At 49.8% G+C, this 107,353-nt stretch overlaps 6 protein-coding genes across 20 annotated transcripts; 3 read left to right on the top strand and 3 right to left on the bottom strand.

Moving 5' to 3' along the window:
* Positions 1 to 6: 6 nt before the first annotated feature.
* On the bottom strand, positions 7 to 16,072 carry NPR2 (natriuretic peptide receptor 2). 8 transcript variants are annotated; one of them, XM_078061442.1, is made up of 20 exons: positions 14,611 to 16,072; positions 13,597 to 13,802; positions 8,544 to 8,657; positions 8,104 to 8,239; positions 7,770 to 7,864; positions 7,410 to 7,542; positions 7,101 to 7,185; positions 6,507 to 6,636; positions 6,270 to 6,344; positions 5,984 to 6,061; positions 5,654 to 5,758; positions 5,485 to 5,556; positions 3,476 to 3,635; positions 3,156 to 3,311; positions 2,909 to 3,077; positions 2,603 to 2,749; positions 2,005 to 2,128; positions 1,746 to 1,814; positions 320 to 494; positions 7 to 248 (listed from the first exon to the last, which is right to left on the bottom strand). In XM_078061442.1, the coding sequence occupies exons 1-20, from the start codon at positions 15,275 to 15,277 to the stop codon at positions 61 to 63; spliced, it is 3,084 nt and encodes a 1,027-aa protein (XP_077917568.1). In that variant the 5' UTR covers positions 15,278 to 16,072; the 3' UTR covers positions 7 to 60. The 8 variants fall into 8 exon arrangements, 7 of the variants coding, with proteins under 7 accessions (XP_077917568.1, XP_077917569.1, XP_077917570.1 ...); XM_078061443.1 differs by having other exon boundaries at positions 6,507 to 6,627; XR_013443748.1 differs by having other exon boundaries at positions 110 to 248; positions 320 to 490.
* A 24,742-nt stretch (positions 16,073 to 40,814) lies between these two features.
* Positions 40,815 to 58,123, bottom strand: RGP1 (RGP1 partner of RAB6A GEF complex). Of its 4 annotated transcripts, none has more exons than XM_036081259.2 (9): positions 57,874 to 58,123; positions 57,329 to 57,463; positions 56,808 to 56,944; positions 56,197 to 56,280; positions 55,943 to 56,092; positions 55,560 to 55,706; positions 55,231 to 55,358; positions 54,837 to 55,026; positions 40,815 to 54,372 (listed from the first exon to the last, which is right to left on the bottom strand). In XM_036081259.2, exons 2-9 carry the CDS (start codon positions 57,442 to 57,444, stop codon positions 54,149 to 54,151), a joined length of 1,176 nt encoding a protein of 391 aa, XP_035937152.1. In that variant the 5' UTR covers positions 57,445 to 57,463; positions 57,874 to 58,123; the 3' UTR covers positions 40,815 to 54,148. The 4 variants fall into 4 exon arrangements, with proteins under 4 accessions (XP_035937152.1, XP_035937151.1, XP_035937150.1 ...); XM_036081258.2 differs by having other exon boundaries at positions 57,855 to 58,122; XM_036081257.2 differs by having other exon boundaries at positions 57,789 to 57,942.
* MSMP (microseminoprotein, prostate associated) lies at positions 52,900 to 53,926 on the top strand. Its single transcript, XM_036081294.2, has 3 exons — positions 52,900 to 53,029; positions 53,266 to 53,374; positions 53,746 to 53,926. The coding sequence occupies exons 1-3, from the start codon at positions 52,900 to 52,902 to the stop codon at positions 53,924 to 53,926; spliced, it is 420 nt and encodes a 139-aa protein (XP_035937187.1).
* Positions 58,124 to 58,229: 106 nt separating the features above from the next.
* Positions 58,230 to 69,448, top strand: GBA2 (glucosylceramidase beta 2). 3 transcript variants are annotated; one of them, XM_036081247.2, is made up of 17 exons: positions 58,230 to 58,858; positions 61,910 to 62,001; positions 62,524 to 62,639; positions 64,728 to 64,946; positions 65,236 to 65,475; positions 65,701 to 65,803; positions 65,965 to 66,118; positions 66,210 to 66,335; positions 66,537 to 66,709; positions 66,907 to 67,011; positions 67,207 to 67,314; positions 67,412 to 67,563; positions 67,690 to 67,796; positions 67,947 to 68,089; positions 68,168 to 68,283; positions 68,383 to 68,574; positions 68,856 to 69,448. In XM_036081247.2, the coding sequence occupies exons 1-17, from the start codon at positions 58,524 to 58,526 to the stop codon at positions 69,123 to 69,125; spliced, it is 2,751 nt and encodes a 916-aa protein (XP_035937140.1). In that variant the 5' UTR covers positions 58,230 to 58,523; the 3' UTR covers positions 69,126 to 69,448. The 3 variants fall into 3 exon arrangements, with proteins under 3 accessions (XP_035937140.1, XP_035937141.1, XP_035937142.1); XM_036081248.2 differs by having other exon boundaries at positions 58,391 to 58,858; positions 66,210 to 66,278; XM_036081249.2 differs by lacking the exon at positions 66,907 to 67,011 and having other exon boundaries at positions 58,391 to 58,858.
* CREB3 (cAMP responsive element binding protein 3) lies at positions 69,299 to 73,825 on the bottom strand. 2 transcript variants are annotated; one of them, XM_036081269.2, is made up of 9 exons: positions 73,500 to 73,825; positions 73,251 to 73,395; positions 73,107 to 73,174; positions 72,907 to 72,996; positions 71,293 to 71,399; positions 71,108 to 71,176; positions 70,158 to 70,242; positions 69,976 to 70,060; positions 69,299 to 69,898 (listed from the first exon to the last, which is right to left on the bottom strand). In XM_036081269.2, the coding sequence occupies exons 1-9, from the start codon at positions 73,590 to 73,592 to the stop codon at positions 69,582 to 69,584; spliced, it is 1,059 nt and encodes a 352-aa protein (XP_035937162.1). In that variant the 5' UTR covers positions 73,593 to 73,825; the 3' UTR covers positions 69,299 to 69,581. The 2 variants fall into 2 exon arrangements, with proteins under 2 accessions (XP_035937162.1, XP_077917567.1); XM_078061441.1 differs by having other exon boundaries at positions 69,725 to 69,884.
* Positions 73,826 to 74,095: 270 nt separating this feature from the next.
* On the top strand, positions 74,096 to 105,825 carry TLN1 (talin 1). 2 transcript variants are annotated; one of them, XM_036081213.2, is made up of 57 exons: positions 74,096 to 74,230; positions 80,180 to 80,342; positions 80,584 to 80,681; positions 80,925 to 81,054; positions 81,160 to 81,312; positions 81,568 to 81,710; positions 81,819 to 81,946; positions 82,672 to 82,732; positions 83,357 to 83,461; positions 83,801 to 83,956; positions 84,717 to 84,818; positions 84,980 to 85,056; positions 85,290 to 85,470; positions 85,670 to 85,783; positions 85,938 to 86,046; positions 86,261 to 86,469; positions 86,623 to 86,721; positions 87,730 to 87,897; positions 88,076 to 88,370; positions 88,941 to 89,107; positions 89,910 to 90,038; positions 90,204 to 90,320; positions 90,409 to 90,522; positions 90,712 to 90,846; positions 91,228 to 91,356; positions 91,910 to 92,012; positions 92,123 to 92,331; positions 92,697 to 92,816; positions 93,021 to 93,218; positions 93,426 to 93,565; positions 93,746 to 93,839; positions 93,943 to 94,032; positions 94,147 to 94,269; positions 95,435 to 95,578; positions 96,010 to 96,171; positions 96,407 to 96,547; positions 96,641 to 96,822; positions 96,997 to 97,129; positions 97,337 to 97,438; positions 97,527 to 97,697; positions 97,791 to 97,940; positions 98,050 to 98,151; positions 98,228 to 98,347; positions 99,092 to 99,238; positions 99,411 to 99,577; positions 99,704 to 99,887; positions 99,982 to 100,107; positions 100,206 to 100,322; positions 102,785 to 102,970; positions 103,104 to 103,211; positions 103,727 to 103,832; positions 104,029 to 104,153; positions 104,253 to 104,378; positions 104,507 to 104,569; positions 104,687 to 104,869; positions 105,009 to 105,137; positions 105,263 to 105,825. In XM_036081213.2, the coding sequence occupies exons 2-57, from the start codon at positions 80,213 to 80,215 to the stop codon at positions 105,386 to 105,388; spliced, it is 7,626 nt and encodes a 2,541-aa protein (XP_035937106.1). In that variant the 5' UTR covers positions 74,096 to 74,230; positions 80,180 to 80,212; the 3' UTR covers positions 105,389 to 105,825. The 2 variants fall into 2 exon arrangements, with proteins under 2 accessions (XP_035937106.1, XP_077917566.1); XM_078061440.1 differs by lacking the exon at positions 74,096 to 74,230 and adding an exon at positions 78,659 to 78,679.
* The last annotated feature ends 1,528 nt before the right edge of the window (positions 105,826 to 107,353 follow it).

The following is a 107,353-nucleotide window of genomic DNA, read 5'->3' as shown; positions in this document are numbered from 1 at the left end:
CAGGGCATGCACTAGAACCAAAATATGTCCAAGGATGGGGCAGTCAGGAACTGTGATCTCTCAGATTGAGAGATTTGGAGGAACTCTGAAAAGAAGAAAAGGACAACACACATTGAGGCTGAGGCTGGGGTTGAGGGCTAATGTTTTACCTTGACCATTAGACTCCATGCGGGAAGCAGTGTTCACCGTGTCTCCGAAAAGACAATAGCGGGGCATCTTCAGGCCAACAACCCCAGCACAGACGGGCCCTAGGAGAAGAAACAGGTTGGGAGAGCCTGGGAAAAGCAGACACAAGGGCTGGAGTGAGAGTCAGCCTTACCCGTGTGGACCCCTATGCGTAGCCTCAGCTGGTCATGGGGTCGGTGGCGGATGCGGAAGGAAGAAACTGCATCCAGTAATGCTAGGGCCATACGAGCAATTTCTGGGGCATGGCGTTGACCATTTCGGCCTGGGAGGCCAGACACCACCATGTAGGCATCTCCAATCGTTTCTACCTGATTGAGATGGGGATGAAAACGTCACCTCTATGTGGATCAGTGGGAATGGGGAAGCGTAGAAGGAGATAAGCTGAACACCACTATGAGTCATCCTAACAGCCTGGGAGGCCAGAACATTGATTAGAAAGTAAGTGCCACGGTCCTGAGAATTGGCGGAGGGGGGAGGGGGGAGAGGTGCAATTAAGGGAATCTTTAAATCCTCCTACCCCACCCCTGTACCTGGCGAACACCCAGTAAACGTTTGCTGAATGAATGGATACCCTGTCTACAACAACACATGGACAAATAGGTTCTGCTGTCAGGAAACGGGAAGCAAGAAAACAGGGCTGACCTGAAGAGCACAGAGGCTAGTGAGGAGGGCAGGCAGGCCCACTGAACTAGGCCTCAGACAGCCTGAACTGTGCAAGGTAAGAAAGCAGCCGCTTGGCTTTGTTAATTGTGCTGAAGCTATACAAAAGAATGGCCTATTTTTAGGAACCAGACACTGAACCGTTTAGGGATAAAGGGGCACCGTGCCTGCAACTTACCCTCAAATAGTCCAGAAAATAATTACATAGATATATAGATTTTTTTTTAAATAAAGGAAGTGGGGTGAATATAAATAACTGGTGAATCTGGTAAAGGGTTTATGGTAGCTCTATGTTATAGTAATAACAGACATGGTAGAGTAAGTCCAAAGGAAAGAGACAGGAATAGTATTATCTGTGCAATGTGCACTTGCCACAATAAATCTATTATTCCCAACTTATAGGTAAAATATCTCAGGCTCAAGGAGCTTTCCAGTTACTTGCCCAAGGCCACACAATTAGTCACAAAATCAACACCTAAATCCCAATGGTTTTTACTCTGAAGTACAATAAAGCCCACTCTGTGCCAACTCAATGATGTAACAAAATCTTTTACAAGGTAGCATGTCCCTCACCCTAATAAATCATTCTGTACCGACATCCCATATGATTCTTCCATGTCTAGAAGGGATGGAGAGATGAGAAAAAATGGATAGGCTGTGTTTATACTCCTAGGCAAAAAGTGGCGGATAGGGGCTAAATCCTGTGATGGTTCTGATTAGGGCAGCCTAAGATTCACAAGAAATCAGACTGAAAGATACAATAAGAGTGCCAGAGCCTCATTTGTCTACAAAGGGCCCCCAGGAGGGCAAACTGACCATTGAGTGGGGTAAGGCACGTAGGGTTCAGGGAGACTGGATTTTCAAGGTGGTCTCAGGAGAAGGGTAGCCCCAGCTCTCACCTTGTAGACGTCAAAGTTGTCAATTATGGCATCAAAGCAGGTATACAGGTCATTGAGAAGTGTCACCACCTAACAAGGATGGGAAAGTAGAGCCCCTGAGACTTGAGCCTAACTTTCTAAGATTCTTAACCCATAAGCCCTAACAAAATATGGGAACTCCAGAACAAATGAATCTCCCCTACTATCAAGGCTCCCTATGCCCCAACGAAGCTCCCCCAGATCCCTATCCCACCCCCTACTTCTCACTTCTGGTTCTCACCTGCATGGGGGTGCTCTCTGCTGACAAAGCTGTGAAGCCAACAATGTCACTGAAGTAGATGGTAACACTGTCAAAGGCCTCAGCCTGTACAGTCTCTCCCCGTTTTAACTGCTCTGCCACTGAACTAGGAAGCAAGGGCCAAACTCAGAGAGAGAGGATGGGTGGAGGAGAGAGGCAAGGAGTGCATGGCTGGAGCAGAGATGCGTTGCAACATGAAAGCTAAGCCGGGTAGAAGAGAAGGAAGGTGACTGGGACTAGCTCAAGGTAAAGTATTTAAGTGGTGGGGGGTTGCAAGGGGACCCCTAGGGATGGGGGCTAAATGTCTCAAGTTGGGAGTGTTCTACATCCACTTGCTAGAGCAAAGGCACGGTAGAGCCGTGTCCTAAAAGGAAGGGTTGGGAAGCCAGGAAGAAGGCAGCGTAGCTCATTTGGAGACAGAATGAAAACACACGGTCAATAGCCAGAAAGGCTCACTGTGTCAAGGTGAAACAAAACAGGGTTCTAAGAGTTGGAAAGTGAGTTCTCAGGAGCTTGATCTGGGAGAACCCAATAGAGTAGAATACTAAAGGAAAATTTGGGAAGGTGACCAAAGTCTCACTGGGGTAGAATTTGGTAGAGCAGAGCTTCAGCCTTGCGCTTCTCCTCCAGATAGGCCTGTGTGCGCTCCTCCACCAGCTTCTCCAGGTTATTGGCATACTGCTCCATGCGCAACAGCAGGTTGTCCAATATGCTTGTGCCGCCCTCCCTGGAGGGAGGCCAGGATATGGTACCTGCTCCCAGACTCTCAAGACTCCCAGGACTTCCTACCCAACCCACCCTCTTGGCCCCACCAGCCCCACCTCATCCACCAACACTGATGAGGCTTCTATCCCTGGGGAGCCCTCGCCCCTTAGTGCCCTCTCACTTGTTAAAGCGGCGAATGAAGCCCTTAATTTGTCCAAAGTCTGGCCGCTCAGCTGGTTCCTGGGCCCAACATCGCTCCATCAGCAATACTAACTCTTCATTCAGTTGGGTCCGGTCAATGCTTGGCCGGAAATATGGCCGCTGACCATTTCGGACCTTTTGGACAATCTCTGAGGGTGATAAAAGCTTTGGATGAAGAATAGGGTCCCCCAGGTAGAGGAGTCTATGGGCAGTAGATTGACTCTTACCTTTGGGGCTGAGGTCCAGGCCCTCCAAGTAGAAAGGGCCACTGCGAAGTGCTATCTCCTGTAAGATGATCCCAAAGCTATAGACATCAGCCTTCTGCATGCCTGTGGTTGGCAGTGGGTTCCCACCAAGCAGTTCTGGGGCAGTCCACAGCTTCTCTGAAAAGAGGGAAAAGGCTGGCCAAGTCCTCAAAAAGAGTATCCCCAAGCCCATAATGCTCCCCATATTACTGTCATTCCATCTCCCTCTCCCACCCTCCCTAGGTGGAAATGATCAAGGCCAGAGGAGAAATATAAAAGGGGGTTGTGGGGGAAGGCCTCACTGGCATAGAGGGCGTGGCTGTCATCGGGTTCAGCAGCTGAACGGAAGCTGGCCAGGCCATAGTCTGTGATTTTGAGCACAAAACGACTATCCACCACACAGTTGGAGGACTTGAGACTCCCATGGGATGCAATAATGCTGTTATGGAGAAAGGCCATGCCCTGCAGGATACAGATCAAGTCATGGGTTTGGATTATATCTGGCTTAAGATACCCCCCTCTCCATGAGATGGGCATTAGCTAGCTGTCTAAAGATCTCGGGACCATAAAAACAATAAGCTACTTTTGGAAGGCATCCTTTACAGTAAGTTCCTACCCAAAGAAGCAGGCAGAATAGGAGAGTCATCCCTTCTTGGTACCATAAACAGTATATTGGCACCATGGCACCAGGGACAGGAGAAATGTTTAAGGGGAGGGACAAGGGGAGGACTGGAAAGGGCAGTCAGTCTTCTGAGTAGTAAACAGAACTACGAGGGTGAACTCCAAAAATGATATGTCTGACATCCATGATGGCCTCAAATGTATGGCCACTACTTAGGAAGACATGGCTAGAGACCCAGGTATCAAGAGTACCTAGATGCACCAACGAAGACTAGCCAGTTGTAAACTTTAACATATAGCCATGTGTAGGCAGGCGAGTCAGGATAGAGGAGGAAAGCAATCTACTAGAGAGAATGCTAGGCCAGAGAGAAAGTGGAAAAAATAGTAAATTAGTAAAGCCCTGGACAATGGACAAAAGTGGGAGACAGCTGCCAAGCCAATGCAGAGCCAGAAGAGAAAAACCTTTGCCTATGAGGGACTATCAGGCAGGTCCCAAGAAGGCAGAGTGGTGCTTCCCAAAATGAAACCCTGGGAGCCCGCCCCAGTCAATTCAGGTGGAACAGAAAAAGGATGCAGTGATCTGTATGCTAACCAAAACACCTCTGTCTAAATATTTAGCTCTGACCTAAAAAATCATAACTCTAGTCTCTGTGAACTCCTCCTTTTTATTCCTTTTGATATCAACAAATTTCGGAATCACCAAATTTGTGAATACAGAAAGGATTAGGCTTCTGGCTTTTTCCTAAATCACTTTTCCATCAAATCATGGTACTCTCAAGAGTCCTGTTTTTCTTGTATTTATCATCACAGTCAGCCACCACATCAACTTTACCTAATATTTTATCTCTCACTTGATGGCAAATTTTCATGCACACACACAAAAAATTTTTTAAATAACCTCATGAGAATTAAACAGAAAAACCAAAGCCAGCTTCAGGTGTGGTACAAGTGATCCACTAGGCTAGCTCACTGGCTATAAGAATTGCTCTAAACACTTATCCAATCCTTCCAAGATTCAAACTCATACCTCTGCAAATCCATGCACCACTGGGTCACCTGAAAATAGCTAAAAACTAATATATGGGAAGATACCAAAGGTCTAGTATAATTTTCCTTCATTTCTCTTAATTTTACTAGTAAATGTTCTTTTTTTAAATTTCAGTTTGTTTGGAGACCCCATTCATCTTTTTCCTGCTGAGAAATCTTAATATAAACTCTTAGAGGTTTAAAAAAAAAAGATGATGGTGAGAGATCTGAGATATCTAGGGCAGGATGACAAAAATTCTTTGTCAGGACTCTTTGTGGCAGATAAATCTCCCCCAGTTAAAAACTCCAGACCCTTTATTATCCAACCATAGGAATAAGGGGAACTGGAGAGAATAGGACTTTCACAGGACTAGAAGGAGAAATTGAAAGCAAAGATCAAGAAACAAAGGCATTTTAGGGGTGCCTGGGTGGCTAGGTCAGTTAAGCATCTGCCATCAGCTCAGGTCATGATCCCAGGGTCCTGGGATGGAGCCCCACATCGGGCTCCCTGCTCAGCGAGGAGTCTTTCTCCCTCTGCCCCTCCCCGCCCCGTTCGTGCACATGTGCACTCTCTCTCTAATAAATAAATAAAACCTTAAAAAAAAAAAAAAAGAAAGGCATTTTAAAGCAAATGAACTCTTATGGAAGAGCAGGGAAGACTCACCTTAACAAGGTCATTAATGAGGGAATAACGAAACATCCAGTCCAAGTTGATGCTGTCATTTTCCAGAATATCCTGGTAGTGACATGGAATAGATTATATGACTATTCTAGTCCCACTAGCTATCACATGCTTATCTGCCCTATCCCTAGAATCTCCACCTTTCCCTTACCTGTAAACTCCCCCGAGGACAATACTCAGTCACGATGCAAATGTTGGGGGGGTCAATGCAGGCACCGATGAAGCGAGTGAGATGGTTGAACTGAACATCTCTCATCTAAGAACAACAACAAAAGGTGGGAAAGGAAAAAAGAATTTAAGGAGATTAAAAATCAGATACAGAAATAAAGCACTGCATGACAGGACCTTTCTCTTAATTGTACCTACAACTTAAAATCCCTTATAAATAAGCCCCTTGCCTCCCTAGCCAATTTTACTATTCCCCTCTCCTCTTCTCCATCCCTATCTACCCCTTACCCTTAACCCATACAACATTACATACGTGTTTGAGCTCAAACAGAACCTGCCGGGTCAGCTCAATGCGCTTCTTATTCACATGTTTGATGGCAACAACATTTCCCTGATGGTGGGAGTGAAAGAGGAAAAGGGAAGTTAGTATCAGGAGTTCCCAAGTGCTAGGAAATCCTGGAGAAGCATGGGAACATCCAGGAGCTCAGCTAGACATAGAAAGGAAGGTTATGAGGGGCAGAGGTTCATGGCAAGAGGTGACATATGGGGATGAGAGAGGATGAAATGGTGGGGACCAGAACAAGCGGATGACTGTTCACCTTGAAGTGACCGGTGTTGGCAAAGATCTGGTATTTCCCATGGGCTGTCATGAGCGAGCCGTAACTGGATCCCCGCTGGGGCCAAGGGCAACATGGAGGCGGAAGGATGAAAGGAACATTAGATGATGGTGGCAGTGCAAGGGCTATCATTACAAGCCAATGTGCTGGGAAAGGTCCAGGGTACGAAAGGACAGGCACTCAGAGGGAAGCAGAGGGACAGCTGAGACCAGAGCTCACCAGCGACAGTGTGAGGCGACTGCCTGCACCTTTATGATATCGTTCTGAATTGCCAAATTGCAGTTCTTCCCAGCGAATGCGCCACAACATGCTAGCCAGCTCCTTCTCCAGCATCAGCTTTCTGTAAGGACTGCACACCTCAGTTGACTGGCAAGCCCGATCCTACCACCCCGGGAGCCAACAGTGGGGTTGCGGGGGGCTTCCCTGCAGCGCCCGAAGCTGCAGCCATTACACTCGAGGTGGGACTCGGTGCAGGACTGCCTCAGGAGGATGCATTCTCTACACGTGCGATACGTGCTCTGTGCTCATTTGAAAACACAGAGGCTGAAGGTAAAAGTTCTTTCTTAAAATGGTAGCATTGATGGAAAATTCACCTTTGCCCTTAGAAGACCCCACGTGAAACCTGTCGCTAGGACACCCAGGCTTGGACCAAAAGTGGGAAAACTACACCTAGGCTAAAAGCTTAACGAGAAAGGCTAGAGAGGAAGGTGTTAGGCCTAAGAGACAACCATCAAACTAAGAATCCCGCTAACCCCCAGAAGGCCTGAGCGGTGGGAGGGAAGGGGGTAGGTCAGTGGGAAGCCCAGAACTCACCGGAAAATGAGGAAGCTGGAAACACCAAACATGATGAAGGTGATTCCTGTTCCCAGCGCCACAATGGCCAGAGTTGAAAGTGGAGCTGAAGGAGAGAGGGGACCCTGAGGAAGACTGTGTGGAGTTGTGGACAGGGAGGGGGCAGTGCTCAGGGTGCAGGGAGCAGACAGATTTCTTGAGGGAAAGGAGTGAGGAGGGGGTCTGCAAGTAGAGGGGAAAACAGAGCTAAGGGTGGGGAGTCAGGGAGAGGAGATGAAAGGATGGAAGTTAGGGGAGGAAGGGTGACTCCCAGCCCCCGCACACACCCACTTTTATCACAGGATGGGTCGTCCAAGTCAAAGGCACAGGGGGGATTGTCCAAGGGGGGGGCCCCCTTCACCCAGGGAATAGGCCGTCCTGTCCACCAAATCTGCTTCTCAGCTCCTGAGTAGTGGGCTGCAGGCTGTGAGGAAGGAGAAAACTGGGCCCACGGGCCTGCTCCCACCAGCCTCTCCCCCAGACCCCTGGCTGCTTTTCTTTGGCTGCTTTTCTCCTCAGCCTACCACCCACCCAGGATAGAGGTCCAGCAAATAAGTCCCTGCCTCTAGTACCTTTGATTCTGCCCCACCAAACCCTGGAAAGCTGGATATTCAGGGCCCACAGTCTCCTCCCTGCCTCCTCCCCCGTTACCTGGAAGTCCCCAGAATCCAGGTCTCCCATGGCCCACAGGACAAAGTCAGTCTCTCGGTCATTGTTCTTGTCCATAACAACCAGTCCAGTTACACCTAAGATAGAAAAGAGCAGCCCTTACTTTGAGATCTACCCTCGGCCCCTCTCCTGTGCCCCGATTCCTCCGATTACCTCAGATCCCTCCTGCCCCTGTTCTTAATACACGTCCACCTCCACCATGTTCTCTGACCCCTCCTAACTCTTCCTCTGCCCCTGGCATCTGTATTTTCTTCTGCCTACTCTGCTCCCAGGCCCGTCAGCAGCGCTCTGGCCCCTGCCTGACCCTCTCCATTACCATGGTATCTTCGTCCCTGCATCTTCTCCACAATTCGAAGTCCGTCTTCCCGGGTGCCTCCCTCCTGGATTGTCTCGTTCAGGACTTCAGCATACAGCAGGATCCCATCGTAGAAGCAGCCAGCAATGAGGTTCATCTAGGGGTGGCAACTTCAGTAGGGGTCTCCAAATGTCCTGCCAGGCCCCTCCCCAGCCCCCTTTCCCGTCTCTGGGGTCTCCTTCTACCTCTTCTCTCTCTTCTGGTTTGCTTCCTTCCCTCCTGTCATTCCTAACATGCCATCCCTACTTCCACTGGACAGAAGAGCAGAAGGAAAAAGCCTGGATGACAGCAGACAGTCCCCAAATTGGGCTGGCTCCGAGGCCAAGGCTTGATGCTGAGTTAGGGAGAAGAGCCTTTCCTCAAAGCCTGGCCCGACTCTCAGGAAAGAGAGATCTACTTACCAGGGAGGGGGCCAGCTCCACACCAAAATCTTCCCGGGCTCTTATCAGCAGACGATTCTGGAATTCCTGATACTCGGGATTTGGGGGTTCTCGGTAAGTGATCACCAATACTGTCTGTACCAACAGCACATGGGGAGAGTGAACAGGATTCAAGATAGGCATTGGGGAAGAGAGGAAGCAGGACAGGGAAGCTCGGTGAAATATTCATGATACAAAATATACACAGATGAGTCTGAAGGCTGAAAGGACACTAAGCTCTGTGTTGTGCATGCACCTGTGCGTGGGAGGTCCGTGCGGTGTACGTTTACTACATCTGGGAAGAGGGGAGTGGCACCCTCCATGAAAAGTGCACGGTTCTGGGAAGGTGGAGCCTGGGAAATAGAGATATCAGCTCCATCCCCCAAACCTGTGCCCTTGTCTTCCCTGTCCCCTCCCCCTTCCAGGCGGCCACGGCACTCACAGCTGCTCTGTCCCATCCTTTCTGGGGACATACTCACTATCAAGGACAACACGGATCAACAGCTCCTCTCTGAGGTGTTAATTACTGTTAATGTGATCAGTAAAGTATTGATATTTTCCTCTGGGCCACTTGGACACAGTGCCTCCACCCAGTGAATTAAACAGATTTCAGGACACCTGAGGGAAACACTTGGAGACAATGAGTCCATCAGTGAAAAGTTGTGGGCCCATTCACTGAACGTGTGTGGAATACCCACCCTAAGCAGCACTGTCCTGCATACGGGCATGGTCCTATACGTCACTAAGTAATAGACATGTGTCACAGAGAAAACACATAGACGCATGCCCACACACATTTCATAGCTACGCAAATGACACACGTGATCTCAGCCAGGCCCACATCACTGGCCTTGGGTCAGCGCATCTCTGTCTCCCTCTGGGATGCCCTCCTGGCGCCCACTGACCTCACTCATTTCCCCTTGCTTTGCTGATGGACATATTGGCCTCTGTCTACACCTCAGGCCTGCACAGTGACTGAGACCAGCCTTTGCCTTGGATGGGAAACTGGCGTCACAACTTCAGGGCAAGACTTCATTCAGATCAATGCGTTTTGTGAAATGATAGATTAAAATCTACTCACTTCTACCAGTTTTGTTCATTCCTGTCACTGAAAGTACGTATGGACATGGAGATACTAGATAAATCACATATATGTGATTTACTTTGTATCAGTTCATTCTAGGTAGGAAATAATAAAGTTAATCTCTAATATGTAATCATTACATTAGACTAGCGTTTGCTTCATAATGTAATTATTCTTCCTGGAGCATTTGGGTCCTTGATCACAGGCTTGTAATACTCTCCCACCCTCGGGTAAAATTTAAAAGGAGAAGGGGGCTGAGGATGGGGTTGGAAGGGTTTGTTCAGTAACACCTATTTCAAGAATAAAAGAAAAATAGAAGGGTAGGATATTGTTGACAATGTTAAAAAATCAGTAAAAGAGCTCAAAAAGATCGTGCTTAACACAATTTATATCTCAATATAAAGGCTGATAACAGGTTTTTAATGCTTTTTAGACACTTCATAATTCTCTAGGCTTCTCTGTTTGCTAGACTAGCAGTTCTCAAACTTTTTGATTTCATGACCCCCTTTACACTACTAAAAATTACTGAGGACCACAAAGAGCTTTTGATTACACGGATTATATCTATCAATATTTACATTTTAGAAATTAAAACTGACAAATATTTAGAACACAAGAATACACAAGTACACCTTCTCCAGCTGCCAGGCTGACAAGAGCATCACATGTCATGTAGCCTCTGGAAAACTCCACTGTACAATCGCGGAGGGATAAGAGTGAGGAGGCAAATAAACATCTTAGTATTATGTTTTAAATAGTTTTGACCTCACGGTCCTTCTGAAAGGATTTCAGAGGCCCCCAGGGTTCCAAGACCACATTTTGAAAACTGCTATGCTAGACTGTTTTTGCTGTGGTTACTAGCTATGTAAAAAAAGGAAAAGAAAAGAAAAAAGAAGAACCTCCAAAGAATTTCTGTGCTTGCTCAGGGCTACATAGAGAGAAGAAGGTAAAGGTAAGTAATGGTGGCCCTTTTCACAGTGGACCCCAGGTGAGAAGAAAAACAAGCAAAGGCTGCCAAAAACGTGTTTAGCTGTCGTTTGCTTACTTAGTTCTATTGTATCCACTTATTCTTCCCTATCCTGGTTGATCACCTTGGTTTACGGTACCTGCTAGCCCTACTCCTCTGTAAATGAATTCCTAGTCCTCTCCCCACTTCTCCCCAACACGCACCTTAATGCAGTTTAGTAAGTCCATGCTAGGCACGTAGAATACAAAACTGAGCATGATCACGCAGCTATGGCTTAATGAGAGAAAAGTCATATCAATATACTTAATTTCAGAGCCCTCTCCCCCCAGTAGGCCAGGTATCTCCGGGGTAAGGGCTCTCTGCTCTTTCACCCTTGGTTGTAGCTGACCACCCACCTTCCCTCATCCCCTGCCCTGCTCCAGCATTGGAACAGGATAAGTAGCTTTTCCAGAGAACACCTCGTTACCCCCTTACCTTCACCCCACCCCAAAGCCTTGATTCCCCCCTCAGCATATTCTTGATTGCTGATTCCCCCCTTCTCTTGTGTCCTAGCAAAATCTCCCTTTGTTTTTCTATCTGAATAATGCCTGTAGTGAGTGTGAAAACTGAGAATTAATTTATCTAACTGTCAGCTGACTAGATCTCATTTCCCCCACCCGAAGTGCTGGGGCCCCTTGACTGGTAGGAATTCCCAGACGAGAAAGAAAGGTATTCCTTCCACCAAAAAAAATACAGCCCAAAAGGCCCTGGAGTCATCCCATTTAGGAGCACCATAGAGATCTTCCTCGACCACACTAGCTAAAGTACAATTCCCTCGTTATTCCCTTCACATGAGAGGCCTTGGTTTGGTTTTGTTTTGATCTTCGTTTTTTGTGGGTTTTTTAAGTAACACTCATCGCAAGTTGTCCTATGTTTGTATTTATTTGCTTATTTAGTGTCTGTCCATCCTATTAAATGTAAGTTCCAGGCAAGGACTACATCTGTTACGTTCTCCACTGTACACCAGAACCTAGCAGAGTGACCGGGACATAAGAGGTACTCAATAGATACTAATAGAATGAGTCAATCTTCAAATGAATCAAATATCGACCGAATAATGTGGTAAATTCTACAGGAGACAGAGTTAAGCACAAGCACAGGAAATTCAGTGCAACCTGGGGATTCGAGGATTGTTTCCTCAAAGGGAAAATAACTCATCTGAGTCTTAGAGAATACGCACACATTATCCAGACAGACAAAGGTGAGAAGGTCATTTCAGGCAAAAGTTACAGCATAAACGAAACCTGTCCTGCCACTGCCCATGTTCAAGTGTGACAGTCACGGACTCAGACCCAGACATGTCACTCACAGTCAGATACAACCAAATATATAATGACAGCCACATAAAACTTTACTCATTGGAGATGATGACCACCAAAGTCCAGCCCTTATACACATCTACTGAATTTCAGACTCAAAGAATCCCAGGTGAAAAGACCTTAAAGTTAGCCCATAGGCCACCTCAAATCCTTTTCAGGAAAAGGAGAGATATGGATAAATAAATAAGAAACACATATAGGGGCGCCTGGGTGGCTCAGTCGTTAAGCGTCTGCCTTCGGCTCAGGCCATGATCCCAGGGTCCCGGGATCGAGCCCCGCGTCGGGCTGCCTGCTCAGTGGGAAGCCTGCTTCTCCCTCTCCCACTCCCCCTGCTTGTGTTCCCTCTCTCGCTGTCTCTCTCTGTCAAATAAATAAAATCTTAAAAAAAAAAGAAAGAAAGAAACACATATACATAAATTAGTGAAAAATTGGTGAGAGAATCAGGGAACAGTTCATGGGTGTGATTTGAAGAGGCAGAGATTTGGGATGAGGAAGGAAGAGCGTTCCAGAAAAAAAGGAGCAAAGAGCACAAAGGCAAGAGGACGGGGAGGCCCAGGGGTTGGGGAACTGAGAGAGGTCTGGTTGGCTGGAGTACAGGGTATGAGGGGCACCAGGAGGCAAGACTGAAAAATTGAGCTGAACACAGACTGCAGAAGGTCTGAAATGTCGTGATAAGGAGTCAGGACTTTATTCTGTAGAAAGTAAGTCATTGACAGTTTTGAGCAGAGGAGTGAAATGAACAGAGTCATGTCAATTACCCCTACAAATTATTTCGTAAATTCATTTCTTTGCATTCCTACCACTGCCACCAGTGTAGGAGCCCACGTCACCTCACCCCATTCGAGACCCAAGTACTCCTCTCCTAATCCAACCTGAATTCTGTCTCTATATTTCTCTTTGCAAAAAAATCTCAAGGACCTCACATTCAAGTCCAAGTACCTTAATCTTAGGTTCAGAGCTCTCCTTAATTTGATTATACCTCTGCAACATTATTTCCTATATCTGCTTCAAGCCAACCCTTCTTTCTTGGCAGGTCAGTATCTTCTTGGTCCCCCAAATATGCCCATTCCTATCTTTTTCTCTTTGCTCAGGCTGCCTGGATCCTGTCTCCCACTCAGACTAGGAATATGACATCTACCTTTCAAGTCACAACAGATTCTTATTCCTTTATAAAAAGGCTTTCCTAAACCCAGCTGACATTGATTCTCCCTCCTCTGAACCCCCTGAAGTTCTTAATATCTGTTCCAGGACACATAATCATTTTCTTTCGCAGACTTGTAGTTAACTGCACCACAATCATGCCTCGCTTATCCAGAAAGGATGGAAGTCCTCTCGGGGTCTGGGACCAGGTCTTTTCTAGAACTTTTCTCCCTCACAGTATAGTCTACTAATGAGACTTTAGGAGGGTGTTCCAGGATCTTGGGAGGTAGCGCTGACACTCAGGAGAGTCACAAAAGTGGAGAAGTAAGAAAGAACGATATGAAACTCAAAAAGCCTCTGTTCGTTTCCCTCCTTGTAGCTCATAATTCCTGCCCTGTTCCTGGGGTTTCTGTGGGTCTTATGAGAGACAGAGAATCTTCAAAGAAGCTCCTCTTCCCCCTCCTCCAAGTTTGGCTCAACTGATACCTGAAAGGCCTCTCTGAGGGCCTGGGCCTGTTCCCGGGTGCGATTGTCTTGCCAGGGCCGGCCTGTTGAGCGTGTGGGGCCGGCACGGAGACTCTCCCCAAAGACGTCCAGGTAAAAGAAGACATAATCCCCATTGGTCAGGTTCTCCCTCTGGGCCTGAAGAAGGATCTCATGCAGCATCTCCAGAGGGCCACAGATATACACGACTGGGAACAGGTACAAGACAGAGGGGCATTCTGAGAAAGGATCCGGTCCCCACACAGCCCCCTCTCTGAACCATCTGCATTTCCATCTTTAGCAAGGAAGAGAGTGCCCTAACCTATCAACCACCCAACATATGCTCCCCATCCCTCCCCCTTGGAGTCTATGTCGTAAGTACCCTGGGGCCTTATGGACCATCTGGCAGAGGTCAGAGTCTGACTCCAGACCCTAGAGGAAGGGAGCTATCAGCTTTAAGCCCCTCCTCTTCCCAGAGCTCTGCTTGTTGCCCCCCACCCAGCCCTCCTCACTGCCCCACTCTGCCCTGCCCTTCCCTAGGCTCAAAGGCACTGACTGCTCAGAATTTCTCTCAGTGTCAGCTTTACCCCGTCTTTCCCAAACAAATCTGCTGAACCCGAAAGTTCATTTATGGAGTCCTCACGATTTTTCTGCGACCAAGGGCTCTTGGTGCCCCAGTCTAAGAAGTCTCTGCTCACAGATGGATACACATTCACTACTCCAGGGCACTCGTTTCATATTGCTCCCCAAATTCAGTTTCTGCCCAATCCCACATTCTTCCCTGACACAGGATTCGCTTCTCATTCTACCTGAAATCTTATCCCTGGTTTACATCTGCCTGTGCCATCCACGGGCTCCCCTAATACAACGCCCTCACCTTCGTCACAGGTGCTCTGTCCACAGGTGCCTCTTGACCCCAACCACCACGTCCATCCACCATTTATTTCCCAGTGCTGAGCTCCAGGGATGCGGCGACCCTCCTCCCCCTGACCCTAAGATAGCCTGGGCCACACTCACTGCGCCCGTTGGCCCGGATGAAGTGGGTGGCCTGCTCAGGGCCCCCCGGCTCACGGGCATACACCTGGTGCTGCACACTGAGGTTGCTGCCCTGCAGGGCCTCAAAGACGCCCTCGATGGTGAAGTAGTGAGGCCGGTCATCTGTGCGAGCGTCCAGATACAGCAAGGCAGCGCGGGCAGTCCAGTTGAAGTGCCCGTGTAATGTCACCACAAACTCACCCAGCTTGGGAGCAGAGGGGCCAGTGCGCACCAGGGTACGATAATGCTCACTCTTAGCTGCGAAACCAGACGCCACGGCACCCGCAGTCAGCAGGGGAAGACGCCAGTGTGAGGCAAAGCGGGCCACGGAGGCAGCAGGGTACACGCAACCGGGGCCCAACAGAAGATCGGGGTCATGGTACAGCTTGAGGTCCACGGCGCGCAGCGGTGCCAGGTACTCAGAGCAGGCGCCATCTAGTTCGGAGCTGACAAACCGGAGGTCCACGGGCAGCGCCCGGCCCAGCGCCTCCACCGCCAGGGCCACGGCAGGACCCACCCGGGGCCAGGCCCAGGCGTAGCTCAGGTTGTGCTCTGGCAGCACCACCGCCAGTGTCAGGTTCCGCGCCCCGGGAGGACGCACCCCACCTGCCAGGGCCGCCACCAACAGCAGCAGTGATGGCAGTGCCATGGGGAGAAAGCAGCAGCCCCGCCACCCCCAGACCCCGGCGCCACTCTGGCCTCCAGGGGAGGCACAAGCACCACCCAGCCTGGAACCTGGGGGGAAGATGGCCAGGAAGAGAAGTGCGGAGCAGCTAGGTAGGCTGGGGTACAGAAAGTGGTGGGGACGGGAGAGGAGGAGATGGGAGGAAGCCCCAGCGGTAGAGGCAGGGGGTGGGTCTACCAGCCTGGGGCAAGGACTGAGGGCTGAGTAGGGTGGCAGGAAAAGGGAGGGACCAAGGGGGCCTGCGACTGGGATGGGGACAGTGAGAGGTGAAGGAGCCTGATAAAGCTGAGAAGGAAAGGGGGATCCGAGACTGGGATGGGGTGGGGGTGGGGGGGAGGCTGGTACAAAGAAAAGGCCCCGGGGGACCTCGCCGCTGAAGGGACTAGGAGGGCTGAGAGCCGCAAAAAGGAGGACCAAGGGGGTAAGGTGGGAGGGGGCCCGCGCCGCGGAAGGACTGGGACCATGGGCGGGCGGGGAGCGAAGCGAGGCCTGGGCCGGAGGAGAGGGAAAGGCAGGGGTGAATCTCCCTGTGAAGGCTTCTCCTGAAGCTCCTGCTTGGACTAACGGGCCCAGGGCGCTGGTCCCATCCGGAGCTGCGGCGGCCCCGCCCGTGTCCCAGCTCCTCTCTGCTCCGCTCCTCCTGGGCCCGCGCGGCCAGCGCTGCCCGGCGCTTCCTCCCGCCCCCCGCCTGGGCCCCCAGGCGCGCCGCTCGTCCAGGTCAGGTCGCCGCGGCCGGGCCCGTCTCCGCTCGCTGCGCCGGCGGCGGCGGCCGAGTGTGACTCCCCGGGCAGGCCGCCCGCGCCCGCCCCCGCCCCGCGCCTTCCCCGCCCCCGCGGCCCCTCCTCCTCCCCCTCCGGCCCCACCCTCCGGCGCCTGCTGTCTCCCCCCACCCCCTTGCCTGGCGCCCAGGGACATCCCAGGTCTCATACCCACCCAGTGACAACTCGGGGGCTCCGCGCAAGGGCCTCTCAGGCCGGCGAGGTTCCTGGGCGTCCTCTCACTTTAAGGGCCTACCCCTATCTCCCCCAAGCCCCTGGCCCACTCCGCCACTCTGCCCATCTTGCACAGTGCCACGAGCCCAGAACTTCTCCCCACTCGCGTATCCCGCTGTTCTTAGGGTCCCCTCTCTACTCCCCTGAGTCCCTCCAACACTCCAGTCTCCAGGAAGCAGTCAGGAATCCCCACATATTTGGTATCCTCACTAGTCCTCCACCTAGTAAACCATAGCACACTTCCCATTGCAGGAACCTCTCACTCCCTCACCAGGAAGACATGCCTGCTACCTGGAAGATTGACCCCTCCGGGACCAAGGGACTCCGATGACTGATTTTTCCTGAGTCCTTACAAAGTCCATAGGTGGGTCTCCTTCTTCCTTAGAACTCAACCCTCCAACCTCCCTCTTCCTTCCCCATGCTCCCTTCTGTAGTCTCCCAAGTCCTCAGAGGCCCTCCATAGCCTACTAGGCCTCTACCACACCATCTGCTCCAGGGACCCAGGCCAGGAACAGCCTCTCCTCTTTTGTCTCCCTGCACAGCCCAGGCTTGCACCTGATAACAGCTCATGGACTGACTAAGCAGAACATTCCCCCCTGGCAATGGAAGCCCATTGTATCCCCCTTGGGTTCCACCCTGCTCCCAAGCCTCCAACCTAGAAGGCTCTCCCCAGATACCCCATATCTGGCATGCCAATCTGATCCTGAGAACAGCTTATGAGGGATGATATCATGGTTGCTGGGAGGGACTGCTATGGGACCTTGGGGAGTTTCTCTCAAACGGTCATAAAGGAGATGCATATAAATCCATTCTCCTCCCCCTCCTAAGCGCCACAGTTTGTCTCCCCCCTTCAAGCCTCTCCTCCAGAAATCACAGTGCCAAGAAGCTGAGAGCTCCAAAAGTAGAGGGAGGGGTGTAGGTGTGCAGGGAGAGAGGAGGGGCCTAGTTTCTCTGAGATGAAGGCGACACCTAGTGGTTTGGGGGGAAATTAAGGACAATGACATTTTATTCTTAGGTGTGATTATTTCTTTATTGAACACTAGCTGACTTGCACAAGCTGTAGGGATGAATACAAGAAAAGCTGAATAACACAGCCCTTACCTTGGAGGAGCTTGTAGTTGGAATCCATCGGGCACAGGGGCCAAAGGCAAGCCCCCAGCAACAACTTGCCCCAAGTGCAGTAGAAATGGAAGCCTTAGAACTTCTTTAACACAGAGGGATGATAACTCCAATTCCAGCTCCTGACACTGTTAGTAAAAAGGAATTTTGTCCTATCTGAGCAAGGAAGAGAAGGACAAAACAGTCAAAAGGGTGATGGGACAACCTGAAAAAGACAAGGTTCTAACTTCAGATCACATCAACCAAATATGTTTTAAGCAACTATACACAGCTTAATAAGAGAAGCAAATCTATAAAACAATCTTTGCCAGAATCACTGAATTTCAGGGCTAGGAGGAGTCTTATGAATACATCGTTCAATTCCCTTATTTAAAGATAACTGAAAACTGGGATCCCAGGCTGGCTCAATTGGTAGAGCATGTGACTCTCGATCTAGGAGTTGTGAGTTCAAGCCCCAGGTTGGCCACAGAACCTACTAAAAAAAAAAAAAGTTAACAGAAAACTAAGTCCCAGAGAGGGAAACCACTCGTCCCCCAACCCTACATGGCTTTTTAATAGCAGAGACTGGAATCCAGGCAAGGCTCTATATAGATATTCTCTAAGGTGGGGCTCTGTATAGATACTGTGCTAACTCATGAACTTACGGTATGAAGCCATGCTTTTAGGATAATGGCCACCAAAGACCCAGACAAGTCTCTCTGGAACACCTGCAGACCCTAGTGAGCACCAACACCTCTGTTGCCTAGATTCCCACACAAGTTCAAGTACCTGATAGGTCATTATTCTGAATATTAAGAACAACTCTTGATTATGTTAGGGATTAAACTTTCAATCATCTTGCCCTCTTCTTTCCAACTGGCCACTAATACTAGAAAGTGGGAAAGGGCAGGGAAATAAAAGTTAATTGCTTAACGCAGCTTCTTATTAACATCCAGTGAAAGGTTTTTGTTTTTTCATTTTTGAGGACAGGCTGAAAATATTATATAAATGAAAACTTTGGTTATCTATATATCCCCATTATCTAAGTTCCCATTATCTAAGTGATCACTGCTCTCATTGATGTGGACAAAAAGATTTTGGCTGTAATATTTGGTGACCCCACTGTAATTCATAGAAAACCTGAGACATCTAAAGACACTGCTAGCCTGAGCAGCACCCAGCCAGGCTCCACCTTTCTCTCTATAGGGTTGGTATGGCCTTCCACTACTTCGCAGACACCACCTATAATTTCTTCTAGGATAGGACCAGCCCAAACACCTCTTTTCTCATTCAGAACTAAACTGCCGAGCATCAAATCAGCTAGCTGCTAGAAGCTGCTGTGGTTTCCAAAATGCCCAGTTCCTTAGCAGGAAAAAAAAAAAAAATCCTACCTCCAGTCACACTCAGGCCAAAGGAGGCTCAAGACCCTTGCTGAGTTCTGGGACCACCATGGGATTTGGGCTCATGCTAATCCTCTCCATGGCAGGGCCTGAGGCCCCAAACTGACTCCCAGTTCAGCACCAAACAGTTTTACAACTTACCTGATTTCCCAGCTAACTCTGGACCACACCAGGTTTGCTCTACCCCAGACCACGCCTCCAGACCTGAAGGATTCCAGCAAAACAAGAACAAAAACAAAACAAACAAAAAACAAAAACCACACACCTTCCAGTCTTCTCTCTGCTTGACTGACCCGATCTGCAGAAAGGGGCTTTAAGTATTTGTGAACTTTCTCCTGCACACAAGACAGACAGGTCCAAAGGAACCTGCCAACAGAGGGCAGAGAACAGCCATGGAAAGTAGGATAAAGTAAAGGAGAAAAGATACATTTCAAATGCAGCATTTCAATAAAGGGAGGGGAGGAGGCAGTGTAAAAAGAGAAATACATACAAGTGAAACATATTGAAGGCAAAGAGAGAGTTTACAAAAATTCTGCATTGTTTCTTTTAGCCCCAGTAAGGGAGAGACAGAATCCTGAAAACAGGTCAAACCCCATTATTGCTCATGTAGCCCACTCCCCTCCACCTCCTTACTCCCCTTATGCTCTATACAGCAGTGCACAAGATGGCTCTAGACCCTGGGTCCAGTTCACCTTCTCATAATATTCAATATCCTCCAAGAGCAGCTATTATTGTTTAAAGGATCAAGGGGTTTTACTTTGAATTCACACATCATTTTTTCTTTTATAAGTTGAAAAGGTTTTGAATTTAAAATATTTTCAAATCAGATCCTAGCTTCTAAGGTACCTGTCCCAATATGTATGCTGAAAGTTGAACTGGTACCGTACTCTGAGGGCCAGAAATACTGGTTTTGTGAAAAGACAGTCCACATGGGTAGTTTTTCAAGGAATTCCTGAGAAGTTTAAGAATTGTCAGGAGAAGCAACTGTATATGTTTATCTTCATGATAATTCAAGCTCCAGGTGAACCCTATTTTTTACCCATCTACTCCATCAAAGCCTGGATCACCACCTCTACGCATTCCCAGTGGTTTCCATTGTTCTTCCACACATGGCCTGTTTTCCCAGGTACATATACTGCTTCTCTATGTTCCTAATACCACCCTTCACCATTATTACCAACCCCAGTAATTACTTAGCACCCGCTGGGAGCACCTGCTAACATAAAGCTTCAGATATAATATTCTCTGTTATATTTCTTTCTCCACTCCACTTAAAAGTCTACTTTCTTCACAAAGTCTTTCACTGAGAAAAAGAGGCATATGTTCCCTGCACCACAAATACGTCACATAAAAAGAAGTAATGGAGGGGCGCCTGGGTGGCTCAGTCGGTTAAGCATCCAACTCTTGGTTTCAGCTCAGGTTATGATCTCAGAGTCCTGGGAAGGAGCCCTACATCGGGCTCCGTGCTCTGTGGGGAGTCTGCTTGAGATTCTCTCTCTCTCCTTCTCCTTCTGTCCCTCCCCCTCCCGCCACTCACTCTCTCTCTCTTTCTCTCTGTCTCTCATGAATAAATAAATCCTAAAAAAAAAAAAAAAAAAAAAAAAAAGCAGCAAAGGAAACATGACCACAACAGCTTCTAGAGAATGGAAATGTATTAATCACTTTTTAAATCTTTTGCTCTACTTAGAATTTCCTAGAGAAACCAAAGACTGGGAAGAGGAGGAGAAATCTGAAACAGGATCTGACAAAACTGTACTCTTTTTGCATGGCTACAGTATGTCATGAAAAACAAAAAGAGTAGCTAGCTGTGGCAATGTAGAATTGGTTGGGAGACAGACTAAAAGCAGGAAGACCATTCTGAGGCTCCTGGAGAAATCTGAGCATGAACTGCTAAGTGCCTGATTTAGGAAAATGGAAGAGTAATGGAGAGAGAGAATCAAATATGAGATAATATGAAGGAAGAAACAACAGGACTTGGTGGCAGACTAGATCCACAGGATGAAGAGGAAGGAGTCAAAGACTACTCTAAGGTGGGGGCACACAGGCAAAGGCCAGGCAGAAAATGTAAATGTGAGAAGCAGCTGAGTGGGGGTTTGCAAACCGTGAAGCCCCTGCTCCATCTAATGTGGATGCCCCCACTCTGGGATGGAACCCAGAGTTGTCAGCTGTTATAATTTTTCCTTAGGACTGTTTCGACAGCCTCTGTGACAACTCTCTAGGCCTCCAGTCTCACCTCCCTCCAAGCCATCCCCCACAATGTGCTCAGATGCCAAAGTGACCTTTTGAAACAAAAACCCAAGTATGTCGCTTCCCTGCTCAAAATCCTTAAATGGTTCTCCATGGAAGATGTGTTTTTCAAACTGTTATTTTTAGCATCAAAACTCTTCCTTCAAACGCAAACTTAAATGTAAAACAGAAATGAAGCACAGCTGTTCCAGATGCAATAGCAGGGGCAGGCCCAGACCCCCTCCCGCCTGCCCTTAGTGCCTTCTCACACACAGCCCCCAAGCCTCTGGGCCTCTACCCTTCAAACCGGGGGAGCACAGATTTTCCAAAGTGTATGTATGTAAGATGGTTTCAAGGAATCCACTTCCAGATCCTCGTCTTCCATATGTACTCTTTCCTAAAACTGATCTGCCAAAGAATGACCTTGCGCTCACAGAGACCTCCCACTTTACAAAAGAAAGCCATGTCCCTCGCTCATGCCAAAGCTAATTATGAGGAGTTGTTCTGGGGTGTGAAAAATGCTGGGACACCAAGCAAAGGGATACATAAATGAAGACATTGATCTAGGAAAACTTTTAAAGATGAATCAAGGTGCCTTAAGTTGATGGGGCTTCCTGCCTTTTCCCTCCATACACGTAATTCTGTAAAGGGTAAAAAAGCATTGGAAATGGCATGTTTAGGGGCGCCTGGGTGGTGCAGTTGGTTAAGTGTCCAACTCTTGGTTTCAGGTCAGTTCGTGATCTCATTCAGAGTCATGATTGAGATCAAGCCCTACGTTGGGCTCCGCACTCAGTGCAGAGTCTGCTTAAGACTCTATCTCCCTCTGCCCCTCCCCCTCCAAATAAATAAATCTTAAAAAAAAAAAAAAAAAAGGAAAGAGAAAGGAAATGGCATGTTTAGCCCAGGCTGGGATTCATTAGCCAAAAGAGGATACATTAGTGACATATTTTGTCTTAAAAGTAACTGAAATACACTAAAATAATTGGATATTACTATATATAAATTATACCCCAGTAACTTAACTTAAATAAACCAAAAAATTGTAACTGGAAAGTTCTGCAGGTCATCAAAAAATTCAATACATTAAATAAAAACCACGGGTAAACAGTTAACTTATTTAGTATTTAGTGTGCTTTATTTATAAGATAGTTAAAAGTCTACTTTATCGAATCGCCATGAGGTATCTGTTACAATTACAGTCAATCCTCAGTTCATTCCAACTTGTAAAATGACGTTTTCCATTGCCTATTAACAATATATAAAGGTAAGCTTGGATTATAAATGTGAGATTTCAACTTAAAATTGTGTAAGGGGGTTATTATTATTTTAGGGAGCTACGAGCAAACAAGCTGGAGGTCTGTGGCTCAAAATAACACTTTGAGGGGCACCTGGCTGGCTCAGTCAGAAGAGCATGTGACTCGTGAGGTCAAGCCCCACATTGGGCATGGAGCCCACTTTAAAAAATAAAATAAAACAACACTTTGAAAATCAATGGCGGGGCGCCTGGGTGGCTCAGTCGTTAAGCGTCTGCCTTCGGCTCAGGTCATGATCCCAGGGTCCTGGGATAAAGCCCCGCATCGGGCTCCCTGCTCAGCGGAGAGCCTGCTTCTCCCTCTCCCACTCCCCCTGCTTGTGTTTCCTCTCTCTCTGTGTCTCTGTCAAAAAAATAAATAAAAAATAAATAAAAATAAAAATAAATAAAATAAATAAAATTTAAAAAAAAAAGAAAATCAATGGCTACATAGTGACTCTTGATCCTATCAGATGTTAGTCTCTCTTCTGCTAATAAATATTTTAAATAACAGCAACTTACTAACCTAAAATGAAATTCATAGATAATATAAGCTATCTATACACATAATTTCAAAACACCAATAAAATGTCCTAGCTGTAATAGAAAACAAATAAAAGACAATAACTGGTGGTAAAATAATAGGTATTTCAATACATAAGTGGTTGGACAGGACTATGATAGAACACTCAAGGAAGCACTCATATGTTTGCACCTAATTATAAGGAATGAGTAAATAAGGATTTAAGAGACGATCAGAAGCCATCCCATTAAAAAAAAAAAAAAAAACTAGATTAAACACCAGTGTTAGGATAAGTAATAACAGACCAAATTTATTTATATATGATACCCTACACAAATGTTTGGTGGAACAATTGCGAATCATACAGAACTCAGGAGATCTAAATCATGAAGAATCCAGGGCTTTTGACAACGAAAATATATTGCCAGTGTTGAAGTACAAAGATTGACAAGACAAAATTCCTTCTCTTGTGGAATGCATGACCTAGTAGCATAGGTAGAAAAGGAAATACCTGCTTTAAAACAATATTCTTACTGGGCGCCTGGGTGGCTCAGATGGCTAAGCGTCTGCCTTCGGCTCAGGTCATGATCCCAGGGTCCTGGGATCGAGTCCCACATTGGACTCTCTGCTGCTTGGGAGCCTGCTTCTCCCTCTGCCTCTCTCTCTCTCTCTGTCTCTCATGAATAAATAAATAAAATCTTAAAACAAAACAAAAAACAAAACAAAAAAAACAATATTCTTACTTATGTGGATTTGCTCTCCCATTGAGGTCTAGCATCCGTGGCCCCAACTACTAAAAGGCCTGTAGACCCACCTCCCATCACTACAGCAACGAAAAATGTCCCACCAATGTCCAAAATGCCCCTCCACGAGCAGTAGCACTGCTGTTACGAACTGCTGGCCTACAGGATAAAGAACAAGCTCATTAGCCCATCAGAGTCCGGTGCCTGCTTTTCTTTCCAGCCTCCTCTGCAGCGAAAATGCCTTGGAAACATACAGAGCTATCTGTAGTTCCCTAAGTGGGCCACACTAGTCCATGCCCACGGTTTTTCCAACAGCCTAAAAGGTCTTCTCTTTCCTTGCCTTCTGACTAACCGCTCATCTTTTGAGGCCTTTCAGGCCACTTTTTGTAACACTGCCTACATTGTCTTTAAAGTAGGTAGTTACTTTCTACCTACCCCGCTAGACTGTGAATTCCATGAGGGAAATAATTCTGTCATGGTTAATCTTTGTACCTCAACATGAGCAAGACATTTTAGATGTCATAGAAATGTTTTATCAATGAATAAACAAGAGTACAGATGAAGGGATTCGCTTTACAAGAAAAGGAGTTATTTCCTCTGAGATGGCAGGGAAAGATGGGACAATGGATACAAGGACAAAATTAGTGATAGGCAGGTAAATTTAACTTCTTTGTTGAGCATTGAACTCAGTTGGGCATAAACATAACCTCCCACCCTATCACAGTCTTGATCTGTGCCATGACAAATGTCTCTCCTTCTCACTCACCAGCATGGACAGATTCTATAACTCTCTGTTCCCTTTTAGGTTTTGTAAAAACTCAATCCAATCTGACTGGTTTAAAAGCCCATCTCAGGTCCAGTGATAACTCATCTCCTCCCTTCTTCCAGCCGAAGCTTGAGCTGTGGCTTAAGGAACCTGAAGTTGGAAGGGGAGTAGGGTCCCTTCTATGGCTTCTCCTCTTCTTCTAGTTCTCTAGAAGGTTCTCTAGGAAGGTTCTAGCTCTTCAGGGGTTGGGAACCAGGAGGAGAGCAGAAAGGAAAGAAGTAACTGTCTCTTTACTAAACGAGGTAGTTATTGCAAACCACTCCCGGCCGTGGATGACAGGCCATTCCAGCCTGTTGCTTGGCAGATATCAAAATACCAGATCTCTCATACAGTGAGTTCTTTATAAAGTCCCATGAGGACTCTCCACTGAGTTGTGCCCTAATGTAGACAATCCTGTTCCAAGTCATTTCCCTTAACCCTCCTAACTTCTGTCCAGTAGGCAGCCTCTTGTATGGGCTACCAGCAAGATGGATGAAGCGAGCTATCCTTCTCAGGTCCATGTGACCACAAGAAACACAAATAACCTTGCTAAGCCAAACAGAAGGAATAAAGGTTATTCCACTGCTAACCCCCTTCCCTGTCCTTCCACCTCTCTCTAATTGCCTTTCCTCTTCTCAGATAAATGCAGAGCTGAACAAATCCACTGTCCAAACAATCTAACCAGGAAATGAGAAATCAGTCTCTCCTTTATGCAGACTCTCTTTGACAGCTTCTTGCTTGGTCTGGGGGCTAAAGGAGGGGAAAGTATTCCCTGCTAGGGTCATGACTCCCTCCCCCTTGAGTCATCTTATATCTTATATAGACTGGGAATGAGGTGGGGTAATGAGGAATGGGTGGGGTTAGTGGTTGGAGGTACCAGGGCCAGTTCTGATACTTCTTTGTAAGCCCTCGAGAGGGTGACTGATCCCAATTACTAGCAACTCTCTCTAGAATGTGTGTTACTTAGTGTTTCTTTGTCCCCATCTTTGGACCCTAGTCACCAATTACAGGGCAAAAGGAAGGACTCAACTCAATATCTGCTACAATATGCCGAACTGAATGAAAGGTTGTATGAAATAAGCAGCTCAGCTGCATACCTAAATAAGGAGGCAAGGTCATCTTCTGAGTGAGAGAAAGAACCAGGAGTTAAAAGTTCAGGCAGAGGGCGCCTGGGTGGCTCAGATGGTTAAGCGTCTGCCTTCGGCTCGGGTCATGATCCCAGGGTCCTGGGATTGAGTCCCGCATCGGGCTCCCTGCTGGGCGGGGAGCCTGCTTCTCCCTCTGCCTCTGCCTCTCTCTCTCTCTCTCTGACTCTCATGAATAAATAAATAAAACATTAAAAAAAAAAAAGTTCAGGCAGAATATGGGGTGCCCGGGTGGCTCAGTTGGTTACGCACCTGCCTTCGGCTCAGATCCCTCCTGGGATCGAGCCCCGAATCAGGCTCCCTTCAGGCTCTCTGCTTCTCTGTCTCCCCCATTTGTGCTCTCTAGCTCTCTCTCTCTGTCTCTCAAATAAATAAATAAAATCTTTAAGAAAAAAAAAAAGTTCAGGCAGAATAAAGAAGACAGACACAGACTGTGGATAGAACATCAGATAAAAGCCATGGATAATTTTCCCCCAATTTTTTTTAAAGATTTTATTTATTCATTTGAGACACAGAGATACAGAGAGAGAGAGAGCATGAGCACGGGGAGAGGCAGAGGGAGAAGCAGGCTCCCCGCTGAGTCAGGAGCCCAACGCAGGGTTCGATCCCAGGACCCCGGGATCATGACCTGGGCCAAAGGCAGGCGCTTAACCATCTGAGCCACCCAGGTGCCCCAATTTCCCCCCAATTAAGAAAATAAAGGCACATATACATATTACACACAAAATTTTGCATATCATTTCAGGGGCACATAGATCCAGGATCTCTAAAACATCCGAAGGGGCCAAAGGACCCCAGATAAACAAATTTTAGGCTAAGAGAAAGCAAGCAGGAAGGTAACAGTTGATTGTTTGTATATGTAGGAGGAAGGAGTGGTATTTATGCAGGTAAAGTAATGCTAGAAGGTCAGACATTTAGGGACATGCATACACCCAGAAGCAGTCCATGCCAGATGCCAGTTTTCTAAATGCAATGTTTAATCCAAACTATTCTGATTGCTTAACACTATTCAACTTACTTTTCAGTATCATGCCATGATGCATCCTTCTATATAGTAAATATAACAAATAATTGAGGGACTTCAGAAAAAGGACCAAGTATTTGATTATGCCTTAAAATATAGTTGTTAGGGGCGCCTGGGTGGCTCAGAATGTTAAGCATCTGCCTTTGGCTCAGGTCATGATCCCAGGGTCCTGGGATCGAGCCCCACATCAGGCTCCTGGCTCAGCGGGGAGCCTGCTTCTCCTTCTCCCTCTGCCTCTCTCCCTGTTCATGCTGTCTCTCTCTCTCTGTATCTCTGTGTCTCAAATGAATAAATAAAATCTTTTAAAAAATTAAAGAATTTTAAAAATTAAATATAGTTGTTAGACTAGAAATCAGTAACACTGATTGCCTCCATGAGAGGAATGAGGTATCTAAGGGGCAAGAAGGGACAGATTTTTTTTTTTATTATATATCATTTTGTATTTCTTTAATTTTGTAACATGTGCAAGTATTACTCAAAAACTTCAGTTGAAAATTAATATTAATCATAAACAAAAAGTGTAAAAAATATAATGTTGATATAGGGTACTCGGTACTTTAAATGTTTTACAGGAAGGTAATGGGACATCAAAGAGAAAGATGGCATTTCCTTAAATAGGTAAATCCACATATGAGTTCCTCATAACTGCACTAGGAATATTTAAATTATTAGAGGGTGGAATGGTGACATCAGAGCTGTTGTAGATTAAATGTTTGTGTCCTCCCAAATCCCTATGTCGAAATCCTAACCTCCAAGGTGATGGTATTAGGAAGTGGGACCTCTGGCAGGTGATTAGGTCATGAGAGTGAGTCCTCATGAGTGGGATTAGTGCCTTTATAAAATAGACCCCAGGGGCGCCTGGGTGGCTCAGATGGTTAGGCGTCTGCCTTCGGCTCAGGTCATGATCCCAGGGTCCTGGGATCGAGCCCCACATCGGGCTCCCTGCTCGGCGGGAAGCCTGCTTCTCTCTCTCTCTCACTCCCCCAGCTGTGTTCCCTCTCTAGCTGTGTCTTTCCCTGTCAAATAAATAAATAAAATCTTTAAAAAAAAAAAAAAGACCCCAAAGAGCTCCTTCACCCATGTGCGGACACAACAAAAAGATCACTGTCTATGAGGAAGCAGGTCCTCACCAGACACAGAATCTGCCAGCACCTTGGTCTTGGACTTCCCAGCCTCTAGAACTGTGATAAATAAATGTTTGTTGTTTATAAGCCACTCAGTCTGTGGTGGTTTGTTAAAGCAGCCTGAATGCACTAAGACAAGAGCTAAGAGGCTTTTTCTGAAAACCAGTAACTTGGGGCAAAAAGATAATAAAGTTTTATGAAAAAGCATAATCCAATATTAGCAGATCTTAGAGTTAGGACTAGAATGTTTTACAAGAAATGGGTACTTAAACTCTCCAAACATGATTTAGATAACTTCATGTATAATGTGATAAAAACAAAGCTAAGATTGGTTGGGGTATCTCTGGCCCAAGAATAAAGTCATGAAAGCAGTCTGCTTTTCCACAGACCAAATCTTGACCAAACACAGGACACGAACTGTAAGGCTGATTTAGACTCTTTCTTGAGGACTGAGCCTGATTATTAAAACACATAAGTACATTCATGGACAGTCAGATGAGAACAGGGCGCTAAAAACAACAAGTGTGATGTGTATGACTACATGACTACTCCATGTGAGTAGATGAGTCAGTCATCGTCCTCAAACACCTGCTAGGTCCCTGAAAGAGAAAAATGGAGTGGTAACCTGATGCGGGCGTCTCCAGCCAAATGACAGCTGAGAACAGCCCTCATCAGCTACTGAGAGGAACTAAACTGTCTAACAAAAAGGGCATAGAAGGTTGTCCATCATGTGAGGTTCAGAAGAAAAGAACCCTAAAGTTTTTCTTTCAAATCTAAGCTTTACACTAACCTGACAGGGGTCAAATAAACAGATTCCAGGATCCCCAGACTAAAACCTCCTCATAAAGAAAACAAATGTAAATGTACTTTGTAAATTGTCAAGCATTGTATACGTGTTAATTATGATGGTAATTCTCAGGGATATTTCCTACCCAAAAATGAACTAGACCCCACCATCAGCAGTTTGAGGTCATCTTCTGGAAGGTGAAGTATTTTAAAAGAATGTGTTTGTTTGTTTTTGTAACAGTGCACAAGGTTTTCAACTTCTCATCTCTTCGTTGCAAAGTCTGAAAAGAGGAGCTGGTCAGTGACACGTGACCAAAAGAGTTTAGAAACTGTGAAGTTCAGTTCAATAGAACAAATATTTGTTGAGGGGCCTTCAGAAGATAAAGTTAAGTAAGAATGCAGCTCCCTGCCTCACCCACCCTTAAGAAGTGTACTAACTAGGAAGAGACAAAAGCCCATTTATGTGGCAAAGTGATTACGTGATTATGTCCAACCCACCCCAGTCAGTCCTTGGTCTGTTTCTTACCCGATCCACTCGTCTCCCTCTCCAGTGAGGCCGGCACTCACAGACTGAGTCCCTGCCGAATTCAGTCCATGAGAGGCACTGGCAGAAGACTGGAGTTGGGAGGAAGCCAGAAGCCAAACTTCTGTTCCCCTCCTCCCTGCGTCTTGGCCAGCAGCTCTGACAGAAGCTGTATGACGTGGATGGCTCCAGCGGCCCTAGGTGGCCCTCCAAAGTTCCAGCTTCTCACCCACCCTGGCCTCTGGGCTTCCTCCTCTTGTTCCTTCCGCCTAGGGATGACAGAAGATTCCTGCTCTTGCAATTCTCTGGGTTGCCTCACCTTCCCTTGAACGGCTTCTCAACTCTTCCTTCACTTTTATAGCTGTTTCTCTGGATGAAGTTCCCTCTGGGGTTTAAACACTTAGAGTGATTTCTGTTTTCCCGGCTGGACCCTAAATGTGGCAACTAAATCAAAAATGAATTTACTGGTATGGAGAGCAAAGACCCTGATTCCAAAATCTGCTAAATTCAAAGTTGACTGCTATCGGTGTGAGTCCAGATGAGTTATGCAGAGAAGTGCAGAGAAAGAACTGATTTTCCTCTTTTCCCAAAAGAGCACAGGAGAGAAAAAGAGTTTGGGGAAATGAGAGAGATGGGAGCATTATGGGTTTCCTACTTCTGGTCCTCAGGATAATATGGGGAAGGGGCTGAAGGACATAACTGAATCTCTCCTTAAAATCTGGGATGAGTCAAAGAGTGGACCTGCACAGGGTCTTTAGAAGGCCTTTAGAAACCCAAAGCACTGAAATATTATAGTACTCCATTCCCCCCACCTCAAATAAATAAAATCAATCCTTTACACGAAGTATAATAAATTGGTTTCTTTCCAAAGTAATTACTTTCACATTTTAAAAAATACATCAAATCTTATCCTCTAAATCTATTTGATAGCCCTGCTTTGCTGGTACCCTAAGCACACACTTAGTCTGCCCATTGGGTCAGCCAGTGATGACTCTGTGTAGCCTGCCTTGTCCACAGCTCCAGTGGCCAGCTTCTCGGGATGGTGCATCACAGGTTTCTATGCAGTGCAGGGGGTTGGAGGCTGAGTCATCTGAGGACCCAGGAGTGGAGAAAAGGGAAAAGTTCACATGGGCCCAGAGGGAGTTGTGGGCTTTAGAAGGGAAGGTCAGCTGGTGTGCCAACCCTAAGGGTCTCTGAAAGAGCAAGAGGATGTGCCGGGGTCACCTGCTGGTGGTAAGGTTTACAGTGGATATATTTCCAAAGGGTTATCCATATATGGAAAAAGCTAAAGCACCATCCATCAAAATCATCATCCATCAAAACCACCACTGGCCATCATCTTAGAACCAACTGTGGCAGAGGGGAGGGCATGACATGCTGTTGCAGAGAGAAAGGAAACAACTAAGAAGAGACCAATAACAAGAGTATAAGCCTCCCCTATAAGGACCTGGCTGTGTACAAGTTCTGACAGATAGAACCAAATAGGCAGGGAACAGGCAGAAAGCCCAGAGATGGAGCTTTGAATTGGACTGGGAGTTATAAATCATGAATCTTAGTTTCCACACACACGCGCGCATGCACGCGCACACACACACACACACACACACACACACCACTGAATTGAACCAAATATACCGGAAACATACAACACTAAGTTTTCTTCTATCAGTTGGGGGGCAGGGGTGGGGTGGGGTGGAGGACATCAGTTCTAAAAACAAAAGTTAAAATCTCTGCATGTCCAAGTCTGTGACTCTGCAATTACGTATTTACCCACTTCCATGATTTTAGCTAGTGCCAGAGGTTAATAATGCCTACATTTCCATCTCCAGCTTTACTTTGCCTTCTTGCTCAGGTGATTCCTTCTGCCAAGAATACCCTCCCCACTCCCATCCCACGTTTTGCATATTCAAATCCTAATGCTTCAAAGTCTGGTTCAAGTGCCGCCTTCTGTAGAGAATTGTCTTTTACTTGAAACTTCACAGTGTTTTATCTGCCTCTCTTCCATGGAGGCTTTAACTTTTGGCCTCATATAAGAGCAATATGGGTATATCTCATTCTTCCTGCTACGCAGTAAGCTACTTGAAAACAGAAGACACTTTTTATTCATCTTTGGACCCCCTTAGCACCTACAGTATTTGTTGATGGGAAGAACACTATCCTTCAGAGTCTAGATGATTACTCCTAAGATGATGTCTTTAAAAACTGTTCCTGAGGGGCAGTCTGGGTGGCTCAGTCGTTTGAGCGACTGACTCTTGGTTTTGGCTCAGGTCATGATCTCAGGGTCCTGGGATCAAGCCCTGCATCGGGCTATGCATTCGGCATGGAGTCTGCTGCAGATTATCCCCCTCTCCCTCTGTTCCTCTCCTGTTTGTGCACTCTTTCTCTCTCTAAAATAAAAATAAACAAAATATTTTTTAAAAAAATAGAATAAAAAGTGTTCCTGCAACTCCACTTTTGATGCTCCTTTCAGCTTAAGAGTCACACAAGAAAATCAGTCTCACCAATAATTATTGCTAATATTTATTTTTGCCATATGTCAACTACTGGGCCACGAACTTTGCATCTAGTACCTCATTTAATCTGCCTAACAATCCTCTGAGACAGGTACTATTATAGTCCCCATCTGGTAAAGACACTGAGGCTTAGAGATGTTACCCAAAGACTACCCAGGAAGTGACAGAACTAGGATACGATCACTTCAGAGTCACATCCACATTCAGTCAAAAACAATAGTATGCAGACTGTTCATTCACTTCATTAAATCAATTCAGAATAATTTTTAGCTTTTTAAATAAAATTTATCTTCAAAGGATAAGTATTTACCACTAGTATATTTACCATATACATATATTTTTTATAGTGGCTTTAAAATTGAAATAACAATGAAGGACTACTTTTTTTACCTATAGAAAAAATTTTTGTAATAATACCCAATATTAGCAAGCATGCAGGAAAATGGTACTCTCATACACAGCCTGTGGGAGTACAATCTGGTACAACTTCAATAATGAGGATAATTTTTCATTCTTATTTTATTTTTAAAGATTTATTTATTTATTAGAGAGAGAATGAGTGGGAGGGAGAGGGAGAAAGAACCGAAAGCAGACTCCACGCTGAGCGCAGAGCCCAACCTGGGGCTCAATCCCACAACCACAAGATCATGAACCGAGCCGAAACCAAGAGTCCGACGCCCAAATGACTGAGCCACCCAGGTGGGCCCCTTCTTTTTTTTTTTTTTTTTAAAGTAGGCTCCACATCCAATGTGGGGCTTGAACTTATTACCCTAAGATCAAAAGTCACATGCTCTACTGACTGAGCCAGAGAGGCGCCCCTAAATCTGATACAACTTTAGAGAGCAACCTGCCAATTTCCATCAAACACCTTTAAAATATTTTTACCGAAATAAATAAATATAAAATTAAAAAAATGTTTACCATTAATCCATCGATTCCACTTCAAGAATTTAGCTAAAGAAACCAATCACAGATTTAGCCTCAAAGATCCCCAACACAGCATTGTTCATACTAATAAAAAAAAATCAGGAAAGATCTAAATTTCTAATAATAGGGCACTGTATAATTAAACTATGTTATATTCATACATAATTAATCTGAGCAGCCCATTAAACATTGTTTCAGATATATATGATATCAAAGATTGTTCACCACACATCACTAAGTGAAAACAGAAAGTTGAAACATGTATGGAACAAGCCAAGTTTCATTAAAAATACACACACACACACACAGAGTAGAAATCTGGAACAGTATAAATCCAAGTGTTGAGAATGGCTATCTCTTGGGGATAGTATGGTTTAGACTTTTATATATAACTGTATTTTGGGGGGCACCTGGGTGGCTCAGTCATTAAGTGTCTGCCTTTGGCTCAGGTCATGATCTCAGGGTCCCGGGATCGAGCCCCTCATCGGGCTCCCTGCTCAGCGGGAAGCCTGCTTCTCCCTCTCCCACTCCCCCTGCTTGTGTTCCCTCTCTCGCTGTCTCTCTGTCAAATAAATAAAATCTTTAAAAAAAAATAATAACTGTATTTTTTCCTTTTTTAAGATGTGTTTTAAAGATTTTATTTATTTATTTGAGAGAGAGAGAATGAGAGAGAGTGAGCACGAGCAGGGGGAAGGGCAGAGGGAGAGGGAGAGAAGTAGACTCTCCCATAAGCAGGAAGCCCAACATGGGGCTTGATCCCAGGACCCTGAGATCATGACCTGAGCCGAAGGCAGATGCTCAACTGACTAAGCCACCCAGGCACCCCTATATAACTCTATTTTCAATGATATGCATTACTCTTGTAATAAGAAAAAATTACAAGATTTTTTAATTTTTTTTTTTTTAAGATTTTATTTATTTGACAGAGAGAGAGACAGTGAGAGAGGGAACACAAGCAGGGGGGAGTGGGAGAGGGAGAAGCAGGCTTCCCGCCAAGCAGGGAGCCCAATGTGGGGCTCGATCCCAGGACCCTGGGATCATGACCTGAGCCGAAGGCAGACACTTAACGACTGAGCCACCCAGGCGCCCCAAAATTACAAGATTTTTTAAAAAGGTATCAGAGATGAAAGGATACCAAAAGATTTTTTTTTTTAAGAAAAGCAATTGCACTACTGCGTATTTACCCCAAAGACATAGATGTAGTGAAAAGAAGGGCCATATGCACCCCAATGTTCATAGCAGCAATGTCCGCAATAGCCAAACTGTGGAAAGAGCTGCGATGCCCTTCAACAGATGAATGGATAAAGAAGATGTGGTATATATATACAATGGAATATTACGCAGCCATCAGAAAGGATGAGTACCCAACTTTTATATCAACATGGATGGGACTGGAGGAGATTATGCTAAGTGAAATAAGTCAAGCAGAGAAAGTCAATTATCATATGGTTTCATTTATTTGTGGAACATAAGGAATAGCATGGAGGACATTAGGAGAAGGAAGGGAAAAATGAAGGGGGGGAAATCGGAGGGAGAGATGAACCATGAGAGACAATGGACTCTGAGAAACAAACTGAGGATTCTAGAGGGGAGGGGGGTGGGGGGATGGGTTAGCCTGGTGATGGGTATTAAGGAGGGCACGTACTGCATGGAGCACTGGGTGTTATACGAAAACAATGAATCATGGATCACCACATCAAAAACTAATCATATATTGTATGGTGACTAACATAACATAATAAAAAAAATAAATAATAAATAAATAATAATAAAAAGAAAGAAAAGTACTTTTTTTTTTTAGAGAGGGAGGGGGTGGGGGCAGAAGGAGAGAGAGAATCTTAAGCAGGCTCCATGCCCAGGATGGAGCCCAACGTGGGGCTCGATTTCACCACCCTGAGATCATGATCTGAGCTGAAGTCAAGAGTCAGACACTTAACTGACTGAGCCACCCAGGCACCCCCAAAAGATTTTTTTTAATTTCACTGAAATAGGTCTGTAGTTTCCATTTAACAAATATACCAGATAAAACTGATGGGGGAGTTTTTATGTATAAATTACCAGTATATTTACTTAAAACACTTCATACTTCTTTTATACAACTGCATTACACTTAGTGTGCAGCTCAATAAATACTTGTTGAATCATCTAGCATAAAATTTTTATAAGTGATTTAGATAAGGAAGCACACAGAGACGTCCCTGGCTTACACATGACAGTTAAGTTCCTCTGTTTATATTTCAATCACATTTGACACTGTTCACCACCACCTTGTTCTTGAAACTCTCAAGACTTCTACCACAGCGCCTTCGCCTAGTTACCCTCCCATCTCAGTGTCCACTAATCTCTTACTGTGGTGAAGATCCTCTTCCTCCTCTGAACTGTGAGCTTCCCCCAAGCCCCCGCCACCAACCTGGTCCTCAGCTCTCTGCATGCTTCTTTCCATGCTCATTTCCTTGGTGAGTTCACCTGCAGTCATGGCATCATCACCCATCACTCCATGCAGATAATTTCGGGTGGAACATGACCTTGTTCCACTGCGTGTGGGCGTGTGCGCTGTCACTGCTACATATAAGAGGTATTTTGGTGTTGTGCAATGGTAACGATCAGCATTTTACACAGCTCCCCAAGGAAAAGATTGCCTGGAGGATCTGAGCAAGAGTTGTTGGCATCAGTGGCAATGAATTCCTTCCCCCTCTTCATAAAGTAAACCAAATAAAAATACATAAATACTAGAAAAGTGAGCAAAGCATGTCTTTGAAATTCTCAGGTAATGGTATACCTTGTTTGCGGGAAGGAAAAAACTAAGTAAATGAATTAATTGGCCAACAGAAGATTTTTTTTTTAAGGCTCTAGATTCTACATTTATAAAACTCACTTAAATGAAGAAAGCACATATTTTTATTAATCACACCTTTGTTTTATTATTTTGCTGGTAGTCAGTCCTAGTCAGCTGATCATATTACTCTTGTGGACTCAGTTTCAAGACAAACCTTCTAACTCCCTCCCTCCCCTTCCAATCAGATTTCTGCCCTTAAACTTTTCATATATGAATCTGCAAGCTACAGGGGGCATGCAAATTTATTATTTAGACCCCAGTATATTAATCATAGGTCCTGAAATAATTTAAGGGCTATAGGCATTCCTCAGACCCAATACACAGAACAAAGAGGTTATAGACTTTTGGAATAGGAAGATAGAACTTTTTATTAATTTTTGACTAATCCCAGCAGGAAAGAAAGCACGTGTTAGCAAGCTCCACAGAATATTACTCCATAGAAAAGGTTATCAAAACCCTTATGGCCATGAGCAAGACTAGGCCCAGATAGTAGCTAGGAATAGCAATAAAAGCCAAGATTTGTTGAAGGGTAGAATAAGCCTTTAACATCTAGCTAATAAATAAGCTTCAATGGGGCGCCTGGGTGGCTCAGTTGGTTAAGCGTCTGCCTTCAGCTCAGGTCATGATCCCAGGGTCCTGGGATCAAGCCCCATGTCGGGCTCCCTGCTTGGTAGGGAGCCTACTTCACCCTCCCCCTGCTTGTGCTTGTTCTCTCTCTCCCTCTGTCAATAAAGAATCAAAAAATCTTTAAAAAAATAAAAATAAATAAATAAGCTTCAGACAAGCAAAACAGGAGAAAAGGAGATGGTTGAAGAAAACAAAACTTCTAAGAGTCAGAGCCACTAACACCCTAGATATCTATAGTCCTGGGCCATACTCTGTGGTGACTGCTTATTAGGGCGGTACGTAAAGAGGCAGCATCTGGGGCTTGCCAGCCATGCATAGGGGTTATTAGAAGTATGTATATATGGTGGGGCGCCTGTCAGTTAAGCGTCTGCCTTTGGCTCAGGTCATGATCCCAGAGTCCTGGGGTCAGGCTTCCTGCTCAGTGGGAGTCTGCTTCTCCTTCTTCCTCTGCTCCTCCCCCTGCTCATGCTCATGCCCTCTCTCTCTCTCTCATAAATAAATAAAATTATTTTTAAAAAAGAAGTATGTATATATGGAAGTTACTACTCAGAAAGGGAGAGCTAGCCAAACTAAACCAAAGATCAAGAACCAAGGGGAATGAATTAGGCATCAGAATCAGAGTGGCAAAGACAGAAAAAAGGGTGAGGATCAGCTCTGGGGAAGTGGTAAGGTTTTAACAAAATTTGTGGGATGGTTCAGGTCCCTAGACTGGGATTCCCCTGGATCCTGCTGAACTTGACCAGGTTAAAGGTGGAGCTTTGAAGGTAATACAGCTGTGTGGGAGCCTTCTCCTTCCTCTGAGCCCCTGCTACCTCCTGGAGTCCAGGTTTCTTCAGATTTGACAGGCAGAAGGCTGCCATGTTATTAAGGAGACACTTAAGGTGACTGGGAACTCTGGGTCTACTCCTCTGATCCTCTGTAGCCCACCCACCCTATCAAATATTATAGGTAACTTCAGCAGCACCAGGAGTCCAGCCAAATACTCTGACATTTCTCTACAATAGACTGTAGTGGGACACCTTCTGTGACACCACCATACCATAGGTTTCTTCCAAACACCTGGCAGCTCTCTCAGTCTCTTACTGGCTTTTCCTCCTCTGCCTGTCCCTTGGGTTCATTGGTATTCCTGGAGGCTTTATTCCTAATTTTCTTTTTTTTCTCCACTCAACTCTCAATAATTCTATCTACACCCATGCATAACTCCAGTAACTATCTCCATGTGCCAAGCATGGATTCTGTCACCTCTACATTAATATATCCAGTCGCCTACTGGATCTCTTCACTTGATGGACTTGCTAGCACTTCAAACTCAATGTCCAAAATTAGACACATGATTTTCCCACCCCAAAGTTCTCTTACTGGTAACTGGCACCATCATCCACCTACATGCTCAAGCCAAAACCTCAAAGCCATCCTTGAATTCTCATCTCCCTCACTGTCCACATCTAAGTCTTGCTGGATAGACCTCCAAAATATTCCCTCAAATCCATCCACTTCTCCACTGCTCTACACTACACAGGGCAAACCACCATCATCTTTCATCTGAACCAATGTAACTGCCCTTTAACTTGTCTCCCAGAGTCTAGTGTTGATCCTCTCCAATATGTCTATAAAACAGCCAAGATGCAGCACTGGCCAACTCACTCCTCTTCGTAAAACCCTAGACTGGCCTCCCCTTTATAGGATGAACTATAAACACCTTATCATGGATTTCAAGGTGCTCCGTGATCTGTTCCCTCTGCCTGAGACATTCTTCTTACCTTCCACATGATCACCTCAAAATCATTAAGATCACCACGTAAACATAGCTATTCTTTAAAGATTTATTTGAGAGAGAGTGAGTGTGTGTGTGAGTGGGGGGAGAAGGAGAGGGAGAGTCTCAAGCAGACTCCTCTGGCACCTACCCTAACCTGCCTAGATGGGCCCAGTCGGCTCCTCTTGGCAGCAGGTGCACAGGCCTGCAGCATTCCACATTCAGTCCTGCCTTACGTCGTCAAAGTTGGGAGATGAGCTGACTGGTACCCTTTACTCACATGAAGGTCTTGTACACCTTCACAGTTGCTGACACCACATCCTTCAGAAGTTCCCAACCAGTTTAACATAGTCAGGTCTGATCATTTAAAGTCTTTAAATGACTTTAAACTCTTGAATAAAAATTGCTTGATCTCTTAGAGAGCCACCTCTCCCCTGCTTTTCTATCTGAAATGGATTTGGTTGTATGAGGGGAAGGGGGCTTTGTAGTAGCAAGAAAAAGTTGGACTCCTTGAGCAAGTGGTCCTCTGACTTGCCAGATCTCTAGAGCAATGTTCTTTTGCCTTTGCTGCTTACTCCGCAATCGTGGCCCAACTCTGTGGCTGGTATAATTCTACGGTCTCTCTCAGCCCAAAATAGCCTGAGTGGTGCCCCCTGACAGAATAAATGGCACTGTCTTCCCCTGGCACTATTTTTCTGAGTCTGGTTATGATGCCTATCACAGCCCTCAGATGCTTGTACATTCGGTACAGCTGCAGCAGAAACCCTTCATAGCCTCTGCACCAAGGGCTTCCCTACTCCCCCTAGGAAAAGCTTGACCTCCTACGTCAGACATTTTCACAAAGTCTCACTGATGCCTTTCAAAATATCTCTCCACTTGATGTCTACATTTCTTTCCCGATTATCTAGTTCCAGTCTTACCAGCAAGAACGAGTACCATGATGCATTAATGATGTCTGCCACAGATAGATGATAGGGGAGTCACACCATGAATGCTATATGTACCGGTCCTTAATCTCTTCTTCCTCACATCGGTTAATCCAAATTAATCTGCCCTCTTTGCATCCATCAAAATCTTACTCATCTTTCAGAACTAGTTCAATCTTTATTTCTTCCACGAAGGTCAACCTCAGTCATAGTGATCTCATTCTGCTATAAATTAATACCACTTATTATCTGGTTATTAATAATTGTATTAGTTTATAAACGTTAATAGTAAACAACACTTATTACTGATACTTAAGGTGGCTTGAAGAATGGTGGTATCATTAACACAAAGTATGACTGGCTTTAGGGAATATAATTGGTTAGTTACAGGAGATACCTGGTTCTCTGGCTACCAGGAAAGAGATCTAGGAGTTCTGCAAAGATACTAACAGTGAACTCTTTTAGCAAAAAGATATTATCGGGGCGCCTGGGTGGCTCAGTCGTTAAGCAGCTGCTTTCGGCTCAGGTCATGATCCCAGGGTCCTGGGATCGAGCCCTACGTCGGGCTCCCTACTCAGCGGGAAGCCTGCTTCTCCCTCTCCCACTCCCCCTGCTTGTGTTCCTGCTCTTGCTGTGTCTCTCTCCATCAAATAAATAAATAAAATCTTTAAAAAAAAAAAAAAGATATAATCAAATATAGGATTGGAGACAAAAAACTGTTGTTTTTTTTTTTTTAAAACCAAAGTCTGGTCACTGTATCTCAATAGTAACAGGAGCATGAGATCACTTACTATGGTTTTCTACCCTGTACAGTTATACCACTTTATTGCACAATAGCTGGCCATATGAAGCCGATTCCCTTTTCTCTATAGATCAGTGGCCCTTTGTGGAAAGTGGTTACTGCTCTATCATACAGTGAGATTAAAAAGATTGACAAGGATCTGAAATACTCCTTTCAAAGGAGGAATCAGAGAGAAAGGCAATAACATTTCCTTGACTTTTCCATGCATACAATGGATGCTCACTAAAACACCACCTCTCCACTGAAATGTAAACTCCATGGCGCAAGGACACTGTCTAGTGTGCTCATTACTGTATCCCCAGTGCCTGACATGCAGTACATGACTGATACCTATTTTACTAATGAATAGTTAATAAATATTAGATGAATACAACAATACAGAGAGCAAAAGTTTAATATTTCTATTCTACAATATATCCTTTTTTAAGAGGATCACCTTTATTTCAGATTCTTTCCTTCTTACTGTGTCTGTCATACAGTGAGGAAAGGCAAAGGAAATGATCGAAATGGATAATAAACGTAAAAAGACCTAACAAAAGGTAAAACTATAATATTTCTAGATATAGAAGAAAACACAGGAGAAAATCTGTGACTTTGGTGTAAGCAAAGATTTCTTATGAAGGGCACAAAAAGCATTAACTGTACAAGAAAAAAAAAGTAAGAAATTAAACTTCACCAAAATTTAAAACGTTTGCTTTTCAAAAGACACCATAAAGAAAAAAAGGCAAGCCACTGACTAGAGGGAATATTTTCAATTCACATACTCACATATACTCACAATTCATAGACTCACTTGTATCCAGAATATATAAAGAACTCTTATAGCAACAGACCACATGCCAATTTTTTAAATGGGCAAAAAGATTTAAATAGACTTCACCAAATATGAGATACTGGTGACAAATTAGGACATGAAAAGATGTTCAGTACCATTAATCGCTGGGGAAACGCAAATGGAAGCCACAATGAGATATCACTTCACACCTACTAGAATGATTTTAAAAACTGACAATACCGAGTGCCGATGGGGATGCAGAGCGACTGGAACTCTCACAAGATGCTGGTAAGTGTAAAGTGTACAGGCATTTTAGAAAACAGTTTAACACTTTTTTCTACAGTAGGTTAAATATTCACTTAACACAAGTCCTAAAATTTCACTCCTAAGTATCTATCCAAGAAGAATGCAAACATATGTCTACAAAAAGACTTGCATATGAATGTTCACAGCAGCTTCCAAAAAGTGGAAAACAACCTAAATGTCCATCAGCAGATGAATGGATAAACTCAGCATCATTAATCACTGGGGAAGTAATCGTGGTATATACAACAATGAAATACGGCTTAGCAATAAAAAGGGATGGACTACTGATATACACAAAAACATGAATGGATATGAAAAACATAATGCTGAGTTAAAGAAGCCAAGAACAGGACACACACTGTATGATTCCATTTATATGAAGCTCTACAATAGGCGAAACTACGGTGATAGAAATCTGATCAGTGGATGTCTGCAGCGGGGTGACGGGAGACTGCAAAGGATAACAAGGGAATTCATGGGGGAGGGTAACAGAAATTTCTACAATCTGGGAAGATGATATATAGGTGCCAATATCTGTCAAAACTCACTACATTGTACACTTAAAACACATACATCATCTTGTTTGTAAATTATATTTCCATAAAGTTGAAAAAACAATTATTTTGCAACAGTTAAGAAGTTAAGTCTTTTTTGTTACCAATAGTGGCTGGCCAGCAAATCATTACAGAGGTTAAGCAGCCCATGGGTAGTATAGAATTATCCTTGATCCATCAGTCTTCTGCAACATACTAGAGGAATGGATTCTCTGTCCAGTGGAAAGGAATGTCTTAGGGAATTTGTTTTCCAATTCATAAAAGTTAGAGTGTGAATTTGCACACCCTCTTGTGATTAACCCAATCAAGTCGATTTTTAAAGGATTTATTTATTTATTTATTTATTTATTTATTTATTTATTTGAGAGAGATTGAGAGTGAGCGGGAGGGAGAGAGCATCTGAAGCAGAGTCTGTGTTGAATGCAGAGCCCGACACAGAGCCTGATCCTACTACCTTGAGATCACGACCGGAGCTGAAACCAAGAGTCAGACATTTAACCAACTGAGCTACCCAGGTGCCCCTTACCCAAGTCAAATTTTTAAAATATCAGGCCTAAACAATGATAACAGTTGAAGAAAGCTATTTTTTATTAGAAGGTTAAATGCTTCAAAAATAAAGAACCCCCACTGTAGCAAAACAAAACACTTCTAATACATACTCTGACTGGCATCTGGACCTTCCAAAGAGGGTGAAGAATCACCTGGTATGTGTGTTGGCAGGAACACACACACACACACACACACACACACAGAGGAAATGGGCAGAAATGCCTCCTTGGCCACACTCTATATGGCATAGGGGAAGAATAGCTCCACCATCAGAGAGGCAGGTTGTTAGAACGGCCAGATGCATAGTTTTTATTTGTAACTTGACTTATAAGTGTTTATTATGATCATTTTTTTAAATGGTCGGGCACTGAAAAAGCTTTTGTGTAAACACAGGAAGGGCAGAAAGCAAAGTAAAACCTGCCACCTGCCCTCTCTACCTGCCCTGTCTTGCACTTCTCTCCCTCATCCCCTTAAATCACTGCACCTCAATCTCCAGTAAATGCTAAAACCACACCAGAGGACTTGGGTTAAGCCAAAAGTAAAGAAAGATCTAGGATGGAGGTATAGGTAAGAAGTGAGAGGAGGGATGATGAATTCAGTGGATGTTTGTCCTTTCTAGTTCCCAGCGTCCATGCCCCCTTCCTAAGAGTACTCTGATGTCATTTCAAGTAATTAACTCCCCTGTGTACACCTTTGTTGGGAGAGGAAAATCAAGTTTTCCCTCCCTCCACCAAAACCAAGGACTTTCTCTGGGGGTGGGGGGTGCTCCTTCTCCCAGACCCTTTCTCTCTATATCTGATAGAGCCATTGGGCCCTTGATTTAAGCTTAGCCAATCAAACGATCTCTTGGCACTTGACTTCTTTAGCAGAGTGATGCAAGAAGCAAAGAAATGGTTGGCAGTGGATCTAGGCAAGACAGTTTAGCAGTTCCTTCTCTGTCATCTCTAAGCTTGCTTCCTCAGGTTTCCCTTCCACCCTGTGAGGCTCTCCTCAGTGGAGAAATAAATATTTTAAGTCGCCCCCCTTCCTCCACTATCCCCCACTGTTCTTCAATCCCCCTCTTTAGAGTTAACGTCTGTTATCAGTTTGGTATATTTTCTTCCAGAAAAGTTCTATACATCCCATTCTTGTTTTTAAACAAATGCATGTATGTGTCATAAAAATTGGACATGATCCATATTGTTGTGCAACTTGCTGTTTATGAGCTATAATCTTCTATCTCTTTTGTATCTTCTCATCACCTGATTAAAACTGTACACACAAAAATTCTGCCAAAATTGGTGCTTAGAAGTAGGGTGGGACTCAGTTAATCTCACTATTCTATATAGCCCCTTAATTACCCATAATATGATGGATTTGGGCAAAAGTTCAGCTAGTTGAACAATGAGAATCCTAAAGAATACTAACAATGTGTCAAGCTGAAAAGTTCTTCTAGGCAATATAGAGAAGGTTCTTTTTTTTTTTTTAAGATTTTATTTATTTGTCAGAGAGAGAGAAGAGTACGAGCAGGGGGAATGGAAGGCAGAGGGAGAAGCAGGCTCCTCACTGAGCAGAGAGCCTGATGCGGGACTCGATCCCAGGACCCTGGGATCATGACCTGAGACGACTGAGCCACCCAGGCATCCCTAGAGAAGGTTCTTAAGCAGGGAAATGCTGTGATAAAGACAATGTTTCAAGAAGAATAACATGGCAACCATGTATATAACATAGACCAGAAGAAGAGATTAGAGAGCAGGGAGACTGATAGTTCCGGGGCTAACCCGGAGGATAGATCTGAAGAAATAAAATTCGGAATTACAGTGGGGCCAGAGAAATGGAGAGAAACTTTACTGAATTACAAGAAGTTAGACTAGTAGAGCAAAAACTAGGATTAGAAGGGCTAAATTTGAATTCCAACTCTGAAATTTATTAGTTGTGTGGCTTCTGGCAAGACACTTCCCTGCTCCATATCTCAGTTACTCTGTCAGTAAAATGAAGAACTTAGAATATCAGGGCTTTTACAGTTTTTTTCCCCCAGTGGAACCCTTTTTTTCTGGGGGAAAAACAAGGCAAGATTGTTTTGGCTGAAGCATAGGTAAAGGGCTTAGAGCCTCAGCTAGCCTCCATTTCACTTCTCTCAGCCACCTCTGAGGCATTCTTGAGGAATCTCCAAAGGACTAGGGAACAACATTTGAGAAATTTCTAAAGATTCTACTACCGACTCTAATATTCAATGACTCAAGGGGGTAAACTTGGCAGATGTGCCTAGGAAAACAGTAATGACTTTAAGAGTTGCCACAAAATCATATAATAGAAAGGGTAAATTGACCTCCAATAAATTTGCCTGCTTTTCTTTCCAGGCCAAACTCAATTTAATGTCCCAAATCTCATCCAAACCTTGTGCAAGCAGTAATCTAAACTCCATATAAACAATACAGTCACAAATATTTCACTGCCTAACAATACAGTTCATTCCAATTTGAGATCCACCAACTAATCAAAGATTCTTTCTTACTGAACCGAAGTCTGTCCCTCTATCACTGTCATCTGAAATAAAGGTGCTTATTCTACCTTCTGGACCTAAAGCAAGTAAATCTAGCCCCTCCTCCATAGGAGAATCCTTCAGCTGTTTGAAAAGAGCTATCAAGTCTCCCTTATCACCCTTTATTCTCTCTTGCTCTGACCTGCCAAGATGCTCCACGGAGGTAGCCTGCTCTAGTTCTGGTTCAATTCAACATTTTCTAAGCATCTAAGTGCTTAGATGTGCAAGTAGATTTTTATTTACTCATGGCTTTAAAGACTTAATCAAACCAGATGATCTTCCTTAAAACAAATGACTAGCTTTATGGTGAAATGTAAATAGAACTCAAACTCATTATCTGGTAACTATTCTTTTCTTGCTAAACATAAGCTGCTCCCAGTTTATCAGAAGTAGATTGCTAAGTCTTTTGACCCAAAGCTAATTGTGAATATATCTATCCAGGGATCCAAAAAGATCTAAGACTCAAGATCCACTGAGGCAACTATAGATAATAGAAATAAATTAAGTATCCTGACTTCAAAACCTGTAATCTCATCATCTCTCAGGGGAATATAATTCTCACCAGTATAAAATTCAATTATCACCAAGGTGACACAGAATATCATCAATGTTAATAAGAAAACTTCATTCGCCATTCTCCATGCCACCCATTGCATGTTCCACCACCAGGTCTGTGGCTTGGGCCTGGGTATCTGCCAGTCAGGGTAGTTTGGGGATGGGAAGTAGAAAGTATGACAGAGCCCCTAAGGAGAAATCAAGCCAGTACAGCCGCAGTCCATGATGCTTATGGGAGCGTAGAGCTTTTATGGCTTCCTGTGCTCCAGTTGTCCTGGTAACCTGAGGCCTCCCTATTTTTGTTGGCATCATGGGGCCAAGAGCGGAAGCAAAGCTGGAGCACCAGCAAGATTTGCAGGAAAAAAATGTGGGTAATGCAGCAGTTATGCCACAGGAGGGTCAAGCCTAGGGCATAAGAATTACCTGGTTAGGGGAGAAGAGGGAGTAGTGTCTTGTAAAAATCAGATTTCCAGATTCTACTTGCAATGTTTCTGATTCAACAGGTCTAGGATGAGCTCAAAAACCTGCAATTTTAAAGAAGCTACCTCCTACCAAGTAAGACAAAGACCACACTTTTGAAAACCGAGGCTAAGCAAACAAATCAGGAGTCAGAGAGAAAAAGTATAACCACCTGTCAACTTCAGAAAGCCCATATTCTAGCACAGTTCTCAACATGAGCAGGGGCGGGGCGGGGTGGGGGTATGATAGATTTTGCCTTCCAGGTAGGTATTTGGCAATGTCTGGAGACATTTTTGGTTGTCACAGTGGAGGTCGGGATGCCCCTAAACATCCCATAGTTCACAGGACTGGCCCCCAACAACAAAGGATTATCTAGCCCAAAACATCAGTGCCATGGTTGAGGATATTCTGCCCCTCAACACCAACATGCCCATTCCACAGAAATCAATGCTACATACACTGTTTTGGTCATAGTACAGAGAATTCTGTGAGGTCCCCTGGAAACAAATGAGACCCCAAAAATCACTTTAAAAAAAAATAGTGAATGTTATTAAAGATATGGATAAGAAGGAGACTAGAACAACAGACAATAGGGGCACCTGGCTGGCTCAGTTGGTAGAGCATGTGACTCTTGATCTCAGGGTCCTGAGTTCAACCCCCACGTTGGGCATGGAGCCTACTTAAAAACAAAAACAAGCAAACAAAAATTAGAACAACAGACAATGAAGGGAAGTAGGTATGGACAATGATGGTAAGCCAAGAAGGAAATCAAGGGAGGACAAAGCATTGGGTGACAACAGTGGGCAATGAATGCCATTCCCTCAATGGATGCAGCCTCTCTCCACATGTAGAAGATTGGTAAAGAGAAATCTATTAAAAATAACATAAGCAAAAAAACAAAAAGGAAAGGAAAATGGATAAAGGAAATGTGAAGAAGGAGCTTTAGGATACATCAAGCATAGATCTGGAGTGAAAGAAGACAATGGAGATTCTTCTGTAAAAGAATACTAAAGACTCTTCAGCAATGATAAGAAAACAGAGGACTCCTAGAAGGAGGTCAGGAATTATGTGAGAAAGGAAAAAAAAAAAAATTATTATGATCTTCTAGCCCTAATTTCCCCCCACCCACCTTCACCCCAAGAAAGATAGGTCCGAAAAAAGTTCTTTGCTTTTACTGAGCAGACATAATGAAAGGGAAGGGAAGCTGAAGAAAGAGGAGCACACCTGAGAACTCTTCTCAAAGGAAAAGAGGGTGGTGCTCAAAGAGAATAGAGAAGTAAGGCTCAAAGAGAGGGAGAAAAGATGTTTTGGGGAAAGAAGAGAAAAGATGAGAGAGACATCTGGTAGCCACTTGAGGGAGAGGGACTTTAGGGACTCTTTCTCTTTAGGAAAGAGAAATTAAAGGAGAACTTTTTTTTTTTTTTTTAAGCACTGCTTTTGGAATATGAGAGATGAGATACAGCCTTCATCTTCTACACCTTCCAAGGAATCTTCAGTAAAATCTGACATTATTCATCAGGGCTTTGGGGATTGGGTCTGCATCTTTTCTCAGTTGTGACAATAGGTACTGGCCTTTAGACAGATCAAGAGCCCAGTTACACACATTTTTACCATGTTTGACATGACCAGAAGATTTCTGGAGCAGCCAAAAGACAGCCATATGACAATAAACTAACTCCCAGAGTTTAGAGCTGTACTAACACAAGTCACTCACCTCATGGGGCTATTTAAATTTAAATTAACTAAAATTTAAAATTTCATTTCTCAGTCACACTAACTATATTTCAAGTGCTCAAAAGCCACATGTGTAGTGGCTAGGGATTAGACAGGACAGGTAGAGAACATTTCCATCATCACAGAAAGTTCTATTGGACAGTGCTGTAGTAAAGAAGAAAGCTTAGACAAATAGCTAACAAAAAATGAACGTTTTAAAATCTTTAAAGAGCTGCCACATTGAAAAACAAGTAGATTTTTTTCCATGTTGTTTCAAAAAGTAGAATTAAGGGGGGAAAATGAGATGCCATAACATGACAGATTTCAGCTTAACAACCCTCTAGTACCTAAAGCCAGATAACAGTAGAATGGGCAGCCTCCGACCACAAGAGGAAGTAACCCATTTCATTCAGTAGAGATAGTCAAGCAAAGACCTACTTGATCATCTTTCAGAAGTAACGAAGAACTAGACGCCTTCTAAGTATCTAGTTTTGAGTCTGTAATTTTAAGAGAGCAATTTCCAAATAAGATAAAAGTAGAGTCATAAATAGAATTTTAAAAGTCACTCCTGCCACAAGCAGATCGTAGAGCAGGCAGGAACAATGAAAACATATAAGTGGACAGGGAATTTAGTCAAAATTAATGGTGGTTAGTTAGGGGTTAATTATTGGTGGTACGGGCTATCATGAATTACACGAACTTGTTAAGAATGGTACCAATGGTTCAGAGACAAGGTAGGAAAACTTCAACATAGGTTATTAATGGAAACTCAACCAGAGTTGAAATCAGTACTAGAACCAGAGGATCTTTTATATTCTCTGCCAGAGAGAACACCAGGCTAAGCATAGCAATTGAATGTTCTTGGGACTCTGGCCCCTCCATCCCATTCTCCTGCCATTCACCACAGTCTTATTTGTCATCTCTCTCAACTCCTGAAACTCAGTCTCCTTCATGTGATCTCCTCATCTGCACAGGAACAGCTCCTCTCATCCTTCTCATCTCAATAGAGAATGCCAAAGGATGAGGTCTCTTAACTTTCTATCCTATCTATGAACTTAACCCATCCTCATCTTGCACCCCAAAATGTACTTGGCTTGATTATAATGAAACATACTGAATATATATTCATATACATGTACTGACTTGTTATATTATTTGTGAATTTTAGTGTATATGTGTACATGAGAGAATTCACGCACACACATGCAGTAACATCCATTGTTGGTAAGCACTGAGGAATCTGGCACCAGAATTGTGAAATTCACTCTTTAGTGGCTAGCACAACACCAAGCTTAAGTGGGGTCATTCAATGGACTCTACAATTGACCATGTCACGCTTCTGGATGCAAAATACTGGAAGAAGAGACTGAAGTAGATGTAAATTTGAAAACTCTTATTCTTGTAGGAAAAACAGTGGAAACATAAGCATCTTAGAGGAAGAAGAGCTTAATCCTAAGGGGAAGGTTGAAGCCTTGGTGAAAGCAAGCATAACGGGGTTTACAAACAGTCCAGAATCAGAAAAAGGTGAGAGAAGAGGAAGGAAGACAGAAGAAGATCATGCAGAATAAATAAAATCCAACCTTTAAAAAAAAAAAAAAGGTCTTACCAAAGAGAAAGGCAGAAAAAGGAAGATTTCAACAAGAATGTTAAAGATGGAAAAGAGCCAGAGAGGGCTGTAGGCTTAAAAAAAAAAAAAAAAAAAAAATCAGTGAAGAAGTAGTGGTGTATGTTGGCAAAGAGAAGTGTAGAGTTAAGGGAAGGGAGAGAATTTATGGTAGAGGAAGTTGGTGTGAAGTTTTCCTCTAAAGATGCCCAGCAGAGCAAAGAAGGAATGAAGGCAAAAGCCACTGGGAATAAGGTAGAGCTGGGCCTGAAACAGCACAGGAGAAAGCAACAGGGTCCAAAGTAGGAAATTATTTTCTTTTTTTTTTTTTTAAATTAACTGACCCAGATTTTCTTGTCTGGGGCCAAAGGCAACTGCAGGATTTAAAGATCTTTTAAAATAAATTATAAAGATCCTACTCCCTGCAATTGCCTTTGGCCCAAGATAAAATAAACTATAAAGATCATGACAGAATTAGTTGTCAGTTTCTGAGAAAGTACAAAATACCATTGTAGAGTTAATTTTAGCAATCAGACTAATAAATGCTGTTATAGTAATGCTACTGTGAATAAAACACCTTTAGCTTTCTCTTTTTATCAGCTACGAGGTAAAAACAGAAACTTTGTAGTTACATACATGTCCACAGAAGATAGTAACTTAATATATACTTAAAACCTAGTTATTTGTCTTTATATATTGTAGCCTATTGCCCCACCCCAAGAAATGTTTTACTTGGTTCAGGATTCATAGGACAGGTTAAAGGGCTGCACAGAAAAAAGCTAAGGTTAAAAATAAAGACCATAAGATGAGGGAGGGGGAAATGAGATGTGTTGTGCTGATAACAGAAATGGGGCATTAGAAACACAGAATTCACCCAAGTCAGCAAGGGGAAAATGGCACAAAAGCATGACAATGCCATATAACTAATCTTGATAGCCTCACTGAGGGTTCCAAATCAAATATTGAATCAGATTTTTCAACTTTTCTATTTTTAAAACATCAACATTTAATCGTTTGATAAATGCAGTTATGTGATTTTAAATGACTATTAAAATTAGGACATCAATGTCTAATTCTTTGGCAAAGGCCAAATGGCAGGCAGTAATGTTAGACACATATAACCTCGCCCTTAAGTCACTCACTGCTCTTCTTTCTCAGAGGCCGTGGATTGCACCTGCAAGGCCAGATCCCAAATCCTCAGGCCAGCATTCAAAGCCTTTAATGACATAGCTACGACGATACCTATCTAACCCTAAATCCCGCTACCCCCAAAACCTAGCCTCCACTGTCCGAGCGCACAGACCTCTGAACAGACCTTATTTCTGGGGTCTGGCCATTTCCACCTTCCTACCTGGTGTGGAAGTCTCCTTCCATCTACAGGTTCTGGCTCGCCAAGGCCTACACTGGCGCTGCGGTCCTCCCGCACTCCAGTCGGCTGCGCTCTCGCTCCGCAGCCCCGCACTCCGCCCCTCCCCGGGGCGCCGGCACCACCTCACCCACTTGCCGTTTTGCCCCGGGGCCCCTTTCCCTCCTAGGCCAGCTCTCTGGGGCCTTCTCCCTGCCCCCCCACCCCAAAATTCTCCCAAGGGACATTCCCCGCCTGCCTCCAGTCACACACTGTATTCGGTGTCTATTAGGGGTTTCGCGCCTGGGGTAAAAGCAGGACCTGGACCCCGCAGGACCCCTCCCCCCTTAACTCCCTCGCCGGGCTCCGGCCACCCAAATCTCCCCGCCACGGCCGGTCCCTCCATCCGGTGGCGGGCAGCGGGGGTCGGCGGTGACTCACCGGAGGGCCGGCGGCCGGGGGGGGGGCCGGAATGCGCTCACTTCCTCACCACGCGCACCTGCCCGGCGCCGCTGGAGCGCCGCCCGGCTGGGCCTCCGGCGGATGTTTTTTCTGTCCCCGCGCGCGCGCGGGCAGTGAGCGCCAACTGCCCCCTCCCGGCCGCGCCCCCCCCCAACTGGCATCCCCAACGACCGCTGCCCCAAGAATCACAGAATTGGGCCCTAATTACTGACATCCCCAACACAAAAGCACACACACATAGCAACCACAAGCGTGGACTCCGGCCCCAAACGGCTGGAGACGCACGCTGGAGCACACACACCAGCAGGAATGCAAGTGGATTCAACCAACACCTTCCCAACAACCACCGCCCCACAACTTCTGAGAGAGGGATCCTGGCTCAGCCCCAGCCTTTCTTTCCAGAAGCCCCCTACTCCTGCCCATATGCCTACCTTATCTTCATTACAGGCGGCTCTCACTTCAGTCCCCATTATCTCACACAAACCAGTTCCCACTGGGCCCCCTTTGCCTTCCAGCATCATCATCAACTTCAAGCTTCCCAGCTTCCCAGTCGTGTCTGCCCCCTACTGGGTTGGCTCCAGGTTGCAGGAGCAAAAGACTGGTCCACACTTTCAGGGTGTCAGCAGGACCCCCTTCCCCAGAAAGGTAGCAGCAGAGCTACTGACCACTGACAAGACGTCTGGGCCCTTGTGCTAGAAAGGCCTTCTCATCCACCTGCTCCAGCCATGTATCCCACACACAAGCCCGTATCAGGGCACCCTGCTTCAACCATGAGTTTCCTTTTTTCTCTTGGTACTCCTCTGAAACAGAAAGGGTATCAGACCTGACTAGAGTGACCATGTGGTGCGGTCGGCATCTCCATCCACTTAAGCTCTCTACTGGGAAGAGAACAGATAGGGAGTCTGAGGTGGATGGATGAAGTTGTTTCTGAATGGTCAAGAGGTGAGGCAGGGTAGCCCTCTAAAAAGCTCAGCCAGAAGTAGTTGTAGCTGATCCACTGGGTGACGGAATGGGAGTCTTGAAGTAAAAGGGACTGGAGACTTAGAAGGAAAAACAGAATGTCAGAGTGATCGGCCCTCTGCATAGGAGGGGAACAGCTAGGATAGGGTCTTTGGAGTGTGGCAAACTGAAGGAAAGGAGCCATTAGTAGCAAAGAGATGGCCAGCATTTTGGAGTGGTCAGAAAAAAAGAACTTGAGAGTTCACATGAGTGGGGATGGGACGCAATGGATCAGAATCCTAATGTGAAAAGCAGGAGTCCCAAAGTTAGCTGGAGGGATGAGAAAATGACACCTCTTCCCAGGGCAAAAGTGAGGGTACTGACCTATGAAAAGTGGGTTTACCAGCAACACTGTTTCTCAAACTGGAGGTGGTAAGGACAACATGGAACACAAATGTGAAAAGGGCGGAAGTCTGTGGTAGGAGATAGCAGCCCCCAACAAAAGCCCTTAGCAATGCAGAGCTGCTCGAAGTGATTCAAACAACGAACGTACCTATTTTGTCTCTGAGCTCTAGCACCAATCACAGGAGCTAATATTTTCTGAGGGCCATGTGCCAGGGACACTACTAATAGCATTACATGCATTACCTCATTGAAAGCCTCTTAACAACGCTATGAGTTAGTATTACTATCCCAATGTAAAGATAAGGAAACAGACTTAGAGAGGTGAAGTGGCTTGCCCAAAGTCACACAGTCTTAAGTAGAATCAGGATCTGAATTCAACTAGTCTGACTCTATAACCTATGCTCTTAATCACCCACCTTGGGGGTCTCTAGAACCTGCAGGAAACCCAAAAGAGGATGTCAGAGGATTCCTCAATTCTCATTCCATAATGTACAATAGGAAAGAGGGGTACCTCTGTGAAACTGGACTGACTCACACCATCAGGGCATTTAAAGATGTTCCTCTTTGAAAGAACCATCCCCAGATATGGGAAGATCTTATATCTGCTGTATGTTTGGAGATACGGAACAATGCATCCTCAGTATGCCTGTGGAAAAGAGACACCTACCTCCCCATCTCTGCGGGGCAGCCATGTCTCTAGGATACTTCCGGGAGACTCTGCCCTAGGGTCTGAGAAACATTCTGCACTCCAGGTGCCTGTTCGCTCTCCTGGAGCCTCTGGCTGTCGCACCCTACTGCAGCTCCTTGGTTTGGCTGGGGCACAGGATTAGCCATCCCCAGGAAATGCCTCCCTCCGGTCCAGGCAAGGATCCCAGCACACACACCCCTGGAGTGTGTGTGTGTGGGGGGGAATGCTTCCTTCTCTCCAGGTCAGGGAAGAGATGTAGGGACCACCTGGGGGCCCTCACCCCTCCCACCTCCTTGCTGGGGAAGTGCCCAGTCCAGTGCCCCTTCCATGGCCACCTCCCTCCCCCAGCTGTGCCGGGGCATGAATCAGCTCTCACAGCTTGTTAAAGCTAGACCTCTTGTTTTCATGCCCTCACCTCAGGAAACAGACTTACGGCTTTTCCAGCTCTACTCAGCAGGGGGCCAGGGTCCTCACTTTATAAACATCCCCAAGCCTGCGAGAGCAGAGGGCACGGAGATGGTGTGAGACAGGAGCCCAGGGGAGAAAGAGAGAAACTAAGACCCAAGGAGAAAAACAAAGAAAAGCCAGAGACAAGCCAGAGTAGCCTGAACAGAGACCAAGAAGGGATCACGAGGGCTGTGCGCAGGAATGACCCTAAGGATGCGCTGGACTGGACAGGCGAAGGGGGTCCTGGGAAGCTGGGGGATCATCTGCTTGGTGATCTCTCTGCTCCTCCAGCAGCCAGGAGTCCACAGCAAGTGCTACTTCCAAGCTCAAGGTAAAGCTGGGGGAGGCATTAGGAAAGGACAGGGATAGAGGGAGCTGGGGTTTAGAGATGATCTGGGGGGCTTAGAGATGATCCTCTATCGGAATACCCAGACTCCCCCCAGCTCGGAAACAGGAGAGACTAAAAATGGGGGTGATATGCACTTACTTTCTCCCACTCCAGACCACAAGCGATCCTGTCTGCCACCACCACTCCCAAACACACTAATATTTCCTATTCTTCCCTAGCCCCCTGCCACTATGAAGGGAAGTATTTTACCCTGGGTGAATCCTGGCTCCGCAAGGACTGTTTCCATTGTACCTGTCTGCATCCCGTCGGTGTGGGCTGCTGTGACACGTGAGTGACCGCAGATGGCCAGAGAATGGCTCTGACATGAGTTACTGAGGGCTGGCCAGGGTGTAACCATAGTGCTGTGATGTGAGAATGAACAGAACAGAGGTATGAGGCTGGCCGAACCCGAAGGTACCAACAAGAGTTTGAGAGATAAGGCTGCAGGCTACAAAGTGAGGGGATGTAGGGGTGGGTCCGGAGGGAAAATATTTCTGCTATGAAATGAAAAAATCCATATATGGTAGGCGAGAGCTTAGTTAGGGGGACCAAGAGGGCACTAAAGATATGGGAGGAATGCTGGCAGAGAGCAAGTGTGGGGCAGGGATAAAGGTGGCCCTTCACTGTGCTGACTCCTTTCCCATCCTTTGGTTCCCCAGGTCCCAGCATCCCATCGACTTCCCCGCGGGCTGTGAGGTACGTCAGGAGGCAGGAACCTGCCAATTCTCCCTGGTGCAAAAATCTGACCCTCGGCTGCCCTGCAAAGGGGGAGGGCCCGACCCAGAATGGGGCTCAGCTAACACCCCTGCTCCTGGGGCTCCTGCTCCCCACTCCAGCTAAACTCAACTGATCACCCTTCTGCTGACTGCCCACTGCTGCTGCCACTTCCAGGGAAACCACTAGCAGCTGCCAATTTATTCTGAATAAATAAATTAATGCTACAGCTGAAAGCCTGCCTCTCATTGTCCGTGCCATTGGACCCCACGTGGGGAAAATGGGCCCTAGTAGAGTCCAGGTGCTGAGTTCTTAGTATCCTGAAGAAAGTGTCACGGTGAGCCAGTTTCAGATGGTTATGGTGCTGGTGCTGGGGCCTGGGGCTGCATATGAGGCCAGGGTAGGGCTTGTGGGCAGCACCTTGATGGGGAGGTCCCAGCTGAAGGTGTCTACAGGCACTTGCTCAGGCCCAGTCCAGGTGACAGGCTCAGGCTGTTCCAAGGGAGGTAGGAGCACCAAACCTGGTTCCCGCGATGTTACAAATTCAAAATGCAATCGCCACTTCAGGGACACTGTGGAAAAGAAAAAGATAAAAGGCAGAGGCATTAGAAGCCAGGAGTAAAAACCAATGCAGGATGTGGTTAGTGAATGAGGAAAAAAAGCGGTATTCAGAAAGAGAGGGAAAAGTCACAGGGCTAGAAATCTGTTAACTAGAAATGTGACAATCAGGATAGCAAGGTCAAGCATCTGATAACCATAACGTAGACTTGGTAGCTTGAAGTAAATATGCTGGGGAATCAGAGATCGATGTACCATAGGGTCTCAGTGGGTAGGGGAAGGTAGGATACCTGCAAAGCTCTTAAGAGTTTAAGTGTTGGTGCATCTAGGACACAGGTTGAAGGTCTGAGAAAGTGTTAAGGGTCAGAGGCTGGGTGTGGGTATGGCCAGGAGTTTGTTAGGAATCAGGACCCATTACACTCTATGGAAATACAGCATTTTACTCTCTTCCCCCCTCCGATAAGGGTCAGGATCTCACCAACAGCTGTGCAGAAGCCTGGGGTGGAGCTGAGAGGGATGGGGAGAGAGAAGCTGGTTCTGGTTGTATGCAGGCAGGACTCCTGGTGCCGGGCATGAGTCACATGAGACACAGAGGGGACACCCCCCGTCCTGCGGCGCCTCTGGTACTCGGGCTGTACACGCTCCTCAGTCTGTAAGCTTACTGAAAACTGGGAGCAAGAAGAGAAGTGGGTGGTAGCAGGCACTGAGAAGTGCAGACTTTAGATGAGAGGCTTGAGCCCAACCTCAAGCTGTTTTACCAAAAGGACCCTGGGTGACCACACTATTCACTTCTATATACCACCCCTCTATGCACGCCCTTCTTCCTCCCTAGCCCTCCAGGCCCAGCATCCCAAAGCCCCTTTTCTTCTCACCTGCAAACAAGCTACAGTTCCTTCCCCTAAGTTTAAGGTCCCCACCACATCCTCGCCGAGTCTGTATACAGATTTGAAGATGCCAAATGTCCCAACTTTTCCTCGGCCATCACTGATATTGTATAGATCTGGGGAGAATGGGACACTATAAGCCTGGAGTCCACACTGGGGAGTACCTTGGGCTGGGAACCAGAGGCCAAGGTGGGGCTTTTCTTTATAAGATGGGATATATAAGTGAATCCTCAGAAGTACGTGGCAATTAGGAAAATCTGTAATCCTATGGGGTGGGGGTAGGGTGGGGGGGGTGGCAATTGTGAAAGGATTCTCACGGAGGCTGCGGCAGGATGTGGCAGCCATGAGGCGCTCCCCAGCCAGCTCAGCTAGCCATGAATCCTTCTTCCCACCTTCATCCTCCTCCAAGAATGGACTAGATGGGGCTACAGCCTCATCCTGGGGAAACCGGACATCTTGAAGGCCTACAGAGAATAAGTGGAAAGCAGTGCTAGGAGGGAATAGACAGTAGAGGTTAGGGTTTTAGACTCCAACCTGTGAAGGCTGAAGGTAATGTGAGCCATGCCCCAGGTACCCATCTTAACCTATTGTCTAGAACCCTCCCTCCCCAACCCCCTCGCACCTTTACTAAGACCAGGAAGCCTCCCTCCAGCCCCCCTCACAAGCCCTCTACAGATCATTTCCAGAAATCCTTACCTACCTGTCAGCACAAGAACCCTCAGAGGAACCCTGAGTAAAGTGATGGGTGAGTTGACACGCTGGCAGCCAATGGTCAGTTTGTAGACATACTTGACTGACTGACCCCGAAAGGAGGGTGGTCCCTCTATGGGCAGCACTTCACTGTAGGAGTCTGGTTGGGAAGTAGTAGTCAGGGCAGCCAGAGGCAGCCAGAGAAGTCCTCCCTCCAGGAGCCTTAGAAGGCAATCCAGGGGTGGGGAGGAGGCAGTCACTCACATGATTTGGACTCTCCGGGATCTAGCCTCAGATCACAGAAAAGGATTTTTGGTGGAGTGGAAAGGATACACTGACCTCTCTCACCTAAAAGAGATTAAAAAGACTGCAATTTATTTTTATTTTTATTTTCTTTTAAAGATTTTATTTATTCATTTGGGACACAGAAATACAGAGAGAGACAGCATTAGCAGGCGGGAGAGGCAGAGGGAGAGGGAGAAGCAGCCTCTCCGCTGAGCCAGGAGCCCAATGTGGGCCTTGATCCCAGGACCCTGGGATCACGCCCTGAGCCGAAGGCAGACGCTTAACCATCTGAGCCACCCAGGCTGCAGCCACCCAAAAGACTGCAATTTAATGACCCCACTGTCCAGTACCGGATGAAGCTAGCACAGCAAGTAGGGGCAGTAAGGACTGCCAACAAAGGGCAGCCCAAACTAAGCCACCCCCCTTTTCTTGTTTTAAGATAGGACCAGTCTTAAACCCCCAAAGTAACAATTACATTCCCCCTCATCTCCAATATGACAAAGACAGGAAGGACCCACTAAAACAATTTTACAAATTTACTCTCAGGTGACAATGACTCCCCCTTCTAAAGGCAAATGCCCTTCTCTAACCTCGGTGCGGTAGAAAGACAGTCTGGCTCTCCGGCTGGACGTCTGGCTGACTGGAGTCAGGGGGAGGTAGTGCTACTCGACTCTCACTCGCATGGAACTGGCAGTGGATTTGGGCACTGGCCCAGGCCAGAGCCTCACTATGGGAGGAGGAAAAGAAGGCATCAGAGGGGAGTTGCTGACCTCATAAATGCTCTCCCAAGCTCCCTAACCCCCCCTGAGGAGACCAACACGGTGAGGTGGCTGTCCTAGGCATCAGGGAATCTAGAATCCCAAAGAGAATCTATTAAACAAAGAGAAGTATACTACGGGTAAAGGTGGGAATGGGGGAGGAGGGAGGAAGGGAGCGTAGAGGGTTCTGTCAACCACATCTTTTGTTAAACAGCCCTTTCTTTCCTACAATGAGAACACAATGAGCAAGAAGGTGGTGGCGCAGCTGCAGGACACCCTGAGCTCTGGCTTAGCACTACAGATACCGGGCTTCCTCCCAAAAGAACCACCTTCTTCAGTATCTCCATCCCCACCTGGATGCAGAAGTGGCCGTGGGGGGCAGGGGGTTGGTGACCGTCACTACACACTCCAGCGCCTCCCCCGCCAGAAACACAGGACCTCGGCTCAGCTCTGCTACCACTTCAATCATGGCAGCTCCGGAATCAGATCTAGAAGGAAACAGGGAGGGTCAGAGGTCAGTACCATGGCAGGGAGGGGCGTCTGCGGCGAGCCTGGGGGCGAGGACAGAGGAGACGGGCGGTCACCATCACGGTGTCTGAGGGAAGCTCCTGGATTTGGGGTGCGGGAGGTGGATGGGAAGTACGTGTGGCAGCTGGCTCAGTAGCGGGAGGTCGTCGCTCGGGCTCCCAGTCCCCCGCCCCTCTTAACGCCCAGTTAGTCCCCTTACCCCCCCCTCCCGGAACCTCCAAACCGGCCTCCGCCCCCCTCCCGCCAGATTCCAGGTCCCAGCCCAAGGCCACAGCCGCCCGTCACCTCGTGCCCCAACCCCCGGCACCTCGCACGGTCGAAAACGGGGTCTCGGCACACCGAGGCCCTCACCTGCCCGCCCCTGCAGGACCCGGCCAAGTACGTGGCGGCGTCCGCGGCAGAGGCGGGACTTCCCTTCAGCCCCCTTCCCGACCGAGCGCCTTCCGGCCGGAAACGCCCGCCTCGCCGGACCGGAAGGGGCTCTGGTCGTCCCGCCGCCTGGGGTCAACTTCCCACGGGCTGGCACCTGGGCGCAGGGGCTGTCCCAGACACCAACCGGCGGGACCCGGCGCCCTACCCAGGGAGGGGCCTGGCGCCACGGCTCTTGGACCGGGCTGAGGCTGCCGCGAGCTCCTAGGACGGTCCCGGGGGCGGTTCCTTGCGGGCTGGCCCCCGGGGCTCCTCCCCTTTCCGCGGACTCGGTAGCTCTTTGGCCGGGCAAACTAATCACCGCGGCCCAATGACGACGAGGCCCGACCCTTCCCTCCCAGGACCCAGAGAGACGACCGAGGGGGAGTCCGAAGCGGCTTCATTGCTGTCGCCGCCAACGCCGCTGCAGCAACAGCTTCCAGGCTCCACAGAGACGCTAGCTCACCGCGGCTTTCCCCAGCGCCCGGCCCTCCGAGACGACACCTAACCACCACAGCCGCCCGCATCTCGACTTGGCTGGCGAGGTATTTTGTACCAAAAGACTTGGGACCCGGGACCATCGAGGTCGTGGGGACCCAGGATCCAGGAAACATGGGAACTGGAGTCCCAGCCTCGGAGCAGACTAGGTGTGCCAAAGGGGAGCCACAGATTTATTGCCCTGAAAATGCTGGAGGCACTGAGGCTGGGCAGGTTACAGACTTCGAGAGCTCTGAGGACAATCGACCCCAAAGTGAGCCAGGCTACAGCAATCCGGAGGATTCTGGGCAACTGATGGCATCTTATGAAGGTAAAGCTAAGGGCTACCAGGTGCCTCCCTTTGGCTGGCGCATCTGCCTGGCTCATGAATTTGCAGAGAAGAGGAAACCCTTTAATGCCAACAACGTCTCCCTAAGCAACCTGATAAAGCATCTGGGCATGGGCTTGCGGTGAGTAGATCCCATTGCCTGGAGTACCTTAGGTTTCACTTTGTTCCAGGTGAGAAAGCAGGTGGATGCTTTGTCCCAGTCAACTGGCCCCCACCCCCAACATATTCTAAGCCTGTGGTTTTGGGGGGTGAGACCGGATCACATCTCTGCAACCCCCTTCCTCCCAGTAACTTACTTCCTAGTAGGAAAGAACAGGAACATCTGGGCCTGTAGTCAGCCTTTCCCATTTAAGCTCCCTCTCACATACTCCCTCTTTCCCAAAGACCGCCCTTTGGCATTTGCTATACTTTGTGGCAAGGTGGGAAAGGATAGTCTGGTGGCGGCTGCTTACTGACACAATGTTGTTATATTCAGGAGGGGGAAGTTCTCAACCCTGATTCCCCTGAGCAGCTGGGGTACTCTCCTTGCCTCATTTAGGCATACCACATTACGTTTCTTTCTTCAAGCTTTAGCTCCAGGGAGTGGATGACAGCCTGCCTGCTCTCACCCCAAGGAGAGGGTGTGAGAGGTGCTGTTCACTCTCTTCTGGGATAGACAATCCCTGATATAAAAAGCAAAGAAGACCTCTGGCCAGAGAGGCACTGCTAAGTGTCCCCAGAGCTCTCAGTAATAATAGCCTTCCAGAGCCTGCGCAGATGTGCTTTCCCCCAAGGGTTACAGACACCCCAAGCACTTACCCTGAGCTGTAGAACTCCTTTAGATCCCTACAGATCCCCTCTGAGTTCAAAAGCTAGTGATGAGGAGCCAAGACCTATTAACAGGAACAGGTGGATATGAAGACAGAAAGCATCACCCTGAGGTCATCCTGAGTCAACCCACACTGTAAACACAGCTGGGGATGGAAGCATAAAGGTTGGAAAACCCAGCCCTAACAGCCTCTAAACTAGGGGATCCTTCCCTCTCCGTCAGTGCTGTAGGGCTGGGTTGGGTAGCCCATTTACCTAACCCCAGCTCTCAGCAGTGGGAAGGGTCTGGCACTGCCTGGGTATCTGGCTCCTTTGCTAGGTCCTGTGGGTGGCCTGTACCAGATAACAATCATCCCTACAGGCTACTTCAGAAACTGACTCTGCCTAACTTTGACCCAAAAGCTTCTGGGTCAAAATAAGATCGAGGGCTAGAGTGCTGAGAGAAGCACACTGGGGTGCATGTGATAGGGACCCTGAGATCAAGAACAAGGGGCATCCTAGCCCTTCGGTCCCTAAGTATGAGCTGAGTCAGAGGCCTGAAGCTGTGCTCAGCCCCCTGGACCTTGGCTCCACATGCCAGGATAGGGTGGAGATCACCGACACAGGGCTTTTGGAACAGGATGCAGTCCTGCATTGAGGAGAAAGCAGGGGTGAGACAAGGAACAATTCTGAATGATAATCCTTAAATTTGGGCTGACATTATGGAGAAGGCCAAATAGATCACGAATGGCCAGCTGCTAAGTTAAGGGAATGAGAGGTGAACCCTAAGAGGAAGCCAGACTGGGGTGCTCTAATCAGGAGTTGCAGCAAGCCAACATTCTCTTGGCCTCATTGTGGGAAGATCTCAATTTTGATTGCTCTCCCTTCCAGCTAGAGTCCATTCATTCAATAAGTATTTATCGAGTGCTTGTTCTATGCGAGATGCTCCTTTGTTCTGCCTATCTCCATATCTTGCATTTCTCCCTCACTGCCCTAATCTCCGCTGCACCCACCCTCCCTTCCCCAATTCTTTCTGGCCTCTAGTTTCAAAGTCCAGTTTACTCTAAAATGGCAGAGAGGACCTTGTGCCTTCCCATCCTCTCATCCTTTGCCCTCCCTCCTCCTCCCCCTACTCCCAGAATGTACCTTTCCTATTCTCATTTCTCCTCCCCTTGCTTCTCTTTGTGTTCATCTGTCTAGTGCCCCACTGCTTGTACAATCATTGGTAAATTCAGCAAGTGTTTATCAACTGTAGACCAGGTGCCCTGCCTGTGCTTGAAGCTGTGGGTAATCAACTAGTCTTCGTCAATAACCCTTTCCCCAAGGAATTTAAAAGTATGTCAGACTCACATGAGGAACACTTAGAAATAACAAGTGTCTGATTGGGCGTTCAGATAGTGTGTGTACAGGTAACGACCATACCTGACACACATATTCCACTTGATGGCTTTCCTCTCTATTATGCCATTTGCTCTTTCAACCATTCCATGAAGTAGGGAGGACAGGAGGTACCCCATTTTGCAAATGAGGAAACTGAGGGTCAGAGGAGTTACTTACCCCAATTACATGGTTACAAGTGGCATGCTTGAACAATGGGTATAAAATAGCTGGGTAGGGAGGATAGTGGAATTGGGAGAGTCTGGTGGGGCAAGGGTTGCTTAGTGAGGACCCACTCTGAATGGGGATTTGTAGGACTTAAGTTTAGAAGTTAGGCTGAAACAGATGTCAGAGCCTTGAATCCCAAACAGAATCATCTGTCTGTTGGACACAGCTGTGACAAGACCAGGAAAATGTAGGGATTTTTTTAGGTTTTACTAGGATATTATGAGAGAGCAGACTCAGAAAGCTTACAGTTTAGATGAACTTTTAAAAAAGATGTAAAAGGATATGCCCCAAAAAGTAAATACTGGTTGTCTATGGGTGGGATTTTTTTCCCTTCCATCTGGTATATTCTACAGACTTTCACCTTTCACAATCAGGAAGAAAAATAATCATTTTGAAAAGAAGAAATTTATCCCAGCAGACTGTGCCTATTGGGGGAGGGGGGTGTAGTCAGGAAACCAAAACTGGCCCTCTCAGCACCTCAAACAAAACCTCCTAAGCTAACTCAAGCAGTGATAGTAGAGTCAGAGGTGAGGCAAGGTCAGAAAGCTCCTGAGAGAGGAGAAACAAAGACAGTCCCATGCTGTGAGCTGGGGTGACTGGGAAGAGAAATAGAACTGTTGAGAAATAGAGAGGAGGAGAGATTTGGAAGTGAAGGGAATGGGTCCTCTGCAGACCCATTTGATGGGAAGTTACAACTGGGTATCTGGAGAGAGGCAGGTGACTGCAGCCCAGGAGGTACCACCCCCTGCCCCTTCCACTCACACTGCCTCTTGCTCCTCAGGTACCTGCAGTGGTGGTACCGGAAGACCCAGGTGGAGAAGAAGACACCTTTCATTGACCTCATCAATTGTGTGCCCTTGAGACAGATCTATGGTGAGCCTCACCCCAGCTCTGCTCTGCACAGAGAGGGCCCAGCCTCCGGGTCTACTGCAGAGCTAGGCAAAGAGGCTTCCAGCTTAAGCACATTGCACTGCCCCATCCCCTGGGGTTTTCTTTCCCCAACCTTATTGAGCTATAGTTGACACAAAACATCATGTTAGTTTAACGTGTACAATGTAGGGATGCCTGGGTGGCTCAGTTGGTTAAGCGTCTGCCTTCAGCTCAGGTCATGATCCCAGAGTCCTGGGATCGAGCCCCGCATCGGGCTCCCTGCTTGGCGGGGAGCCTGCTTCTCCCTCTCCCACGCCCCCTGCTAGTGTTCCCTCTCTTGCTGTCTCTCTCTGTCAAATTAAAAAAAAAAAAAAAAAAATCTTTAAAAAGAAAAAATAAAGTGTACAATGTATTGATTTGATATTCCCGTGGTTTTTAGAGGGACTCATCTCTATGGTCTAGAAGTAAGAAATGGGCTTCATTTCCTCTCGCCGAGCTTCACTGACTATCCTGATCTCGCTCTAGGTTGTCCTCTGGGCGGCATTGGGGGAGGCACTATCACCCGAGGCTGGAGAGGCCAGTTCTGTCGCTGGCAGCTTGATCCTGGAATGTACAAGCACCGAACAGTCATCGCTGACCAAGTAAGAACCAGCAGGTGGAAGAGAGGTCCAGAACAATATCCCACGTCAGGAAGAAGCTCTTGGCCCGTGTAGGATGTGGACGTTCGATGTGCACATGTGCCCCTGGTTCACTCCAATAAGTATTTTAGGATGCTTTCCTTGTGCCCAGCCTTGTGCTAGGATGTACTAGGAATGAGATACTCCAAGGCTACACATTTCTGAAAAGCGTAAACAGCCCCAGCACCCCTGTGCCCTCCAATTCTCTAGTAAATGCCTCTTAACATCCTTCATACTGCCCCAGCTCCACTAGCTCAGCCAGTACCTGCACAGAGGGTGCAGGCAATTCCCAGATCACTTAACCTGGTTGAAAGAACGTGTAGTAGGACCAGAAGGGAAAACAAACCAAAAGTCTATAAATGCATGGAGAAAAAAGATGTATAGAACACCCATACCCTGATTGGCCAGCCTTCAGCTAGAGGTCAGCTCCTTTGCTGATCACTCCTCTGGAGGTCTCCTTGGCTAAGAGCCTGGGAAGCCCCTCCTCTCCCAGGCATAGCTCTCTGGCCTTTTTCCCTTTTCTGAAGCTTCACTTCTTTTCCCTCTGTTCCTTCATCACATCTGGGCCTTCAAATGCCAGAGTCATATGGTCTACCTTTCGTCATATCTCTCTAGTGACCTCACAGGTAGAGCTGTCCACCACGTTCCCATTTCCTGTCTGAGGGATGCCTCCAGCTTTCAGCTCATCTTCAAAGAAAAAAATGACTAGCAGACCTTGAGTCCAATTAATGACAATGCCCTTCCTAGTTCAGGTTTACCAGCCCTGCCCAGTGCCCCAAGCTTCCTCTCTGGCTCATCCATTAGGTATCCTGAGGGGACGTGCCTGCCAGAATCATGACTCTAGAGTTAAAGTAATTATTGCATGCTTAACGTGTGCTAGAGATTGTGCTATGCATTTTGTATGATATTTAATATTTAAAGACAGTCCTGCAAGGTAAGTACCATTATTATGCCCACTTTATAGGTGAGGAAACTAAGATCCAAAGAGATTTAGTAAACACTCCCAAGGTCATGTGGTTGGCAAATGGAAGCACGTTGGGATTCAGAACCAGCTCTCGATGTGATCTTAACCATTCTCCACCATTCCAGCAATATTAAAAATTATTGTATACATACATAAAAATATCAGGCATACTTTGAAGCAAGGGAAGAGATATTAACCCCTCATATCCCCTATCCTCCAGAAGCTTAAATTTTTATTAGGCAAATAGGACTTTGAGAAAATGGAGACTGTGAGACCACATAAGAACCAAAATGAGAGGGATAGATAGTACACTGAGAAAAGGACACTTTGCCCATTCTCCCCCTATATATGCCAACTGTGCCTGTTTCTGGTGGTGGAGTTGTAGTGGAGGTGGGGGGGGCCTCAGTGAACTGGAGAGGGCCCTGCCCTCAATGAACCCATAGAGCAATCAGGGAGTCAGAATGTAAACAAAAACATGCTAGACTACAGAGGTAGGGGGACATACAGGACAATGACTCACTGCTTGAGGAGAGGAGATGGCATTTGACCTAGGCTTTGAAGGATGAGCAGTTTCATCAGATGGAGAATGAGCAGGAGCAAAGGCATGGAGGAGGAAATGTAGTGTGTTCAAGGAACAGTGAGTATTTGACATGACCAGAATGTAAGTGCTTGAACAGGTAATCAGTCTGATGGGCAGGGAGAGGCCAGATCAAGAAGGGCCTTGAAAGCCAGGTAGAAGAGTTTAGACTTTAGCCTGAGGGCCATGGGGAGTCACTGAAACATAAACACAGACTAGCACATCTTGATTTGTCTGTAAGAAAGATCACTGATAACAGATGGGAAGAGGCAGAGCATAAAGGAAGAAATGGTGAGGGCACAAAGACCACCACAGTAAGAAAGGAGAGGAAACGGGGGAGAGAGGAGGAGGAGGTAGGACCTGGTGGTGACTCACAGTGTGGGAGAGGGGCCTGGCGGATGAGCGAGGCTGTGGTGCAATGATAACCCCTGTAGGCTCGGAAAGGGGAGGGGAGACGAGTTTGAGGTGGCTGTGGTTACCCCATCCCAGCCTATCTGCCTTCTTGGTTTAGTTCACAGTGTGCTTGCGTCGGGAGGGGAAGACCGTGTACCAGCAAGTCCTGTCCGTGGAGCGCCCAAGTGTCCTGCGCAGCTGGAACTGGGGCCTGTGTGGGTACTTTGCATTCTACCACGCCCTCTATCCCCGAGCCTGGACTGTCTATCAGCTTCCTGGCCAGAATGTCACCCTCACCTGTCGCCAGATCACACCCATCTTGCCCCATGACTACCAGGTGAGGCTCCCACTGTGTTTCCTCCATTGCCCTCCCCTCCCTGAGATCTGTCTCTGCTGTAAATTCCACAATCCTTGAAAGAGAGAGGACTGGAACATGACATGCTGGTTTTCCAGGACCTCCGCTCAGTGGTAAGACCCCCTGCCTGGGAATATGGGGAGATGCAAGTGGAAACTAAAGAGAGTATACTGGGGGCAGGGGATAGTATTTGAGCCAGGTCCTCGGTTTGGAGGAGTGGGGCCAGGAGGGGCTACACTGGGACCATCTGAGTCTGATCTTTTGCTCCCAGGACAGCAGCCTGCCTGTAGGAGTCTTTGTATGGGATGTGGAAAATGAAGGGGACGAAGCGCTGGATGTGTCCATCATGTTCTCCATGCGGAATGGACTGGGGGTTGGAGATGATGCCCCAGGGGGATTGTGGAATGAGCCCTTCTGTCTGGAGCGTGATGGGGAGACCGCACAGGGGCTGCTGCTGCATCATCCAACCCTTCCGAATCCCTACACGATGGCTGTGGCCGCACGACTCACGGTACATTAGAGCCTCCCCTAGACCTTAGCCCCCGAACGCCTCCCCTCAGCCTGGCCCCCAAGTGCACTGTATCCCACCACGGGCTCTTCCTTTCCTCAATTCCTGAGTCCCATCCTCACTACAGCCCTTAAGCCTCTGGTGGGAATTATAATGGGCACTGGAGAGTATTCCAAAGCCAGCCTACTTGTGGAGCCTCCCCTCAAAGAGTCTTTGGCCCCTTAACAGGCGGCTACCACGGTAACCCACATCACAGCCTTTGACCCTGACAGCACTGGGCAGCAGGTGTGGCAAGATCTACTTCAAGATGGACAGCTGGACTCCCCTGCTGGTGATGGGGGGATTTGATAGGGAGGTGGTGGGAAGAGAGGTTGTCCCCGTCTTGGGAGGAGGGGTGAGAGCACTGGTAACGAACAGGCCTTATTTTCCCATATTAGGGATCCCTGGGGCTGAAGGGGGTGCCTATGCCGATTTCTCTTGTGCTTCTCTCAGGCCGAAGCACCCCCTCGCAGAAAGGAGTAGGCATCGCTGGGGCTGTGTGTGTTACAGGCAAGCTGCCACCTCGAGGCCAGTGCCGCCTGGAGTTCTCACTGGCTTGGGATATGCCCAGAATCATGTTTGGAGCTAAGGGCCAGGTCTACTACAGGTGAAGGGACCAAGAGAGTACAGGGATCCAAGGTGCTGGAGCTCTGACCTGGAACCCGAGTTCTCATTCCTCCCCTTTCTTTCCATCCCAGGCGGTACACAAGGTTCTTTGGCCGCGATGGTAATGCAGCGCCTGCCCTTAGCCACTATGCCCTGTGCCGGTATGTGGACTGGGAAGAGAAGATCTCAGCTTGGCAGAGCCCAATATTGGACGACAGGTGCCAATGGGGCTGATCTCTTGCCTTTCTCCTGGGCACTCACACTCCAGTTGGGACTCCTTGGTTCAGTCTCCACTCAACCACAGTCAGCAGAGTTGGGCTGGGATTCACTTGGTGCCCCCTGCTCTGCAGAACTCCAGAATCCTTCCCTTCCTGGGAGATCCACACTCATCAGACCATTCCTTCCTCCTGACTCCCCAGATCCTTGCCTGCCTGGTACAAATCTGCGCTGTTCAATGAACTATACTTCCTGGCTGATGGAGGCACAGTATGGCTGGAAGTTCCCGAGGACTCCCTACCAGAGGAGCTGGTGGGGAGCATGTGTCAGCTCCGCCCCATCCTCCAGGAATACGGTCGATTTGGCTACCTGGAAGGTACGGGCAGCTGGTGGGCCACAGTATCCACGAGGCCAGTTAGTGCCCTACCACAAGGCAGGACAGTGGGTTTTGCCTACCCCGGGGGATTGGTTGGGATGAGGGGGTAAGCGGCAGGTGTGGGGTAGGCCAGTACCCCATCCCCAATTCCAGGGGAAGCAGGAATTCTGGCAAGTGTGTCTCCCTCCTTCCCCCAGGCCAGGAATATCGCATGTACAACACATATGACGTCCACTTTTACGCTTCCTTTGCCCTCGTCATGCTCTGGCCCAAACTCGAGCTCAGCCTGCAGTATGACATGGGTGAGGGTCCCTTTTGTGCCCCTTCTGCCGTCTCCCCCCACCCCGGCCCTGAATCTTTGTGGCCCCTCAGATTGTCTCCACCCTCCTCTCCACTCATCCTGCTTACTGGCTCCCCTCCAGGGTCGTAAACAGTTCTGAGCCCCACCTCAAGTCTGCCCATTCCCTGCCCCCCCACTTGTGTGTCTGCTCCCCCAGCTCTGGCCACACTCAGGGAGGACCTGACACGGCGACAGTACCTGATGAGTGGGGTAATGGCACCTGTGAAAAGGAGGAACGTCATCCCCCATGATATTGGGGACCCAGGTAAAAGTACCTCCACCCCAGGGTTCACTTCCCTCCCTCAACTTTTGCACCCTCTACCCACCAATGCAAATCAGTCAGGTTTCCTCCCCTCCCACAGATGACGAGCCATGGCTCCGAGTCAATGCATATGTGGTCCACGATACCGCGGACTGGAAGGACTTAAACCTGAAGTTTGTGCTGCAGGTTTATCGAGACTATTACCTGACGGGGGACCAGGGCTTCCTGAGAGACATGTGGCCTGTGTGCCTGGTAAGACATGCATGTGCAGTGGCCAGTGTGCCAAGGGCATGACTGGTGTTTGGGGAAAGCCCAGCGGGCTGTTGTTGTCTTTCTTTAGCATCTACCTAGGTCTTCAGTGTCTTGGTTCCTCTCTAGGCTGTGATGGAGTCTGAAATGAAGTTTGACAAGGACCAAGATGGACTCATTGAGAATGGAGGCTATGCAGACCAGACCTATGATGGATGGATCACCACAGGCCCCAGGTAGGGGAGTAGGGATTTCCAGGGTGCCTGAGGTGGGGAACTGGGCACCAAGGAATTGTGGGCTCCAGGAAGAATGAGTCCTTGCTTGTGATGTTGTATGGGAGTGGCTGGAGCTGCCAGTCTGACCCCCACACCCGTGTCCCTGATCAGTGCTTACTGTGGAGGACTGTGGCTGGCAGCCGTGGCTGTGATGGTCCAGATGGCGGGTCTGTGTGGGGCACAGGACGTCCAGGATAAGTTTTCTTCCATCCTTAGACGGGGCCAAGAAGCCTATGAGCGACTGCTATGGAATGGTGAGTTGGAGGATCCTAAGGAGTCTTAAGGCAGCTGTGGGGCCACAAGGAACCTTATTTTGTCTTCCTCTACGCCAGGCCGCTATTACAACTATGACTGCAGCCCTCAGCCTCAGTCCTGTAGCATCATGTCTGACCAGTGCGCTGGCCAGTGGTTCCTGAGGGCCAGTGGTCTAGGAGAAGGAGACACTGAGGTGAGAAAGACGAGGAGGAGGAGCCAGACAGAAAGGTGGGTTTCCCCTGGAGGTGGGAAGCACATTTAGGAAACCGTGACTCTGCCTTTGCCCGTCTAGGTATTTCCTACCCCCCACGTGGTCTGTGCTCTCCAGACTATCTTCGAGTTCAATGTCCGGGCCTTTGCAGGAGGAGCCATGGGGGCTGTGAATGGGATGCAGCCCCATGGTGTCCCTGACAGATCCAGTGTCCAGTCTGATGAAGTCTGGGTGGGTGTAGTCTACGGGTTGGCAGCCACCATGATCCAGGAGGTAATGCACTCCCTTTCCATCTCTCCTCCACCATCTGTACCCTGGGCTGGCAAACTTCCTCAGCCATCGAACTTCTGTAGGGCCCTACCCATCTGGAAAGCCTCTCCCTTTTTCCTGGCATGCCTTCCATTTCCTGCCTTCGGGTTCTGTCTATGGGTCAAGCTTATTTCTACCACAGGCTGGGAACTCCCTGAGGGCAGAGGCCCTATTGTCTCTATCTGTCCAGCTGAAGTAGCTATTCAGGGATTGCCAAGTAATGTGCCTGACATCTCTTCCTCCAGGGCCTGACTTGGGAAGGCTTCCAGACAGCTGAAGGCTGCTACCGGACCGTGTGGGAGCGTCTGGGCCTGGCCTTCCAGACCCCTGAAGCATACTGCCAGCAGCGGGTGTTCCGCTCGCTGGCCTACATGCGGCCGCTGAGCATCTGGGCCATGCAGCTGGCCCTGCAGCAGCAGCACAGAAAGGCCTCCAAGCCAGTAGCCGAACAGGGCACAGGACTAAGCACAGGACCTAACCCTGGACCAAAGGAAGCCACAGCAAACCCAAAGTGAGCCCTCTGAACTGTGGGAGGGAGGCTCTAACAGCCCAGCCTCCACCTGGCCTTTCCTCTTCCTCTTCACTGCTCCCCCCGGCCCCAGTCTCCTGCAACCCTGAGCCACCGAGACAATCATGCCCCTTCCCTTCTCCCCACCCAATCGTGCCAGTAAAGAGGGGTTGAAGGTGATCCAAGCATCAGAATCACTTATTTATTTCTCTCCTCACCCAATCCCCTCACTGCATGAAATGTTTAACGAGGTCGGTTGATTCCCCCAGGCCCATTCATGGGGTGATAGATTTATGTGGGTACAAATAAAAGACCCAGAAAGCCAGATAAGTGTGGTGTGTTTGAACTCTCAGGCTTCCTGACACAGGACGCATGAGCTCAGGCTAGCCCTCTCCCATTCCTTTCATTTGGACACAGACTAGGAACCGCAGACTCTGGCTTAGCGCCCGCCCCCCCCCCCAATCTAGCCTGAATATCTGCCCTGTAAGATAACAGATGTGGGGCTGTGAGTAGGGAACCATTCCCCATCTCTTGTGAAATTTGCATGCAGGGGAAGGGCGGGACCTGGGCAGGGGGACTTCGAGGAAGGGACAGGAAGTGGCAACTTCAGGGGAGGCTCAGCACCAGGAGCCTGAGGCATGTGGTAGAGCAGGCAGCAAGAGTTGCCAGGAGCCTGGATCTCTTGGTCTGAACTGTCCTTTGGTACCTCTGACTGCAGGGCAGGCAGCTCCAGCTGGTGAGGGTCCTCACTGGGGAGGGCACGAAGCTGGCGGGACAACACTAAGGAAACAGACTCCTCGAGGACCGGCCAGGCTTCCCCCCTAGCCCTTCCTTAATGGTATTCTCAAGCCTCTCACCTCCGTGCTCAGCTGGCAGGCTCCCCCTTGTGTCAGAGGAGTACATAGCAGGTACGATGAGCAGACAGAAGGAGAAAAGTAGGACCTGGAGAACGGGAAAAAGAAAATGAAGAAGGGCTCTAGGTTGCAGCCCTGTCCCTGCCACCTGAGAAAAGGATCTCTCCTTCCATCACCATCCTCACCAAGACGCAGGTGCTGGTGCTGCTCGTTTTGTCTGATACCTGAATCACCATGGCCTGGAGTCTCCTCAGCTGGTCCAGAAGGGACCTGGAAGAAGAAGGGGGACAGTGAGCAGCCCCTGGCCTGGCACCCTGAGATACAATGAAACCTTCCTGTTAAGGCCACCCCTCCATCTGTGCACTGAATTATCTCTTGCTTTTCGTCCTATTTTTAAATGGATTCTTCCTCTCCGTGGACAAAATGCCTGAAGTTCCTCATTAAACACCTTTCTGTCCTGACCTGATTTAAACTCCTTTGCAAATACCTTCAGTGGTTCTACACTGTGTGATCAGCTATGCACATAATCTTCACCGGGCATTCGATGTTCTTTCTGACTCAACTCACCTATGTTAAGGTTCCAGCCAGACTGCACTATGCCATGTTCTTTCTGCCTAGAGTGCTCCCTATCCCGACCCCCACCCCAGAATCCTATCTACTATCAAACGTCATCAGCCCCATGGGGTCTTTTTTTTTTTAATTAACATATAATGTATTGTTTCATTTGTTTCAGGGATACAGGTCTGTGATTCATGCCCCTTCAGATTACTACATTTGTATCTTTGGGGTAACTACCCAGTAGGGCAATTGCTGGGTCGTAGGGTAGCTCTATTTTCAACTTTTTGAGGAACCTCCATACTGTCTTCCCAGAGTGGCTACACCAGCTTGCATTCCCACCAACAGTGTAGGAGGGTTCCATGGGGTCTTTCTTACTCCCTCCTCACTCTTTCTGATTATTTAACTTACTTAATTACTTGTGAATTTGTTCCCCACTACTGTAAGCTTCTTGAAATCAGATCCACTAAAGGCCAAGCACCAGACCTTGCATGTAGGAGCTGCCCAGTGTGGAGCAGGGGAAAGAATGAGACAGCATAAAACAGGAGGGAGGAGGGACTGATGTTAGAGAGTTACTTACAAATTCTGTTCCTCCAGGAGCTGTACTTTGTTCTGTAGCTCCAGATTCTGGGCTGTGTATTTCAAGACCCTGGGGGAATAATAATAGGATATGGGGATATGGCCTGTATCCCCCCTTCAAAACCCAACACACTTCCAACTATCTCTGCGCCCCTCCCCCCCACCCCATCCCTCTCCCTTTTGTACCTGCTCTCTAAACCTCCCAAATACACCTTCTTCTTCCTGCGGCTCTCCTGAGCAGACTTTTTGTTTCTAATTTTCCTCCGCACTCGTGTCAGAACTTGTTCCTCCATCTAAGAGAAGACAGAAAAGAGATCTTCATCAGAGGAACATTGGACCAAAGAGTTGGAAGGCAACTAAGTTCAATCTTCTCAATGCAGGAATCCCTTCTACAGCTTCCCAGACCAAAAGGCACTTGGCTTCTCTCTGAATGCCTCTGAAGGCCAGGGGTTAACATCCTTACAAGCCAGACCATTTTTAACAGTTTTATTAATTAAAAAAAAAAAAAGAAAAAAGAAAACAACCCTTGCCTGGGTACCTCAGTTGGTTGGGAGTCTGACTCTTGATTTCAGCTCAAGTCATGATCTCAGGGTCGTGGGATGGTGCTCAGTGGAGAGTCTGCTTGAGATTCTTATTCCTTCTCCCTCTCCCTCTGCCCCCCACCCTGCCCTGCTTGTGCGCATAAGTGCAATCTATTAAAATAAATAAATCTTTTCAAAAAAAATCTTCCTTATCCTGAGCCAACATATGATTTCTATCAATTGGACTTACCTAGTACCTATCTCTGAGGTCATGTAGAATGAACAGTCTTTAACTATTTTAAGGCACTTAACATTTCTTCAGAGTTAAATAATCTGGGCAAAAATTTTAACTCCTCACTTTATCTTCTCTCCTCAGGATGGACTGCATCCTCTTAGTATCTGTCAAAGATCTGGGTTCAAAACTAGACACTAAAATGTGCTCTGGCCAGTATAAAGGAGAATAAGATGGTCACTGCCCTTCTAGAGGCAACACCTCCATTGATACAGCCTTCAAACCCCACTCACTTCCTTAGTCATTTCAAACTGCTAACTCATCTTGTACTTTTAAGAAATTAAAAATTCTCTCAGGGCGCCTGGGTGGCTCAGTCGGTTAAGCAACCGCCTTCAGCTCAGGTCATGATCCTGGAGTCCCGGGATCGAGTCCCACATCGGGCTCCCTGCTCAGCAGGGAGTCTGCTTCTCCCTCTGACCCTTCCCCCTCTCATGTGTTCTCTCTCTCTCTCTCTCTTTCTCGCTCTCTCAAAAAAAAAGAAAAAAATCTTAAAATTCTCTCAACTTTTCTGTACTGTTGATTTCACAACAGTACAATACCATGCTTGTAAAGCTGCCACTCATTGCTTCAAACTTAAAATTTTAAAACTTGGGATTTTACAATTATTCTTGCTATTAGTCCAGCCTTGATGAATTCTAAAACTTAATTCTACCATTCAGCTATAGGTGGATTATGATGAAGCCCTTAGTGAAATCTAAGCATCAGGGCCCTTTGCTTGCACAGTCCTTTCCAAGTCCCTATACCAATGTTGCACTGATGATTTTGAATTCTTCTTTCTTAAAGAGAACACCAAAAATTTGTAAAAGCCCCACAAAACCAGGATCTGCCTCTGCATCCACCATATTAACTACATGTTCCAGCTTCCCATTAGCAACAAATTTGCTAAGTTCTCTAACCTCAGTCCTTCCTGATATAAAATTAACAGAAGTGGGTACTTGGGACTCACAAACCCCCTCCAGCTTTCACTCCTATCAATGGGAGTCTTACCTTAGTAAGAGGAAGTGTCCCATGCAGAGTAAGCCCCTCCTTCTCCAACAGCCTCTTCTCCTCATCTGTCAGTATCAGCCTAGCAATTTCCTAGGGTTACCAGTAGGTGGGCAGCAGAGTTGCAAGGGGATGTCAGAAAGGAATGGGGAATCCGCCCCCACCTGTGCAATGTGTGAATAATCCCGCCATAAATCAAGTACCTGCTCTGCTGGCTCCTCCACACGCAGTGGAGTCGTCTGGGCCCCCTCTTTTCCATAGTTCCCACCATCTGCAAAAGGGAAAGTATAAATAGCCAGGCCCACGAGTCCTGTCTTCCGCCCAAATCTCACTTATTTCACACTCACCTAGATCTATGGAGACATGTTGTGAGAGAGAGTAGGTGTGATCATGGTGAACAAGACAGGAATCAGAGGAGCTAAGGACGTTCAACGATGCTGGAGGACTCAGCAGGGAACTCAGGAAATCCTCTGCCTCCCATTCACTCAGCGTCTGCACAGGGTTCAACTTAGTAAGCCTTGACCTATTACTACCCACTGCCTCATGAATGCCGTCCCCGCAACCCCGCGCCTCCCCGACTCACAGCCCCCACCCACCTCGGAAAGGGGCTGCTCGGCCCCCAAATCTCCGCTTTCCTCTAGCAGAAAGTCCAGCAGGTCCTGGTCACCCAAGTCCAACGCCAGTTCCATACTGGATATCAACGGGAAGGATGGGCAGAAACACAGACGCTCACCCCACCACCAATCCGCAAACCTGAACCAGTCGCTCTCAAATCGCACCAGCTCCCTAGACTCGCTCCTCCGCAGCTTCCAACACCACGGACGTGACGCGCCTACCCCCGAGGCATCCCGGGACTTGGAGTTCCCTCTGACGCGGAAGTGGCCTAGCAGCTGCGCGCCACGTCCCAGGAGCTATGCAAATAGAGGGGCCGTCCCTGCTGCCTCCTCACACCCTGGGGGCGGGCATTCTGGGGGACGGGCTCCGCCTTGGCCCTCGGCTGAAAAAGGGATGGGTTCGAGACTAAAAGGGAACTCGGGCGCAGTTAGAGCGTTTTCTCCGAATTGTGCCGCACCCTTGCTTCCGGCCGGGGAGGGGCCGCCGGTCTAAGACCGGCTCCCGAGCATCGAGAGCTGGGGCCAGAGCAGCTTCCTCCTGTCCCCGCAACCATAGAGCGCGGGCCCAGGGCGCCGCCCGCGGGTGGGGGACGTTCCGGGGACGGAAGTGGCCGAGAGAGTGTCGAAGGGAGGGCGAGGCCGGAGCCCGATTGCCACCGGGAGAACGAGCGGGTTAGCGGGCCGGCGGGCGGGGCACGAGCCGGGCAGCGCAGGTAGGCCGGGCCGGACGGGCCGAGCCGGAGCTTCAGGGTGGGGCCGCAAGGCCAGGCCCGGGAAGCGGGCTGGCGGGCAGGCGGGCGGGGTCCCTTGACTCTCCTGCGTCTCCTCTTTCGGGTCCTGTTGGAGAGGTCACCGTCCAGTGTATCTCGGCTTGGGATCGGAGTTAAGTAGGCCGTTTTAAGGGAGCCAGGCCCTTCCTGGGATCAGTTCTCTGTCTGGAATAAGTTTTGAAGAGGGAGAGGAGTGGGGTGGCATTGAGGCGCAGGGCGGGGACCGGCTTTGAGGTTAGCTGATAGCGGGTATGTGGGTAGGAAAGCCTCTGGTGAATTTGGGAATTAAGGTTAGCTTCAGGAGTTATAAAACCGGAGTTGGAAATTTAGAGTTACTAGTGTGAGTCAGGTCCGTTTTATGTAGGTAAAGTTTGGATTAGGTCATTATTTTGTTTTCTGGCCAACGTTAAGTCAAAGTTAAGATTCAGGGCCGGGTTAAGGGTCAACACAGAAATTAAATTAGAAATCCAGTTTTAGGGATTAGAGAACATTAGCATGGTACCAGGGATAAATAGCGAAGAGATGGGTCAGCAATCAAGTGACAAAGGAGTTTTAGGCTTAGAGATCAACATTTGGGGTTAAGGTCGGGGAATTTGGTGCTAGGGGTAAAAATTAGATCAATATTAGGGACCAGGGATTGGGTACGGGTGTCTGTTAGGAAAGGGATGAATGTTAAAGCCAATGTTAGGAAACAGGAAACAAATAAGGGTCAGGGTTAATGTCAGGAATTAGGGTTAGTTTTAGGGGGGTTCTGGTTGAGATTAGGGCAGTTGACCTCAGATAGATAAAATTTAAGAGATTGGCAGTAGATACATGCATTCGTTTTGCGGGGAGGTCTCATTCCTCCGTAGTTTCAGGGGTTCTCTAGCCCAGAGATAGGATAAACTAATTTCAGGTAGGGTTCTGGGCTTCAGCTACAAGTGCAGGTTTCTGGGATTCCAGCTTCTTTATTCTGCTCTCTAAATCCAGTGCTCTTGCTGTGGTCACCACAGTTGAGGGACAGGAGTCCCGTGGACTGTGTTGTTTACAACATAGGAAGAAGGAATGGGACTGGGACCCAGGAGATGTACAAGGCCTAGACATAATTGGGGGATTACTTAGGGAGAGGGGACTATGATTAAGGGAAGGCTGACCATGGAAACACTGTTGCCACAGGAGAAAGAGATGACTGAATCGTCTGAAAGTTCAGCCCCACTGCCTCCCAATTCCCTCATTCTCTAGTTATTAAGTCCCCCCCCCGGCCCTGCAGTTCACACCCTCCCTGCATACCCCATTTCTGCAAGCACAGTCCTGCATACAGAATTCTCCCCTCATCTGTAACTCTCCCATACTTGTTCATCTTACCAACGGTTCCCAGCTGCAGTTCTTCCTCCCTTCCTGTCCGAATCTGCACCTCCTACCATATTTTGCCCTCCCAAATCTGAGCTTTCCCATCATCTTAAAGCACTCTCCCACACTTTCCCCCACTCACCCACCTGCATAGCTCCTGGTCATCTGCTGAATACCGCTCCCCCCAGCCCAACATAACTGTCAAGTACCCCCAGGCCCTGCTACATGCCAGCCCCTGGTGCTAAGCCTCCTTAAGTTCTTGGTCCAGTTGTAGATCCCCTTCCCCCACTCCCCAAACAGAAAAGAGGAAATGAGACCCAAAGAGGAAACTGGGTCTTGCTGATCCCACGCCCAGCCAGGCCACTGACCACACCCCCATTTCACTCCCAGCCTGACCCTGCCACTGACCACAGCACTATCCCCTACCCAGTGTGACTGGTCGTGCCCTGTACCCACCCACCGCCACCAGCTCCAGCTCTGCTTGTAGACTGCCAGTGTCCCTCCGCTCTCCCCCTCCTCCCCATCCCAGCCTTATATAGCCACTGGCCACAGCCCCATCTCTTCTCAGCCTCCTGCAGCCTGATCTGACCTCTGACCTCACTCTGTCATTCCCTGACTTATAACTGTTTTTCCCCTTCCCCTAGCCTGATCCAGTGACTGATCATGTATGTATTTTTCCTACCACCATCTTCCCCAGCCTTTCTCTACACCTTGTCTTCCCCATTTCTAGTCCGATACAGTCACTGACCTCATCCCTTCTGCCCCTACCTGGTGCAACCCACATCCCCATCTGCTGTGCCCCAGAGCCTCATCTTCATATATATACCCAGCTTGACCTGATCTTTCCTTCTCCCCTTCCCAATTCCTTATGTAAACTCATGCCACCCCAGCCACTGAGTGGCTACTGATGACAGAAGCTGTGGGACTCCAGTCTGACTTTGGGCCCAGGTCCCTGAAGGTTGACAGGACAGACTGCCATCAGGTCCTGACAGTTCTACCTCTTAAAACTACAAATGAGTGACATCCTCCTCTCTACCATTCTAACTGCTGTCATCACTTCTCACTTGTGCTAATGCACTGTCTTTCTGACCAGTCTCCAAGGTAACTGCCACAATTATTTTCCAAAATCTAGTTCTGGTTCTGTCCCTTTTCTGCTCAAAGCCTCCCGTGGCCTCCTGGTGCCCTCCAGTAGGTAAAATACTCCTTCCTCTCTAATCCTCCCCTGCCTTTCCATCCTGACCCGGATTTCCCCATCGCTGCTCCCTTGCAGGTACCCTGTGCTTCAGCTAGCCTGCCTGCTCACTTCCCTGAATGCTCCTCCGTGATTTCCTGCTCCTCCACCTTTGCTTATGCTCTTCTCTCTGCCTGGAATGCTACCCCTGACTCATCTCCGGCTGGCGTAGTGGAGACAGCTTGGGCTTTGGAGTCAGAGAGATGTGGGTTCGGATCCTGGCTTCACAACTTCACAACTTACTAGGCTGTATGACTTTGGAGAAGTTCCTTGAACAAGTGTTTAACATCTTTGCACCTCAGTTTCCTAATCTGTAAAAATGGATATAATGGTATCTTGCTGGGTTGTTGTAAAGATTAAATGAAACTATGTATACAGAGAAATTGACATAATCGTCAATAAAAGGTAGATCCTTATGATTTTTATTATCTTTATTTAAAGTCCTAACTTCAAATGACACTTTTCACAGAGACTTTTTGGTCCCTCTTCTCTAAACCTAAAGGGATCTCTCCCCTGAGCACACACCTCTTGACTCTGACCACATCCTGCCCTGTATTATAATTCTGTATTTAGCTTACCCACTCAACTAACTGGGAGCCCCTTGAAAGTGAAGGCGAGGACTTGCTCTTCTTGCTTCCCAGTCACTGAGAGTTTGGCCCGGGGCCTTTTTCACAACAGACCCTCAGAAATGCCTGTTGGATGAATGGAGGGAGAATGTGTAATGGGAGGAGAGATGTTGGGGCAAGTTGTTCTCTTACGGATAGAGGTGTGTTTGTGGAGAAGCTGTGTGCGTGGGATGGGGTCTTTACGGGAAGATAATGTGGTTGTGATGGGGTCTGTGTAAGGGACTGCATGTTTGAGATAACGTGTATGTGGAGACAGTATAAGTAGGTTTGTGGTAAAGAGCTCTGTGCATAGACTGGGGTGCAGTTGGGGAGATGAACATGCATAAATAGGTGTAGGTGGTGCGGGGCTGTCGAGGGAGATCAGGTCCAGCCCTTCAGCTGCCCAGTCCACCCCAAAGTGAGCCTCCAGCAGCCTGAGGCCGGATATGTCAGTCTCACCCACAACCACCAACCTCCCCCCCCCCGCCCCCCGCGGTTGCGGCCTCAGAGGCCAAATTTGGTAACAGACTGAGTGTTACTCCCCCAACCCTCATACGTTCTGACTTTGTTTTCAGCTTTCTCTCTCCCTTGTCCCTTTCTGTAGCTCCCTGTCTTTCTGCAGCTCCCTTTGTGGGTATCTGTTCTGACTATATTCCCCATGTACCCCAAATTCTTTACCCCCCAGTATACTTACATTCCATTCCTTGCTGGGATTTGACCTCTTGTCCTCCATCCCACCCCCCCCCCAATTGCCCAACTCCTCTGGAATGCATCTCAGGAATGCCTTGAGGGAGGAGGAGTTCCCTGGGAGGGGGATGGGGGGGGGCATTGTTGCTGTTTCATAAAACATGGTGGAAAAGGGAGCAAAGTTCTCAGGCCAGAGTAGGATCTGGATAGCTTCTCCCCATACTTCCAAGGACCTTGTTCTCTGCCCTCATCACCCTCAGTTCACTTCTCAGTTCCCTTTCCTCCCTCATCGTCTTGTAGCTCTGTGGGTGTCCACTCAGGACCAGCCTGGGAGTGAGGGTAGGCATGACTCATCTCCCTTATCGGGGTCTCACCAGAGGTTTCCGTGCTTGAAGAAGAAGGGGGTGTTCATATGTCCGGAGGAAATGGGGGAGACATGCAATTTCAACTTAGGGTGGAGGGTCCTTTCAGTCCTGCTCTCAGCTCCTCTGACGACTCCACTTCACTGACCCTCCAGCCCTCCAGCAACCCCACAGCCAGGTCTGTCAAGCTACTGGGAGAAGTGGCCGAGGAATGGGGAGGTGGGCAGAGAGCTGGGGAGACTGGAAGAATCCTCATTTGTTTGGAAATAAAGATAGAGAGCGAGCTGTGGTTTCGTGGGAGACTCTGGACTGTTCTATAAGGTCAGAAACGGTCTATCAGATCCCTGATCCACACCTTTCCCACATAGACCTGTCTCCTGTTTCTAAATTATCAGTCTCTTTCACCTCATCCTTCCTAACCTCTTCACCCTCCAAAAACCTATCCCTTCCCAACTTCCCCGGTTCTCTACTGGGTACTGTGTCCCAGCACCCCCACCTGTTTCCAGCCTTCCCCCGGTCCTGCGTTTCCCCACTTGAGGCTAGCCAAGGAGGGTTTGCCAGGAGGGGAATGGGCAGCCCGGATTTGCTCATTCTCTTAGTTGAGAGGAACCAATCCCTATACCAAACTGGGTCACATCACCAGCTGCCAGGCAAATTGTGCCCTGGGTGCCACCTGCCACCTGCAAGGCTTCCTCCAGCCTGCTGAGATGTGGTGCCAAGGAGGGCGGGAGAGGTCACGGTGGGACTGATCTTGAGCTGCAGTGAAAACACCATCAAGGGAGGTAGTGAGGCGGAGGGCAGAGTTTGAGAAGGACTTACTGAAGACGGGAGAGCATGTGAGGAGCTGTCGTGAGGACTGGGTATTCACTTGGTGACTTGAAGCAAGAACCAAGTTAGAGGGACTAGGCTCTTCTTCTGACCTGCCTTGAAACTGCCCCACCTGCCCCACCATGGTCTGATATGCATTCTGCAAAACTGAGGAGTTGACTAGTTTCTGAGATCCTTTTGGATTAGAGAATTATCATTCTAGCTCGACCGCCAGGGAAGCCAAATATGGGGCCGGGCTCCCTGGGAAGGCACCTCCCTCTCCAGTTAGACGGCTCAAGCAGTCGTGTTTGGTCTCCCTGCTGGGCTAGCTAGAGTGGGTGTTTGCAGCCTTCAGGATCTCTTGGGAATTACCTAACATAACGTCCTCATTTTGCAGAGAAGGAAGCTAAAGCTGTCAGAGGGGAGGTCACATGATGAGTCAGGGCAGAGCTCTGAAAATCCCAGACAGGAAAAAGCCAGCAAGACCTAGTGAGAGACAAAGAGAGAAGAAGACTGGACCGAGAAAAGATGAAAACAAGGCAGAGGCAGGGCTGGGAAAGGAGCAGGGTAAGGGACAAAAGGGAGATACTTGGCAGACAGAAGGGAGGCACAGATTCTAGTGGTAGGGACAGGACGGTGTCCTCAGGGAACACTGCATTGCAGACCAGACTCCTTCACATATCTTAGGTGGTTAAGATTGGTTCCTTTGGTATAAATAATCTTTCACTCTTTAAAATTCTTAAATAAAAACAACTACGTTACTATTTGCTCTGGTGAGTCCCTTTCAAAAACACCCCTCCCGGGGCCCCATCTGGGGGACCTCCTCTCCTCTGATGAGGATGTGCGCTAATGCCCTGGTGCCACAGGCCAGGTCGAGCCAGGCTGGAGAGGAGAAGCTGCCACCATGGTTGCACTCTCACTGAAGATCAGCATTGGGAATGTCGTGAAGACGATGCAGTTCGAGCCGTCCACCATGGTGTATGATGCCTGTCGCATCATTCGTGAACGCATCCCAGAGGCCCTGGCTGGCCCTCGTGAGTCTGAGCACCCCGGTGGTGGGGGTGGGAGTCTTCGATCCCTCCTTGTTCCCAGGCTCTTGGCTTTAAGGGATGACCCCATCGTCCCTCAAGGCTACTAACCCCTCAGGCCTATGCTCCGTGGTTCCCTCTCCCCTTTAGGCCCCCGGTCCCTGGGGAAATAGTAAGGGGCAACCGCGCAGCCATCCAGCCTTGCTGGGGTCCTCGTGAGTCTGAGGTGATCCGTCCTCTCTTTTAGCCAGCGACTTTGGGCTGTTCCTGTCAGATGATGACCCCAAAAAAGGTATATGGCTGGAGGCCGGGAAAGCTTTGGATTACTACATGCTCCGAAATGGGGTGAGTATCACTTCATCAAGGACCACCAACATCCCCTACTCCACCTCCTCTTTTCAGCACCCATATCTGTTGTCCCTGACCCTCTCCAGGCTTTCTATCACAGGCAGTCAAAATAACCTGCTTTTTGAGTGAGCCACCACAGTCTTGCTGTTAGTAATCTACTTTCCTCCCCTCTGGCCATGGAAAAAGGAAGTAATACCTCTAGCTTCAAGTGGGCCCCTCCTCCTATTCCTGCCCGAACAGGACACCATGGAATACAGGAAGAAACAGAGGCCCCTGAAAATCCGTATGCTCGATGGAACTGTGAAGACTATCATGGTGGATGACTCTAAGACTGTCACCGACATGCTCATGACCATCTGTGCCCGCATTGGTAAGGGGTCTCGGTGGGGCTGAGGGCTGGGGAATGGAGGCTCCAACTCTGCCAGAAAACACGGATGCAGTGCCTGGGATGCTACCACCCCTCCCCCTCCCCCAGGCATCACCAACCATGATGAATATTCACTGGTTCGAGAGCTGATGGAAGAGAAGAAGGAGGAGGTGACAGGGACCTTACGAAAGGACAAGACACTGCTGCGAGATGAAAAGAAGATGGAAAAACTAAAGCAGAAGTTGCACACGGATGATGAGTGTAAGCGGAAATAGAAAAAAAGAGGGCCCTGGAAATGGTCGGGTGGGGGGAGCAGGGGACAGCTCTATATTCATTAGTTATGGAAAATCTGCTTTTGCAAGACACTGTTTTAGATGCAGGATCAGTAATAAAACAAAGTCTTACTCATGGAACTTAGCAGTGAGAGAAGGTAGGAGATGAAGAATAAACAAAAAGCAAAGAGCAGACAAGACAGGCGCCCTAAGGGCTTGGCATTGAGGGGACTCTGTGTCCCAGTGAACTGGCTGGACCATGGCCGCACGCTGAGGGAACAGGGAGTGGAGGAGCACGAGACGCTTCTGCTGCGGAGGAAGTTCTTCTACTCAGACCAGAATGTGGACTCCCGGGACCCCGTACAGCTGAACCTTCTTTATGTGCAGGTGTGGAGAGGATTTGCCCAGGGTAGGGGAGGTGGGGCGAGGGGGCAGAAGCACAGCGAAGGGTATCCCCGCACCCACACACGACGTCCGCCGCCTTGTGTTCTCCAGGCACGAGATGACATCCTCAATGGCTCCCACCCTGTCTCCTTTGACAAGGCCTGTGAGTTCGCTGGCTTCCAGTGCCAGATCCAGTTTGGGCCCCACAATGAGCAGAAGCACAAGGCTGGCTTCCTCGAGTGAGTGACCCACATCCCACACCCTGTCAGGGCCCAGGACTCATTGCCATTGTGACCCCAACAGCCCTGCCCCCCCTCCCAGGCCTTCTCTCTCTGTTCCTCTTCTGATGCACCGGGGTTTGCCCCACACGGGTACCTTTTTTACTGCTGTCAGCTATTTGTCTCCTCACGGGCCCCATGTGGAACATGAATGTAGCCCAGAATCTCTTGCCTCTGCCCCATACCTCTCAAGCAAGCATGTAACCTTTTTGAGATTCTCTGAAGAATTTTACTGCAGTAGCCAGAGGAAAAAAGAACATTTCTCCTCGTGGGGAACATAGACTTAGAAAGCTTCACAAGTTTCATCCACTGATACTCCTCAGAATGTGTAGAGTTCAGCGTGTCTTGCTTAGCTTCCTACATGCATGGTCATCCTTCTACTGAGCTCCTTCTGCTCTTGGTTCCCTGCAGTAGTGCCCTGGACCCTCTTTTCCTCGGGGACTGAGCCTGCAACTCAGGTTCCCTCGGTCCCTTTTTCCCGTAGGGAGAGACACAGGCTGCGCTCCAGAGCTCATGCTAGGTCGTCTCGGTTTCGTGGATAATCCCGACTCTGTTCCCTCGAGCCTTCTTTCTCCCCAAAGATAACACTGTCCTAGACATTTCTTCACACCCCCAGGCCCACAGTCCATGGCCCACATTTCCCTGATGCTGTCCACTACATGCTGACCCTCCCTTTTCTGGTGTAGCCTGAAGGACTTCCTGCCCAAGGAGTATGTGAAGCAGAAGGGAGAGCGTAAGATCTTCCAGGTGAATGGGGGTAGGGGAAAGTGTTGGGGATGCCCCGGGAGCTTTGCTGCTTAATCCTAACTGACTGAATGGACCCCCACCCCTTCCTTGTCTCCTCCCACCCTGCTTCCACCCACCAAGCTGCCCTCCCACCTCTCCTGGGCCAAGAAAGCAGAAGACCTTTCATCTCAGCTCCATCACTGCATTTGCTGTGGAATTCAATATTCTTGTTTTCTTTTCTTTGCCTCTAACGTGGGATGACAGTACCTGCCCTGGGTAGGATTGATAGGAGAATCAAATGAGACAGTATGCCTGAAATTACCCTGAAAAGTATATCTTTGTACAAATGTGTTATCCCCACTTCTTGGATACTCAGCCCAAAAAGTCTTCTGTTTGACCTTCTGCTTATCTGTTTATGTCTCCAGAACATCTGCAAGTTCTTTAACTATATTCCCTGAATTGTTGCTTCTGCGTATCCTTTGTCAGCCCCCAGCCTGTCACCCTCTCGTTTCTCATATCCTGCACCCCCTAACCTTTCCTGTGTCCCCCACAGTACGCTCCCATTGTAGTTAACGTCGCAACTCCTTGTGTGTGACACTATCTTCCTGCATTTTGTAAGCGTTTTTTCCCATTTCCTACTCTAAGGCACACAAGAATTGTGGGCAGATGAGTGAGATCGAGGCCAAGGTGCGCTACGTGAAGCTAGCCCGTTCCCTCAAGACATATGGTGTCTCCTTCTTTCTGGTTAAGGTGGGCTACAGACCCTTCTCATTGCCTTCCTTATTCCCGCTCTTATCCTTTCCCCTCAAAGTCTGGCCCTGCCCTTGTTCACATTTTCCATCATCCCTACAAGTCCCATTCTCTGCCTTGCTCTGACCTTGTGAAAACTTGCCCTGTTGTCAGCCCTCCGCCACGACTTCGCTCCGGACCCTGTGTTTTCCCTCTAGGAGCTTGTTCAGGCTCCATCCAGACACCCAGTTAGGCTCTCCCGTGCTCCTCAGCACCCCCTTGTGGTCGAGATCTGATGTGCTCATTCACGCCTCTGTGTGACCTCTGGCCACAGCACCAATGACAACCTCTGCCTCACAGGAAAAGATGAAAGGAAAGAACAAGCTGGTGCCCAGGCTTCTGGGCATCACTAAGGAGTGTGTCATGCGAGTGGATGAGAAGACCAAAGAGGTGATCCAGGAATGGAGCCTCACCAACATCAAACGCTGGGCTGCCTCTCCCAAGAGCTTCACCCTGGTGAGTCTGGGCACCCAGAGGGGAAGGGGCTTTGGAATTTCCAGGCGGGGGCAGCTGCAGAGGTCTCTCCCCTTCCTTGGGATAGGGCACTGAGTGTGACTCCAGAAAAAGGGAGAACTTTGTAACGATTACAGGACCATGGAGGTCAGAGTAGAGGAGATTTCCTGGAGAGTAAGTGATGCTTAAATGAAACAGTCTTTAAAATCAACAGGACAGAACCGTCACCAGCAAGCTGAGCTCGCAGGAAACTTGGGGAGAGGGAAGAAAAAGGTGATAGAAAGAAAAAAATAAGCCTCCTCTCTTTCAGCAGCAACTATAGAATAGTTCCCCCCCCCCCCCCCCGCTTTATATTTTGGTGTGCTGGATTGGAAACTGATACCACCTTGATGAAGTGCCCCAGTGAGGGGATGAGAACTTCATAAAGGCTATCTTTCCATTTTGGATACTAGTGCTAACCCTCAATTGTGGTCATTTCAGTGATAAATGTTTATGTCCTTCCAACTTTATTGTCATGGGGAGAGAACAGATTTCATGGATGGCATGCATGTGAAACTATGTAGCATAAAGACTGCTTCTCAGAAATAAAGTGTTGCCCTGCAGGGAGGAAAATAAACAGGAAATTGAAGAAGGGCGGGCTTCTCCCTAGAGGGCTGTTGGCAGGGGAAGCGCTCACCAGCTCATCCGTGGGGCTCCCATCCTACCCTTTTCCATCCTGGGTAGATGGCGCCCCTCCCACCAAGCTCCCACCTTGTCACCCTAGGATTTCGGGGACTACCAAGATGGCTACTACTCAGTACAGACTACGGAAGGGGAGCAGATTGCCCAGCTCATCGCCGGCTACATTGATATCATCCTTAAGAAGGTGCCCACCCCAGCCTTCTCCTTATCTAACCCCACCTTCTACCCAAGCCGGTCCTTTCAAAGTGGGGACCCAGGTTCTGGAAAAAGGCTGACTAGGGGAAAGAAGAGGCTGCCGTTTCCTTGCCTCTCTTTTCTTTAATTGTTCCTTTTTCCTTCCTACAGAAAAAAAGCAAGGATCACTTTGGGCTGGAGGGAGACGAGGAGTCTACTATGCTGGAGGACTCAGTGTCCCCCAAAAAGTACGAAGGGAGCTGGGCTGATCCCATCCATCAGGGGCAGGGACGGCAAGGCCTGCCTCCAGTGATTGCTGAGGGGTGGGGAATCCCTAGGACGGTTCTTAAACCAGTCACAGGCTCTCATGAGACCTCACACGCCCCCTAGACCACAGGACCTGCAAAGGCTCTAGAGCTGGGTGGGAAGGGGATGAGACCACAGAGCCCTCTGAGTGCTGCCCAGGGTGTCCCCTGCCTAGGTCGACAGTCCTGCAGCAGCAGTATAACCGGGTGGGCAAAGTGGAGCACGGCTCTGTGGCCCTGCCCGCCATCATGCGCTCCGGAGCCTCTGGGCCTGAGAATTTCCAGGTGGGCAGCATGCCGCCGGCCCAGCAGCAGATTACCAGTGGCCAGATGCACCGAGGACACATGCCCCCTTTGGTAAGAGTGCATCCGCTGCCACCAGGGTACCAGGCCTTTCTCTCCCCCTCCCCCCATCCCCGCCCGTCAGCTGGGCCCAGCCAGGAGCTAGGCAGTCTTTTCCCACGTCCCTGTTTGTATTCCTGTCCCTAGCCTCGAGTTCTCCTTTACCTTCTCTTGCCTCTAAGCATTCCCTGTTTCTCCTCCCCTTGTCTTGTAGACGTCAGCCCAGCAGGCACTCACTGGGACCATTAACTCCAGCATGCAGGCTGTCCAAGCTGCCCAGGCCACTCTGGATGACTTTGACACTTTGCCCCCTCTGGGCCAGGATGCTGTGAGTATGGGAGGGAGGAGAGGCCAGCCGCGCTAAGGCTGGGACTCCCCGGAGGGGTTGGGGTTAACCAAACCAGGCAGATCCTGAGCTTTGCTTCTCTTCTCTCTCTCTCTCTCTCTCTCTCTCTCTCTCTCTCTCTCTCTCTCTCTCGCAGGCCTCTAAGGCCTGGCGTAAAAACAAGATGGATGAATCAAAGCATGAGATCCACTCCCAGGTCGATGCCATCACAGCTGGTACCGCCTCCGTGGTGAACCTGACAGCGGGTAAGCCGGACTCCGAGTTCTCTGTGTGGCGGGGAGGGGAGAAGGAGCGAGCGCGTGGAGCATGAGCGTGGCGGGCTCCGGCTGGGACCGCACCTTGGCTCAGGGAAGAGACTGTGTCAGGACGGGTGTGTGACTGACGCCTCCGTGCACCTCCCCGGCCCGTCGCCTGGCCTGCCCCCCTCTCACCGCGCTCCTCTCCCTCCCCCTCCCCCAGGGGACCCCGCGGAGACGGACTACACAGCGGTGGGCTGTGCGGTCACCACCATCTCCTCCAACCTCACGGAGATGTCCCGCGGCGTGAAGCTGCTCGCTGCCCTGCTGGAGGACGAAGGCGGCAGCGGCCGGCCCCTGCTGCAGGCCGCCAAGGGCCTCGCCGGGGCCGTGTCGGAGCTGCTGCGCAGTGCCCAGCCAGCCAGTGCTGAGGTCGGGGCCCCGGGCTGGCACTAGGGAGGAAGCCCAGAGGAGACGGGGGCGGTCCAGGCTGCGGGGTGGAGGCGTGGGGCCCGTGGGCGTGTAGGACCCAGGGGCGCGTGGGCAGGGACTGGGCAGCTTCTGACCGGTGTCCGCTCTCCACAGCCCCGTCAGAACCTGCTGCAAGCAGCTGGGAACGTGGGCCAGGCCAGTGGGGAGCTGTTGCAGCAAATTGGGGAAAGTGATACTGACCCGCACTTCCAGGTTGGTGACTTACCCAGCCCCTAGAACATAAGCTTCTCGGAGGTGATCTCCGACCCTGAATCTAGCTCCTAATCCTGTTACTACAAATTGACTTCTGAGAGCCAATCTGGACCTCTTGTTTGCAGGGAATGACACTGGGAACCTCCAGTCCTTTTTTTGGGGGATGAGAACTCAGAACCCCTGAGTCAAGACTAAATCTACTAGTTCACCCTTGGCTGACTGTTATTTTGTAGCCGCCTGTCATCTTTTTCTTGTCTTCCCCATATATAGCCCTTGTCCCAACTTAACATCTTGAAGCCCCCTCCATGCCACCCTGAGGACACTGTCCCTCTAGCTGTCCCCTTCCCCACCCCATGCCAGTTTCTTCAGCTGACTTGTCATCCTGGATTTCCCACGCAGATATGTGCACCCAGAGGGGCTGGGGCTCGATCTCCCCCCGATTCCCCCACGGTAACGGCCTCTGGCCTGGGCCTTCCCAGCTTTGTCCTCTCTGAGCCGCATACACTCGCTCTGCACCTCTCCCCCCCCAGCCTCCTGGGGGAGCAGAACATGATGGGAGATGGGTAGGCATGCCACAGGCAGGGCTTGGGAAAATGGGACCAGGGAGGGTTGTACAGGGTCTCGTACTCCAGGGTGACTGCTTCCAACCAAGATTGAGAAGAAATGGAGGAAAGAAGCTGGGGGTGGGAGGGACCCCAAGAGGTATCTCTCTCCATCCCATTGTAACAGCACCGCCCCTCCCTCCCCATCGCCGTCCGAGTGTATCCGCCTCATGCATTTCTCCCTTTGGTGTAGGCTCTTGTTTCTTTCGGTGTAGGTTTGTTCCTCGGTGGGGGATCTGTCCTACTGGGTGCTCGAGGCAGGGGCTTGGGGTAGCTTCTGGTTGCTGCTGCATACGCTGTCCTATGATTGGAGTCAGTGGGAAGAATGAAACAGCTTATGCCTCTGAGAGGGGTCCATGGATTCCAAGCCCGATCTCAGGCCCTGCTGACAGCCCTTTCCTCCCAGGACGTACTAATGCAGCTAGCCAAGGCCGTGGCAAGTGCTGCAGCTGCCTTGGTCCTCAAGGCCAAGAGTGTGGCCCAGCGGACAGAGGACTCGGGCCTTCAGACCCAGGTCATTGCGGCAGCAACACAGTGTGCCTTGTCCACCTCCCAGCTGGTGGCCTGTACCAAGGTGAGCCCCAAAGGCTGCGCTAGCCTGCGCCGAGGGGGATGCCACCGCACACAAGAGCCGTCGTTGCAGCTCTTCGGCTCCTCCTGACCTCTCCCAGCGACTGTCACAAACACCACAGACACCCCACCGCGCGACTCCTTTCCGTGGCCTTCGTCTCTTACTCGCAGTTTGCCTGCAGGTGGTGGCCCCTACGATCAGCTCACCTGTCTGCCAGGAGCAGCTGGTGGAGGCCGGACGCCTGGTGGCCAGAGCCGTGGAGGGCTGTGTGTCCGCCTCCCAGGCAGCCACAGAGGACGGGCAGCTGCTGCGGGGGGTAGGGGCAGCGGCCACGGCCGTCACCCAGGCCCTGAATGAGCTGCTGCAGCACGTGAAGGCCCACGCCACGGGCGCTGGGCCTGCTGGCCGTTATGACCAGGCCACTGACACCATCCTCACCGTCACCGAGAACATCTTCAGTTCCATGGGTGACGCTGGTAAGGACACCACTCCTGGGAAGACGACGAACCCCAGTGAGGCTCCCTGAGCCCAGTGGACATTCAGTCCTTGCAGACCCGCCACCTCCCCCTTAGGACTCAGCATGGTAGGCTAGATGTTCGGTCTCTGAAACCTCTAGTTTCTCGTCTGTAAAGCGGGAATACGATCCCTGTTCTGCCTTCTCTGGTGTGTTTGGAGAATATACAGAAGTGCACGCAAACACAGCTGGAGGTTGGAAGGCGGCGTTATTAAGAGCTAGCCTTCCCCACTCCCCCCTACCCACTCACCCCTAAAAGCCTTCACGAGGAGTATCTTACCTTCTCAAGACGATTTGCTGAAAATACCCATTAGAGACTGTCTTCCTTCCCATGAAAGCCCACCAGGAAATCTCCCTCTGCAAGATCCTAAACTCAAAAAACAATAACTCCAGGGGAATCCCTTCGAGAACCTTTGTGTCTCTTTAACTGTCCTCAAGAGCACTGTCTACCTTGTCTGCACCCTTTTCCCCCACCCCTGCCACCCTCGCAGTATCTCTGGCTTCCTTACCTGATCGTGGCCTGTCCTCTCAGGTGAGATGGTACGACAGGCCCGCATCCTAGCCCAAGCCACCTCTGACCTGGTCAATGCCATCAAGGCTGATGCCGAGGGGGAGAGTGATCTGGAGAATTCTCGCAAGCTATTAAGCGCCGCTAAGATCCTGGCTGATGCCACAGCCAAGATGGTGGAGGCTGCCAAGGTACAAGGCCTTCTGTGCACACTCCCAGACTGAGACCTGAAGGGAAGTAGAAAGGTCCGGAAGGTCACCCTGTCCTGATGGGAGAGACCCAGGAAAAGCAGGAAATACATGAGAACAAATAGAAGCACTCAGGAAGTAAATGCGCCCCAGGCTTCAGGTGGATGGCGGCCCAGGCCTCGAGCCGGTGTGGCCTGCTGGAGTGCTTGCTAACTGACAAGGCAACCGTGCCCCTTTTCCTCCCCCAAGTCCAAGGTCTGCTGTCCTTACTTTCCCCTGCTTTGCTGCCTGCTTCCTGGTCTCTCCTGGGAATGCACAGTCAACAGTGCAGAGAGAGACAAGGCAGGGGGACATAGGGACACAAGGTGCAGAATACTGTCCGGAAGAAGCCAAGAGGCTCTCGTACTCCCTGAGCTCTGGGGCTCCTCAGTTTGCAGGAGTAACTAGGTCCCCGGATGGGGTTTTTGAGATCCCTGCTCTGAACTGTGTCCTCCCTGTCCCAGAGAGCCCTCCTCACGCCTCACTTGCCAGTGGCATTTTGTGGGGAATAGGGAAAGACCGATGGCTCTCCTCCCCCTGAGAGGGAAAGAAGACATAGTTCCACCTAAAGAGGGTCCAAAGGGAATCCAGGGCCCCCCTGCACTTCCCTTGCGCCTGCCCGAGGCAGCTCATCTCAGCTGTGATCACCTTGAGTGCGGGTAGTTAGAAATGACTTGGGAAAATGTTGGAGTCTGGAGGGGCCAGAGTAGAGCTTAGCTGGGGGCCGCAGGGACGCTGAGGACGCGTGTCTCCCCACTTCTCACAGGGAGCCGCCGCCCACCCTGACAGTGAGGAGCAGCAGCAGCGGCTGCGGGAGGCAGCCGAGGGTCTGCGCATGGCGACCAATGCGGCTGCGCAGAACGCCATCAAGAAGAAGCTGGTGCAGCGCCTGGAGGTGAGGCTGGCGAGTGAACCGGGAGCAAGAGTGTGGGCGCTGTGGGAGGAATGATGTGCAGAGAGAGACTCGATCGGCATTTCCTCGTGGCGTAGCACGGCCAGGATGGGCAGGGACTGGGTGGGGGACCGCCTGGGGCTTGTCCTAACCACTCTGTCCTCACAGCACGCAGCCAAACAGGCTGCGGCCTCAGCCACACAGACCATCGCCGCGGCCCAGCACGCAGCCTCCACCCCCAAGGCCTCTGCCGGCCCGCAGCCGCTGCTGGTGCAGAGCTGCAAGGTGAGACTCGGTGGGAGGAGGTGTGGGACGGGGGACACTTTCCCCTGGTCTGTGGCGAGGTGGCTCTCATGACCTTTTCCCCCCACAGGCTGTGGCAGAACAAATTCCACTGCTGGTGCAGGGCGTCCGAGGGAGCCAGGCTCAGCCCGACAGTCCCAGTGCTCAGCTGGCCCTCATTGCCGCAAGCCAGAGCTTCCTGCAGGCAAGGCACCCTCTCCCGCCTCTCAGACAAGACTCTCCCCACCCTGAGTCCCCGAGATCGCCCGCAGTTTAAAGCTCCGCCAACAGCCTCCTTCCCAGACAGAGCCACAGTGCTCACCGTGTCCTAACCGTCATCAGTCCCTGTACACAAGCAGATGGTACATTCATCTGCCCGCCTGTTCCCCAACAGCCAGGTGGGAAGATGGTGGCTGCTGCAAAGGCGTCCGTGCCAACAATTCAGGACCAGGCTTCGGCCATGCAGCTGAGTCAGTGTGCTAAAAACCTTGGTACCGCATTGGCCGAACTTCGTACCGCTGCCCAGAAGGTATGGGAGCTGGCTGGCTTTGGAAAGTGAGGGTAGGAGCGCCTGGATGGCGCAGTCGGTTAAGCATCCGACTCTTGACTTCGGCTCAGGTCATGATCTCAGGCTCATGAGATCGGGCCCCGTGTCAGGCTCCACACTCAGCGCAGAGTCTGCTTAAGTTTCTCTCTCCCTCTCTGCTGTGTGTGCATGCACATGCACACGCTGTCTTTCTCTCTCAAATAAATAAATATTTTTAAAAAAAAGGAAAGGAAGAAAATGAGGGTGGAGTTCTGGGATGATGGGGACTCTGCAAAATAACCTAAAACAGGGGTAATTATATAGCCTGGGGCATCAGTGGGAAACAGCAGTACCTCCGGTACCCAAGCCCCCTTATCACTGTAGGCTCAGGAAGCGTGTGGGCCTTTGGAGATGGATTCTGCACTGAGCGTGGTACAGAATCTAGAGAGAGACCTGCAGGAAGTGAAGGCAGCAGCTCGAGATGGCAAGCTTAAACCCTTACCTGGGGAGACCGTAAGTATCCTGAAGACCTCATTCTTGGGCACCTGGGTGGCTCAGTCGGTTAAGCATCTGCCTTCGGCTCAGGTCACGATCCTGGGGTCCTGGGATGGAGCCCCACATCGGGCTCCTTGCTCAGCGGGAAGCTGCTTCTCCCTCTGCCTGCCGCTCCCCCTGCGTGTGCTCTCTCGCTCTCTCTTTGTCAAATAAGTAAATAAAATCTTACGTAAAAACAAAACTCGGATGCCTGCGTGGCTTAGTCGGTTAAATATCTGCCTTCGGCTCAGGTCATGACCCCAGAGTCCTAGATCGAGTCCTGCATAGGGCTCCCTGCTCAGCGGGGAGCCTGCTTCTCCCTCTGCCTGCCGCTCCCCCTGCTCTCTCTCTAAATAAATAAAATCTTAAAAAAAAAAAAAAAAACTCATTCTTAAACCCTGAGGTTTTCTTTCCCACCTGCACTCCAGAGCTGCCCAAAACCTTCATTTAAACTGCCAGCTGATCCCAACTCGCTTCTCAAGTTCCCATTTTCCGGTTCTTTCTGCCCCTGAGTCTCCCACTTCATCCCTAGATGGAGAAATGTGCCCAGGACCTGGGTAACAGCACCAAAGCAGTGAGCTCCGCCATTGCCCAGCTGCTGGGGGAGGTTGCCCAGGGCAATGAGAATTACGCAGGTATGTGGAGGGGCTGGGGAAAAGGAGCTGAAGGAGGGATGGAGCTGACAGAGGACGCCACAGGGATCGGGGCCGGGCAGTAAAGGCGCCTTTTCCCTTCATCTCCCCAGGGATCGCAGCTCGGGATGTGGCAGGTGGGCTGCGGTCACTGGCCCAGGCCGCTCGGGGTGTAGCTGCCCTGACGTCAGATCCTGCAGTGCAGGCCATTGTGCTTGACACAGCCAGCGACGTTCTGGACAAAGCCAGCAGCCTCATCGAGGAAGCAAAAAAGGCAGCTGGCCATCCAGGGGACCCTGAGAGCCAGCAGCGGCTTGCCCAGGTCAGGTTTGGGGAAGAGGCCACTTCCCCCTACGGCCCAACCTGCCTGGAGCAAAATCCATCCACACTGATAGGCACCTTCCCAGGTCTGCTCTTGACAGCTCCTGTCTGGATTGCACCCTTTCTCTCAGTCTTGGTAGGAGGGTCTCAGTTAGCCTGAGGCAGGGGCCTAGCTGAACACCAGGTTCGAGACCGTTTGATCATTATCACTTGATACCCTAACTTCAGCCCCTTCAGCTACACACCCCCTTTCCTCTTCACTTTCGGAGGCAGTAGATCGGTTATTTCCCATGTCCCCATGAGTGGAGGAGGGGCTCTCCCAAACTGTTTCCATTTTGGCAACGCCTGTCTCCTTTTCCACCTCAGGTGGCTAAAGCAGTGACCCAGGCCCTGAACCGCTGTGTCAGCTGCCTGCCTGGCCAGCGAGATGTGGACAATGCCCTGCGAGCAGTGGGAGACGCCAGCAAGCGACTCCTGAGTGACTCGGTAGGAAGACCAGGGGAGGCACGTAGGAGCTGAAGAACTCCAAGCTTCTCCTTCCACCTCTGGACCTCTCCTTGACCTTGACTTCCCAGATTTACCCCCTTTCATTACTCCCAGGCTCTGTGCCCACCTCCCAGCGCTCCTTGACCAAACTCTCCCTCGCATCGCTCCCCATGCTCGCTTCTGACTTTCTCTCTGACCCTGCAGCTTCCCCCCAGCACCGGGACATTTCAAGAAGCTCAGAGCCGGTTGAATGAGGCCGCTGCTGGGCTGAATCAGGCAGCCACAGAACTGGTGCAGGCTTCTCGGGGAACCCCCCAGGACCTGGCTCGAGCCTCAGGTCGATTTGGACAGGACTTCAGCACCTTCCTGGAAGCTGGTGTGGAGATGGCAGGACAGGCCCCGGTATGAAAAGGCACAGGGTCCGGCTCAGGGGTTAGGCGAGAGGTACCCGTGTGACCGCTCAGTCCTGACCTTGCCTGCCTCCCTCCCTTCCTCCCTCCCCCTCCCCAGTCTCTAGTAACATTTGAGTGTCTGGGACGGAAGAGCCCTTTTAGAGACAGATAAGAAAGGACTGACTGGACAATGTGTTGACCTTTTCACCTTCAACAGAGCCAGGAGGACCGGGCCCAGGTCGTGTCCAACTTGAAGGGCATCTCTATGTCTTCAAGCAAACTCCTTCTGGCTGCCAAGGCCCTGTCCACAGACCCTGCTGCCCCCAACCTCAAGAGTCAGCTGGCTGCAGCTGCCCGGTATGTAGGAGCTGGGAAGCCCAGCCCGGCAGTGTTGAAGAGACTGGGGAGGGGACATTTCATGAGAAGTCCCCGCTTAGGAGTGGTTACACACGAAAGAGAAACAGACACTTCCCGTGTATGGAGGACCCAAGAATGATGGCCTGTGCGTGCACCCACTCAACTTTCTCTTCCTCCCAGGGCGGTGACTGACAGCATCAACCAGCTCATCACCATGTGTACCCAGCAGGCGCCAGGCCAGAAAGAGTGTGACAATGCCCTGCGGGAACTGGAGGTGGGCGCTTGGCAGGCTGCGTGGTGTGGAGGCTGAGGACGGTGTTCTGGGTCTGGGGGTGAAGGAGGTGTCTTGAGTCCTACTTTGTCCTCCCCCTGTCCAGACTGTCCGGGAACTCCTAGAGAACCCGGTCCAGCCCATCAATGACATGTCCTACTTCGGCTGCCTAGACAGTGTGATGGAGAACTCAAAGGTAAGTGCGGCAAGGGGCCCAGGAGGGCTGGTGGCAGGAAGATGGGACAAACCAGGGGCTCCTCCGCCCCTCTCAGGACAGGGACGGACTCTCCCGATACCCTCTCTTTCTCAGGTACTGGGTGAGGCCATGACTGGCATCTCCCAAAACGCCAAGAACGGGAACCTGCCTGAGTTCGGGGAGGCCATCGCCACAGCCTCCAAGGCCCTCTGTGGCTTCACCGAGGCAGCCGCACAGGTTATTCCCCTGCGACGGTCCCCACACGCTCCCCTGCTTTCCCTCCCCCGCCTCCTCAACAGCCTGACGCTCCTGTAGGTAACCAAGAAGTGATGTTTGCAAAACCAACTCTATGGAAGCTGGGTTTCTTTCCCCTCGGTGGAGATGTTTGTCAGCAACCATAGAATACCAACAGTTCTGGTCGCTGTCACCCCTGAGCCCCTGGCACCTTGGGTTAGGATGACACTGTCCAATCAGTGGCCCTTTTCCAGCCCTGGCTTTCTTGGTATATGCTGACTGGCATATGCAAGTTCTTTTTCACATAACTATCACTTTATTAAAATAGTACCAGTGACTACAGTTCCAGTTAATTGAGTCACCACTTTGCCTTTTTATGCAGTTACGAAGATTAAAACAACCTGTTCGCTGTGAGAGTATTTTGCTTTAGTACATGAACCCTTAAGGCAGGCTGGCTTGAGAGTTCATCTCAGACTGTTTCCCTGAAAGCCTACTAGCCTGCTCCCTCAGTCTCCCCTACCTCCCTTTGCCCTGTTCTGTTGGGTGGCCTATTCTAGATGGTATGACTTATTTCTGGAAAAGCAGGGAGAGGAACAAGTAGAGCGACCATGTGTTGAAGTATAAATCAAACCTTCTGCTGGTCATCTAATCATAAAAAATCGTTGGCAACCGTTACACCCATCCCTTCCCTCTCTCCAAATCTCTGAAGCTTGGAGGTGTTGTAAATATCAGTGGTCGTAACAACCTGCAGAGTTTTCGGACTCTTGCATAGGGGCTTTGCATGCGTGCACGTGTGTGTGCGTGCCGGGGCGGTTTTCAAACCTTTTTTGACTTCTACTTAGAGTAAGCAGTACTTTTTACCTTACAATCCCCCAGATACACATCTACACAGAAGTTTGATGAAACCCTTACCATGTGGTTATCCTTTTATTTTTTATTATTTATTTTTTTTACCTTTTCAACCTTCTGAAATGTTCAAACACATTTAACAGGAGAGGTTTTTTCTTTTTTTATAGTGCTACTATCATTTGTTAATATACCTCTGCTCACATAGGACCCTGGCTACTAAACTTAGCCCTACTCCCCTTTGTCGCCACTGTCACTAGTCGGTCCCCCCTGAGAGATGGTCTTTCTTCCTCACCCCACCCCCACCCCTCTCTCTCCCCAGGCTGCATATCTGGTGGGGGTCTCTGATCCCAACAGCCAAGCTGGGCAGCAAGGACTGGTGGAGCCCACGCAGTTCGCCCGTGCAAACCAGGCAATTCAGATGGCCTGTCAGAGTTTGGGGGAGCCTGGCTGTACGCAGGCCCAGGTAACTTAAGGGAGCAGGTGCTATGGGCAAGTCTGGGAAACGGTGCCCGGCCAAGATGGACTGGCCCAGGAGGGAGATGTGGGAGATGTGCGGGCATATCGCTGACCTTCCACACACGGCTTCTCTGGGGGTAACTGTCTTCTCCTGCCATGTTTCTTGTCACTCTTAGTTACTGCTAAGTTCAGAACTTCTCTGTAGACAGTTTGAGTTCACTCTCCTACTTACCCTACTACAGTTTCTCCATCAGGGTGGCCGTCTTCCATCTCCCCCTTCCCACACCCTGTTCATCTTTGGGTATCTCTGTCTCCCAAATCTTCACTTTCCAGTGACTCCGTCTTTCCTAACGAGACTTGCAGAGGTCTTGCTCTCCTTCCCCCGTCGCGCAGGGCCCCTGCCCTCATCGTGGCTCTCCCGCACGTCTGTCTCCGCAGGTGCTCTCTGCGGCCACCATCGTGGCCAAGCACACCTCCGCGCTGTGTAACAGCTGCCGCCTGGCCTCCGCTCGCACGGCCAATCCCACCGCCAAGCGCCAGTTCGTACAGTCGGCCAAGGAGGTGGCCAACAGCACAGCCAATCTTGTCAAAACTATCAAGGTTGTCAGCGTTTGAGATTGCCAGCCTCCCTCTGACCGTCCAGTCTGCTCTCCCCCGGTCCCTGCATCAGTCCCTGGGGCCTTCTACCGCAGCCCGTCTGCCTGAGCCCAGGCCCTTCCGTGTCTGTACCGGTCACCAGCAGCCCCTCCCCACCCCCTTAGCCCGGGAGAGGACGCCTGCGCTCCGCCTCCCTTGCCTGCAGTCAGTCCTGAGCTTCTGTCCCTCCCCCTTGCAGGCACTTGACGGAGCTTTCACAGAAGAGAACCGTGCCCAGTGCCGAGCAGCAACGGCCCCTCTGCTGGAGGCCGTGGACAATCTGAGTGCCTTTGCATCCAACCCCGAGTTCGCCAGCATTCCTGCCCAGATCAGCCCTGAGGTGAGGCGATGTGAAGGGAAAACCAATGGGCCGGCTGCCCCCTCATGCTTGCAGGAGTCTTGAGACTCACCTCCCTGCCTCCTCTCTCCCCAGGGCCGGGCTGCAATGGAGCCCATTGTGGTCTCTGCCAAGACAATGTTGGAGAGCGCCGGGGGCCTCATCCAGACAGCCCGGGCCCTAGCGGTCAATCCCCGGGACCCCCCGCGCTGGTCGGTGCTCGCTGGCCACTCCCGGACTGTCTCAGACTCCATCAAGAAGCTCATTACAAGCATGAGGTGTTGCAGGGGCAGAGAACCAGTGTGGCTAGGGAACACAGAGCAGAACAGGGGGAGGGTAGTGCAATTAGGTGGGATAGGCTGTTGTCCAAGATTTGGGGGGTATGGGGAAAGATAGACTAGCCTTGTTTTAAAGGGCGGTTCGTGGTTTTGGAGCCTATGATGTGTCTACAGGGACAAGGCTCCAGGGCAGCTGGAGTGCGAGGCGGCCATTGCAGCTCTGAACAGCTGTCTGCGGGACCTCGACCAGGCTTCCCTCGCTGCTGTCAGCCAACAGCTTGCTCCCCGGGAGGGAATCTCTCAAGAGGTAAGGGGGAAATGGGTTATACGGAAGGTTGCATCTGGGGAGAGAGATGGCAGACTCGAGGAAGATGGGGGATCCAGGAGTGTGCCTCATGGAGACGTCAAGGGTACAGGAGGAACGTGCCCAGGGGAGTGAGCGAGTTCAGTATGGAAGGAGGTAGCAGGCCCTGTTCCAGGTCACAGTCAGGGCTCAAGTTCGCTTCTTTCCCAGGCCTTGCACACTCAGATGCTCACTGCAGTGCAGGAGATCTCCCACCTTATCGAGCCACTGGCCAGCGCTGCAAGGGCTGAAGCCTCCCAGCTGGGACACAAGGTACCCGGAGAGACAAGTGGGGAGTCCCGGGGCAGGGCAAGCGAGGGTTCCAGGCCCAGCTGACCTCCGCTCAAACCCCTCACCTCAGGTGTCCCAGATGGCCCAATACTTTGAGCCACTCACCCTGGCTGCGGTGGGTGCTGCCTCCAAGACCCTGAGCCACCCGCAGCAGATGGCGCTCCTGGACCAGACCAAAACCTTGGCAGAGTCTGCCCTGCAGTTGCTGTACACAGCCAAGGAGGCTGGCGGGAACCCCAAGGTACTGAAAGTGGGAGGGAGGGGCTGCTACCAGGAAGAGGTCAGAGAAGCAGAACACCAGAGCCCCCCTCCGCTCACTCGCTCTGCCCCCCAGCAAGCAGCTCACACCCAGGAGGCCCTGGAGGAGGCTGTGCAGATGATGACAGAGGCCGTAGAGGACCTGACGACAACCCTCAACGAGGCAGCCAGTGCTGCTGGGGTTGTTGGCGGCATGGTGGACTCCATCACCCAGGCCATCAACCAGGTTAGAGTCCTTGGGTGCCTGTGGTCAGAGGCTCCCCTGGGCCAGGGTCCCTGAGCTCAGTGTCAGAGACCCTGATAGTCTTTCTCCTTTCCCCATCCGCCCCCCTCAGCTAGATGAAGGACCAATGGGTGAACCAGAAGGTTCTTTTGTGGATTATCAGACGACTATGGTGCGGACAGCCAAGGCCATTGCTGTCACCGTTCAAGAGATGGTGAGTTTGGGAGAGTGTAAGAAGGCCACCCCCAGGGAGCTTAGCGTGGGCATAACTTTACTTCTGTCGTCCCCAGGTAACCAAGTCAAACACCAGCCCTGAGGAGCTAGGCCCTCTTGCTAACCAGCTGACCAGTGACTACGGCCGCCTGGCCTCCCAGGCCAAGCCTGCAGCTGTGGCTGCTGAGAACGAAGAGGTAAACATGGGGGCAGCTGCCGTGAAGGCCTTCCCCGCCGCCCCTCACAGAAAATCGCAGTAGCGTGCCCTCGTCCCCATCGTGTGAGCCTCTGGGGCCGTCCCACCCTTACTCTGTCTAGCCTTCTTTAGAAGGGGAACACCCCCTCAGGGCCATTCCACTGAAGAGTGATCAGGGCTCGTGTAGGGACAGGATCAAAGTCATGGGGATAGAGGAGACAGCCGACAATCTAGAGATTTCCTGGTCTGCCGACACCCCTCTGGGACTGTGGCTGCTTCTCTGCTATCCTACAGGTCTGTAATCTCTTCTTAGTTCTTCCTTGTTGCAGACCCAAGTTCTTCCTTCCCTAAGCTCCTGGCTTTCCAAGAAAGCAAGTAATTGGATCTTACCATCACACACCTAATCCCCAGCCCCAAACCCCTCCTTAACCACATCCCGGCCAAATTGTAATCCGTGGCCCTCTGATTCAAATACCCCAGCATAAAGTGCTTCTCCCCCACCTCCTCACTGGGCTTAACATAATCCTCACCAGTTGGTGCCTACATGCTATTATTTTCCATGTGTAGGAGGTGACCTCCTGCCTGAAGGACGTGAAACAGGAAATCTGCGTGCTGGGCACTTTTTCTCACCACCCCTTTAGTCTACGATGCGTGTTCTGTTAGGTCCTTCGTGACTCCTCCAAGCACAATGGAGGTCCCCGAGTGCCATTTGTAAAGGCCATGTCCCTTTCCCATCCGCTCGCAGATAGGTGCCCACATCAAGCACCGCGTGCAGGAGCTGGGGCACGGCTGTGCCGCTCTGGTCACCAAGGCGGGCGCCCTGCAGTGCAGCCCCAGCGACGCCTACACCAAGAAGGAGCTCATAGAGTGTGCCCGGAGAGTCTCCGAGAAGGTGACTGCGCCCATCGCCGTGGACTGGGGCACTGGCTCCCCGACCCCGCGGCGGCCCTTCCCGTCATCTTCCTGCCTTCCCAGCCCTCTCCTCCGTCCCTTCTCCCGGCCACCGGTGACCGCCCCCTTCCACGAGGCACCGGCCGGATCCCCACGTGCCTTCCCTCCCCCAGGTGTCGCACGTGCTGGCCGCGCTGCAGGCGGGGAATCGTGGCACCCAGGCCTGCATCACGGCCGCCAGCGCCGTGTCCGGCATCATCGCTGACCTCGACACCACCATCATGTTCGCCACGGCCGGCACTCTCAATCGCGAGGGGGCCGAGACCTTCGCTGACCACCGGTGAGGAGGGAATGGGCCTCCTGGAGGCGGGCCGGGGGGGGTGGCGGGAGAGGCTGCAGGGGCTGCAGGGGCTGCAGGGGCTGGGGCAGGCCTGTGAAGGGCTCACTAAGCCGGGCCCTCCCTCAGGGAGGGCATTCTGAAGACCGCAAAGGTGCTGGTGGAAGACACCAAGGTCCTGGTGCAGAACGCGGCCGGGAGCCAGGAGAAGCTAGCCCAGGCTGCCCAGTCCTCCGTGGCCACCATCACCCGCCTCGCTGACGTCGTCAAGCTGGGTGCAGCCAGCCTGGGAGCCGAGGACCCTGAGACACAGGTAGCCGCCCGACGCCCCTACTTCTGGCCAGAAGCACTCACCGCCTGTTGGCCCTGTCTCTCCCACGGACCAGAGCTTGCGCTCCCTCACACAGGTGGTGCTGATCAACGCAGTGAAAGATGTGGCCAAAGCCCTGGGAGACCTCATCAGTGCCACGAAGGCCGCGGCTGGCAAAGTCGGGGACGACCCTGCTGTGTGGCAGCTCAAGAACTCTGCCAAGGTTGGAGGGGAACGAGCACAGCATCAGCAGAGGGGCGGGTCGCTGCACGTCCTCCTGTTCCTTAACGTGACCCCCCGCAACTCCTCTGATGCCCCCAGGTGATGGTGACCAATGTGACATCGTTGCTTAAGACCGTGAAAGCTGTGGAAGATGAGGCCACCAAAGGCACACGGGCCCTGGAGGCAACCACAGAACACATACGGCAGGAGCTGGCGGTGAGCGGGAGCCGGGGGCCCCGGGGACGTGGGTCCGAGAGGGGTCGTGACAGACTGTGAATCTCCTCCTTCTCCTCGCTCACTGCCACATGCGTCAGTGAGCCGTGCTGGGGTCTTTCCCCTCCTCGCCTACTTCCGAGTTAGCGTTGGACACCTGCCTTCTCCCCCCTCCCGCTCCCCGCCGCCGCCAGTGGCCGCCTCTTGGCTTTCATCTTCTTCAGACATTTCGAAATCATTTGACTTTGTGAACAAGCCTGTCTGGAAGTCTTTCTTCCTGGGCCCTCGTGACAGCGGCTTCTGTCTTTGCTTCTCGAGCGCCTCTCCCGTGGTGTCGGCGAGCCCCCGTGGGCCTAGGAGACGCGGAGGCCGGCCCAAACTGGTGCAAATCGCCTGCTTTCTCGGTCCTCTTCTTTGGCACGTTTAACCGCTTCCCCGGCCGTTCTCTAGCAAGTTGACTTCAGTTCTGAGTTTAGTTATTCTCAGCTGCCTGTTTGACTAACCGCTGAGATGCCAGGCCTCCCAGCTTCTGGCCAACAAGCCACTTCCTCTTACGACAGGAGCCGCCTCAGTCACCTGTGACTTCCCGGTCTTGGTCCCCAGTCCGGGCCATTGCTCCACCTCCCAGCCGCCCTCCCCTTCTCTGCTCCTCTCAGCCCTCCTCTCCTGCCCCGCTGTGGGCACCCGGGTTGGGGTCCTCGTCCGCTCTCCTTCCACTCTGCTGCGCGGGTGGTCTGCCTGGGACCCTCCTCTCCTCCGACTGCTGCCATTCTCATCTCCTTCTCATCTTGCTCATTTCTGAATTCCCTGATATGGTCCTCGGCGATGCCCAAACTGAAACTCTTTAACTTTCTGCCTCCCAAACCTGAGCATTCCCTGGTCCTTCCCATCTCAGTCAGTGGCACCTTTTAATAACTCAGATCCTAAAGGCAGGAATGCAGCTGTAACGTCCGTCTTTCTCTCGTTCCCCACACCCAAGCGCGTTGCCAAGATGTGTCAGCGCTCCCTCCCAGCGGATCGCCTTTTCTCTTTTCCCCATCCCCACCACCTCCACCTCGTCCACACCGTCACCAGGCCCACAGTGTATTTATGCCGTGGCCTCCATCTGCTCTGCCCCCTCACTCACCCCTCCGATGCGCTCTCTGTACACGGGAGCCAGAAAATGTAAACGAGGTTATGTCACTTCACTGCTTAAAACCCTTTAGGGAGTGTCCTGGCGTCTGTGGTAAAATCCACACTCCTTAACCGTCACCTTCCAAGCCCCGCGGCCCCTGCCAACCTCCCTCCTTCAGGCTGCAGCTTAAATGTCCTCTTCTCAGAGGCGCCTGGCTGGCTCAGTCGGTGGAGCATGCAACGCTTGATCTCGGGGCCGTGAGTTCGAGCCCCACTTTGGGTGTAGAGATTACTTTAAAAAATAAAATAAAATCTTAAAAAAAAAAAAAAGTCCTCTCCTCAGAGAGGCTTCCCCAGCCACCTACCTGAGAAAGGACCTCATTTTTATTTCTCAGCATGGCACCCTCTTTATTTCCTTCACAGCCCAGTTCAGTCTTTAGTTTTTCTGCTTGTTTACTTATTGTCTGTGTCCAAAACGATAGTGTAAACTCCATGAGAACAAAGGCCTTGTCTCCTTTATTCCTCACTGCACTCCTAGCACCTCACACAGAATCTACCACCTGCTGATTTTTTTTTTTTTTTTAAAGATTTTATTCATCTATTTGACAGAGAGATACAGCGAGAGAGGGAACACAAGCAGGGGGAGTGGGAGAGGGAGAAGCAGGCTTCCCACGGAGCAGGGAGCCCGATGCGGGGCTCGATCCCAGGACCCTGGGATCATGACCTGAGCCGAAGGCAGACGCTTAACGACTGAGCCACCCAGGCGCCCCCACCTGCTGATTTTTAATAATTTGCTGGATAAACACATCAAAAAAAATTTTTTTTTACTTACTATGCAAAATTCTAAGTACCTTGGTCTGATACTCAAGGCCCCAACAACCTTTTTTCCACCATCCCTATAATTCTAGAACATTGCTTGATACTCTCTCACTTGACATCCTGGTTATTCATGGCCCACTGGGTACCTAAAACACCCTCCTGTTATCTAGGTCTCTTAAGACCCAGCCCCTTGACCCACCTCTGCCACTCACCCCTTCAAGGCTTCTCTATAGTTTAGGAATGAAAACCCAGCTCAAAGGTAATTCAAACAAATAAACTCTCAAATTTCAAACAATATAAATTTCAAACAAACAAACTCTCCCCAATCACTTCGGTCAGAAATGACCAGCAAGCAGCCTTATGTTAGCTGTGATACGTGAACTCCTCCAAGGATCTGATCTACACTAAGTACTCAGGGAATGGCTGTTCTCGAGCCCGTGGATCAATGGACCAGTTTATACAAGTGGAGTGCTACATTAGACAAGTAAGTCTCACTCACTGTACAATCTTCCTTCTTGTTCGACCCCCAACAGGTCTTCTGTTCCCCAGAGCCACCTGCCAAGACCTCCACCCCAGAAGATTTTATTCGCATGACCAAGGGTATCACCATGGCAACAGCCAAGGCTGTTGCCGCTGGCAACTCCTGTCGCCAGGAGGACGTCATCGCCACGGCTAATCTGAGCCGTCGCGCTATCGCAGACATGCTTCGGGCTTGCAAGGTAGAAACCCTGGTAGCGAGGCGAAGTCTGAGGCGGTGTGGCAGCTTTAGGGCAGAACGTGGGAGCGGAGAAAGTGCAGGGGCTCTGGGGGCCTGGAGCTCTGTGGGACCCTAACGCTAACTCCACGGGACAGGAAGCAGCTTACCACCCAGAAGTGGCCCCTGATGTGCGGCTTCGGGCCCTGCACTACGGCCGGGAGTGTGCCAACGGCTACCTGGAGCTGCTGGACCACGTGCTGCTGGTAAGGAAGGCGGCCGCTGTCTGCTCCTCGTACCAGCCTCCCTGCGTACGGTCCTCTCCCCATGTGCTCCACACCCAGCTCTCCAGTCGGCTGTTCACATCTCCTCCCCGCCCCACCTTCTATTTCCCAAATCTGTTCTCATGCCCAAGCCTCCCTTCCACTGGGGCCCCATCATTCTGAGCATCTTTGGTTTTCCCGCTCACCTCTTCCTCTTCATTTCTCTTATCTCCTCTCTTCCCACCTGACTGCCCCCTTCTCTACCTTCGTCGTCTCTTCTTTCTCCTCATTTCATCATTCTCCTTGCTCCCTGTCAGCCGGTGAGTGACACACAGCCCCACTGTCTTCCCCATGTGTGCGGTGCGGGGCCGGGAGCACACCTGCGCAGGCGGCATGCGGTTTGCGGGCTGCGGCGTGGAGCGGTCCCGGCAGGGGGCAGGGGGCACGGCTGGCCTGTCTCGTAGCTCCGGCAGAAGCTAAGATCTGATGCTTCCTGCTCCCTGGCCTCTCTTCCCCAGACCCTGCAGAAGCCAAGCCCAGAACTGAAGCAGCAGCTGACGGGACACTCAAAGCGTGTGGCTGGTTCGGTCACCGAGCTCATCCAGGCTGCTGAGGCCATGAAGGGTGAGGGGTGACCAGGGGCAGGGAGGGAAGGGCAGCCTGTTTCATGGGGGGGGGATCTCTGCCCCTTGGTTGGGCTTGCTCAGAGCTGGCCCTGCCCGCAGTCCCCACAGGTGCCGGGGGCGCTAACCATGCTGCCCAGTGCTCCTGACCTCCCTGCTCTGCCTTAGCCCTTGCCTTCCTCCCTTCGCCCCACCAGGAACAGAATGGGTGGACCCAGAGGACCCCACAGTCATCGCTGAGAACGAGCTCCTGGGGGCTGCGGCCGCCATTGAGGCTGCAGCCAAAAAGCTGGAGCAGCTGAAGCCTCGGGCCAAACCCAAGGTCAGTCCTCCCCCGTCCCTCTTCCCGCCCCTCCTACTGGCAGAACGCCCCCACCTTCACTTTGCGTCTCTCTCTGCAACCTTTGTCTGTTCCTTGTAGGAGGCGGATGAGTCCCTAAACTTTGAGGAGCAGATCCTGGAAGCTGCCAAGTCCATCGCGGCGGCCACCAGCGCCCTGGTAAAGGCAGCGTCAGCGGCCCAGAGGGAACTGGTGGCCCAGGGGAAGGTACGTACTCGGACGCGCATGAGAACGGGCACAGCAGCCGCTTTGCTGCCCGTCCTCCAGTTGATGGGGGGCTTTTACACGCCCACGGAGGGCACAGGTGTGAGCAGGCCCTCCTCTTTCCTCCCCAGGTGGGCGCCATTCCAGCCAATGCACTGGATGATGGGCAGTGGTCCCAGGGCCTCATTTCTGCTGTGAGTACACAGCGCCCACTAGGTCCCTCGGCTAGGGAGGCTTGAGAAGGCCGGCGGGGGGCGGGGGGGGAGGACCAGGGCAAGAGGCATATTCTAACCTAACCCTCCCCACTTCAGGCCCGGATGGTGGCTGCAGCCACCAACAACTTGTGTGAAGCCGCCAATGCCGCCGTGCAAGGCCACGCCAGCCAGGAGAAGCTCATCTCATCAGCCAAGCAGGTGGCCGCCTCCACAGCCCAGCTCCTTGTGGCCTGCAAGGTCAAGGCTGACCAGGACTCTGAGGCGATGAAACGACTTCAGGTGAGGAACCCTGGCCATCCGACGGCCCCTTGGGCTGTGCCGCTTTAAACCGCTACCCCCCAGCCGCGCGTCCCCGTGAGGGCGTAGAGCGACTCTCGCCGCTGAGTCTCCGGCCTCCCGCTGCCTTCCCTCTGCCCAGGCCGCCGGCAACGCGGTGAAGCGAGCCTCCGACAACCTGGTGAAGGCGGCCCAGAAGGCCGCCGCCTTTGAAGACCAGGAGAACGAAACAGTGGTGGTGAAGGAGAAGATGGTCGGGGGCATCGCCCAGGTGAGCGTCGCCCCAGACACCGCCGGACACGGCCAGCAGGGCGCTCACGCCGCCGGCGCTGGCCCCGGGCCGCCCCGCGCCTGGTGCGCCCTCGCTGAACTGAGCCCCTGGTCTCCACCCCGCAGATCATCGCCGCCCAGGAAGAGATGCTTCGGAAGGAGCGAGAGCTGGAAGAGGCGCGGAAGAAGCTGGCCCAGATCCGGCAACAGCAGTACAAGTTCCTGCCTTCAGAGCTTCGGGATGAGCACTAGGGCAGCCGCCGCTATTTAATGCAGACCCGGCCCAGAGACTGTGCGGGCCACTACCAAAGCCTCCTGGGGCTCGGCCCGCCCCGCCCCGCCCCAGCACTCCCCAGAGTGCCTGCCCAACCCCGGGCCTGGGCCTGCCCGGTCCCGCTGCACATGCCCCCGTGCCCTCCCTGCCTCCAAGTGCCTTCGTGCCCTAGGGCCCCCTAAGTGCCTGCCCCTCCCTAGCGTATTCACGCTCCAAGAGTAGTAGTAACGCTGCTGCGCCTCGGCCTGAACCTGCCGGGGCTCCCGCCCGCTCCACCCTGCCAGTCCCCACAGCCTTGGCTCTACTCCTCCTTTTCTGATACTGTCTCTACCCCCACCCCCAGCTACCTGTGGGGGCCACGGGGTTGTCAGCCCCAAACAGGTCATGCTCCCAATAAAGGTCATTCTGCCTGCGACCCCCGCCTGGCTTTGTGAGGAGATGGGAGATTCCCCTCCGGGAAAGAGAATGTGGAGGAAAGAATGCAATTCAGTTCTATCACCAACTTCCCCTGGCTCAGAAATGGAGTGGGGGCACATTGTGGCATTCTGCCCCCTGCGGCCCCTTCCTCCTCCTTGCACCCAGATCCCCAAAGTCACCATAGTTAGGAAGCTGAGAAGTCCTGTTGTCCCCAGCTCACTGGCCAGCAGTGCCCACGCCTCACCAAGTGTCATTCTTCTGCTGGGACAGCAGCTGCCACTGTTCTTTGTGGCTACCGAGGCCACTCTGTGCTTCATCACTGCTCAGAGTATTTGAACAAACGCAGTTCCTGGCCAAATTCAAAGTTTGCAAAAGCAGTTTTGCTGAAAAGAATAAGCCTATAAGTTACAAGTGTCTGAGCCTCAGAGACCTATGACCACAGATCTGGTGGAGGCTGTTAACAAGCAGAGAGTCCAACCTGAGGCCGCATCGGGTGGGTTCTCCTGCTGACAGGGCACTTGTAGGCCCTCCAAGGCCTTGTGGTTACTCCTGCCTAGAATAGCACTAGAAGAAAAAGAATTGAAAAAGCTTGACCCTGAGGTAAGACTTCATCAGGGGGCACAGCTCCCCTCATGGCCAGGCGGGTCCCGGTAGCACCGTTCCAGTTGCCCAGTTGCCCTGCTAATCTGGAGGTTACGTGGAGGGAGGCGGTCAGGGAGGTAGCTGTTATTTCCGCTTCCTTCCGACTTCACCCCCTCTGCCCACACGGCATGGACCAGGTGGCGGTCCTCTCAGGTCCGCCATGATTCTCATGCGTGATTCTTTAACCAGCCCTGTGGCCCAGAATATTTCCTTGTCTCTCCCTCCAAGGAAAACACAAACATCACCCACTACTATTCTTGGGTGCATTTCGCCTCCTTGAAGCCATGGCATCTTCTACTCCTACCCCAGTAGAGTAAGTTTAAAGTAGGTGGAATTGGGACACCTGGGTGGCTCGGTTGGGCAACTGCCTTCAGCTCAGGTCATGATCCCGGCGTTCCAGGATTGGGCTCCCTGCTCAGCGGGGGTCTGTTTCTCCCTCTGACCCTTTCCCTTCTTATGCTCTGTCTCTCTCTCAAATAAATAAAGAAAATCTTTTAAAAATTAAAAAAAAAAAAAAAAAAAGTAGGTGGAATTACTTTGTCCTCCCCAGAGCGGCCCATTAGGGAAGGTGCCAACTTCCTACCATCACTCCCGTGATTAATTCATTCAATATTTGCTAAGCCATGCCCACGCTAAGCACTGGAAAATAGAGATGCATTATCACCTCTCTGACGCAGAGGCCTGGCAACTCCAGTGCATACCACTGTGCCCCCTCACCCCAGATTCAATGTCCTAGCATCGTGAGTTGGGAACCAGAGTTCAAATCCCTTCTATAACCTCCCCAACAAGTGGTAGTCCAGACTGTCTGAACTCCTCCAGCTATCAGCCCAGGACAGCTGCTTACTCCTGCCACCACTTCCCTGCCATGTCCCCAAAAACTGACC

The sequence above is a fragment of the Halichoerus grypus genome, chromosome 14 (assembly GCF_964656455.1).
Source record: "Halichoerus grypus chromosome 14, mHalGry1.hap1.1, whole genome shotgun sequence".
In the NCBI taxonomy this organism is placed as follows: domain Eukaryota; kingdom Metazoa; phylum Chordata; class Mammalia; order Carnivora; family Phocidae; genus Halichoerus; species Halichoerus grypus.
This window is presented reverse-complemented; position numbering and strand designations above follow the sequence as displayed.

Bases quoted from the DNA above. Each gene is read 5' to 3' on its own strand.
- MSMP (XM_036081294.2), top strand. From the start codon at position 52,900: ATGACCCTAAGGATGCGCTGGACTGGACAGGCGAAGGGGGTCCTGGGA. The intron at 53,030-53,265 runs GTAAAGCTGGGG...ATTCTTCCCTAG, and splicing joins GTGCTACTTCCAAGCTCAAG to CCCCCTGCCACTATGAAGGG. The intron at 53,375-53,745 runs GTGAGTGACCGC...TTGGTTCCCCAG, and splicing joins GGTGTGGGCTGCTGTGACAC to GTCCCAGCATCCCATCGACT.
- CREB3 (XM_036081269.2), bottom strand. From the start codon at position 73,592: ATGGAACTGGCGTTGGACTTGGGTGACCAGGACCTGCTGGACTTTCTG. The intron at 73,396-73,499 runs GTGGGTGGGGGC...AACCCTGTGCAG, and splicing joins CCGAGCAGCCCCTTTCCGAG to ACGCTGAGTGAATGGGAGGC. The intron at 72,997-73,106 runs GTACTTGATTTA...TGGTAACCCTAG, and splicing joins TGGAGGAGCCAGCAGAGCAG to GAAATTGCTAGGCTGATACT.
- RGP1 (XM_036081259.2), bottom strand. From the start codon at position 57,444: ATGATTGAAGTGGTAGCAGAGCTGAGCCGAGGTCCTGTGTTTCTGGCG. The intron at 56,945-57,328 runs GTGGGGATGGAG...CTCCTCCCATAG, and splicing joins ACGGCCACTTCTGCATCCAG to TGAGGCTCTGGCCTGGGCCA. The intron at 56,281-56,807 runs GTTAGAGAAGGG...AATCTCTTTTAG, and splicing joins TGTCTTTCTACCGCACCGAG to GTGAGAGAGGTCAGTGTATC.
- GBA2 (XM_036081247.2), top strand. From the start codon at position 58,524: ATGGGAACTGGAGTCCCAGCCTCGGAGCAGACTAGGTGTGCCAAAGGG. The intron at 65,804-65,964 runs GTGATGGGGGGA...TGCTTCTCTCAG, and splicing joins ACAGCTGGACTCCCCTGCTG to GCCGAAGCACCCCCTCGCAG. The intron at 66,119-66,209 runs GTGAAGGGACCA...TTTCCATCCCAG, and splicing joins AAGGGCCAGGTCTACTACAG to GCGGTACACAAGGTTCTTTG.
- TLN1 (XM_036081213.2), top strand. From the start codon at position 80,213: ATGGTTGCACTCTCACTGAAGATCAGCATTGGGAATGTCGTGAAGACG. The intron at 90,039-90,203 runs GTGAGGCTGGCG...CTGTCCTCACAG, and splicing joins AGCTGGTGCAGCGCCTGGAG to CACGCAGCCAAACAGGCTGC. The intron at 98,152-98,227 runs GTGAGTTTGGGA...TGTCGTCCCCAG, and splicing joins CTGTCACCGTTCAAGAGATG to GTAACCAAGTCAAACACCAG.
- NPR2 (XM_078061442.1), bottom strand. From the start codon at position 15,277: ATGGCACTGCCATCACTGCTGCTGTTGGTGGCGGCCCTGGCAGGTGGG. The intron at 7,543-7,769 runs GTAACGGGGGAG...CCTTCCTCACAG, and splicing joins TGGATTCTGGGGACTTCCAG to CCTGCAGCCCACTACTCAGG. The intron at 5,759-5,983 runs GTATGTAATGTT...TGTTGTTCTTAG, and splicing joins TTCTGTTTGAGCTCAAACAC to ATGAGAGATGTTCAGTTCAA.